General features: G+C 27.9%; 2 protein-coding genes across 2 annotated transcripts; both read left to right on the top strand.

The window, feature by feature from the left end:
* The first annotated feature begins 10,762 nt into the window (after nucleotides 1-10,762).
* Nucleotides 10,763-12,597, top strand: LOC100214198 (uncharacterized). The gene is made up of 3 exons (XM_065795578.1): nucleotides 10,763-11,082; nucleotides 11,900-12,112; nucleotides 12,238-12,597. The coding sequence occupies exons 1-3, from the start codon at nucleotides 10,821-10,823 to the stop codon at nucleotides 12,534-12,536; spliced, it is 774 nt and encodes a 257-aa protein (XP_065651650.1). The 5' UTR covers nucleotides 10,763-10,820; the 3' UTR covers nucleotides 12,537-12,597.
* A 21,208-nt stretch (nucleotides 12,598-33,805) lies between these two features.
* On the top strand, nucleotides 33,806-99,454 carry LOC100208734 (WD repeat-containing protein 35). Its single transcript, XM_065795577.1, has 34 exons — nucleotides 33,806-33,971; nucleotides 52,174-52,288; nucleotides 52,525-52,593; nucleotides 57,269-57,361; nucleotides 57,660-57,761; nucleotides 58,151-58,230; nucleotides 59,081-59,161; nucleotides 61,040-61,098; nucleotides 61,177-61,543; nucleotides 61,768-61,860; nucleotides 62,119-62,211; nucleotides 62,347-62,407; nucleotides 65,267-65,408; nucleotides 65,536-65,605; nucleotides 65,902-65,955; nucleotides 68,578-68,687; nucleotides 69,128-69,176; nucleotides 69,292-69,387; nucleotides 69,499-69,567; nucleotides 71,938-72,018; nucleotides 72,123-72,170; nucleotides 72,302-72,390; nucleotides 77,185-77,308; nucleotides 78,910-78,995; nucleotides 81,775-81,854; nucleotides 93,612-93,808; nucleotides 94,150-94,425; nucleotides 96,255-96,329; nucleotides 96,400-96,552; nucleotides 98,490-98,558; nucleotides 98,722-98,826; nucleotides 98,947-99,032; nucleotides 99,124-99,192; nucleotides 99,277-99,454. Exons 1-34 carry the CDS (start codon nucleotides 33,948-33,950, stop codon nucleotides 99,440-99,442), a joined length of 3,531 nt encoding a protein of 1,176 aa, XP_065651649.1. The 5' UTR covers nucleotides 33,806-33,947; the 3' UTR covers nucleotides 99,443-99,454.
* Nucleotides 99,455-144,179: the final 44,725 nt, after the last annotated feature.

The raw sequence follows: 144,179 nt of genomic DNA, 5'->3' as shown, positions 1-144,179 counted from the left end.
GCAAGTTTTCTGTCATCAGAAACTACTGATATTAACTTCATTGAAATAAACCTAATGCTGGTACATGCAACATGACTGTTACTAGCCACCTCTTTTGTCAGCAATCCTCTGTACCAGTGATCTAATGGTACCTACAACCCAAATATCTGCATTGAGCAGCAGTATGAATATTTCTAACGTCCATACAATTGCTTCTACAAGCCAATCATCTAATTTTACCAGCATAATGGCCACTTCTTCCAACATTTTAACCACTTCTACAAGCAATGTTAATACCACATCATTTCAATATGTATCTCCAAGGTGCATCATTCCAATACCAAAGCAGTCATTGCAAAAGAGACTATCAAGACTAGAGGCGATTTTACGGAGGATAGGGAGGAAGGTGTGTGTGCGTGTGTGTGTGTGTGTTTCACTCCCTCCTCCCTCAAAGAAGATGGTTTTCAAGTTATAGTTGGTTTTTTTTACGAATTTAGTTGGCTAGTCGGGTATTTGATACAATTCAGTCGGGTAAATTATAGTTTTGAGGACCTTTTTTTTTCGTTTATAGAAACCAGTCGGTACTTTTTAAGGATTCAAAGAGGATTCTAAAAAGAGGAAAATGGTAAAAAAGTTCGAGGAAAATACTTTTGGTTTTTTGTAGTGATTGCCACAGCTGAGTACATTACTTGTGTGCTGGTTTAGAAGTAAAAGATAAAAGGCTAAGTTTTACTTGTGAATTATGTATTGAATAAAGTCTACAACATATGTTATTGCTAGATTGTATACCTCATTTTCCCCCAAGAATAGAGCAAAATGTTTTTTTTTCAAAGATTTTCAAATGCTAAATAATTTTTTTTATTTAATGTTATTGACTTTTTATTTGTTAGATAGTTTGTGTTGTTTTCTTTCATTTAAAAAATTGTTCTGATTTTAACTATTTTTGACAGTTTTTTGATAACTTTTCCTTAAGTACCCCATTATACCCTAGTTTCCCCTATAGTTTTTTTTTTTAACTGACGTAATTGTAATTAGTATTTTGAGCTGACGTTTTATAATGTAAAAATGTTTGGAAACAGTAGTTTAAAACACAACCTTTGAATGGTATTCTTTCAACTTACCCCTGTTGCAACTTGCTTCGGTCTCTCCAATATTCTGGTCTTTTGAAAATTTAGTTAACTTGGAAAGCATAATGAGCGGATGCTTAGGCTTGCGGATGCTAGCGTATGCTTAGGCAGGCCAAAACACAAAACCATCAGTACTATACTTTTTTTTAATAAATTGAAGAAGTTTTTCATTTAGAATTTCACAATAAACGTCTTGGTTGATTGCGTTTCCAGATTTGCGAAAGAAAGGTTTTGTCTTTTTTTTTAGTGATATTTTTTCTTTGAAATAGTATTAACAATATACGATGTATTATTGAAGTCGTCGGTGTAGAAATTCGCATTGTCTGCCTAATCAGCATGGCTCATTTAAAGAACAATTCATAATCGATTAAATAATTGCAATTTTTATAACGCTTCAAAAGTCGAGATTTTTTATTTATTTTTTCTTTATTTTATATTACTACGCATTTTTAACAACTTGTTAATACAAGTTGAGTATCCAAATTTACTAGCCGCTGCTCTTTGGAATGTCCTGATTTATGATTGAATATATTTTTTAGTCTTTCGTTAATTTTTGGTGCTTTTTTTCTGTATGATTAATGGCAATTTTTCTTTTTAATGTATCAGTTTCTTTCACTTGAATGATTTAACAGTATATACTACGTTTTGAGGCTTAGGATCCAATAAAACATTTGCAACTTCATTTTTTCCATTTCAGGATTCTGAGCAATAAAGTTGTACAACTTAATTAATAGTCTAGTACTTTTTTATTTCTTGTAATTTCAGAAAAAAGAAAACTTGTAATAATATTTATTAAATTTTATAATAAAATTTCAAAACTTTATTTTGAGTAATTTACAATGTGTATAGAGTGTGTAATAATGAAATTATATCAGCTTTTGCATTTGTAACAAAACGTAGTATACCCTTTATATAATATGTACATAATCTCAAAACAAAATTATTCTGAAGTAATGTAAAATAAAGTTTATTTAAGTATCTATACTAATAAAACCTTTAATGAAACTAAAGTTTTTATTTAACTTTAATATAACCTTCATATATTTATAGAATAGTTATATAAAGTGGAATAGAACAAAAGTTAAAAAAAAATAAAATAAAATAAAAGTCAAATTTAGTATTTTTTTTGTGTGTGTGTGTTTACAATAATGTTTTTATTATTTTTGAAAAAATCCAAAACAGTTAGAGCAGAATTAACATTAGTTGTCCTAAGGTATTGTCACAGCGTTTAACAAGACTTTATCACACAACAAAAAACTAAGAACTCAAATACTAACTAAAAGTACTTACGCTCTGCAGCCTGTACTTGATGTAAACAAATTCTTCTTTAAAAAAAGGAAAAGGAAGAAAACAAGTAAATGCCATATAATAGTCAGTTGCGTAACTATTGCTTAACTATTACGTAACTATTGCGTAAACGATTGTTGCTGGTTTAATCAAAATAAAGTTTGCTTCATTTATCAATAATTGCAATTTTAGCAACAAAATAGAGGAGATTAACTATCAATATTAAAAGCAACTTTCTGGGAAGGTGCTTTAAATCTTACAAGTAAACATTTTTAAAACATAGTCCTGTTTTAACTTTGTTGAGAAAACTATTACGTTTTAATCTAATTTAGGGATTTCTTTAAAAAAAACTCAAACAGCTTTTTCTGGAACTTGAAGAGATTGCAAACACGCAAACCGTAGTTAATAGAGTTTAGTCTATTAACTATGGTTTTATTATATTTATTTTATCCTAAAAAGTCTTATCCAAGGTGGATTAAAAATCATGTCTCAGCGGATGGTTTAAAAGCAAGATAAAAAGCTGAGTGGTTTTAGCCTAAATCTGAATCAGATAAGGTGATTTGAAAGATACTTAGGTTAGATAGTTAGGTATTATACACTTGCTGTTGAAAAAACTTGCTTTTCTGCATTAATATTTTGCTATTGGGGGCTGTTCAAATAATACGGGATTTTTTTGTCGTTTTTCTATCACCCCCCTCCCATATGTGACATTTTTTGGCATTTTGAATAACCCCCCCTCCCTGTGTGACGTGACAAAAACAAAAAATTTTTATAAGTGTATATTTTAATTGTAATAAGTGCTAGTAAATTTACCGATATTTTAAAAAACCGGTAATTCGGTAAAAAAAAAATTTTCTTTGTATTTTAGCGTAAACATAAACAAACATAAACATAAAGAAAACTTCATTTTTACAATAAAAATAATTAATATAGTCAATTCTTTTCAAGGAGCATAAATTGTTTATTGAAGTAAGCTCTTAAAAAACACATTACATTTAATGTTTCGTCGTTTAAACTTGTTCTGTACCTTGTGCCAATTAAACCTGCTGCAGAAAAAGCTATTTCCGACTCTACACTGGTTGGGCGAACTGCTGAAATATACTTTTGGAGTTTGGTTAAATATTTTCCTTTAATATTTTGTTCCTTGAAATACGCCATTTCTTTCTTGACTATATTTAAAAGACCGGATGTTGTCTTCGGATCACTAATCTCTTCGTGAGCAATAGTTATCATTTTTTTTTTAATTACTAAATCAAGTTTTTCCTTCATTGACATTGCTTAACTTGATGTCGCCACTGCTGATAAAACCGTAGATTCACTAGTTGATTCAGTTTCATACACTTGCACAACTTCAGCTTCAGTAGTTTCGGAATCGTTTTTAAAAAATTGTTGAATGATTTCTACAATATTTTTTTCCATAACCTTTCCATAATTTACTTGTTGTATTAAACACGCCATAATTATTTTCATTATTTAAAGCTGTACGTGGACATGGTTCATGAAGATATGAATATATATCAGAATATACGGTTCTTCTCTCATTTATTCGAAATATTAAATCTTGTTTCAATTCATTACTTAAGAAATTATTTTGGTTACTTAGTTCATCCAACATGAACCTAATTGTCAAATCTGCAACATATAGATTCGTGTCCCTTGAAAAGAGAGCTTCCACAGCTACTTTAACAGGTTGCAAAGCCATTATTATATTTGATACAACATTGAGATCATTTTCTGATAAATCTATATCGGATTTGATATCGATTAGACTCTTACGAACACAATTTTTAATCTCATAAATTCTTTCCAACATTATCAACATACTGCTCCACCGTGTTTTTGTGTCAAGGATTAGCGTAAGTTCTTTTTTAAAGTCATCCTTAACATGTTTTTGGAGGATGTCATTTTTTGTTGGTGATCTACGGAACATTACAACAAATTTTCGAATTTTCGTTATTATTGGACCTATACTTTCATGTTGAATTGATGAATCAGTAGTTGATGTATCCTCAATAACGTCAAAAACCCCAATATCTTCCATTACATCGTCCTCTTCATCTTCACCATGTTCAAATTCAGTAATAGCCACTTCTTGATTTTCTACGGAAATATTATCCGAAACAGATCTTTTATACAGCACCTTAATTATTGATAACTGGATGCCGTGGGCTAAACAAAGTTGATGATTTACGTTCAGTAATCTGCCTACCTTTTTTATTACGGCCGCCCCATCCGTAGTAATGGAAATTATATTTTCTATTGCAATACTAAATTCTTTAAGTGTATTTTGAAGATACGTTATACATTTTTCAGCAGGCATCGATCCTTTAATCCTAACCAATCCGAGATTCCAAAATACATATTATCATACGAGTGGACATTCACATTCATAAACCTTCAATTTTTGAGAGATGTCCATTCATTGAAAGTCAAGCTGAATAATTCACCACGGGCTATTCTTTCTGATAATTCTGTAACGATTTGTTTTCGGATTTTGTCACCGTACTGCAACACCATTTTCTTAATTGTTTTTGGAGACTTTGGGCAATCATATCCTTTGGATTTAAATAATTGCTGAAGATCGTATGATGTGCAAATCTTTTTAAATGATAAACAATCTCGTGCTGTCAGTCGTGCTAAAACAGCTGGAAATGAGTCATCAATCGTTTTAATAATGTTGAAATAATCAGAAATTTTTTATTTAGAATTTGTATCATTCGTAACGGAAGTTGTGGTATTGGTATTAGAACAGCTAGCTTCTGCATCATCATGTTGAACTTTTTTTAGCAGATAATTTTATGTTTTCTGATAAGGTGATTGTGCAAACCACTTGTGCTGCCGCCAGAGCATTTTATATTTTTTTTGCATACATTGCATATAGCTGAATCGCCAGCTTTTGTACGTAGAAAATGATTCCACAATTGATTTTGTCCGGATCCAGTAGACATCATAGATAAGCCTATTTTTTTTAAAAAAATTCAATATGTAAATTTTGGAACACAATACAAATATATTTTATAATATAATTTTAAAGACTTTTTGTGAAATACTTACTCAACACAATAAAAATATAAAATATTCGCTTTATTTTCAAAGTTATGTTTTGTGTTTATTTTCAATTTTTTTTTATCATACTTAATAATTTTATCATCCAGTGCAAAAAACCAAATAATTTAAAAAAAACTCACTAACGCACTATTTAAATTAAATAAAATGTCACCTGTAACTGTAACCAGATGGGACGCGAGCACAAAATGAACTGAATGTAATTATAAATAAACTACATAAACAAATCCTAATTGTATGTAAATATTTTTCTTTCTCTATTAAAAAACGAAAATTTAAGAAAAATCAATCAAGTAGGCTGTATTTTTTTTTAAGAAACGCATATGGTAATATTGTAAGAAAACAAAATTCTTTTCCATTATAAAGTTCTTAATTTTTTGCGATTTCAACTGTTTTTTTATATGTAAAAAAGTTAGCTTTTTTTGTAGAAATTTTCTTTTTAGTTAGAAAAAATACAACTAATAATTTATTCAGAATTTCCATAAAATTTTACCGAATTACCGGTAAATTATTTGAAAATTACCGGTAAATTTAAACATAATTTTTAACCAATTTACCGGTAAACCGGTTTACCGGTTTTGCTAGCCCTAATTGTAATAGTTTATTTTTATAAAAAAATACAATTGATGTATATCTGTCTAAAAACTAAATTTGTTCCCAAATTGGACTTTGACCCTCAAATATTGGAGTTCCATGTTCTTCAATAATTTTTGAAGGCCAGTTGAGGTCACTCAATTGTTTCTTTGTCCGAATTTAAAAAGACACACATGAGTTCAGATAGACGTTGAGCAACTGGGCGCTGAGGTCTAATTTTTTGAATCTCATTCAATTATCCAATACTTGAGCAAACTGTTTTGTGTTGTTTCATTGACTTGATAGTTGCAAAATATAAACTGCAATTGGTACAAATTCTTTTTGGTAAGGATTTTTGAATGCTTGGACATCAATAGTCGTATGGCAATCCATTGGGATACTTTTTTGTTACTGTCGTGGGCAAAATTGTTTTTCAAAGTGATAAATTTAAAAAGAGAGATGCAAAGTTGTTCTTTGTATTATTGCATTCAAGAACATCTTCTCCTTGGAACAAAGAAATTGGTGGTGGAAGAAAACCAGTTAGAATAAGATGAAACAGTGAGCTGCAACGATGACCACAGCATTTTGATTATTACATTTTACAATTTAAAGGAAGTATTGATTTTCTCTGACATGTTTAGCATCCCACTCTGCTCCCAAATTTTTTAACTGTTCATATTTTTCACTGTTTGGTTTTATGTACTCGGCTTTAGTTTCAAATCCATCAATGACTGTGCTAGACCAAATTTGTGCAAGAACTTCATCTGCTTTGGCAAAGTTTAACTTCTCTATAACTCTGTCTGTTGTTTCTCCTCTTGAATTAAGATGGCTTCCAAAATGATCAAATGGAAGTATAATTCCTGCTAGGTCATGGCTAAGCGGAGCCATTCTTCTCTCTACCCTGTTAAAGGCACTTCTGCCAAGAGCATTAGAGGCCACAAACATTCCATCAAGGTCATGCTCTTTGAAATAAGTCTTGGCACAATGAATTGTTTTTTCATATCTAGGATTTTCATCTAGCCCACCATCAACAGTTATAATCATGACTGGTTTGCTAACTCCATCTTCAGTAAATAAGCTGCTTTTAAATGCAGGAAGACGGTTTATTCTGTTCATGTCTTCTAAGTGACTAAGTGCTGTTGATGAATCATGTTTTGCATTTCAGATTGCTATGTGTTAGGCCAGAGTATGTGACTGTTAGTTTTTCCATGAAATCCTTAATAATTTCTATGGCTACAATTACTGAAGTAATAAGTTTGTGTTTAGTAGCAATTACAAAATCATGATCAGCTGAAGTTACCTTGTACTCCATATGCATCATCATTGGTGCTTGTTTGCTTGCAGCTGTCAATCCAATTGGTATTCTGGCTTTATCATCCTGGGAGTAAAACGTCACTTCTTTAGGACCCAAAACTGCCGCAAGTTCTTCATGGACACTAATGGATGATTTGGCAAATTTTGTGTCTGCATGATATTTATGCTCAGAATTTTGTGCTCTTATTAACCGGACAGGTACAGTTTTAACATGTCTTTTTCCTTCTGTGCTCAATGATCTGCTTGGAAGTAATCTTAAGTAAACTCCTGACCTCGAGAGATTATAACCATGATTTTTCAATTCTTTAACCAAGTCATTTAATGTTTTTACAGTTCGAACCATTTCAGTTCTTCTCCTATCATCAGAAGCAGACCATTTCATGGCAATATCTACAATTGCTTTTATTAAACTGTCCTGATCACAGGTTAGCGGTCGACCTTTTGATACTGAATTTTTAATTCCACACAACTTTTTTCTAATATCTGGATCTAATGCTTCTATAGCTTTTTTTCTTTTTAGTCTAGTTGCTGTCTGGCGTTCAGTGGCTTTTTGACGAAGTACAAGATCTCGGTTAATTTCTACCAAAAGTTTTTGCTTTATCCCTAGTATATGGTAGTCTTCTTGTGACAGCAATTTGCAATTTCTTTTTTCAGTGAGATATGCAATATCTTTTTGTAAAATAAAAATTTCATTTTTTAACTGATCTTGTTTCGGGGTTTGTTTTGTTAAAACTTTTGAGAAATTTTCTTTTTCATACTCTTCACTTGTTGTAATTGATGGGGTCGCGTCAGTCACGCCATCAAAAGTGATTTTAGATTCAATCACACGTTTTTTTGGTGTATTCGGTACTTGGTTTGGTAATATTGTCATGTAAGATAAAATACCAACTTTATTTCGGAGTTTAATTTGTTTTAGCTCTTTTAATTTTTTTTCAACTTCTACATTTAATTCGGATAATGTTTTGCTCTTTATTTTAATCTCAGACCAGACTTTATTGTTTCTTCTTGAGACTTTTGCTTTGGTTTGTTTGCAAATGCTTTTAAATATCCTTCATAAATTGATTTGTAAAGTTTTTCTTTTTCACTAGACATTTTTAATCTATAACAACATCAACAACAAGAAATTAATTTTCCTTATAATCATTACGATAAATAAGTATATAGTAAAGATAGTTTTAATAATAGCATTAATAATTGTACTACTATTACTAAAATGTTATATCATAGTAACTAAATAACTTAATATGTAATAAAAATGATAACGTAACTAAAGTAGTTCGACAAATTTATTATAATAGAGTGACACAAAACATTAAAAGTAATAACAAAAATAACATTAAAAATTAAAGTATTGTAAAACTAAAATATTTAAAGATCAGATGACGCTCAAGAATAATATTTATGTTTAAAGATCAAATTTTAAACAACTATTAATACAAAAATTTTTAGTATATTTATACAAATATTCGTTAAAAAAGAAAATTAGATTTTTAACGTTAACATAAATTGCTTTTAAATAATCGCCCACTATCTGGTTTTTTTATGTTTGTAGAATCAAAATTTCTTTTTATGTCTGCGATTACTATAAGTAACTTAAAAAAAAGCTAATTTAAATTTTTTATTTTCATTTTTTATGACTTCGTTAAACAATAAACGCTAGCTACTTGTAAAGTCGTTGCATAACATTTTTCTTGAAAATTTTCGTATTATATATAATTATCTCGGAGTTTGCAATTTTAAAAAATTACGCAGTGATAAAAAATTTAATTTAAAAAGTTATTTAAGTTATGTGATATTTGGTGACACTTTCCAATACCCACTCCTCCCCCCCCCCCCCCCCCCCCATAAGACTGTCACGTATTATTTGAACAGCCCCTTGCCAGAATAACTGAAAACAAAAAAGTGCTATCAAATCATACTCCAATTAAATTACGGAGAATTTCTCCTAACACTAATCCTATCGTTGCCCCATCCCAACCCTCAGTCAATGTATCATCACTTCTTTGAATTTTTTCGTTAATAAAAAGATATTCGCTAATTGGGAATTGCTTTTTTAAAAAAGAGAGTGTTGTAGTAAGCCATTAACAGCTTCTGAAGTAAGCTATTTATAGCTTCATTAATACTTTAATTATCGAACTTTGCGTTAAAATGTTGCAACATTTAACGCAATTGCAATTTAATTAAATTGTAAATTATTTTATTATTTATGAATTAATTTAGTTTGTTTTAATTTATTTAGATATAAATAAATAAGAAATTGTTTATTATTTATATTATTTATATTTCTATTTTTATATTATTTGAAGTTATAGTGAAGCTTTATTATTTTTTTATTAAAGTTAAAAAAAAACCATCTGAAAATGAGTTTGCATTCCTTAGCTACATTATTAAAGTACAAATTGTTAACGTTTATATATTTATATAAATGCATACTATTTTTTACAGCAACAACTTTTTAAAATTAAAAAAAAAAAAAATTGGATTGGACCACTACTAACTCTGACCCCCCCCCCCCCCATCCTTCAAATTACACATTGATTTAGTGGCCTAACTGCGCCAATGAAATCAATATGTATCGCGCATGATTTGAGAAATTGTAGTTAATTGTTTTTTTTAATGCAAATTTCATTAATGAAACAAATGGTATATTGATACCCAAATGACGTCCATTAGCTTATGTGGACATAAAATAATGGACGCACCTAATATATCCTGGTATTTGAATAATTGAAATTAAAAATTGTTATGTTTAAAGTAAAATTGATCAAAGCTATTGATAAGTTATCAAAAAATTTGGGGTTATTTAAAAAAAATTTTAGTGTCTCCTAAAACAGAAAAAACTTGTCGTATTTAAATGTTTTTCATGAGAACTAAAAAATTCAAAATTTTTTTATTTAACTCAAAGTAATCTATATTTAAAATTCATCATTTTTAAATATAGGTTGGTTTAGGTTAACGTAGCGTTTAAAGCTAATATTGGTCTAACATAACGTTTCAAGGTAACGAGTTTACTTAAAATGAACTAAAGCATCGGAAACTATAGTAACATACTTTTATAGATTCTTACGAAATTTATAGTTTGTTAAAAAGATGTTAAATTTTTTGTTCTACTTTATTTTTTGCTAAGTAACAGCATCTATATACTGGGGGTTATATTGAAAAAAATGTTTTTAATCGCAAAACGGAATAAAAAACTAGTGCTAAATAATTTTTATATTTTCTGAATGATTTGTTTTTATTATTATAAATTATTTTTTGTTATCATAAAATTTATATACAAATGTTTCTTATTTATTTTGTTTATGAAACTTTAAACGCATTAATTTGTTAAGTTAACAGTAAAAAATAAATTTAGTAGTTACAAGTTAAACCTCCTGTTAGGAAGATTATTCAACTTTATTATTTGATAATTAATAAGTTCTATCATTTAAAATTTTACACTGATAAGAAGACTTTGCTTACAAGTCGAAGTTCATGATGTCACTTTATTTTTGCTTCATATTTGTACTGATTTTATTTATTGGTATTGTTAAAGGATTGTATTCAGGTGGTGTTCATGGGGATGTGTACCACATTAGAAAGCAAGGTTTTGATCAAGATCCACGCACTTATTCACATGAAATAGTTGCCCCATGGAAAAGACCCTTCAAACCTGGTTATTGCGAGTCATGGGAATGGCACACAGATCCAAGATATAAAGAGCAAAGATTACAAATCTGCAGAGAACTCAGTGGATGTAAATATATATCTAAACTTTGCTTTATATATATATATATATATATATATATATATATATATATATATATATATATATATCTTTAAATGTATTTATGCAAGCATTCATATATGTATGTGAGAGAGAGAGTAGGAAAAAGTGGGAACTTAAAAAATATTTCTAGAATAAAAATAATGTCTTTTTCATATAACTATGTATTACACCAAACAGGTTTTAACAAATAAAGCATCATTTTGGGCACTGGTTCCATCTCTTAAGATATACAGCAATTATAATAAAGTATATATATTTTTGTCCTATTAGTGAAACAGGTATGGGGTGAAGTGGAACAAGCGAGTAATTAACAACATATTAACAGTAATTAACTAAAAACTACTAAAATTGTGAATCAATAATCTTCGTTAAATATTTAACCGCAATATAACTACAAAAAATCAATTTAGGAAAAATGAGAGATCAGCTATGTATGTATGTATGTATGTATGTATGTATGTATGTATGTATGTATGTATGTATGTATGTATGTATGTATGTATGTATGTATGTATGTATGTATGTATGTATGTATGTATGTATGTATGTATGTATGTATGTATGTATGTATGTATGTATGTATGTATGTATGTATGTATGTATGTATGTATGTATGTATGTATGTATGTATGTATGTATGTATGTATGTATGTATGTATGTATGTGTGTATGTATGTATGTATGTATGTGTGTATGTATGTATGTATGTATGTATGTATGTATGTGTGTATGTATGTATGTATGTATATATGTATGTATGTAATTCACATTTTATTTTTTAAAGCTCGTAAACACGAATGTGATTCTGCAAATGGCTTTTGTAAAGACAAGTGTCCTTATATAAATGGTAGTTATCCTTTTTGGAGAGTAAGAAATGCTGATAACGTGCCATTTTTATGGACAGTGAAAACTATTCAAATGTTTGATTCTGTCAATGCCCGTTTCCCAATTCACGATGATCCAACAAAAGGTTATGCAAGTACATACTTTGGCCCTGGTAAGTTGATATCTCTTTATTAAGTTTTTATTGATTCAATTGCGTTTAATTTTAGCATAATTATATCTTGATTACCTTCGTTTTATTTAATAGATTTTAATAGATTTTAATAAAAACTACTTTAGGTTATTATCCTAGTAACGCATTTGATAACAATCCTGATAGTATATGGGTATCAAATGGAGTTTCTAGCCCAGGATTAAATTGGATTGCTTATGAGTTTCCAGTCCCTGTAAAAATCAACAGCATTCGCATTCAAGGCGAAGCAGATCATCCTGATCGCACTCCTTCTCAGTTTTACGTTGAAGCTTCATGCGAAAAATATTTTAAAACTTTCACAGCTCAATGGATGATAGAAAATCACGAACATGATACTGATAAACGTTTTCATCGACCAAGATCGACATCTGTGAAAGAAAAATAATTTTAGATATTTATTATAATTAATAATAACTAGCATTAGAAAAATGGTGAAACGTTTTTAAGTGTTAAGTTATTTTTAAAGCTTTGTTTTAAAAACGCTATGCAAGTGACGTATTTTTATAGCAGATAAAATTGTTTTATAGCAGTCGTCGATCTTACCCATTCTTTTATTCTGAAAAACAAGATTTAATAAAATTAAACTATTTTAATTGTCGTAATTAAAGTAAGTTAAAGTTCTTTTGTGATTGACTTCTTTTAAAGTTTTTTCACTTAATTGGCATAATTTTAAAAAAATGTAAAAATAAGACATAATAAAATAATGCATAACAAAAAAAATTAGATACTGCGTTTCTAAAATTTCAAAAAAAGTCGTTACTAGTTAAGCATATTTCCAAAGCATATTAAGAACACTTTTTCACAAAGTACTTTAAAAAGATGCGTCAAATTAGTATTATTTATTTTAGAAGGTTTTTACCGTAGTTTAAATACTAGCGTCGGTTACAGCAATTAACTTCTTGTATTGTATGTCGTAAAAAAATTGTATTGTAAGTAAAAATGTTTGTCCCAAAATTTTTTAATAAAGCTTTGTTTCCTATTCTTTTAGTTTTATCAGTCTAAAAAAAGTTTTTCCACTAAGACAGCCTACCGGATATGAGGCACCGGCGAAGTTCGCTTAAGTTCGCCTATCGAAGTGAAAACCCATCCCGGGCAGACTGGACAGTTTCAAAATTTAAATAGCGTTTGTTTGATTTTTAAATTTAGGTCGTTTGACCATTTGTATTAATTAAAACTTTATTATTTGTCTTGAAGTTTTTTAAGGCGAAAGTTTTTTTCGTTAGTTAGATATAAACTATTTATGGCATTTATTCGTAATACACGCTATATTATCAAACTTTTAATATGCATATAGTAAAAGTTATCAAATAATTTTTGTAAACCGAAATGGTTTTTATTTAAACTTTCACTATTAGTTTTTAATTTAAAAATTGAAGTATTTGTAAACAAACATTACGTGACCTTTAAACGCGAGCTGTTTTATTCTATATAAACACGAGCTGAAATTCATCCCGCTTAACTGAGGCACTCGGATAGGCGGGATGAATTTTATTATATATATATGTTTTTTCTCAATATGATCAGCCATTAAGTTTCTTTTTTTTTTTTTTTTAACAATTTCTAAACAAGCAATTCTCGTGGGACATTATCGGCGATTGGTATAATTCTTTCTAGACGTTGTTAACGTTTTAAATAGTTTATTTTAGGTATTATATCCCCATAAAGGAATTACGTGGAACGCTCGTCAAATCTTTACGTTATAAGTAAAGTTCAGAATAATGCGAAATAAAATAACAATTAAAGTTTTTTTTATTTGATAAAGTGATATTTATCAGTTTTTATTTTTGTATTATATTATTAATAATAAAAATTTGGTGTTTCTCCTTTAATAATATTTTTGCCTCATTTTGAAATTTTATTTTATGGGGTGGTACCCCATAAAAATTTTAGTTCATTTTTATAAATATTTACTACTTCATTAATGTTTAGATAAAAAAGAACATTTGAAATTCCAATAAAAAATAAAAATAAAAATTGATTTAGGATAAAAGTAAAGTCCATAACAATATTGTTCATTTATTGATAATAATTGAAATATTGCAAAAGGGGAAAAAATAAATTAAAAATATGTTATTACTGAACATTTATGCATTATATTACAGATATGTAGCAATATTTTGTGTATTAACTAAAATCTGCAGAGTTATAGAACTATTTTAAATTAAATCTCATTTTCTTATTTATTTGGTTTATGGTTTTCAAAAAATGACTTTTTGAGTACTTATTAAACAATTTACAAGAATAAATCCACTATATATTTTAAAACTGAGCAATATTATATGCTGCAAAAGCATTTTTTAATGTTTTAGAGTAATTGGAATGATACTGTCCAATTTTTCTTTGTTTCTAAAGCTTGAAATCCTGTGTACTACTTCTAAAACCTGTTCAGTCCAATACCCTAGGCCTAAATACTTTTTTATATAACATAATTTTATTTGAAATTTTGAAATTTTTAAATCTTTGTTTAAATATAAAATTAAGTTGAGAGAATATAATTATTGAAATATTTAAAATTATATAATAGATATATAGATATTTCCTTTAAAATAATACTCACCAAATAATCCTCCTTTTTGCTCAATAAACTCTGCAGCATTTTTGCTCAACAATATGAACTTTAACTGTTACACTGACTCAAGTTTCAGTAGTCATATGGTTATAATATTATCTTTGTAGGTTTTACACAAAGTTTTCCCAAAACATCCTTCTCTAACATTTTTGAAGTATATTAGGACCTTGATAAAGTTGGCACCCTAATATTAAGGCCATTTTTACAAAAAAGTCTATTTAAAATATTAACTTTAAAAAAAAAAGTTTGAAGCATTGCCTTCAAGTCTTTGTAGTTCTTGGTAAGATACTCTGCCAAGATTGATGGACTTTAAATAAGCCGAATTGAAATTAAAATCTTCTTCTTTGTTCTGAAACAGTTTTCTTTTTATTTCGGAAATAATTTTGTCAACTCTACCAAGTAGAATATGTAATCCAGGAATGTTTATAATCTCATTGATTTTTTTCTCAGGATCTTCAGTAAGAAAAGGAGGATAAATGCTATATTGAAATTTTTCATCCTTATGAAGTTTAGAACCATTTTGTAACCATTTTTGATGCCATTGATGCAAAGAATTGTGCTTGCTTTAGCTTTTGGTAATAAAAGTATCTCAGTTTCTCAGGACGGATAAGGGTGTTCAGAAGATGCAGATTGCTTTCCAAAAATTTGTAATTGAACTTTAATGTCTTCTAAAAACGAGTAGTCTAAAGATCATATATTAAGTTTTCCAATAAGCATTCTCAAGTTTACATAACTTTCATCCATGTATGATACAATTGGTAGAATAAGGGTTTTAAAAACGCTGGAACCTATAAAAACTTTTTTCTCATGGCCTTCCAAATATCTTGTTCTTTTTTGAGAGATTTCCTGATCTCTTTCCTCAGGCTTGAATGTTTTAGAGACAGTACACTTTAAAAATATCCTGTCCACCATCTATTTTCACTTTAATATCAATTTCATTTGGTAGTAGTTTCCAGTGGTTCATTACTATAGATATCAACTTCTCTACATCGTAGATGTAAGTACACACCCATTGGCAGAAGATTACTCTGACAAGCTCCAGAAATTAATCAAAAATTACTCTGACAAGCTCAAGAAAAACCCTTTGGTTGGAGCAATTTTGACACTTTCCTGATCTCAAAACTATAAAAACTGAAATCATCCATCACCGTCCGTGGAAGAAATTTCATTTTTAAATTTTTGCTTTATAAAAAACAGCATTCAAAATTTTTTGGCATTTTTACAGCAGCAGCAACCTTAAAGTTTCAAATTGTAAACAATTAAAAACATATAATCTGGTTAGAGAAACTAATTAGAATCTAAAACTGCAAATAATTATATTTTTACTAAATCTGAGAATGAGCAATTGTTAATGATTTATATTGCTCTTTTGATACGTTAACTTAAGATATTCAGTATAAAATTTTGCGATCATTATTTGAATATTGCTTTTAACTTCCATGCTGTAAGTTAACCAAGATTAAAAAATAATTTTTAATTTTGAATCTATATAATTTTTACCAAATCCAGGAAGCAGCAATTATCATTTTTAAATTTAGGCTGTTACTCAAATTTTAAACTGTGTACTTAAAAAGTCTACATTTCAGTATTGTTATTGAAAAAAAAAAAAATAGTTTCTTCAGTTTCTAAACCTAAATTGAAGCAAAAGAATGCCAAATCAAGTCAAATCACACAATGACTGCAGAAAAACCGTCTGTTTTCTCTGCATGAGAAAGAGCTCAAGGTATAGTGTTATTTTTCCTTTTTCTTTAATACTTTGATTTATTTATAAAATATTTATTTCTTCATTTGAATAATTAACATAAAGTTCTTTTGATATACATTATCTGACGAGCTTTATCTAATGTTTTGAGAGTCCTCACAAAATCTATGATGGATGATGTGTTGAGCATACTTTCATCAAGTCTTAATTTTGCTGACAACAGAGTGCCTCTTGGAATATGAGATACTTGCCAAATCACCATAGGAAAGAAGAAGAATGGAGCAGAAGTCAATTTACCACCTCTTTTTGACTTCACATCTGTCAAAGTTCGACCTTTAACAAGTGACAACAACTGTGACTGCCTAAACTGCCAGATTAATTGAATGAAAGTTTTTGAAAAGTACCCAATTAAAGATCAAGAAAAATTGAAAACAGGCCAAACTCAAAGAAGATGCTGAGACTGCCTCTCCATTCTTGGAAGTGGCATCTCACACAACTTTCACACACTTAGTAAAGTCAACTGAGTGAAACAGTTGCTTTTTGCTAGAGTTAAAAAAATTTAATGGCATTACTATGAATGCCATTAAATTTTTGAATCACATTATTGTCTTGATTGTATTAAAATAATACAATCAAGACAATAATGTGATGTAATGATAACTTTCAGGTTCATCAAGAGCAAAAAGACTCTTTGGCGATGGTGATCTTGAGCAATCAGGATCTTTTGCAAGTGCAAGTCAACACAGGCCTGTCAAACACAAACATGAAGAAGCTTGCTTCAACCATCCATCACGTGTTCAAGGGTCAGATTTTGGAGCCTAACTTCCATGAAAAATTTTGTAAAAACAACTCAAAGATCTCAAAAACTCAACTCAAAGAACTCAAAAAACTCAGAAAAACAACTCAAAAATCATTTCATCCAAATAAAAATTAAGTTCAGTAATGATAAGTTGCAGAAACGCCAACAAATTGTTGTGCATTGCAAAGATCTTGCAGATTCTCCTCATTGATAATTTGCTGAAAAGACAAATCTATTCATCACACATTGTAAAGCTTGGCCTTGATTGTGGTGGTAGTTTCTTGAAAGTTTGGGAATTCAAGAGGCAGAGCAGAGCATGGAGGCAGGGTCACCACCAAGCAAGAAAACTTTAGCTACACCAACTGCCAGGGACAGTGGAGTTTAAACCATTTTTAAAACATTCTAAGGGAGTCTTGTTAAAAGTCTTAGCTTGGCTAAATGATCTACATATCAAACCACAGCCTTTTTATGGTGGGCAGTTTGATGGCAATGAATGCAAGAAAATGCTGAAGAATGTGGATCTTCCTCAGAGAATGGCGGAACAAGATTGCGCATTTGACATCTTTGATACAGTTGACACACTGCGAAAATTTGATTCTGTGGTTTTTTGGATGCTTTGGAAACAAATTGGAACCTGACTATATAGAAAGAATTGATTTATTTCACATTGCATACTTGTCTCTGACAAGAGAAGCATCACTTTAAAGGTTCATACAATATTTTTCCACGTGAAAGAGTTAATTGAAAAACAAAGGGAACCACTTGGAAAATACAGTGAGCAGGCATTAAAGGCTTTGCACCACAACTTCAAATTACACTGGAGTAGATACAAAAGGATAATTGATCACCCTGAGTATGGAAAGTGACTGCAAACCAGTCTAGTTGAGTACAACAGCAAAAGCTTGTTAGGAAGAGAAAAGTATGAATCCTAGAAAATAAAGCACATTTTCTAATATAATACATAATAATATATAATAATACTTCAATGAGAAAAACTGCTTTTTTCACTCTTGGATAACTTGTTGAGTAAAAGCTGTTGTACTCAACCAAAGCTTAAGGATCATTGATGAAACTATCAAAGATGCAATTTATATTAAAAATATTAAATGCTGTCATTTTCAATTCTTTAAGAATAAGCAAAATTTTAAAATTTTAGATGATTTCAGTTTTTATAGTTTTGAGATCAGGAAAGTGTCAAAAGTGTCCCACCAAAGGGTTCCTCTGGAGCTTGCCAGAATAATCATTTTCTTCTGCCAACGGGTGTGATTATGTTCCAATTTTTATAACATAATTATGTTTTAAAAAAGAAGTTTTACAATAGTTCCAATAAAAAAAAATTTATGTAACTTATTTTATTATTTTTGTGATTATTTTTTATTTATTTACTTTCTTTGCCGTTTAATAAAATTTACAACTAGAAAGATTGTGCAAATATAATAAAGGGCAGGAGCTATTGATTATATTTGCACGTTAAAGACGTATATCGTCTTATCGCCGAGCCCTATATATATATATATATATATATATATATATATATATATATATATATATGTATATATATATATATATATATATATATATATATATATATATATATATATATATATATATATATATGCCAGTGACGGTTCTCTTGTAACTGAGTAAAACTACTATTGGAGTATAATCACTTGCCCAAGATGATTTTCCAATCAATTTTTAACCTCCGGTGTATAATAGATTACTATGGGCTTCATAAAAAAAAATTAAGCTGAGTGGTACTGCATCCTTTAAATCAGATAATATGCAAGCTCATAAAAAAAAAGAGTGCCATAAAATTTTCTTATGCGCTTATTCAGATTTTTACTGTAATCAACTGCCTTTGCTTAGTTGATGCAAGGCATTCAAACTGTTTCTTTCCAAGATATCACTTTTTACAGCTTTTTTGGAACAATCCTTTTTCGTCACATTATAATTTCGATTTGAAAATAGTAGTACTTTTCCTGAATTGGTTGCAATAAATAAAAAAAAATTTCAATATTAACATGATTAAAGTCTTGTGCTCTAACTGAAGAAGTTGACTTTGTCATTCTCAAGGATAAATTTGAGTGACGAACCAAAAATCCATAAAACAAATTAGCACCAGATACTTCATTTTCTGAACTAAAACTTTTATGAATACTGATGAGCAAATTGGTAAACAACTCTATGCCGAACTTTAGGTGTTAACTCAAAAACCATTTCTTCATGTCTATGAGTCTTGAGCTAACCTTTCATTTTAACAGAGTTTGCGCATTTAATTGATTTAAGTAACTTCAGCAAGATTTGAACATAATTCAAACTAAACAAAATACAACATAAAATGTACCTGGCGAATAAGAGCTTGTTGTGTTAGTACTAGTTGCTAAGGGAGAAAAAAAAAAATATATAAAAAGTCTTCCTTCCAAAGTTCAAAAAATTATCAAGTCAATTTATTTTGATTTTAGCAATGACACTTGTTAATCTTATACAATAATGCACATGTTTCTGCTTATCCATTCCTCTCAATACACGAGTAGGAGTGAACCGTAGTAGTTATTACAATATAACCAGAGTTAGTCATTAGTTTTTTTTACCTGAAAATTAAAGTTCGGTATTGCTTTAAACTAATTAAGTGAAAAATTAGTTATTAGCAACAATAATAAAGTTTATCATTATTTTAAACTTATCTAAGTATAGATCACACAAGTCGTTTACTATAACTATCAAATCATCTTCTATTATTATTAAACCTTTTTCATCTGAGATTGCTTAATGATCTAACACAGAGTTGTTTTTTTGAGAGTTTTTTAGTAACTTTTTGCAAACTTGCCAGTATTATTTTGGTAAGTTTTACTTTCTATTACAGAGCGTTTGCTAAATCCAATCTTTCTCAGAAGTGACCTTTCTTTTTCTTTTTTCCAACTTTAGTAAAATGTTTGAGTAAATCAGGCTTGATAAAAGAATCTGATGATGTAGATAAATAAAAAACAAAATTATTTCTAACTAGTTTATTTAAATCAAATAGTAGGGAAGATGGCAGTATATCTTTAATATTAAAGATAATGGGGTTTCCATTAGATAAAACCTGCGGACAAAATAAATCCTCAGAAATAGTTATACTTTTATACAAAGTGTTTTTAATAACTCCAAAAGAGATCAAGCTGAAGCCCTACTAAAACTTAAAACATTTTCTCAGACCTGTATCAAAATAAGTAAGTTACAGTCAGCATGAGGTTAATATCGTCCTAAAAAACGTTGAAATTGACTCAGTTAAAATAAATATCTTGAAACTCTTTTGCTCTAAAATGTCTCTGAGACACTTTAGAGCAAAAGAGTATCAAGGTTTCCAACAAGAAGCCAAGTAAGCCAAGGACCACAAATATTGCTGTGTGGACCAAGTTGAATAACATTATTTTATTGCACACAATTTAATAGGTTGATGCTCTTTGCTTGTATTTTCTTATGTGCAACCTGGATCTTAAAAAAAATGGAGTTGCTAACTTTTTTTTTTTTAACTATCAGTTGTTCTTTATTAAAAACTTTATACAAATATATAAAAAAAAAAAAAAGTACAAAGATATTGTTAAGAAATGAAGAATAAAGATTAAAAAATAAGGAAGATCGAAGACAATTTGTCGTTGTTACTAAAAACGCTAAAATATTTGGTTGAGTATTATAACTTATTTTAAAATATATTTCTTATTATTTGAAATCGTAAGTAAACTTTTCATTGGTTGGTGAATTCGGCGCATTGGGAAGCTTAGTAATCAAATTATTGAACTTTTCAAGATGTTGGTTCCAGCGAATGTTGACCGTATTTTTCTTAATAGATATTATCTCTTGTGTCGCCACCATTTTAACAATCATAAATAGAACTTTTTATTCAAAATTGATGGTCAGATAATCTATATTCAACGGGATGTATTTTCTTTTCAATAATGCGATTTAGTTTACATTTTTACATACATACATACATACATACTTATTAGACGTACAGTATGCTTTTGTTGATGATGAATTATATGATCTATTATACATTTATTAGAACATTAATATTATATTCATTTTTATTAACTTAGCGATATAAACATAATTGATATAACAAAAAATAATTTGACAAGAACAAAAAGGGAAAAGGAAAAATAATCACATGAGTATGCGTAGTATAAATTTTATTTTGCTTGAAGCAATACTACGCATGCTATTGTGATTTAAAGGATGAGTGGAATATTCCTTAATATTCCTAAAAGTGGTTCAAATTGGTCGCAACATTTTATAGCCAGAATGGACCCTCAGTCGTATGGTCAAGTCAGTGACAGCTTTAATAAAAAGTACAAATATTTCTAATTTTCCATATTATTAGGCATCATAACGTATTATGATTTTATATCTCCTTTGTCATAATTGTTTGGGCTTTTAATTATCATTCAAATTTTCTATTGTATTAATCTAAGTGACGAACGATAGCCAATACCTTAGTAGTTGAAAGGTGTTATTAATTCAATCATATATGTTATTTATGATTAAATCAATCATATATGTATTTCTATTCAAATTAAAAAAAAGGTTTTAGTTGAAATTATCCTTATCAAAAATATCTGCATTCCGGAAGATTTAACGCTAACTCAAAATCCTCAACGTCAAACAAAAAATGGATTTACTGGTTTAAAACTCTCGAAACTTTCTTTTTATCCTCGGAATCTACATCTGACGTATCGCCGACTGTTTATAAATGTATATCCAATTCGCTAACTTTTGAAAATGCGATTGTTGAATTTTCATATTGTCGCTTAATAAAATTTTTCATATCGATGAATTTTTCATATTATCGCTTTCGTTTTCGTTAAACCGAAAACGAAATATACACGAGATATCAGTAAAAACTGGCAAAACGCTAGACAGTTTCTTACAAGCTGTCCAAAAACTAACAAGAGTTTGTAACTTTAATGCAGTAACAGTTAATATATACTGTGATAAATCTATCAGATATGCATTTATTACTGGTTTAAAATAAAATGTGATACGCCAGAGACTACAAGAAAAAAAGTACCTCACACAAACATCAAAATTCGACCAAGCTCATTAGAATTTGTGAAATAACACTCAGAAAATATACTGATTATCAATAAGCTTCACGACCGACCACAAAACTTTGTTGCTTCGACGACAAACTAGGATTCTGTTTTGAAAACAAAAAACGTTAATGAAGCTTATGATAAATTTTATCATATATTTGAATGTCACTACAGTAAAGCATTCCCAATAGCAACTAAATTTATTAAAGCAAAGACTCTACAAAATCCCTGGATAACAACCGCAATCATAAAATATTCAAAAAAAAAGCAACGATTGTATGAAAAGTTCATTAAAAAAAGAACTTTTAAAAATGAAACAAACTATAAAAACTGTAATTGCCTTTTTGTGATGATTGTAAAGCGCTCAAAAAAGTTTTACTATAGTAGCCAATTACTTAAATACAAAAATGATATACAAAAATCTTGGAACGTAATAAAAGAGGTTATAGGTAAAAAAGATATGAATATTAGTCGTTTACCAAAAAAACTAATTGTAAATGACTGTAAAATTATTAACGACGCAATAATTGCTTATTCGTTTAATCATGCATTTGTTAGCACAGGTCCAAGTTGAACATCAAAAGTAAAAAAAAAGTAAAACCTGCTTCAAATCATACCTAAACTCTAATAATAATACAATGGACAATAATATGCTAACAGAAACTGAATTACTTAATGCTATGCACTTACTTTAACCAAATAAAGGTAATGGAGTTGGTAGTGTAAGCAGTAATGTAGTAACTAAATAAATGCTTTATTTAAAAATTCCGCTTTTGCGGAATTTTTAAATAAAGCATTTAAATTTTATTTAAGCTCTTTTATTTATTTAAGCTTTTAAATAAAGCATTTAAATTTTATTTAAGCTTTAAACCAAGGAATCTTTCCCGATAAACTTAAAGTTGCAAGGGTAATACCTATACTAAAATAAGGAGATGAGACTAGTGTCTCCAATTACAGGCCTATCACCATACTAGCATGCTTTTCAAAGTTCTTAGAACACATTATGTATAAAAGATTGTATTACTTTTTAGATGTAAACAATATTCTCTCTAGTAAGCAATTTGGGTTTAAAAAGAGCCACTCTACTGACATGACTATTATTCATCTTGTTCATGATATCTTTAAATCATTTGATGAAAGTAAATATACATTAGGTTTATTTATTGATCTCAGTAAGGTTTTTGACACTGTCGATCATTACATTTTATTAACAAAATTAGAAAACTATGGTATTAAACATATAAATATTGTGTGGTTTAAAAGCTATTTGTCAAATAGAAAACAATAATTTCTTGTAATGAAGATAAAACGACCAATATGAACATAACATGTGGGGTTCCTCAGGGATCTATATTAGGACCACTTATTTCTCATTTTTATAAATGATTTAAGCAAAGCTTGTACTGAACTAGATACAATTTTATTTGCAGATGACACAAATCTATTTTATGCACATAATGATATAAATATTCTGTTTAAGTCAGTAAACAAAGAGCTAATAAATCTGACTGAATGGTTTAATGCAAACAAATGATCTCTAAATGTAACCAAAACAAAATATACTTTATTACATCGTTTTCATGACGGAGATAAAATTTCTTTTAAAACTTCCAAAACTTTGTATTGCCAATCAGGACATAAAAAGAAAAACCTCTTTAAAATTTATCAGCGAGCTTCTTGATGAAAATGTGACGTGGAGACATCACATACAATATCTCGAAAATACAATATCTCAAGCAACATAAGCCTGATTTGTAGAGCAAGGCCTTTTTTAAATCCAACTTGCTTAAAGCTTTTATATTTCTCGTTCATTCATTATCATCTTAATTATACAAACATTGCTTGGTGCAGTACAAATAAAAATAAAATAAAAAGACTATTTTATAAACAAAAGCATGCAATCAGAATCATTTCCAATGTGGGCCGTTATAGACACTCCCAAGTATTATACTTATGTTCAAAATTAATAAAAATATATCTCCTAAAATATTTCACCCACTATTCAAAATAAATCAGAATAGATATCTATCCAGATTTTCAAATAACAGTTATATTCAACCCAAAAGTTATTTTGCGGCGACTGAATTTTCAATTTCTACTAGAGGGACAAAATTATGGAATAAAATATTAACTAATGAACTTTAAACAATTGCTACGCTTACTGAGTTTAAGAACAAATTGAAGCAAAAACTATTAATGAACGACGTAGCGCTCAGCTTTTTCTGAAGTTTTAATGATTGCTACTGTGTTAAACTTACCCAACAGTTAAAGGTTTGTCATTATCGTCGATCTTGATCGACGATCTTAGAAATTAATTGTGCTACTTGTTATTGCTTCAATTCTTTTTTTGATAAAAAAATATATATATATAAAATGATATGACTATACATGAAATATATATATATATATATATATATATATATATATATATATATATATATATATATATATATAATGATATGTATATAAAATGTAATGATATAATTTTTAAGAATTATTCATAAATTTCAAGGTATATGCTGGTGTAAATGGAAAGCTTCAGGCAGTAGCGGACTGGCAAATTTGAGCGGCCCGGGAAACCCCAAGTGGACCGGCCTCAAAGAAAAAACAACAATATAATATAAAATAACATTTTAATATAATATTACATATAAATACATACTTAATAAAAAATAAATAAACATAAATAAAGATTCTTAACCATTTAAATATTTACTAATACCAGGAGTAGTGATCGGAAAATTTCGGTTTCGGTTGCGGCCGAAATTTTGCTTTTAACCGAAACCGAAATTTCGGTTTCGGTAGTTTTTTAAGTTTCGGTTCAAACCGAAATTTCGGTTTGAAGTTGAACCGAAATTTCGGTTCAACTTCAAACCAAAAACCGTAATTCAAAAAGCATTATTAAAATAATAATTAATTTTTTTCAAATTTAACTTTGTTGACAGATTTTTAATTAATTTTTTATATATAAATATTATATATTAATATAAATATTAAATATATACCTATCTAATATATTTATTTTTTTAATTTATAAAGTTATGCATATTTTATGATTATAAACGCTTATAATCTAATTCTATAATTTATTCTATAAACGTCGTTCATATAACGTTTTTTTTTCTGTAACAAATTTTGTTGAAAACATTGTAGCGTTTTTATAAAAAATTTAATTTGTTTTAATAAAATTTTGTTGACATTTCAAAAATTATTTTTTTAATTAATTACAAGTTAACATTTTACATTATATTCTTAATTATTAATTTACATCATTTCATTTATAACAACAAATCACTCTTAATAAAACAAATATCAAAAGAGCATTGTTTAAACACGTTATTTCTTACTTTTAAAAAATTTCGGTTGTGCCCAAATTTCGGTAAAAGTTTTGCTGAAATTTTGGTTTCGGTTGAGAAATGCCGCAACCGAAATGAACCGAAATTTCGGCAAAATTCCAATTTCGGTCGATCACTAACCAGGAGCATTTTCTCTTATTTTATCTATTATTGTATAATTATTTAAATTAACCAAAATATCCTTCTCTATCGCCATAAGCATCAAAAACTGCAAATTATCTTGTGACAAGGAAGATCTGAGTCTATTTTTTATAATTTTTAATTTGAAATAACTACGTTCACAAGCTACTTGCGTCGAAGATAATATTAAAATAAGTTTATATGCAAAATAAACATTGCTGTATACTTTGCTATATAAATTATATTTAGCCAAGAAATTAAAACAGCAATAAATACAATTTTTGCAACTCTTTTTGTTTTTGAGGTATACTTCACTTATTATTTCTGAATCTGAATCAGTTAATTCATCGGTGTTATATATATATCTTGCATAGATATTTTAAAGTCGTCCCATTTTGTCATTAAATCAGTTAATTCCTCCCTTAAATTTGACGCTGTAGCTGTTTTATGATATTTTACTAGTAATTTACTGAGCTCTTCTAAACTGTTTTCTGAACATTTATTGTCGGTAAAATTTTTAGGGTCTAATATTGCCATGTCTGCATACAATTTGCCATGAATTTTAAAACGGTTTTCAATAGTATTTATTGTGGTATCCATAATTACGTTAAACGTGGTTATTTTATATTTTTCGATTGGGTTTTGAAATTCATGATCTTCAGTTATTTCATCGGGCATTCTCTTTCGTCGTCTAAATCTCTCTTCTGGTATATCGACAATTATTTCACAATTTCTTCGACAATTATTTCACAATTTTCCTCTTCAAGTAGTGTATTTGCACGTTTAGCAAATGAATTTGGCTTTTCTTTTACATTACTAAAATCACGTGAAAATTTTTTTAACTAATTTAATGTGGAAGTTACCATGTTATAAGCTGTTAAATAATTTAAATTGCTGGTTTGTAAATATTTAGATAACGGTCCAATATATTGAAAAATTTTTAAATAAATATGCGCTGTAAGTATAACTTTAAATTTCAATAAAGACTTTATTAGTGTTGATGCAGTGTGTCTAATTTGAAGAAACAGATTCAGATCGGTGAGCGCGAAAAGCTAATCCTCTTTTTCCAATTAATTTTACAACATTTATAATTCTTTCCAATACTTGCTTTCGTTCAATAATATTTTTCTGGCGTATGCTTCCTTCATTTGTGAACATTAAATTATAAATATCTTTGCCTTTAGATTTGAGCATATGACAATTTACACAACTTTTATGAGTTTTACTATTTTCATGTTCTTTAACACGTTGCAAAGTGTGCCTCCAGTCCGTCATTTCACAATTTACAAACAAACTCTCGTTTGTAATATCACTGTAAGCCAAACACATGGTACAAAACAGAGCATTTTTTTCCAAACTATATGATAGCCAACGCCTATTTACTTTATCTTTTCTATAAAATATTAAATTTGGTTTAAAAGGTAAATTAGTAATGTCATCAATGGTTGGTTGGCATGGATGTTTTTTAAAAAACTCTTCATAATTTTGATTTCCTGGCCTTATGAAATAGTTATCTGATAAGAAATTAAACATTTTGTTTGTTGGTGTTATCATTTCATTATTGGCTTTGGTGGAAGTTGAAATTGAAGTTATTTCTTCGAGAATTGATGTTTCAACTTTATCTGCGCCAATGGGACACAATAGTATCATCATTCCTCGAAACTGATGAACTTAAATCCAAATCCTTATTCAAATTTTCAATATCAAATGCATTGATCAAAGAAGTTGAAGCAAACATATCACTTAATTTAAGTGTATTTTTAGCAGCTTCTTGCATGATTTTTTGTCGCTTTTCTCTCTCTTTTTGAGCGCCTCCTTTAAATTTTCTTTTTTCCATTTTTTCAAAATAATAAACGTAAATAGTTTAACAATATAATACAATAAGTATTTATTTAACCCATTAATCGATAATTTATTCTTAAATTTTGCATTGATAGTATACGCTTTAAGAAAATAAGATTTATCAAAAATGTATGAAAAAAACAATAAATTATCTTACATACATATAGTTTATAAAATAATAATAATATTATATAATTAAAATAAAATGAGCACTTCCAGTTGGATGCAGTATAAGTTAACAATTTTGTTTAAATTGTTTCTATATATAAATTCTACGAGCCTGCGTTATTGGGTTAAATTAATTGATGGATAGTAAAACATTGGGGAAAAAAAAGTTAAATAGACAACCTGTTAGGAGTTAATTTTAAATATCACCGGACGAAAGTGCAAGGTGAAAAAATAAAATGTATAAAAACATATTTTCTCTTTATGTGATTGCAATACCAGTATTTGGTATTTTTATACTATATAAATATAACATTATAAAACAAATATATATATATATATATATATATATATATATATATATATATATATATATATATATATATATATATATATATATATATATTTATATATATAAATTTATATATGTATAAATATTTATATATTTATATATATATAATATATTATATATAGTATATATATATATATATATATATATATATATATATATATATATATATATATATATATATATAAATATATATATATATAATATAAAAAAATAACTTTATAAAATATTAGAATTAAGAAAAAAAATGAGAAGAAGATTTGCCAACAACGTTCTTAAGATTATTTATTTTTAAAATGCAATCTAAAAAATTTAAAATTTTGTAATTTTAACAATTTTAATAAAGTTATAAGATGTATTTTAAACGTTGTTCGACCGGCCCACCGGGAAATGTCCCGGTGTCCCGCCGGCCCAGTCCGCCACTGGCTTCAGGATTATGCGTATTTGCTTGCATGCTTTTTAGTAATATAGAAACATTTATTTCATCATTTATAAACATTTTACAACGATCTTGTTGTACAAATTTTATCAATAAAATTTAAATAAAAAAAAAAGTAAAAATTAATAACGACAGGAGCATGTACAAGACAGAGTGGTCAGGGCAAAAACATCCGTTTTTGCCATGTATAATAACATCCGTAAAACAACATCCGAAATTTCATCGATGTATAATAACATCCGAGAAATAACATCCCAAATTTCATTGATGTATAATAACATCCGTGCAACTACATCTGTAGATTTTTCGAATGTAACTACATCCGAATTTTTTTTTTTTTAGTAATGCATTATTTTAACCAGATGTAGTTACGCATCTGATTTTTTTCGAATGTAACTACATCCGGAAAATTATTTATTTAATAATACATTATTTTAATTGGGTGTAGTTACACATCCGGCCAGGGCTAGAATTAGGGTTAGGGTTAACCCTAACCCTAACCCTAACTCTGACGGTAAACTTACTATACCGTATACTGTAAACAGCGATCCCTAAGCTATATGTGGGAGAAAAAATAATTAAATAATACAATATTTTAAATAGATGTAATTACACATTACAGATTTTTTCGGATGTAACTACATCCGGATTTTTTTAAATAATGCATTATTTTAACCAGATGTAGTTACACATCTGATTTTTTTCGGATGTAACTATATCCGGGAAAAAAGTAATTTAAAAATGCATTATTTTAACCAGATTTAGTTACACACCTGATTTTTTTCGGATGTAACTACATCCGGAAATTTATTTCATTTTATTTTTTATTTTATTTTTAATAATGGATTATTTTAGGCGGATGTAGTTACACATCGAAAAAAAATCCCGGATGTAGTTACATCTTTCTAAAGATGTTATTATGCATCGATGAAATTTGGGATGTTATTTCTCGGATGTTAATTCAGTAAAGAAAAAAAGCGGATGTTCTTACACACAAGTGCGCGGATGTTATTTCACTAATCCGCAGATGTTGTTATTCAGATGTAGTAATCTTTTCCCGACAGAAGTCTTGTCATCAAGCCCCTATATATATATTGTTATATAAAACAAGTTAAAACATAATTACAACAAGAATACGACAAATTGCAAAAATTAAATAAATACATACAATATAAGAAATATTACAAGATTTTTTTTTTCCATTTAAAATTACAAAAATATGTTTGTGTCTGTTTATTCAAGCAAATACTGTTTAACTATATTTTTAAAACAATTTATTGAAGTTATACTTTTCATATTTTCATTAAGAACTATGTTCCACATGCGAGGCCCTCTATTTGAAATTGAGTAATCAGATATTTTAAGAGTTGACTTAAATTAAAATTGTAGATAGAGCACCTCGTTAAGTATTTATGATTAATTTTTAGAAATCGGTAATTAAAAGATTTTGGAAGCATGTCATTTTGACATTTAAACATGAATAACAAGTTTTGGAACACGTTTAACTCATAGACATTAAGAGCTTTTATTTCCCGGAGTAACGGCTTGGAGTGGGCGTATTTATGAACATTACATATATTTCTACTGGCTTGTTTTTGCCTAATATACATATTTTTAATGCTGAACGGCAAGTACTTGCCCAAGTAATACTACAATAGCTTATGTAGCTATGGATAAAAGAGTATTATAAATCTATTAAACATTTTTTACTTAGTAGGTGTTTTGTTTTATGCATAATGACTATAGTTTTAGAAATTTTGTTTTCAACTAGCATATTATGATTTTTCCAATTAAGATGCTCATCAAATATTCTTCCTAAAATTTTAAGTGATGAAACTCTGTTTACTATATTGTTATTTATTATTAGCTGAGGAAGTTGCAGAGGCAAGTCATCGGATTTAGATTGATGATGAAATAATATGTACTTAGTTTTACTGATATTCAAAGAGTGCTTGATTTAAACCAGTCATTTAGGTTTTCCAGCTCACGATTTTCTGAAAAGAAAATTGTTTTTATATTGGAATCGGTATAAAAAAGATTAGTGTCATCAACAAAAAGAACAAAATTAAGCATATTTGAAGATAGGTAAATATCATTTACGTAAACCAGAAATAGTAAGAATCTAAGAATAGAGCCTTGAGGAACTCCGCAGTTTACTGTATCTAACTTTGTACACGTTGAATCATAAGATACTCCTTGTTTTCTATTTTTAAGGTAACTTTGCAGCCATTTTAAGTTGCTATTTAATTAGTCCATATGTTTTTAGTTTGTACAAGAGAATTTTATGATCAACAGTGTCAAAGGCTTTTGACAAGCCGATGAACAAGACGAGAGTATAACTTTTTTTAGCAAACCCATCCAGAATTTGGCTGGCTAAATCAGTTACTGCATGATGTTTTGAATGCCCTTTTCGGAAATCAAACTGTTTGCTGTATAAGATTATGTTTTTCAAGATAACTATGCAATCTGTTATACAAAATACGCTCAAGCAACTTTGAAAAACAAGAAAGGATAGATATAGGTCTGTAGTTAGATGGTATGGAATCGTGGCCATTTTTGTATACAGGGACTACTCTTGCTATTTTTAATTGACAAGGAAAAACACCAGTTGTTATTGAAAGGTTGAGAATAAACAAAAGAGGTAATTTAATAACATCAAAATCTGCTTTTGGAACATTAACATTAATATCACCAAACCCGGTACTTTTATTTATTTTAGGCGCATTAAAGGATGCCTGAAGTTCATTTAGAGACAGTGCCTACTCATCCATTACATAGTATGTTTTTTTAAAACAGGATTGGAATGTTTTATTTCCAGGAGTTATATCTGCTGCTAATTTTTTTTCTATGTTTATAAAAAATTTGTTGAAGTTTTCAGCTATTTTTTTCTTATCAAATATTTGTTTGTTCAAGGTTAGCTTAAATCTATTTGGAATAGTGGTGTTTTTTTGTAATTGTTTTTTCCCTGTAACTTCTTTAATTACTTCCCACGTCTTTTTACTATTTCCAATTGAATGTTCTAAGAGGTTAGAATAATAATTTTTTTTTATTTGCTTTTTTATTCTTTCAAAACAATTTTTATACTTTTTGTATTTAATTTCATTGTTATTAATTTTTTTTTTTTAAAGTTTTCATACAACCTTTGTTTTTTTCTGGATGATTTTCTAAGACCATTTGTCATCCACGGGTTATTAAAAATTTTGGAATTAGTTGTTTTTTTAATTTTTGGAAAAGATCTTTCGTATTGTTTAGAAAACAACCGCAAAAATAAGTTGTATGCATCATTAGCATCATTACACTCAGTTAAAAGATTCCAATCAATTTCTGTTAATAATTCTCGAAATTTTATATTAGATTGGTTGTTTATTTGCGAATAAAATTTTAGATTCAGGAATTAAAGAGTAATTTATAAGAAAACTTGGAAAATGATCGCTGATATCAGTTTTTAATATTCCACTTTTGATTTGGCAAGTCATGGCAATATTAGTGATAATGTTATCAATAATTGAAGAAGTATTGCGTGTTACGCGCGTTGGTTTGTTAATTACAGGTATTAAACTGTTCTGAAGTAGAGTTTTTATAAACCGTTTAGCGTAGGAATCATTATTCATTTTTTTGAATATCTATGTTAAAATCACCAATTAAGTAAATATGTTTTTTAATCACTTTTGCCAATATATTTTTTAATTGTCTTTCAAATGCATCAAAATTACCATTAGGTGGTCTGGTCTTCAAAATTACCATTAGGTGGTCAGTAAAGAGAAGTTATAAAAATATTTTTGGTTTTCTGATTAAGAATTTCAATTCTTAACGACTCACAATTAGCGTCATTGACACTGAGGTTTAGTAATTTTCTAAAAGTAAAAGAATTAAGAATAAAAATACATACGCCCCCGCCAATGCCGTTTTTCCTGGGTTGGTGTATTGAATTATAACCTGGTAGAAAAAAATTAGAATTTAACTCCACGCCACTTTGACACCAAGTTTCTGTTAGACAAATTACACTAAAATTGTAGTTTAAGTTTTTTAAAGCTGTTTTAAGGGATTCAAAATTTTTATTCATATTCCTGATGTTCAAATTTAATAACGGAAAATTGGATAATGAAGAGCTTAAATAACTTGAGGCATCACTTTTATTAAAATAAACAGCATCTTTTGAAAAGTTATTAAAATAATTCACGTTAGGGTCAAAGTCATTTGTTAAAAGTATCGTGTTTTCTCTAGTGGATATATCAAAAACATTCAAAATATTATTTTCCGCCATTAAAAAAAAAAAGTATGTATATATGTTACCTTTAAATATTCATTTAAAATATATATAACTTTTTAATTTTGATTTGATTTATTATTACTAAATTTAAATAAAGAGTTTTTTGAAGTAATAACTTTATCAAACCTAAGATAAACATTTTCACCATTGGATCGCCTTTACTTCACTTCCGCCAATAACTTTTTTCTTATATCCACAGTTTCACGGGAAAAGTCTTCGTTCACATACACAATAGTTCCTTATATGATTCTTTCAGAATTTTTATCTTGTCTTTATACCTCAACAAATTAATAACAATTGTTCTGGAGCGTCCATTTCTTTTTAATCCTGTTCGATGAGCACGCTCTACATCTAATCCAGTTAACCCTAATATATTTGCAAAAAGCGATTGAATTTTTTCTTCTGTTTCAATCCAGCTTTCTTTTTCAGTTTTTTTGTACTAATTACTTTTTTCTTTCTTTTTTTTTAATTTTTCTTAACCAATACAAAAACAAAAAGTTAGAGTAGGACTTTAGGACCGATGATTTTTATTTTATAAAGTCTTTAGAAAAACATTTTATATTATATAGTGTTACGTTTTATAATTTTTGTTGTTTTATATTTACGGTATAGACTAAGGGGCTGGTGATAAGACCAATTATGTCTTCTTTTTGCCCCTGCTATTTGTATTTATATTTTGGTTTACGACTTTAATAAATTTAGATGGCAAAAAAACAATCAAAGAAAAAATTAAATCTTCCATCGCAACCAAATCTCGAAGAGGTTTAGTTGTAATGGAAGCTGCTAATATAATCCGATTTTAAGAAATTATCAAATAGCAAAATTATAGAACCAAGAATTAGAACTGTAAAATTTGTTTAAAAATTTTTAAATCATAAAAATAATATCAAACAAAAAATGATTAAGTGAATTTTTTTCGGGACTCCACTTCCCAAAAGTATTCGATAAAGTTTGCTAACATAAAACTTGTATAGTCGAGAGGCGTCCTTAGATGCGAGGAATGTATCGTAAAATAAACAAAAGAAATATATATTAAAATGGTATTCAAAATCTCTTTTCATTTAGCAATGCAAATGGAATGTTATTATAAATGCTTTATCTAAAGCCAAGATGTTTGTTTATCTAAGTAAAAAGGTAAAATATAAATAAAATAAATTGCCTGATTTGATTTTATAATCTTAATTTATTTTTTAAATAATATATTTTTTAAAGTTTAATTGACTCAAGTTTTTTTTAACAAAATCCATTTATCCTTACAGTATTGTGATCAAAACTAAATTTTTTTTTTATTGCCCTAACAATAGACTATAAATTATATGACTATATTTTTTTTTAATGTGTATAGCTTTAAAAGAGCATATATCCTTAGTCGAATTAATGGCAGATATCCTTATCCTTAATGTTAGAAAAAAAATTCTTTTATTTAGTAACACTAGGTATGGCAATGTACATTATTACCATAAATAGCTTAAAATCACCATAAATATGCTTAAATTATTATTGATGCTACTTTTATTTTATAGTATTATCTAGAGCAAGGACTTCATATAGTATTGATAATATAAATCCTGTTGAGAGTAAAATTTCGGGTAACAATACAAAAACATTTTATGAGAAAAATCTCTGAGTACCTCAAGAGTTTTATTGTCAATGTTTTGATGATTTTATATATTTGTAATGAATTGTTTTATTTTGCATCATAAATAACATTTTGCACCGTAAATGATTTTTAATTGATGTTTTACAATTGAATGAATAAGTGCATACATAGAACGACTTAGATAAAGAAAACATGCAAGGAGTGTACATATAATAATAATAATAATAATAATAATAATAATAATAATAATAATAATAATAATAATAATAATAATAATAATAATAATAATAATAATAATAACAATAATAACAATAACAATAATAATAATAACAATAATAGTAATAAAAATAATAATAATAATGATAATAATAATTGTAATAAAAGCAGTGGCCCTTTTTTGATCAAGACTACTTTAAATTATTTAAGATATATATTATAATAAACTCACTACGTGAGTTTATTATAATATATATCTTAAATAATTTAAAGAAAACTTTGTGGGACATCATCTTGATTTTCAACAACAGCAATAACACAATTTCCAAGTACAACAGTTTAGAATATATAGCCTTATAAATGCTATTGAATGGCACCCCTATATTTTTTGTGTGATAAAAATAGACAACTTTAAAGCCTTATAACTTTTTTCTAGCTTTCAACAAGTGTCTTATTTTTTCTAGAATTATTTTCTGGATAGATTTTTTCTGATCTGATCTTTATACTGGGAAGGAAAACAAAAAAAGGGCAATAAGTATTTTGAGCCCTGCATTATTTTTCAAGTTTGATACTTTAACATAATGAACACAACTAAAAAGTCCGAAATCTAAAAATCTTCAAAAATTCACAATATATTTATGCCTTTTAAAAGCCTTTTTATATCAGAGGCATTAAAGAATTCTATGGTGAACAATTTTTTTAATAGTTATATATAATTGTAAAATGTACAGTGCAGTGCAAATTTATAAACTCATCAAAAATTCAAGATCTCACAAATAATTAAATAATTTTTTTAAAATTATTTAATTGCCTAATATCAGGCCTTGTTAAGAAGTGTTATGCAGCTCGCATTTTGCCTACAAAAAGGTGATTTGCCTACGCGTTCAGCAGTTTTGCGCAACGCAAAAACTTATATCTTTTAGAATATTTAAATTATCTTTTGATTGTCGTTAACGTGACGTTTATTCAGAAGAAATAAAGTCGTAAGTAAAAGCATTTAACCGCAATTGTAAACTAATAGATTTTTTGTTAAAGAAACAGTTTGTTTCATAATTTTTGTTGTTGTTGTTAAAAATTAGTTTAAAAAAAATAAAGTGTTCTAAGTTTTATCTTAAGGAATTAAATATATAAATTCCTTTTAAATATAAAAATTATTTTTAGTCATAATAGTTTAAAAAATGCACGATTAATTTTGATGTAAATATTTTATTAATAAGATATTTTGTTTATTGTTAATTCAATAACGTCAAGTTTTAATGACATTCGTTTAATTTATGAAAATAAATTATGATCACGAACATGTTATCGGTAAATGATAAATAACAAAAAAAAACTCTTTATTGTTTAAAAACATTATTAAAAAGAGTTCACAAATTAAATAAGAAAAAGTTTATTAACAGTTAATAAAATAACCAAAAACCAACTGTAAAATCATAAGAAAATAAACAAACATTATATTACGTTTCATGAAAAAAATATTTTTTTCAAAATAAAATTTAGTTCATATTTAAAAAAAATAATAAAAATGATTTTTTAAATAAGAACTTAGATTTTATTTGTAACTTTTGTTATAATGAGAAAAAAACAAACTGTTTGTATGATTTTTAACGCGTTAATAAAATAACTTTAATTACAATGCGGTACTAGAAAAGACGCTAGTGATGCAATTTAACTTCTAATGATGCAAAATATATTTGCTGAGTTGAGTTACTTAAAAATGCGTTACGCGTTTTCGCTACGCAGCGAAATCTCGTAACATGGCCTGTAATATATTACTTGATTAATATTTCATTTGTAATAGAGTCTGGTTTCATTTCGTTAATTGACTTGAAAATTTTAGAAAAATGATGGTGCAAAATTAAAGCCTCATTTCAATTTTACTCTACAAAATTCCATAATGTTTTGTATTTCAATTTATTATTAATAATTTATTTTATTGCCGCCATTCTAAATAATTTCAAATATTTGATTTGGCATACTTTCTGAATGTTTTTTAAGATCTGCAAGAGATTTGTTCTTCCAAACATGTACAATTGGCTTTTTCAATTCATTGACATTCAAATATTGTTTCCCTTCTGCATAAACACGTCTTGCTAAGATGCCCCATACATTTTTGATGGGATGTAAATCAGGAGAGTGCTGGCCATTCTAATAATTTAATTTTCTTGTTGGTAAACCATGAGATATTTGAATTGGAGCATTATTGCAGGAAAATAAAATTGGTGTTACGAAATTTTTGAGAAATATAATTCAAATGACCATTCAACAAATTTCTATATCCTTCAGCATTTAATTTAGTAGTAATAAAGCCAATTGAAGTTTTTCCAAAATAACCGAACGCACCTCAAATCATTACTCCTTCACCTCCCAAAGCCCTTCTTTTTGAAAATATTTTCTCTTTTCTAATGTTATGCCAGTAGTAATTGAAGCCATCTGAACCATCAAGATTGAATTTTTTTCATCTGATCACACAATTTTTTGCCATTCTTTTTCCTAAGTCATATGACCATCCATCTTGAGCATTTCAATCCCAAATCTGTGCCTATTTGTCTCGCAGATATTGTACGGTTATTAGCAGCATGAACAATTTGTCGCTGTTGGTGAGCTGTAAGTATAGGTTTTCTATCTCTTTGATGCCTTGTGCAATAATTTGTTGAATCATTTATGAAATTATTGATCAAACTTGGTGAGCATCTCAGTTTACAAGCAATTGCCCTGTTTGATAAACACAATGACCTAAAAGCTTCAATCTTGCTTTTTTCTTCATCGGATAGTGTAATTCCTCTTGGCATTCATTAGAATGTATTTTATAATTTTAAAATGTAATGAGTTTAATTTGAAAATGGAATTTACTTTTATTTAAAAATTTTATGGCTTTTGATGTAATTTAGTTAATGAAGTTATAATTGTGCACCACGATTTTAAATGGTTTTATAATTTGAGTTAACTAAAGTATAAATAGATTAATGTAAATTATTTTGTTTATTTCAAAAAATGATTTGCAAATAGAATTTGATCAACATACTTTAAAAGATAGTTTTAAAGTTTCTATACAGGTGAGGTTATAACTCTGCACCCCACTGTATATGCTATGGTAACCAAGACTGTAAAGAAGAAAAAAAATTAATAATAAATCTTATCATACAATGATAAGATTTATTATTTCAACAATATCTATGATCTTCTATTATCATCAGAGGGTGTTTTGACAATTGGAGCCTGGAAACAGTATTGGACCTGGAATTTGGGTTCTTGTGTCCCATGAAAGGTTTAAATGAAAAAGAGAGAAATTTTCGTACTGTCTTGAATTAGGTTAAAATTTATCAACGGGTTTTATACATATGGTGTCAGGTCAGGTTATCCTGCTACTGGTAACATGTAACTCAGTATAACCTGCTTCATGTCCTGCTGCCTTGTAGGATACGCCTTTTTAGGCAAAGGCTAACAAATGCCAACTCAAACTTAAAACTCCCCCTGCCTTGGGCTCTTGGTTGAGCAAAGGCTTGAGATGATGTCTCGATAAAAATACTCATCTTGGGCAGAAGTTAAATGCATCCGGCTATTGTCTTGTAAAAAACCTCCTTGGCAAAGACTTACGTGGTAAACAGATTCTATCTGTTGACCAGCCTCTCACCCCTTCTTCATCTATTAGGCTGGCACAGATGTATTTTTAATACATTGTTTCCAATTTAGGATGTTGGATGCTGGATCTTCTTGACTCAATGCATGGGTTTTGCTTGTGTCTCTGTTTTTATGGCTCTACCTAATGAGGGTACAGCTCTATTACTAGGCAACTATTTTTTTGCTTGTGTCTCTATTTTTATGACTGTACCTAATGAGGGTACAGCTCTAAAACTCAGTTTTATGGTTTTAAGGCCAGTGCCATGTTGCGCATGGATGGTGTCCCTGTTTGTACTTTTGGTGTGCATTGTCATGGCCATATTTGAAAGGTTGCAAAGAGCCTTTCAAATGCGGTTCTTTAACAAATTTAAAAATGTACCAAAACTATAAAACACATAAAACCATTATCATCACCAAGTTCTCTAAACCTATCATTCTCTAATATTCGTGATTTTCAAAGTAACTTTTCTACTGTTGAGTCTTATCTCTTGCAAAATTCACCAGACCTACTTGCTCTTTGTGAGACTAATTTCAGTTCAGCTGTCTCATCTTGTGATCTTATTGTTAATGGTTATCTTCCTTTAATTGGTAAAGACTCCAATATTCACATACTTGGCCTGGGCATTTACATTTGTAAGAATTCACCCATTTGTCGGGAAATTAGGTTTGAATCCACAGAATATTCTTTTATGTGCTTGCGTTTAGCACCACTTCACTCTATTGCTTCTCTCTTTGTTCTATATCGCTCTCCTTCATCTCAAGACTGCACCCTTTTTGATGTTATTTCTGATCATATTGACCAAGCCCTCTCTCTTTATCCATCAGCCAATATTGTTTTTGTTGGTGACTTTAATGTTCATCGCACTGAATGGTTTGGCTCTAGTGTCAGTGACTCTGCAGGCATTAAAGCCCACAACTTTTACTTTTTTCAATCCCTAACTCAAATAGTCAACTTTCCAACTTGCTTTACAGACAACCCGAATCATTTACCTTCTCTACTTGATTTATGTCTTGTTTCTGATCCTAGTCAGTGCTCAGTTTCTCCACATTCACCATTAGGTGCTTCTAATCACAGTTCTAAAACTATTATCTCATACTTCTTCATCATCAGAATCCCCTTATCATCAAACCGCTAACAACTACCTTAAAGCTGACTAGGACTCTTTCCGTAATTTTCTTTGTGATGGCAGGAAGACAAATTTCTACCTTGGGTAGAAATTTGTCTTTCTGCTGACAAGTATGCTTCTCACATAACTTTGTGGATTCAGGCTGGCATGGAATCTTTTGTTCTCTCTCGACAATTCCAGGTCAAGCCTTACTCTTCTTCATGGTTTTCCTCACATTGTGTTGCTGCAATTGCTAATCAAAGCCACTACTTCCATATCTATCAGCAAAACATTTCTTCAGAAAGCAGACGTATGTTTATTACTGCTAGAAACCATTGTAAAAAGGCTTTGTCTAACGCCAAAGCCTGCTATTCTCAGGTCATGAAATCTCATATTTCATCACATAAATTAGGCTCTTGTGACTTCTGGAGAATCTTTAATAGTATCAATAATAAAGGCGAATCTGTTATTCCACCTCTCTTTTATGGTTCAGACTTTGCCACCTCACCTAAAGATAAAGCTGAATTGTTGGCTAAGAACTTTTCATCAATATTATCTCTTGATTCCGCAAGTTGTGTTCTACCTGACTTTTAAATTTTATTTGGAAACCGTATATCAAATCTGTTGCAAAATTAGCATCTGCTAAGGTTGCATCTCTTTATCAAGCTCAACACCTTCTTACTCCATATTTTATTCTCTATTCTCTATAAATCTCAAATCCGGCCTTGTATGGAATACTGTTGCCTTATATGGGGCAGAACTTCTAATGATGTCCTTTCTCTTTTAAACAAGGTGCAAAAATGCATTTTAAACATTGTTGGACCTGCTCTTGCAGCCAACCTCCAACCATTATCACATTGTCGTTAAGTTGCTTCTTTTTTTCTCTTCTACAAATACAATAATGGGCACTGCTATAAAGAGCTAGCATCTCTTGTGCCATCTACTAAAATTCATTCTTGTGTTACTCGTCATTCAATTAAGTCTTTTTTCTGTGACTGTTCCTAAATGCTTCGAAAACTCTTATTCCTCTAGTTTTTTTCTTCGAACATCAGTTCTTTGAAATTCGTTTTCATCTTGCTTTCCTGATTCATATTACTTGCAATCTTTTAAGTCGAATGTCAATCTTTATCTTGCTCTACAATCTTCATCTTTTCTCTGTCTGTAACTTCCAACCCTAATTAGTGGTTGCTTGCAGCCTTGTTGGCTGAAGATGTTAAAAAAAGAAAAAAGAAATTTAACTATATCTTTGACATAAAAATCTATGATAACCATTTAAAAATATTTTTCTTTCACAAAACAATATTGTTTGAAATGCTTTCCTCAAATCAATCAATACAAATCTAAAAATTTCCTATTAAAATATTAGGGGAGAGGGACAGTTTTGGTACTAGAAATTAGGTAATTGATATCATGTAAGTCGGAAGTCGAAGGATGATTGATACCATTAGTGTCAGTTTAATGCCACACGATACCCAGAGCCAGATTTACACCCTTGAGGCCATAAGCTGAATAAAAATCATGGCCCTCAAAAATATTTTGAATGAAAAATAATTATGTAATGTAAATAACATTAAACTGTTTGTTATTTGCTTTTGTATCTTCAATTCATTAGTTTACAGGTTTTATACAGATTTGTTATCAAAGAGTAAACTAAGTTTGAAGCAGAATTAGGCTTGGAACAGAAAAATGCAAATTTTCATTTTTAGATAAATAAACTTTAATTCCTCAGAAAATATAAATTTTAGAAGTATACTTTTTTTTTTAAATAATATTTTAAACACCAGTAAAGATTTCCAAAAAGTTACAGGATTACGCTATGTATCATAGAGTCACTGCAATTGTTTAAATGCAGTTCATGTATGATCATGCTTGGAAGTCATGCATGGAAGTTGGCTATTTGTTTATTTCATGTAGTTATTTTTATTTTATAAAAATAACTTGCTTGTGAGAATTTCAAGTGAAATATTATATATCTACAACTCATTTTAATAACTCAATTTTCTATGAGAAATGGCAGTCGTTAAATATTTCAAGCTCGAGTAGAGTATTTAAAAATTGTTGTATATTTTTCAAACTATTGCAACATAAACTCACAAAAAAAAAAAAAATTTGATTAAAATATAAATATATATTATATTTAATTCATTCAGGCAGCTTAAAATATGATAAAAATATTTTTGTTATCATTGTTCTTTAAAGAAATCAGTATGCATATTGCAGGCCTTGTTACGAGATTTCGCTGCGTAGCGAAAACGCGTAACGCATTTTTAAGTAACTCAACTCCGCAAATATATTTTGCATCGTTAGAAGTTATATTGCGTCACTAGCGTCTTTTGAAGTACCGCATTGTAATTAAAGTTATTTTATTAACGCGTTAAAAATCATACAGTTTGTTTTTTTCTCATTATAACAAAAGTTACAAATAAAATCTAAGTTCTTATTTAAAAAATCATTTTTATTATGTTTTTCAAATATGAACAAAATTTTATTTTGAAAAAAAAAATTTTTTTTCATGAAATGTAATATAATGTTTGTTTATTTTCTTATGATTTTTACAGTTGGTTTTTGGTATTTTATTAACTGTTAATAAATTTTTTCTTATTTAATTTGTGAACTCTTTTTAATAATGTTTTTAAACGATAAAGATAACATATTCGTGATCACAATTTATTTTCATAAGTTAAACGAACGTCTTTAAAACTTTATGTTATTGAATTAACAATAAACAAAATATCTTATTAATAAAATATTTACATCAAAATAAATACATTTTTTAAACTACTATGACTAAAAATAATTTTTATATTTAAAAGGAATTTATATATTTAATTCCTTAAGATAAAACTTAAAACACTTAATTTTTTTTAACTAATTTTTAACAACAACAAAAAAAATTATGAAACAATTTGTTTCTTTAACAAAAAATCTATTAATTTACAATTGCGGTTAAATGCTTCTACTTACGACTTTATTTCTTCTGAATAAACGTTACTTTACGTCACGTTAACGACAATCAAAAGATAATTTAAATAATTTAAAAGATATAAGTTTTTGCGTTGCGCAAAACTGCTGAACGCGTAGGCAAATCGCCTTTTCGCAAGCAAAATGCGAGCTGCGTAACGCTTTTTAACAAGGCCTGATATTGCTTTAAAGGGATCTTCAAGTGCCGAGACAAGTTGCTTTCACATTAAAGGGATCCCAAAATGCCGAGACAAGTTGTGTTTATTTTAAAGAGAATGATAAATGTTTGGGCAGAATATTTTTAAGTAAAACAAAATAATAAATGTATACCAGTAACAATGGTATGCGGTAGTGGTGTAGTGGTAAAGCGCTCGCTTCATAGGCGAGAGGTTCTGAGTTCGATCCCCACCACGCCCCTGGTAGTACCACGCTCAACTTGTTTCTCCGCGCAGCGACCTTGTTCATCAAGGTTCGTGTTTTGGAATTATAGAGTTGAGAGAGGGTTATAACCACTATTAAGTAGCCTCCTTATCTGTGGCCTTCTCAGCCTTGAAGAGGTAAATAACAAAAAAAACAACAACAAACTTTGATGTTTTACTCGAAGCTTGCCGTCTCCACAGTAGCAATTCTCTCGGACTCTTTAAAATATATGCCACAATCTACAGACTTTATAATTTATTCAAGCGCATTTAATTACAAAGAGTTTTAGTAAATGGCGTCATTGTAGAATTTTTTTTCTGAATCAATGTTATTTGTTATTGTTTTATTTATTTTTTAAAATAACGTTTATTATTAATCGTATGACTTCCCTATAAATTTTATTGGAAGCTAAACACAAGAATATTTTTTTATAGAGAACAAGAACCAAATAAAATTAAGATTTTTATATTGCACTCTTAAATAAAATAAATATATAAAAAAAGTCGTTGATCACCTTATTATATATTCTGAACCTTTATTTCTTTTTATTTAAATAATGGGAACTTTTTTTTAGTTTATCTAAGCGGTTTATTGCAATGATGTTTTTGTTCTTCTATCGAAATGACATTTTAAATGACAAATTATTTATTAACTAAAAAATGATTTTTTAAAATTTTAATTAATAAATAATTTTGGTAAACAGCATCATTTATTGGAGATAATAGCCAAATTCTTTGATTTATAGTTAGAAAATATTATTAAGTATGTCAATTCAGTGGAAATTGATAAATTTTGATGAATTTGAATAAGAATATTAAGGTAATTTTGTATTTTGCATTTGGATTTTGATAACTAAACAATAAAAATGTTGGCAACTCCATACCGGTTCGAACCTCTTTAAAAAAAGACAAAAGAAACCTGTATGGATAAAAGAAATGAAATAGTTGAAAATTGTATCAGCTATGAAAATTTGAATTTTGATATTGCTAAAACATCAAAGCTAAGCCGTTTAAGTGTTGGCGCTGAACAATTGTGTAGTTATGGATATTGTAAAACTATGCCACTTGAAAAAGAATGTCTTTGTTAAGTTGAAATAAAGGAAATAAATATCGCCTCAGGTATTACAAATTAATTAACATTCTTTAAAATATAAACTTATGTGCACAGTATTAATAATAGTAATAATAACAAACATTACCTTTTTTGTAGATAATTGCTATGTAAAGTAAAGAAAGTTTTTTTTTTTAATGATCATCATTGCATAACAGAGCATAAAACAGACAGCTTTTTATTAATTAAAGCAATAAATAATGTTTTATGGCAACAATTGAAGACAGATGGCGATTAAAATTGTTATTGTGTTGAAGCACGCCTTAAAAAATATTATATTTAATATTTCCTAATTTAAATGTTGTATTTGGCAAGTATTTTACATTTCTCTTATCAAAAAACTAGCAAAATTGACAATAAAAAGTTTTTTGTTAAACGATTTCGATTTCAAAATTGACTCGTTAATACTACACTTTTTTTGCAATCTTTGACAGTAATTATTTAACTTTAAAAATAAAATAAAATGAGCAATACATGCTTTATAGAATAAATTTTATTAAATATATCTCGCTTGATTAAATAAGTATTTTGAGAATATATATAACCTGATGAAAAGTTTAGCAAATAAGGGGACTTCCATAATGTACATACGCCTGAATTTCGAACTTTCTCTCCCCCCCCCCCCCATTCCACATTTTGCTATAATTTTTTTTAGTACCCTCCATCTCCCTAAAAGTATCTACGCTCTTAACCTACCTACCCAACATTTTATGATATTTTTTCTACATTAGTGTTCCTGTACTTTTATAATTGACCCCCTGCCCTCTATCTCATATATGCTCTTTGCAGATCCCCTCTCTCCCACCCAAGCATACGTACTTTATAAACAATCCCTAAATGCTGTTAACTAAACTTTTATAAGGTTAAAATATAAACTTAACTTAATTAATTAACTTAAAATAAAATTTAACAGAACCTTTATACGGATAATAATAATTTAATAACAATAAATATAGCACAAAACTAATTTACAGCAATAAACAAGCTTAAAATGTCTGAAATATTTTATTACTAATTTTAATGCAAACTTCGTAAAAATAAAAAAAAAATAATAATTTGAAATAACTAAAAAAGTTCTGTAGTAATTTATGATTAAAAAAAAAAACTTTTATATGATGATAAGTAACTAAACAAATTCTTTAATAATCTATATGAAAAAAAAAAATCTATAATTTGCTAACAAAAAATTTTTTAAAGATTTTTTATCAAAATTCTACAATGACGTCAGTTACTAAAACTCTTTGGAATTAAACACGTTTGAATAAATTATAAAGTCTGTAGATTGCGGCATATATTTTAAAGACTCCGAGAGAATTGCTACTGTGGAAATGGCAAGCTTCGAGTAAAACAACTAAGTTTGTTTTTGTTGGTCTACATTTATTATTTAAAAATATTATACTTAAAAAAATTCTGCCCAAACATTTTTTTTTTAATCATTCTCTTTAAAATAAACACAACTTGTCTCAGCACTTTGGGATCCCTTTAAAGAAAATATTTAAATGTTTATTTTTTTGAGTCCTTCCCCTACCTTTTTTTTTCTCAACTTTGAAGCCGTTGTTGCAACGATTATTTTTAGTCATCATTTTTTCAATCATCATTTTAATCAATTGTGTTTATCTTGTTTAGTTTTATCATAAGATAAGGAGTTGATTTAAAGGCATTTTTTTGAATGTATGAATTTACCGATGTTACTTTAGTTACGATAAGAAAACTATTACACTAAAGACTTTAATAAATGCTTTTGTTGCAAATACCACACTATTAGTAAATAATTATTGAAAATTGTTCAAAGTATTTTAAACATTTATTAACTATATTGTAGTAAATTCAATTTTAGTAGTTATTAATGTTTTAAATAATTAGTAATTAAATGTTTAAATAGTTTAAACAATTTTTAATCAATATTTACATTACATAATATATTTACATATATTAAATCGCGCTATATTTGTAAAATTAACAAAATAGTTTTATGTCTTGCATTCGAATAACTATTCGAAAATTTTGATTTAAATATTAGCAAATCTGTTCATTTAAAATTTACTAAAGGTTAATAATTTTTAAAGTGATTTCAAGGCGCATTTTAAATTAAAGATATTTAAAGAAGAGATAATTACAGTAAACATAATTTGAAAAATGTTATATTTTTTTTATTAAAAAGCATATTATATTTTAAAAAATATATAATATTTTTTTTTTAACCTTAAGAATAATTTACTATGAGTTATGGTTTTAAACAGATTTTAATAAAACTTAGTTAAGTTATTTTAATCGATATTTGTATTATTTTCAAAGTCTAAAAGAATATGGAAAAAAAACAAAACTTTCTGAAAAAGTTTACATTTCGTTTTTTTGTTTTCATCGCATAAACTAAAATAGCAAGCTAAAGATCAAAAGTTTATTTATTCAAAAATTAAATTTGCATGATAGTTATTAAGACTGAAATTTTTTACTTTTTGTTCATTTATTATCAAAAGCAGTTTACTCTTAATTGCAAAAAACTAAAGTTAACTTTACTCTGAATGGATATTTTAAAATCATACTATCTTTCGAAAAAGCAAATTTTTTATACATTCCATTGTTATAAAATTTTGCAACAAGTTATTAACAACATTCATTTTTTTAAAACTAACGTTCAGTTAGTAACCGAAGGACAGTTACGTCATTACATAAAAAAAAAAAGTAATTTCTTTTTAATTCATTTTATTGACCTGAAGAATAAATGAGATAGCTAAAATAAACTGAAATTTGTTTATATACTAATGCATTTAAAAACTGCATTTTTAATAAAAAATAAAAATAAAAATTAAAAATAATTTATGGGCGCCTATTTTTTGGGCGCCCATAATGCTCCAGGGGTACTAAAACGGGTCTGGGTTCGTCCGTGTATATTTTTATAAAATTGTTTTCTTTATCTTTTATAAAATATCTTTTATAAAAGATATATTAATTTAAAAATATTCCAGATGATTGATGAACCAAATATATTGTTTTATTTTTAATTGTATTACAACATCTTTTAGACTTTAGTAAAAAATTATACAAATAAGTTTCTGATTGTCAGACAAAAATTACTTCGATATCTTTAAAAAAAGCCAAAATGGCATCATATACTGAAACTGTTATGAATTAAACATGTATAAAACAAATTATGCATTCTGCATTGTTTTATTGATATGCATTTATTTTTATTATTATTATTTTTTTAATTCTGATTCACTCGCAGCAAGGCTGCAAGCAACTACTATTAAGTTGGGAGTTACTACAAAAAAAGAAAAAAAGAACAGAGTTATAAAGCAAGGAAAAAGTTGATAGAAGACTTAAAAATGTGAAGGTTGTATGAGTCACGAAAACATGAAGATGGGAGAGAGTTTCAAAGGGTTGAGGTGCGGTGAAAAAAACTAGTCAAAAAAAAGTTTTTAGAGCATGCAAGGACAGATATAGTAAAAGAATGAGACTTTGCTGAATGACGAGTCAATCGAGATATGATAATGATAGCCCTTTGAGCAGCGATCATGATAATATTTGTAGAAAAGAGAGAGACTCAAATTTAGCAGATAGAGCGAGTCCAACTACGATTACAATGCATTTTTGGACCTTGTCAAGAAGAGAAAGAGCATCATTAGAAGAACCAGCCCAAATATGACAACAGTATTCCATACAGGGGCAAATACGAGATTTTTAGAGGTAGCGATGGAATCAGGAGTAAGAAAATGGCGAGCACAATAAAGAGAAGCAACCTTGGCGGATGCTAATTTAGCAATTAATTGTATATATGGTTTCTATGATAGTTCAGTAGTAAACGATAATTCATGAAGGCATAGCAGAGGACTCAGTGAGATGGTAGCCATCCATTAATATTTGAATGTTGACAGTATTGCGATAGTTGTTTGCAGTAAATAACTGATTTTTGTTGGAGTTTACAAGTCACTGCAAGCCACAAACTGTTACAGATGTGAGATCAGATTCAAGATCGACAGCCTATTCTAAGAAATTGAAAAGAGAAGACTTTTTGTCAAGACAGGAGTATAAAATTCAGTCATCAGCAAAAAGATCTACTTTACATGTAAGGTTGTCCAGATGATCATTAATTTAAATAAAAAACAAAAACAAGACTAAGGGTAGAACCTTAAGGTACCCCAGAAGTTAGAGGAAATGAAGAACAGTGTTAACCTTCGAGGATGACTTTAGCAAATGGTTAGAAAGAAACAATTTGATAATCTCAAAAACTTTCCCAGATACACAATATGAAGCAAGCTTGTGGAGAAGACCATCTTGGCAAACTTTGTCCAAATCTTTATATACGTCAAGAGCAATAGCCCTAGACTCTCCGCCTCCAACTAATGCACAATAAAATCTTTCAGTCACAGCAGTTAGTAAGTCAGCTGTAGAGGAAGAGGATCAAAAACCGTATTGGTTGTCTGACAGTAAGTTATTTGACTCGAGATGAGATGTCAATTTTATTGATCAAAGACTCAAAGCCCTTGCTAATAACAGAAAGAAGACAATAATTGAAGTGGTCAGAATGTTCTTGGGAGTTAAAAATTGGAACAACAGAAGTCATGTTCCGGCAGGCACAAAAACAAGAAGAGAGTAAAGAGAGTTCTGCAGAACAATTTTGTAAGGCTTTGATAGGAATGTTGTCTGGACTACAAGCGGTAGAAGAGTTTAATTGAGATACAGCTTTAGCAACGAAAGCTTGAGCGATTTGAATGTCTTACAATGGGTTAAGTTGTTTAATTGGAATGGAAGAAAGAGAATGGTCATAAGATTCAAGAGTTGAATTAGAAGAAAAAATCTTTGCAAGTAGTTCTGTCTTATCCTTGGGAGAGCTAATAAGGTCATGAATGGGGATGGAATACTAGACCTACTCTTGTTAATGGTGCTGTTGAAGATTTTCCAAAAGTCCCTAGAGCCTAACCTGAGATAAGATTTAGTGAGCTTAGAATAATGGAGCTTAGCATCAGACAACACTTTTTTACATCCATTTCTTGCAATAAAAAATAGCCGTTTGTTCTCAAGAGAGTTGTTCTTTTGAAAAAGATGAAAAAAATGATTATGATTATATATAGCAGCTGCATAAGAAGGTGGAAACCATGGAGTAAAATGAGAAAGGTGAAAATAAAAAAAAACTAAAAATAATTTAGAAATATATTCTATTGTTCCACTTTTCCCACTCTCCCCAACATTTCAGTGATTATATAAATTTACTTTTTTAAATTACTAATCATTTATAAAAATAAAGTTTCATGAAGACCCAAGCTGCAATACCAAATGATACTATTGATACCAACATAATCAATACTTTTGATACTATTATTGCGTGACTTAATAAACTGAGACTTGATACCAATTATCTAGTGTCTAATTGGTACACAGGCAAATATTTAACTGTTTTAGATCAATTTTAACTTGCAGTTATTAATTGTTTTTATAATTACTTTTACCACAGAAAATATGGTTTTAAGCAGTTGTTATCTTTATTCATTTTTTGTTATTCATTTTTCACTTGTTGTTGTTTTTGATTGTTTTCACATTTTGCTGCATATGGCAAGTTCGATACTTTTTTAAAAATATGCTCAATATCAAAAGAAGAACTCCTAGTTTAATATTTTATTAAAAGTAGTAAGATCCAGTATGGTCTTACTTATAAATAAGTGCGAAAGTTGTCCTACAACTATAGTTTAACTATTAGTATTGAAATTGACAAATCTTGATCAAATAATCATCTTGCAGGAGTAGACTGGATGAATAAGTGAATAGATGAATGGGTTCATGAGAAATCAGCATCCATCAAATTAGTTTACACAAATCTAAAGATACAAGTATTTCACTTGCAACAAGCTTCAATCAGGTCAATGTATCAAAATTTTTTGTTACTTATGATTATATATGTATATATATATACCCTGTAGTACCAGTTGAAGTGCGAAGTTTGTTTAAACTTGTCATGTTAACAGGCATGTGCTTTTTATATAGTTCCCGCATTTATTTGTATTGTTTGAATAGATTCTAGATGACTCGTTGTTCAATGGGGAACAATGGTCATTCCAACAAGACAGTGCCCCTTCGCACAAAGCGAAGACAACACAGAGGTGGTTGACAGCCAATGTGCCCGATTTTATCTCTACGGATGCCTGGCCGTCAGCATCACCAGATCTTAATCCATTGGATTATGCAATCTGGTCTAAACTGGAGGCGAAGGTGTGCTGCAAACCTCACACTTCCGTTGATGCCCTCAAGCGATCACTTCTCAGAGAATGGGATGCTTTATTCACGGATATCGTGCGTAAATCAATCGAGGAATGGCGTCCAAGACTGGAGGCGTGCATACGGGCAAAAGGGGGTTATTTCGAGGACTCTCTTTATTAATGTGTACTTAAGCATTTTAACTAAAACATAACATGCATATAATATGTATATATTACATTTGTTCTTGCATTAAAAACATGTTCTCTTAAATTTTTTTACTGAATTAAAATTTCGCACTTCAATTGGTACTACTTAGGTATTTATATATATATATATATATATATATATATATATATATATATATATATATATATATATATATATATATATATATATAAATATATATATATATATATATATATACATATATATATATATATATATATATATATATATATATATATATATATATATATATATATATATATATATATATATATATATATATATATGTATATATATATATATACAGGCCTTTTTACGAGATTTTGCTGCGTAACAAAAACGCATAAGGCATTTCAAAGTAACTCAACTCAGCAAATATATTTTGTATTGTTAAAATTTCATTTGTGTCACTAGCATCTTTTCAAGTACCGCATTGTAATTAAAGTTATTTTATTAACGCGTTAAAAATCATACAAACAGTTTTCTTTTCCTCACTATAACAAAAGTTACAAATAAAATCTAATTTCCTATTTGAAAAATCATTTTTATTATTTTTTTCAAATATGAACTAAATTTTATTATGAAAAAAATATTTTTTTCATAAAACGTAACATATTATTTGTTTATTTTCTTATAATTTTACAGTTGGTTTTTGGATATTTTATTAACTGTTAATAAATATTTTCTTATTTATTTTGTGAACTCTTTTTAATAATGTTTTTAAACAATAAAGAGTTTTTTTAATTATTTATCAGTTACCGATAACATATTCGTGATCATAGTTTATTTTCATAAATTAAACAAACGTCATTAAAACTTTACGTTATTGAATTAACAATAAACAAAATTTCTTATTAATAAAATATTTACATCAAAATAAATCGTGAATTTTTTAAACTATTATGACAAAAAATAATTTTTATATTTATATAACAAAATATATTAATATGACAAAAAATAATTTTTATATTTATATATATTTAATTCCTTAAGATAAAACTTAAAGCACTTTATTTTTTTAAACTAATCTTTAACAGCATCAAAAAAATTATTAAACGAACTGTTTCTTTAACAAAAAATCTATTAGTTTACAATTGCGGTTAAATGCTTTTACTTACGACTTTATTTCTTTTGCATAAACGTCACGTAAATAATATCAAAAGATAATTTAAGTATTCTAAAAGATAAAAGTTTTTGCGTAACGCAAAACTGCTGAACGCGTAGGCAAATCACCTTTTCGCAGGCAAAATGCGAGCTGCGTAATGCTTCTTAATAAAGCCTGATATATATATATATATATTTTTTTTGTTATTCACTTCCTCTAGGCCAAGATGGCCACTACAGATGAGGAGGCTACTTAATAGTGGTCATAACCCTCTCTCAACTCTATAACTCCGAAACACAAACCTTGAAGAACAAGGCCGCTGCGCGGAGAAACAAGTTGAGCGCAGTACTACCAGGGGCGTGGTGGGGATCGAACTTGGAACCTCTCGCTTATAAAGTGAGCGCTTTACCAATACACTACTACTGCATATATATATATATATATATATATATATATATTTTTTTTTTTAATTATGCACTTCCATATATAATATATAACTGCATACAAAAGTATTGAAAAAACATTTGTATAAAAAATATCTTTAACTCTGAAACATCTCTCTAATTTCACTGAAGTTTTTATCTTCTTGGTCTTATAATATCCCTCACCACTCATATTGATTTTACATCATTCTTTGTCTCCCTGATTTTGGTTTATAAATCTCCACTGACGTTGTTTTATAGATTAAATAAAGGTAAATAGTTTGAATTTAAAACTAGTGAAAGATTAATTAGGTCTTAAAAATCTAGCATGTTAATAATACTAATATTTTTTCTTTAGATTGCCATTCCTAACAATACCAAACTATGTAGTATTGGGTGGAGTCGTGACCAAGGTTATATTGCATGCGGTGGAAATGATGGCATGCTTAAAGTTTTGTGTTTAGAATCACAAGGTCAGATTTATTAAAATGAAGTTAATGTTGTCATGCAAGTTTTTAATTAACAGTTATTGAAAACTTATTAATCAAAGTTTATTATCAACAAAATAAAAATATATTGACTAAAGTCTATATCTTATTAGTAGTATATTGCACAAACAGTTTATATCTGTTTATGTATTTTTAAAATATATTTTGCAGAAGTCCTAAAATTTTTGCAAACTTCTATTTAATGTTTAGCTTTTTTTTAGATCAAAAGATCAAGGGCACAGCTGCCCAAAGTAATTTGTCTATGAATCAAACTCTCGAAGGACATTCAGGTAGGTTTAAAGTTTGCTTTGTAGAATAAAACAACAACAACAAAAAATTTTTTATTTTTGAAGTTAAGTTATATTTATTTTTGCATTTAGTATTTTTTATTATTTTCTAAAAAATAATACACAGCCCAAGGAATTAGGAAAAATGAGGTAGGCAATAAATTTATACACGAAGGTCTTACTATAAAACATAGAAGCAAGGACGGTGATTTTTTGCTGACCTCAAACAGTTTTAGCTTGGCTGTTAGATAGCATTGCTGAATGCTGACCCTTATTCAGAGGGTTGATATATATATATATATATATATATATATATATATATATATATACACACACAGTATTGGACAAAACATTTGCAACCAACATCGAACAATGCTAAAAAGTGTTCCTAATTTTACATGTCTTAAAAACGAAACGAACTATACTATCACAGCAAACAGTTCAGGAGTCTGGAATCATAGCATGCCATGACATGAGCAATCAGCTCACAGGTGACAGCACACAGGCAGAATTTCAATGACAAGTGCCATTTTGCAGCGGACAAAACAAGTGCAACTTTTTTGGTTTGTTTCATTTTCTTAAGTCTGGTTCGTGTCAACGTCACGGAAGTTTTTTAATAATTAAAGGAAGTATCCCGAAGTTTCCAGAAGCATGCAGAAGCTTCCAGAAGAAGCATCTGGAAGCATCCAGTAGCATCCAGAAGTATCCAGAAACATTAAGAAGCATCCAGACGCATCCAGAAGCTTCTAGAAGCATCAAAAAGAAGCATCTAGAATCTTCCAGAACAGGTTCACACCGGTTCATTTTATTATACAAGAGACATGTAAAGCGACATGTAATTCAGTCAGTATATGGAAGTCAATCAGTCAGTCAGTGAGCGATGGCATTTGCCGTTTACGTCGACTGGCCAGAAAACGCCTCGATTTACGTTACTGCCATAAGACCGTGAAGCATGATGGAGGCAATGTAATGGTCTGGGGGTGTTTTTCTGCTAACGGTCTAGGTCCAATACATCGAAACGATGGAATAATGGACCATTTCATGAATAAAAATATCCTGAAAGATGTTATGTCACCTCATGCTGAATGGAATATGCCAATAAAATGGGTTTTTCAGCAAGACAACAATCCGAAACACACTGCAAAAGTAGTCAAGCAGTGGTTTCAAGACAACCACTTATCGGTGATGGATTGGCTGCCTCAATCTCCGGATCTCAACCCTATTGAGAACCTGTGGGAGATCGTCAACCACAGAATTAATCATGAAGGTGTTCGTAATAAGAATTAACTGTTTGAACAAATCCAAAAGGCCTGGGCAGCGATTTCACAAAGTCTCATTGATCACCTGATCGAATCTATGCCTTGAAGATGCAAGGCTGTGATCGACAACAAAGGATTCGCCACAAAATATTGATAGTGAAATACAGCTTGGTCAAAATTTTGTCAAGTTGCACTTGTTTTGTCCAATAGGAAATCAACTTTTTTTAATACTTTTGATTAATTTATTAATTTTCGTGTACAAATAATGAACTTTGTGATGAATAAAACTTGACGAACTTTGTCTCTAAACAGTTACATAGTTATTTCTCTAAATTGAAAAATGCAGCACTTTTATATATATATATATATATATATATATATATATATATATATATATATATATATATATATATATATATCAGGGCTTGTTACAAGATTTCGCTGCGTAGCGAAAACGCGTAACGCATTTTTAAGTAACTCAACTCAGCAAATATATTTTGCATCGTTAGAAGTTATATTGCGTCACTAGCGTCTTTACAAGTACTGCATTGTAATTAAAGTTATTTTATTATCGCGTTAAAAATCATACAAACAGTTTTTTTTTTCTCACTATAACAAAAGTTACAAATAAAATTAAAGTTCTTATTAAAAAAATCATTTTTATTATTTTTTTCAAATATAAACTAAATTTTATTTTGAAAAAAATATTTTTTTCATGAAACATAAAATATTTGTTTATTTTCTTATGATTTTACATTTGGTTTTTGGTTATTTTATTAACTGTTAATAAATTTTTTCTTATTTAATTTGTGAACTCTTTTTAATAATGTTTTTAAACAATAGAGTTTTTTTTTTGTTATTTATCAGTTACCGATAACATATTCGTGATCATAATTTATTTTCATAAATTAAATGAACGTCATTAAAACTTTACGTTATTGAATTAACAATAAACAAAATATCTTATTTATAAAATATTTACATCAAAATAAATCGTGCATTTTTTAAACTATTATGACTAAAAATAATTTTTATATTTAAAAGGAGTTTATATATTTAATTCCTTAAGATAAAACTTAAAACACTTTATTTTTTTTAACAAATTTTTAATAACAAAACAAAAATTATGAAACAAACTGTTTCATAATTTTTTTTTAACAAAAAAGTCTATTAGTTTACAATTGCGGTTAAACTTACGACTTTATTTCTTCTGAATAAACGTCACGTTAACGATAATCAAAAGATAATTTAAATATTCTAGAAGATATAAGTTTTTGCGTAGCGCAAAACTGCTGAACGCATAGGCAAATCGCTTTTTCGCAAGCAAAATGCGAGCTGCGTAACGCTTCTTAACAAGGCCTGATATATATATATGTATATATATATATATATATATATATATATATATATATATATATATATATATATATATATATATATATATATATATATATATATAAACCCTAATTTGATAACCCTAAATCCAAGGGCTGAATACATGTAGTAGAAGTTAAGAAAAAAGTTAAAGAACTTATGAAAAAAACTACACTAAAGTTAATATATATATAACAATATGTCTTTATACTTTGTTTATTTTTTTAATTAAATAAAAATATATGTAAGTATTATTAATTTTTTATATTATAACTGTATTTTATGTATTTTTTATATATTTTTACATATTTTATATGTATTTTTACATATCGAAACCTATAACATAAAAGTTGAAAGTGACAGTTTAAAATAAAGCAGCTAAAAACCTTGTGTTGCTATTTATTGTATGCAATATAAATTACACAATTTTTAAAATAGTGTTTTTATTCTGTAGTTGTCTTTTAGAAATAATCTTTTTTTAACTAAAAGAGATGTGTCAGATATCCAGCTCTGTCCCGGTTTTCTGGCAGTTTTTCTAGATCTAAGCTGGCCACCTGGTACATCTATATAATATAAGTAGCTGGTAAAGTTGATGGAATAATCCAATTGAGATACCCAGCACTTTTATATTCTGGAAGTCTGAAAAAAAATTGCTGGGTACCTGCCAAATACCTGGTTAGAGCTGGGTACTCATCATCTATCTGTTCCGGCAGTTTTCCTAGGTATTTAGAATATTTGATTTGATTTAAATTTATTAGAACAGTAACACATGTTCTTAAGGACATGCAAGTCCAAAAAATAAATAGGACTTTGACAGCGTACCCCACAACAATAAAATGAATATACTAAAAAGGTTACAAAATTAAAAAATACAACTATGACAAAAAAGCATATTTGATTTGGAACTACTCAAAAAATTTTGAGTAGTTCCAAATCAAATATTGAAAGTCTGTTGAAATATGAAAATTTACTTAAGTTGGCTAGTTTCCTAGTAAAACTTCTTAGTACTTTTTTGACTGCTTTTATTAATTCAGTGCACTGTGGTGACCAGACTGGAGAGCAATATTCTAAAATATGTTTTATATAAAGAATAAAGGTTTTTACGTGATCACGTGGATCACGACTTTTAAAAAACTTAAGTATTAAATATATGCTTGAAAGTTTGCAGCACAGACAACATTTGAAACATGATTTTTGTAATTTAGAAAAGATTCCATAGTCACACCAAGGTTTTTTGAGTTTTTAGACCAAGGTTTGACCAAGACCATAGTCATACCAAGGTTTTTTGAGTTTTTAGTTAAATTATGAACTCCTAATTTATGATTGAAATTAATATTTTTACAAGATGAAGCAGGTGCTATTCTAGTGCTACGCTAAGTGTAAAATTCTTACTACTCACAATTTTTAACTGCCAATTTATAACTGACCAGAGAAAAAATTTGTTGATGGCAACAGCTAGGTCATGGCTATGATCCATATCCCTAAATGAGCTACATAGTTTGATATTGTCAGCATATAGCATAAGAGAACAATTAGGATTTTTGATTATAATGGATAAATGGTTAACACATAATAAGAATATCCTTATGCCCAAAATGCTACCCTGAGGGACTCTACTAATAATGCTAGATGGTTTTGACAGAGAATTTCCCACCAAAACTTGTTCGTATCTGCTGTGTGAAGACCGCTGTATAAACACTGCTGTGTGCCAATGAAGGCATATCAATAGAGTAATAATAGTTAGCTAGTGATTTTAAAAACAAGTTATAAAGGTGCTTATAATTTACCATTTACCAAACATTTAGTTTAACAATTATTGGTCAAGTACAATCAGCTTAAGAATCAACATTTTTTCTTATTATATCATAAAGGCAGAATTTCTTGAAACATCATTTAGTACATTACTATTTATTTACAAATGTTGCCGTGGACATTTTTTGCATTCGATAAAATTTCATTAAATCCTTTTAAATTTGCTTTTTATTTTATGCAAGAGTTGTATTATATCTATAATTTAAACTAATTAAAGTCTCAAAAATATATAGGTACTGTCCAGATAATTACTTGGAATGAGCAGTTTCAAAAACTTACTACAAGTGACCAAGCAGGACTTATTATTGTGTGGATTCTTTATAAAGGTTAGCATTTTTTTTTTAAATTTTACATGATTGCATCTCTTGCAGAATTTATTTTCGTAATAAATTTACAGTAAAAAAAAGACATAACATAACCCATATAAAAACACATAATGCGTAGTTATCAATATCATTAAAAATAAATTTAACAGAAATGCAGTTATTTTACATGGCATAATTATGGCTATATAATTATTTTTTATAGTATTTTACATGGGTACATAATTATGGTTAAATGCATAATCTTGATTGAGTATGAAAGCATAAATATTTATGTTTTTTTTTTTTTTTTGAATCACAGGAGCTTGGTATGAAGAGATGATAAACAATCGCAACAAAAGTGTTGTATGTGACATGAAATGGAATGCAGATGGTCAAAAGATATGCATAACTTATGAAGATGGTAATATTTTTTAAAAAATATTTATTTACCTCTCCAAGGTCAAGAAAGAATTGAAATTGAAAATAATTTATTACTTTTTTTAGGCTATTTCTTCTTTTTTTTTATTAAATTAAATTTATATTACTTTTAATTGAATTTATGTTTTGTTTAAATATGTTTTAATTTTTTATTTTATTTTATTACAATAGGTCTTCTTTAAGAATATATTTTTTATTTAAAAAAACTAAATATTAATGTAACATTTAGTTTTACATTAAATAAGTTTTACTAAATATATATAATAAAATTCACTTCAAGTTTAAATTTAATATGTAAATTAATTGTGTTTTTTAATTGTCTAACTGTACCTGGTTTAAAAGAAAATATGTTGACTTTTTTTATAAATATAGGTGCTGTTATAATGGGATCAGTTGATGGAAATAGAGTTTGGGGGAAAGACTTTAAAAACATGAGTCTAAGCAAAGTAGAGGTAATTTTTGTTTTTGTTTTAGCATTTTAGATTATACTTTTAAGTTTGTACAAAATATAAATAAGTCAAATTGTTAAATAAAATTATTTGTATTTAATAAGAAAATATTTTTTCTTTAAAAAAAAATAAATAAATAAAATATATAAGTCCTTAAATAATTTTTTTTTTTTTTCTTAGATTTCATATTGTTAATTTTATTCATAATTATCATTTACATAGGCTTTGTAGCCTATACACATTTGTTTGTTCAAAATATATTTTTTTTATCAGAAAACAAAAAATCTAAAAATAAAATAAATTATTTGAATGACTGTATTATTTTTTTTTGGTGCTAAAACTAATAAACTAAAACTACGTTCTAAAATAAAATCTCAAATTTCATTTGAGAATTTGAAGAACAGCAACAACAACAAAATTTTTTTTTTTTAGTTTATGTTAAAAGGTCAGTTAAGCAATTATGTCATTTAGTTTTTACATAGAATATAACATAAAAAATCCTAAAATAAAAAAAAATCCTAGCTTTTGTTTTAAATACTTTTTAATTGTTAATTGAGTTTATGGTATTACAACTTAATAAAATATGAAGTGATGTTATTTTTTCTAACAACTAAGTGACACTTGGTGGTAATCTATCTTGAAATTATAAAAAGTATTATTGGTAGTACTTGCAGCTATTTGGCAAGTTCCACGACATAATTGATGTAAATCCTCAATTAAAAATGTTTTGGTTTTATTTACAACTTCGTAATACTAGAAAAATTTTTATTTTCTACTTTAAAATTAACTGTTGAAAAGAAAACTTTACAACACAATTTATAATTTTATCAATGTTTTTTTTTTTTTTTTACAGTGGTCACCTGATGGAAAGATCATACTTTTTGGACTTAAAAGTGGCGAAGTCCATGTTTATGATAATTTAGGAAATCAATTTGTAAGCAATTTTCTATGTTTATTTCTTATGCCTAGTTAATAATTTTTATTTCAATAATATTAATTACATATTTTACATTTTAACTTAAAAGATAAATTTTCACAAAAAATATTTATTATTTCAAATTATATTTCATTTTAATAGAGTAAATTTGTGTCATAGCACAAACCGAACGTCTCGATATATATATCTCAGCAGGTTCACTCTTCTGAAGTATAAATTAACAATTAAACCAAAACATAATTAAAGTTTTTTTTTAATCAAATTATGCAAAAGCAAAGCTTCCTTTTAGAACAATAAATTGTTTTATACTTGTTACAAGCATATGTTTGCAGCGTTAATGCTACAATAATATACACATAACAAGCGTCATTTATTGAGACTTGAAAAATTCTTTAAATGTATAAATTTTTTTTTGCAAAAACCGTGCCTGTTTATTATCTGCTTAATTAAATTTTTTTGACTTGCATTTTTCATTTTAGTTACAATGATAATTATACTTTTGAGAGAAAAAAAACAACACTTTTGCGACAGCAGTAAATTGCTCCCCTAAAACGTTTGAATACTCTGTATTTTTCTTTTAATTATATATAAAAAAAAAAGATGGCGTACAGAATAACGTATTTTTTATGACTCTTATTTTGCTTTTGATTATACAAGAAAAAGTTGTAAGATCTTATTTTATTAACCTAACGATAGTAACGAAAAGTGCTGAAATGAATGGTGAATATTCTATATATGTACAATTGCTTAAAATAAAATGATATTCGATTTTTGTTTGTAAATTGTCTCACAACTATTTTTATTTATTACTTCTTGTATGTGGAGATATTGAGACTTTTCCTGACCTAACCCATGACTATTTTGGATAGTTTTAAGGATAGTTATAGAAAAGCGTGTGGTCATTTAAAATTGCTGAGTAAATTAAAGATCTTCCTTCCTGCAAAGGAAGCTCTCTAGTTTTATCTACAAATGATTATTCCAATATTAGCATACAATTCTAACATCAATCTTAATTTTATAGCAACACACAAAGCCAAACTAAGTTCATTTGACAGAAGAGCAAAAGATATAGTTGGTAGCTATCAAGATCTTAAGGATATTGAAAAATACTTATTTGTAAAAAAAGTGTTTAAATACTTAATGACGATTTTACTAATCACTTCGAAACCATTAAATATAAGAAATGTACCAGATAAGAAATATTGTTGAGACTTCCGAAAATAAAACTCGAAATAAACACTCTTATTACTTTGCAGGAGCAAAACTTTTTAACGAGTTACCTTCAGACATTTGAAAATATGGCAGAACTAACATTATTTAAAAAAAAAACTAAACAACCACTTTTTTTTTAAAGCAGCAGTGATGTACACTTTACTAATTTTAATACTTTTTATAGTATTTGTTATTTTCGGATAAATATAATTTCTGTTTTAAGTTTTCGTTTTTAAACAGGACACATGTTGATAACAGTTTTTATAACTGAAAGTGTATATCCTGTATAAATATCATTTTAATAAATAAATAAATAAAAAAAGAATATGACATTAAAAAAAAACGTTTTTGTATTTATTCTGACACGTGACTTGTTTAGAATAGATTTGCTTTCATTGTTTGCTTTTTAAAAACAAATAACATCAAATCAAATAATTATTCAACTAAAGACTGATGTTCAATGAGATTTTTTATGAGCAAATATTTTTTTTATTGGTCATTAACATTATTGGTTTTTAATGGCTAATTGAAGCTGACTACAGAAAAATTTAACACAATAGAAATGCGAAGTAACTAACATGATTTAGGCAATAAAATCTTTAAAAAGCAAAGCTTTGTTAAAGAATAATTTATTACTTGATTAAATTATATGTTTATTTTTAGAGTACTATTGAGTTGTTTTGTCTAGATGGAGGCACTTCCAATCTAGTTGCTATAGAATGGTAAGTTCTGGTGAATAAGTTGTTAATCTATTTTTTACTAATGCAATTGATAGATATATTGAAGTTAAATTCTGTTAGGTACAATGGCAATGCTGGTTATTTAGAAGAAAGTTGTCCTTGTCTAGCTATTTCCTATGAAAATGGAAAGTGTCAAATAATGAGAGATGAGCTTGATGAGCAACCTGTATTAATCAACACAAACATGAGAGTCGTAGCTTTTAAGTGGTGCCATAATGGATCTATGTTTGCTGTGGCTGGCTCTGTTGCTAATCAAGACAAAGATGTCAATTGTGTTCAATTTTATACTCCATTTGGTGAGCATCTGCGTACTTTAAAGGTTCCTGGTAAAGATTTGACATCTTTAACATGGGAAGGTGGAAGTCTGAGAATTGCTTTGACTGTTGATACATTTATTTATTTCGCAAACATCAGACCAAACTACAAGGTAATTTTATTTTGTATATGCTTTTTGTTTATTAAATAGTTTCCATTTATTAAATGAATTTCAAATTAAACAGTAAATTTAATTTAAAAGGTCTTGTCTTAGATAGTTACTTAATTTCATATCAAAAATTTTTTTTAAAAAACTAAAGTTAAATTTTTTTTTGTAACTTTAAAGTGGGTTATTTATATTATACAATTTATTTTTTTTACTTGTACTTTTTATAGTGGGGTTATTTTGCTGACACCTTAGTTTATGCTTTTACAAGACCGAATAGGCGAGAATGGTGTGTAATATTTTGGGATACTAAAGGAAGTGAGGTAAATACACATTTTTTTATTTTTATTTAGGTTGAATTAACTATAGTTTAATTAATTGATTGGTTGAATTAGCTATAGTTTAGTTGATTGGTTGGTTGAGTTAATTATACTTTGATTGGTTGGTTGAGTTGGCTATAGTTTGATTAATTGGTCATAAAATTTTAGTTGAATTAGCTATAATTTATAAAGTAATTTATGTAATAAAATTAATAAATGCAAATTGTAAACATTTTTATACGTTTTATAATTTTAAAATAGAGATACATAAAATATGTTCGAAATCTAGTCAATATTGTGACTGCTGCAGATCATTGTGTGTTAATGACAAAAGCTGAGGACTCTAGTCATCAGGTATTATTGACAATGGCTTTTTCACATACATTTATTTGACTTTCTTATTGTTGTTTGTTGAGAAATTTTTTAAATTTATTTTTAATAATTAATGTTAAATTAAAATTAATTATAAATTAAAATTTATTTTTTAAGTTTATTTTGGTGTTGTGCAATGCTATTGGAACACCACTTGATTCAAGGTATATTGATATAGGTAACAACTTTGCTAATGTTACTTTTTTTTTTAACTAATTCACAACTAAATCTCCACCACGTCCCTGGTAGTATCACACTCAACTTGTTTCTCTGCGTGGCGGCCTTGTTTGTTGAGGTTTGTGTTTCGGAGTTATATAGTTGAGAGAGGGTTGTAACCACATAAGTAGCCTACTCGACTTTAGTGGCCTTCTTGGCCTTGGGACAATGAATAATTAAAAAAAAAAAAAGGGCTCCAACAAGGCTGAAAGCAATCATTATATAAGTTGTGAACTGTAAGAAATCAAAAGAGTAAAGTTCTTGAAAAAGAGTTAAGTTTTTTTCTTGATATAGTATACTTAAAAATCAATAGTTAAACAGTTCTGAAAAATATAAAGGCAGTTGAGGTTTCCAAATCAAAGTATTTGTTTGAGCAGTAACCATGGTAGTATTTGTTGAAAAAAGAAATGCATGATGGGACAGAGACTCAAGCTTGGCAGTTAAAGCAGATCTAACTACATTTACAATCTTTTCCTTGTCTAGAAGAGAAAAGAGCATAATTAGAAAAATTGATCCAAATATGACAATAGTATTTTGTACAATCAGAGTTTGTAGAGGCGACCTTAGCAGATGCTCAAATTGTAATGGACTGTATATAAGATTTTCATGAGAGGTTAGTAGCTTGTGTGATTGTTTTTATCAAAACTGTGTCATTTTTGTATTTGTGTATTACTGTATTTGTGTCATCAGCAAAAAGAGCCACTTTAGATGTAAGATTGTCAGGAAGACTGTTAATAATGATAAGAAATAATACAGGACCAAGGATTGAACTTTACGTGGTACCCCAGAAGTTACTTAAAATAAAGAAGAGTTTCGGTCTTGAGGGGCAACTAATATTGCAGTTAAAAAGAAATGATTTTAAAAACTCTCTATATACACCATATAAAGAAATCTTAACAAGAAATTCAACCTGCCAGACTTAATTGAAAGCTAATGGGGGCAGAACCTTTCTGTTGTGACAGTTAAAAAGTCAGTTGTAGAATGAGATGATCAAAAGATGATCAAGTTGATTGTCTGGGAGTAAGTTATTAGGCTCAAGGTGAGATATTAGAAGTTTGTAGATTAAAGAAGAAAAGACCTTCCTAATAAAAGAGGGAAAACTGATTGAACAATAGTTTCTTAAGAGTTTTTAAAGATTGGAACCACAAATACCATTTTTCAACTGGCAGAAAAACTTCAGCTAAGCACTTACTAAGTAGTTTACAGAGTATTGAGAATTCTGTTTGTAAGTTTCTAAGGGTATGACTAGAATGTTGTCTGGACCATAAGGGAACACGTCTGTAAGGCTAGAATGTTGTCTGGACCACAAGCAGTAGAAGAGTTTAAGAGAGAAATAACTGTAGCAACAGTAGCAGGATTAGTTAAGATGTCTAACCATGGTTTAACTTGTTACTCTAAGCTGAAAGGAAGAGCATGATTAGATAAGATTCATTAGATATGAGTTCTGCTGTTACCTTGGAGGAGGTAATAAAATCAGACTTATGAATCTGAGATGGAATTTTAGATTTGCCTTGGTTGATGATATGTTTTATGATACTTGGTTGATGATACAAGATTTAATAATCTGAAAATAATGGAGTTTAGCGTCAGAAGAGGAAGTCCAGTTTTAAGGTAGTAGTAAGTGCGATGATAGAGTGAGTCTGAAAAGAGGTAAAGCTTTTAGCAAAATTATGGCTTGGTTATGCAAAAACTAAACAAAATTATGGCTTAAACTACATAAAGAAGAACAAGGAAAAACATAAACTAAGGTAGTAAGTGAATAGGATTGTCTGGAAAATGAGTTACAAAGTTATCTGAGTAAGATATTAAGAAATTCAAAAGTTTTAGCTTTAATGCCAGTGGTATTAGAGCCAAGCTGTTCAGTATGATAAGCATTAAATTCACCAAGAGCAGCAATATTGGCTGATAGATGAAGAGAAAAGGTTTGATAGATTTGATCAGAAATTTTACATCAAATAAAATTTGAATATCAAGTAGAGTTTAGTCTTGGGAAGAAAAACCAACAAAAAGTAAGTTAACTGAATGAAGAGATGCTGAACGGAAGCAGGTGAATTGATGTGTATGTAAGTCAAGCATGCGAATATTGGAATCTTTGTGAATCAAAGGGTAATATCCATCAAAGCTGAAATCCGAAGATAAAACAACGAAATTCAAATTAGTCTCAAAAAGAGCATAGAAGATAAATTTTGCAATATGAAGATAAAGTTAAATCAAAGTTAAATCAAAGAAAAGTTACTTCAAAGACCACAAATTTTGTAAAAGATGGACTAAAACAATTAGGTGGTGATGATGTAAAAGATAGATTATAACAATTAGGTGATGATGATGTAAAAGATAGATTGAAACCTTTAGGTGGTGATGATTTTTTATGTTTATTATTTTTAGGTACTTTAGTCATTTATTAAGTTTATTAAAAAAATTGACTCAATCAGAGACAGTTATTACTAATTGACCTCACAACCATTAAGCTGAATATTAGAGCTGTTCCCTTGTAGGAGTGAAAAAAGTTGTATAGCTATTTTTCTTTTTATTTCAGTATATTTCCCCAAGACCATGAAGGCCACTACAGTTGAGGAGACTACTTTAGTTGTGATTAAAAACCCTCTCTCAACCCTATAACTCCAAAACACGAACCTTGATGAACAAAGTTGCTGTGCGGAAGAAACAAGTTGAGCGCGGTACTACCAGGTGCATCGTGGGGATCAAACTTTTTATTAAAAGGAATCAAAATAATTTAATCCTAATTTTATTTTATTATTTGTTTTTATTCATTTTTTATTTTATTTTTTTAGTTTACATTATTTCTAATATTTTTCTCTAGAACCACGTTTTATTTGTATCACATCAACTCATGTTGTTGCTGCATCAAAAGAAGCATTTTATACATGGAACTATAAAGCAGTTAAAAAATTTAACACTGACATAGCTCAAAATGTAAATCGAAAAAAAGATGGTAGTGAGAAGTAGGTGTTTTGTCTCGTTTTAACTATTTTTTGGAAGAATGGGTGTGTACAGGAGGAAGGGGGGGGGATTTTATAATGCCTATAAATTTTTTTCTTCTATTATTTAACTTGATGTTTTTGTTTGAAGATATTTTCACATTGATGATGTACCATCTGGTGCAGGTGATGGAATTACAGACTTGAAAAAAGCCAAAGCTGTGAGTAAAGATTGTTTTATATATTTTAAAAAGATCCTTTTATATAATTAAATGTGCACAACGTTTTACAAATATTTTTAAAATTTTTATTTCAATCTACTTTTATAGTGATTGTAATGAGTTATATATTTTATGAGTTATTTTTATTTGTTTTGCTATGTAAAATATTTTTATTATTTGATGTTAAATGTTATTTGTTATACAAATTTGTTAATTTTACTGTTATATATTATTTATAATTTAATTATTATATTTATTATGTACTATGTAAGAATTTAATCATCTTTATATGCAAGGCAACATCTGATCCTGTTTGCAGCATTTGTGCTTCTGACAAGTTACTGGTTATTGTAAGTTAGTTTTCTTCAATATTTCTCTTTACACTCACACAAAAAAACACATCTGACCATGTTTGCACTGCTTTAAAAAATTTATTAAAACTCTCAGATAAAATGTTATACTATTGCTAATTTTTGTAAGGTATTTGGAAAATTTTAACTTTATAGGTTTAATGATGAAAATTTAAATAAAAAATAATAACAAAAGACAAGAAAACAAAAAAGGGGATAAGAACTAATGAAAGGCTTATAAATTAATGCTAGTTTTAAATTTTTTAATTTCTTGTATTACAATTGTATTATTCAAACATTTTTTGAAAATAGTTGTTTTAATTGTCACTGATATAAAAAATTTGTAACGCTGTCACAAATTTTTTGTTACAGTGTCAAATAAATTTTGGTTTAATAAAATGTTTTCAAACAAATAAAAAAATATAATTTTTTATAAAGAATTATTAATCTAAAAATCTCTGTTCTTCTTAAATGATTGTAGTCTTAATTTTAAATTGAATTAGTGTAAACATTACCAGGGATGTCAGGAGTGTTTAGAAATAAACAATTTCTTTCTTAACACATAAAATTTTTAATTTATTAAAAATGACAATTTTTTCACTTTTATGATATGTGCGTAAATTTCAATTTTCAAAGCAAATTTCTGAATTTTTAAGAAAATTTTAGTAAGTATTTAATAAAAATATATACATCACCATACTCACGCTAAATGTGTTTAATATTTAACATAATATCACAAATTGATTTTATTTAAAATTTAATTACTACACTTTATGGTTTACATCAAAATCAAAAATTATAACACTTGGCTTGTAAATTATTATAGTGGGGAGTTGCTAAAGTTGAAACACCTAAAGAATAAATCTTTCTTTACCAATAGCTTAAGTATGAAAACATTTATGAATTGGTTGTAGAGATGTACAGCCCTATTATACTTTTAACCATTAGATTTAATTGATTGGATTTTTATTGTAAATAAACTTGGTTTTTTCGAGGTATCATTTTGTTCCATCAAGACAACCTGTTTACTTAATTGAAACACATTAATACCTTAATTGAAGCATATCCTTTTTTTTCTTTAAATACATTAACATTAACAAAAAATGATTAAAAATCATTTTTTATTTTTATTATGACTTATTTAAATAAAAAATAACAACTTAAAATTAACTTTACATAGACTGAATTAAAAAATCCACTTTTCAAAAAATATTTATTTATACTTTCACAGCAGTTTAGGGTCAAAGAGAATGAAAATAATGTTGTTTTATTTTACACTTAAATCATCATAAAATAAAATAAGGTTTTGAAATTAAACAAATTAAAGCCCAGAGTTTAAGATTTAGAGAAATAATTTCTCTAAATCTAAAAATTATCATAACAAAATGAAAACCTTCAATTGTACATGTCTTTGCAAATCTCTAACTATTGTATTTTTTTTTTTTTTACTAAATAAAAGTTTGCTACATAAATTGTTATTTTTAAGGTTTATAATTTTTAAATTGTACCTGAACTATTTTTTAAACAATTGATCGATTTTATTACTAATTTAGTTAGAAAAACTTTATAGGTCTAATCAAAAAAACTTTGGAATATTTACTGTTATATCAACCTTGTTATATCAACCTTGTTATATCAACCTTGTTATATCAACCTTGTTATATCAACCTTGTTATATCAACCTTGTTATATCAACCTTTCAACCTTACAGCAACTAATAAGATAAGTTTGCATTACGGCTTGCATTTTTAATTTTATTGCATTAAACAAAACAAGTCATATAATCTAGGGCTTTTACCATATGCATTTGATAGAATATAAACAATTTTGAAAATGTGCCAAAAAACTTTAAATTGATGGTTCTCTTCCTTTCTTTTGGAATAACTCTCTGAACATAGAAAATAAATATTTAATATTTAAATTATAAATATTAAATATTTAAATGGATATTTAACTAGAAAAATGCTAAATATAGTGATTATTTTATTTCCAAAATAAATGCAGTATTTCAATCAAGCGAGCTGTTTCAATTAAGTCAATTCTTCCCTATAAGGTAAGTTGCATTATACATATGCACACTCATACACGCACTCATACACACATCAGTCTTTGCAATTTTAGAAAAGCGCTTGGCAAAATTATACAATTTTTTTTTTAAATAGCAACAAATCTTTGTTGTTAATCAAATATTGTGATAAATAATCTGACAAATTTTGATAAATGATACTTTCATGTACAAGGTATTTTATTTAGAGTTTAAATAAAACATTTCTTATGTTATTTTTATTATTTTATTTGAAATTTAAATAAAACCTTTTTTTTTTGTTTTTATTTTTAATTTTTTTGGTGAGAATTTAAATAAAATGTTTTTGTTTTAATTGTTTTATTTAAAATTTATCTAAAGCATTTTTTTGCCATTTATTAAAATTCAAATAGGAAATAAAAATGAATTTGCACACTCCAGTCAAATAATGACCTTTCGATCAGTGCTTTGGTATATATATATGTACATATATATATATATATATATATATATATATATATATATATATATATATATTTATTAATTTATTTATTTATGTATGCTTATAATAAGCATACATGCATATATAATTTTTTTAGGGTAGAATATCAGGTACAATTCATAAGTATTCTCTTCCAAGAGTGAGTTTAGAGAATAAACATCTAATAAATTGTCGACCTTTTCAAATGTCACTCAACTCTAATTCTATGTAAGTAAAATTAGGAATATATCTTATGCTAATTTATGCGTAAGTAAAATTAGTAATATATCTTATGCTGATTTATACGTAACTTAAAATAGGAATATATCTTATGCGGATTTATATGTAAGTAAAATTAGTAAAATATCTTGTGTGATTTGTGAAATTTTATTGTGTTTATTCTGATTACAAGTTGTATCTGTTTTTATTTATTTTACTTGTATTTTATGAAATTTAGACTAGAACAATAATAGGCAATTTTATAATAACAATTAAAAAATTGCAAAATTCAATTTTTTAAAATATACTTAATTGTTAGTTATACTTATACTTCTTACAAATCTTTTTAATAATTTTATTTTTATTAAAACTATAATGATGATAAAAATAATAATGATACTAATCATAGTAATAATAAATAATAATAGTAATGCTGATACTATTATTAGGCGAATGGCAATTATTGATATTTTAGGAGTTCTTACGTTTTTTGATTTTGTAAGTTTGAGTATTTTGTTCTAATTTTTATTTCTTTGAAATGAATTTTTTATTACTAAAGTTTGCTATTTTGTAATTATTGTTTAAAATTTACATTAAATGGAATTTGTTTTAGGAAACAAAACGTACAGATATAGAAACAGGTCATGATGAAGTTGGAGAACAGTTAAAGCTTGAAAGAAAAGATGTGTGGGATATGAAATGGGCTGATGTATGCTATTTTTGTTTTTTTATATTTGCTATCTTTAATGTTGATACTTTTTTAGTCCTTAAAAAATCTTTATTTAATAAAAAAAATTTTAAATTATAACTTTTTGTTTAGGATAATCCAGAATTGTTTGCTATGATGGAAAAAAATAGAATGTACATATTTAGAAATCTTGAACCTGAGGTATTTTTTAAATATAGAATTTTTTACATATATATATATATATATATATATATATATATATATATATATAATAACTTTTTTGAATTTTTTACATATATATATTTATATATATATATATATAACTTTTATATGTATATATATGTCATATTTTTATATATATATATATATATATATATATATATATATATATATATATATATATATATATATATATATATATATATATATATAAACAGCCCTCAGAATTACAATCAGCATTTGGCAATGCTGAACTAACTGCTGACCTAATAGTATTTGAAGTAGAAAAAAAATCGCTAACTACTTTTCTATGTTTTATAAACCTTAGTGTCAAAATTTTCTTAGCCTACCTGATGCTGATCTCTAACATTTTAATATAACAAGTTGCATAAGTTATATAGTTATATATAAGTTTATTTGACCATTTATTTTGTTAAAATAAAAGTCTACAGCTCTTCAAAAAATTAACATGTTAAATTATTTTACAAGTGGTTGCTTAGCTATAAGTAATGCTTTACTTCGAATCGCATAGTTGATTGTTATCTTCGTGTAGAAAGTATATTGCGTCTTTCAGTTTATAGAGTACTTTTAGTATGTGGAAGTTTTTATCTTTATTTTTTAATTACTTTTGGAGATGCCATTATAACATGTTAATGCCTTATATATGGAATAGATGCTAAATGATCTTGGTTGCAAAGCTTGCACAATCCTTTACCTCAACTAACTTGTCGAATCTTTGAAAAATCAAATAGCTTAAGTTTAACTACAAACTTTTTGGAGCCCATTGGAGTCAATATCATCTATATCTCTATAGTGATGGGTATACAGATCAATTGACAATCGTCTCTCTGATTTTTCTTTTAGTTTTGTTTGCAGAGACAGCTTTAATATTATTTTCAGTGTGATTTTGGTTTTTATAATTTTTATATAATAAGTGAAGCCATATCTTAAAATAAAGTAAATTAGATTGATCAGAGTGTTTGCAGGATTAAATTTTCAGAGAATTAACAAAAGTGTTTTCCATAATAAATATGATCATTCTAATGTTCTAGTAATTGTTGTTTTAAAGATTTAGTGACATGTATAACTATTATTTTGCTTTATCATTCATTGCGTACTTGTATATATAGTGCACTTACTCTGCAATATATAATAATATTTTAGACACTTTTTTAAAATACTTCAGTCTAAAAATAAAATTTTAATGTAATATATAAATATATATAAATATATATATATATATATATATATATATATATATATATATATATATATATATATATATATATATATATATATATATATATATATATATATATATTAAATAAAAATATTTACAATAAATATATATATATATATATATATATATTATATATACACATATTACATATTTTAAATTATAAATGTACTTATAAATTTAAAACAAAGTTGTAGAGTTAACAAAAATTCTAAATTTCAAATTTACTGTGATTTATAAATGTAAGTTGCAACACTTGCAAACTCAAGTTTTAAATTTTATAAATTGCTTAAACAAATTAATACCTGCCAAGTTCATTCATAGTTTTTACTTTGTTGAAGCAAGTTTTCAGATCTATTTCAAATACTTTTACATGAGTTTCTCTGTTAAAGCCAAGCTCTCACATTACATAATAGGTATTGCTTTTACATGAGTTTCTCTGTCAAAACCAAGCTCTCATTACATAACAGATAGTACTTTTACATGAGTTTCTCTGTCAAAGCCAAGCTCTCATTACATAACAGATAGTACTTTTACATGAGTTTCTCTGTCAAAGCCAAGCTCTCATTACATAACAGATAGTACTTTTACATGAGTTTCTCTGTCAAAGCCAAGCCCTCATTACATAACAGATAGTACTTTTACATGAGTTTCTCTGTCAAAGCCAAGCCCTCATTACATAACAGATAGTACTTTTACACGAGTTTCTTTGTCAAAGCCAAGCCCTCATTACATAACAGATAGTACTTTTACATGAGTTTCTTTGTCAAAGCTCTCACATTGCATAAACATCTTTCTTTTTTTTCTTTTAAAAATTTAAAACTTTTTCTATATATGTGTATTGTTAAAAACTTAGATTTTACTCAAATTATTAAATTAAAATATTTCATTCATTAAAGGCTATTATTTTGGCACAATTAAATGGGCCTTTTTATGTTCATCTAAACTCTGTTTCCTTCTTATGTGCCATCTTTATACTTTTTTTTTATTTGTAGAACCTGGATAAAGGTTGTATAAAGCTACTTCTTGAAATAAAAGATAATTTAATAAATGTGCAATAATTTTGTTTTGGAATTTTTGGCTTTATCTCTTTTAAAGATTAATATGTGTTTTAGGAACCTGTTACATCTTCTGGATACATATGTAAGTTCAGTGATTTGCAAATAAAAGCTGTTTTATTGGATGAGTTAATGAAGGTACACATAATAAAACAAATACTTAATTTACTTAAATTTATTGTACCAATTTAATCATATAATATAATGCAGAATATAATAAATATATTGTTTTATGTCTTAAGAACCCAGATAATCCATCCAAAGATCATATTGTAGAAATGGAGACAAAGGTTTGTTCATGATATTGTTTGAATATTTCAGTTTGAAATTTTGTTTTGAAAACTAATTTTCAAGCTGGTTTACAATACTGTTAGGTATGTTTTCAATAATTAGCATTAATGTTTCACAATTTTTTCCCAAGTCTCTACGCGATAGTCGGGATTTACTCGAAAAAGTTGGAATCGATGATGCTTATCAATTTATTGTTGACAATCCTCATCCAAGATTATGGTATGAGAATTAATTTTAAAGTTGGAAGATATAGGAGTTATTTAATTGCAATAATTCTACATTTAATATTAAACCATATTTTTAGAATAAAGTTCTTATGTAGTTTTAGATATAAACACAAAAAGATCTATTTTTAGGAAGCTACTGTTGTGTTCACATTAGCTTACATGAACAGCAATAGATTGAGGTTATCATTAATTAAGAATGTCATTTAATCTGAAAAGATATTATTTTATCTGGAATCAGGTTATGTAATCTAAAATGACCTGCTGCATTTTCTTTGTTGCATCTAAAAATAAAGGAAAAGTTAACTTTAAAACTTTTTTTGTCTTCAGGTTTTTAGTTAAGGGAATGCTAGAAAGTGGGTAATTTAATTGGCTGTTTAAGTTTTTTTTTTATATTGCAGTGTTAATAGATATTACATTTTTTACAAAGTCTTTAATAGTTACATACTTGGCTCACCTAAGTAGTGTTAACTCCATCACCTAAGTAGTGTTAACTCCATCACCTAAGTAGTGTTAACTTCATCACCTAAGTAGTGTTAACTTCATCACCTAAGTAGTGTTAACTCCATCACCTAAGTAGTGTTAACTCCATCACCTAAGTAGTGTTAACTTCATCACCTAAGTAGTGTTAACTCCATCACCTAAGTAGTGTTAACTCCATCACCTAAGTAGTGTTAACTCTCCTAATGCAGTATATAAGGAAAAGTTTTCTAAATTATTTACAAGTTATAATATTTTTTTCCATTTATTTGTCATTATATGTATTAACAATCATATTGCTGATTAGTGAAAAATAGTTTTTTCATTTCAAGTAACCTTTAGGGCACTTTAAGTTATCATTCAGGTAGCATATTACACAGTGAGAACTTTAAATGAAATATGATCAATGTATGCATTTTTAGAAATGTTATCAAATAGCCTGATAAAAAGAAAAAAAAATCCAGTAAATTTACTACTTCAATTTGTCAATTGAAAATAAAAAGTTTTTAACTTCGACGAAAACATTTTTGAAAAGTTTGTGATTTTTTAAACAAAATTTTTTGGATTTTTTATTACAAAAATCCAAAAAATATTTTTATTTATTACCATAACAAAAAAAATTTTCTTTGCGACGTAACTAGAGAAAATGTTTTTGTGTTTTTTTTTTTATAGAATTTTTTTTTATATTTTACATTAAAGTTTTTATAGTTTTAAATTTAATTTTAAATGAAAATTATAATAGGTTGTAAGTATTTTTACAGAGTGAAATTTGTACATAGAATTTACAAAATTGATTCTGAATACTGTTTTTTTAAAATCTTTTACTACTGATATTTCCTAAATCCCCAAATATCCCCAAATCTGTAGCCTAATTATCAGTTGGTAAGATTGACTTCTTTTAATGTATTTGTCATGCACTTCTGATTACTTTCTTTACTTTTATAAATTTGTTATTTTTCCATGAATGACCCTTTTAAATTTCTTGTAAGACATTAAATAGGTAATAGAAAGTGATTGAACCAAAGTTTGTGTTATGTTCATGTCATGAAGAAAATAATAAAATAAAACAAGAAATAGGGTGGATCTATGTTTATGGTGGGGGAAGAGTCGAAACAAAAAAAGAGATATGGATTGTCAAAGTATAATAAAATGTGTTTGTAAATTTGTTATTTAACAAATATGATTTGAACTAGGAGGTTGAGCTGTGAATCAAACATTTAGTTGAGTGTGAAACAAGTTCAGAGTATTTTTTAAACATTTAGTTGAGTGTGAAACAAGTTCAGAGTATTTTTTAAACATTTAGTTGAGTGTGAAACAAGTTCAGAGTATTTTTTAAACATTTAGTTGAGTCTGAAGTTCAGAGTGTTTTTTTCGACTTTAATTTTTATTTTTATTTTAATACATATTCAGCTCTTGCTAACAGCAAGAGCTGCATAGGTGTTGGAACATGGTGTATGAAAGTGAAGGAGGGGGGGGGGTATGCATTCTGAAGTGGATAGAGAAAAAAAAGTGTTTTAAAGCAGGGTAAGGTGGGGAAATATGGATAGAGATTAAACATAATTTTTTATTTAATAGCCACAATAAAAAAAATTCTTATTTTTCTTTTCATTTTGAGTTAATACAATAACTTCACACTGAAGATAAAAAAAGATATTTTTGGTAACTAACTTAATACTCCTTTTAAAACAACACTTTTTTTCTCATCTTCTTTTGACGTGGCTTCAACATCATTTGCTGTTAAAATTTCCCCTTTTTTTGCCTAGACATGTGCTTTACCTATTTTTACATTTGTAAGTGCTGCCAATATAGGTTCACTTGGAGTAGGTGTAAGTACAGACTCAATTGCTCTCTGTAGGTTTTTTACAACATGATTTTCTTTTTTGTTAAACTTATCTAGTTTATGGTGGTTTGGTTGGGTGTTCATTATTTTCACCATAGGTTTTGATTTATCAACAGGGTAAAGACCACTACTATTAAAACCACTTTTCAGAAGTTAGCTATCTATCTTACTTACAAGAGAGTATAGCAAAGTTGGAAATAAAGACTTATCAACATTTTTATGACTGCTTTCTCTTAACCAATTTTTAAGGATCTTTTTCAAATGACATTTCAATGGAGCAAAAAAACCAACTTCAAAAGGTTATAATGTGTGTGGAGGTAAACAAAGTAAAATTATATGGTTATCCTTAGCTTTTGTAACATTAGAATATGTTAAATGGCTATTACGTTCTTCAAACAGCAGTAAAACAGGCTTTTTTAAATCCTTTACATATATAATAAGTCTGTCAATCCAAGTTTCATCAACTGTCATCCAAAAAGATAGTCCTCCATCAAACCTGATTTGTTACACCATACATAGCATTTTCTGGTCCATTTTTACACCATGAATCATAAAGGTGGAGGGCTTTGTAGGCTACAAAAGAAGGTAGAAACTGGCCATTTGCTGATCCACAAAACAAGACAGTATACATTGATTTACAGCATGATGGTTGTTTTTGATGTTTTCTGAACAAAGTTTTTTCCAGCAATGGGATCTGTCCGCAAATTTGTTTCATCTAAATTAAAGATTTTTTACCAGTTAATGTTACATAGGATTTTACCATCGGTTTAATATCTTCTCTATCTTGTAGAAAACACTTATCAGCTAAGTACAGGGCTTCTATTAAACTTTTGATTAAACAGGGCTTCTATTAAACCCTGAATGCCTCTGTATTACTTGAAACAAACCCACAACCACTTCCTATTCTTTTGTCAATTCTTTAAATTTGATTGTGAGTTCTTCTGTTTAACGTTCCTTATAGAATTCCAGAAAACATTGATACATTGTATACTGAGCTTTAACAAGTTGTATTACGGTCATTAATTTACTGTGATTGTATTTATTAATTGTGCTGCATTAATAATCTAGAACAATTTTAATGATTTTTCAACAATATATATTTTATCTAAAATATTATAGAATAAATTAATTAAAGTGGGATAGAAAAATCAGAAATATCAGAAAATTCAAAAAAATCAGATATATAATAGTTATGATGGGGGTTACAGTTTTGTCATTTAGGTAAAAAATTGTACTATGATTCTAATTGTAAATCAATCAATAGCATTTTATACAACTGTTATAAAATGTACCTGTTAAATATATACTTTTAAATAAAAAGCATAAGTGAGCATAAATATATAAATACTTGTTATGCGATCTATGATTTTTCAAAATAGTTTTATTTGTATTTTAAAAATAATATACCTTTCCATTTTACCCCATAATCATTTGACCTATATATCCATTTTACCCCGTTTTACCCCAAAATCATTTGACCTATGTATTCATTTTACCTCATTTAAGATTTTTGCTATTTTTTTCAATATGGGTGGGAGAAATTATAAATTAAATTACACATGTTGTTACATCTTTTTACATCATCATACTTTCTTAAGTAATATGACTGGAGTCTGCAGGCAAAAGTTGTAAAACCCAAAAAAATTTATGTTTTTCAATAAATTACATATTTTATTGATTAAATATTCATTTAAAACAAATAGATACATTGTTAATGCAAAAAAAATAAGCTAATTATGTAAGTAAACTGTTGGTATATTTGAGCATCGTGAAAAGATAACTTGTTCCATGCATACTAATTCAATATATCTATATTATCCCACCTGTCCATATTACCCGCCCTACCCTGTGTGCAATGTTACTGTAAAAGACAAGAAAACAAGTGAAAAGCTTTGGCAAATATTGTTTTTAATGTTTGTTTTTGATTGAAATGAATAATATATATATATATATATATATATATATATATATATATATATATATATATATATATACATATATATATATATATATATATATATATATATATATATATATATATATATATATACATATATATATATATATATATATATATATATATATATATACATATATATATATATATATATATATATATATATATATATATATATATATATATATACATATATATATATATATATATATATATATATATATATATATATATATATATATATATAATATAATAGCTTTATTATATGTATTAAAACTGATCTTTATTATGTGTATTAAAGTCATTTCTATAAAGTTAATAGATTAATTTAGCGAAACTTGTTAAGTAAAACCATAACTTTTTTAATAAAACTATTTTGGCATAAGGTGTTTTGTAAAAAATTATAAAGTCATTGTTACTCTGTTTGTTTTCTACTATTAATTTTTTAAAGCTTTTTAAAAGCTGATAAAGTTAATCTTTATAGGAGACTTTTAAAATCTTTATCTTTATAGGAGACTTTTAGCAGAATCAGCACTTGAAAAGCTGGATTTAGAAGTTGCAGAGAAGGCTTTTGTTCGTTGTCAGGATTATTATGGTATCAAGTTTGTAAAACAGCTTACAAAGCATCACAAGGATGTAAGATTTTTTCATCATTATTGAAGTATGCCTTGTCTTAAAGCAATCCAGTATATGCATTTTATATATGAATAAAAAAACCTATTTTATTATAAACATAATAAACAACAAATAGAAAAATTTAAGTTTTGAATTTAAGTTCCTTTTGTTTAGTTTAGCCTTTCACTGCTTAATGTTTAATTTAACCTTTTTACCGCTTAATGGGAGCCTTAGGCATTGTAAATAATATTTAAATTAACTTATATTTCATATTTTCATAATTGTATATTTTCATTTTTAATTTGAATATTAATAGCTTATTTTATTAAGTTTGGAAAAAAAAGGACCATGTTAAATAGTTAATTTGCAAAAAACTGTGGGTTTCTTGAAAACATAAAATAAGGCAGCAACAGTTTCATTTTTCCTCCTGTTATTTAGGATTAAGATGCGACAAAAGGTTAGGGTTTGAACAAGAATTTGAACATGAGAATAATGTTCTTCAGTTGATAAAGATTATTCTCAGGGTTTTAATGGTTTACCTGATTCAAGATGGAGAAAAAGAATTAACTTTACAAGACCTACTTTGTTAGAAAAGCTATCAAGTAATGTGAATGAAAGGTATTCTTAACTGACCACAAATTAAATTTGGAAACTATTTTTTACTAATGATATATGTAAGTATATATTAGAACAGACAAAATTATATCCTAGAAGAGATAAGAATGCCTTTTTTGATGTCTCTGTAACTGACATCAAAAGCTTTCTGGGAATCCTAATTTTTTCTAGATACTATTTTGTGATACTGGAAGGGGACTATTGGAGCAATCAAACAAACCTAAATATTCCATTTGTTTCAGATACTATGAGCAGAGATAAATATTTGTAAAGTAAAAAAATACTTGGTAGCCTGGTTTTTGATTATTGTTTTTATGATATAAAAAAGCCAGGGTATAAAGTTGCTAAAGTGTCATTTTTATATAAAACCTTAAACAGTAACTTGACAATATTTATGTGGAAATAATTGATATCATACAAATTTATAAAATGCTATAAATACATACTGGAAAGTTTGTATTTATAGCTTCAAGATAGAAATAGTGAAGCATCTAATAATAACTAAAAAAATCTAGTCTAAAGTTTCACAAATTTTTTTTCATATTTTGGTAAAAATTGGTGAAGTTACTTTCATCGGAGATTTTATTGCAGCAGGAAAAAATAGATAGTGTATCAAAAGTAAAGATATCCAAAACAAAACTGAAAATAAAAAAACAGAGTTCATTATGACTATTGTTGCAATGGTCTTTATCTTATACGTATATCAGTGCAAAATGGGTAAAGGAACATTAGAACTGAATATAATGCTGAAGTAAATCAGCCCTAATTATTAAATTTTAACAACAAAGTATTGTCGTTTGATACCCTTTAGGTTTATGATACAAGCCTAAAAATTTTGAACGCCAGAAATTAGAAATTCATATCATAAATATTCAGTGTTTTAAGTATCTTTTGAAAATATTAAATATTAGTTCAAACAGTGTAAGGTTAAAGTTATTTTTTTGTTTAATTGAAAATTTTTCAAGTTTTTAATCAATGAAGACTTTACTTATCATTTTTATTTTAAGAATGAAAATATTAAACATGCTGAACTTGCTGTCTACTTCCAACGGTATGACGAAGCAGAAAAAATGTATCTGGATATGGATCGTTGGTGATTAACTTTTTTTTAGTTTTAAATCTCTTTTTTTTTTCTAAATATTTGAAATATTTGTGATGGTTATAAAGTACTTTTTTTATTTTTGGAATTTTTGGAGCACTTAGGAACAGTTACAGTAAAAGGATGAGATTTAATTGAATGATTAGTTACACAAGAATGAATTTTAGTGGATGGCACAAGAAACACTAGCTCTTTAGAGCAACACCCATTATAGTATTTATAGAAAAGAAGAAAAAGGGGAGCAACGATGTGATAATGGTTGAAGGTTGGCTGCAAGAGCAAGTCCAACAATGTTTACAATACATTTTTGCACCTTGTCTAAAAGAGAAAGGACATCATTCAAAGATTTGCTCCAGATATGACAACAGCATTCCATACAAGGGCGGATTTGAGGTTTATAGAGGTAAAGAATCAAATCTGGAGTAAGAAAGTGGCAAGCACGATAAAGACATGTAATCTTAACAGATGCTAGTTTTGAAATGGATTTGATATATGGTTTCCAAAAAAGGTCAAAAAATAAGAGGTAATCCTAGGCAACTAAGGGTAGATTCATTAAGTACATTGAGTACAAATATAGCAAGATCAAGATTGTTGTTATAACGATTAGCTGAAAAAAAAAAGTTTTATCTGAGTTAAAGTTCATCAACCACTGAGAGCCTCATGCTGTAGCAGAAATGAGATCCTTTTCAAGCTTAAATACCCCCTCCAAGCAATCAGAGAGTGTTGGCTTCTTATCAAGATAAGAATAAATAGTAGTATCACTTCAAGAATAAATAGTAGGTATTATAAAACACAAATTTGAGTTGCATCTTTGTAAAAATAGCTTCAGAGTTAATTAATTGCATAGATTTGTTAAAAATTGGTATGCTAAATTTAAATAAATAAAAATAGGAATGGTAAATTTGCTAAAAACTAAGTTAAAAAAAACTTTAGAGATAGTTACTTACTAAAATGAGTTGGAAATTATTGTTTCCTAAGAGTAAAAATGTGTTTCCAGAAAGTGTAATTAATACTTATTCACTAAATTCTTATTAAGCAAAATTAGATCAATGGCTGAGTTATCTAAAGACTTAGGTACCATTTACAGCAAAAATAATTGCTTATACTTATTATAAAGCTATTTTTTTCAGATGAAATCAATATAAGTAGCAAAAGTTATTAAATACTTAGGTTGTTAGGAAAGTTCGTAGAACTTCATCTGTAAAGATACAATGAGACAGGAAATAATTAAATATTTATATATCATTTTAAACTGTGTTTAATTATGAACATTTTAAGTACTTGTTGAAATATTTTGAATGTTTATTAAAAATTTTATTTAAATTTTATTATATACATTAAAAAAATATATTTTAAAATGGAAAAATTTGAATATCGAGCATATATTAAAACCTGTGCTCTACTTGGAGTTTTAGCACAAGCCATATCCGATGAGTTGGTTTTAGTTCATGGTAACCAAGCTCCAAAATATAGTACAGTTGCCAAGTGGGCTACTTTATTTAAAGATGGTAGAGAGAGTCTCGAAGATGATCCTCGCTCAGGGCACCCTCGAACCACATATACAGCTGAGAATATTGAACGTGTGCGAGCCATTATTGAAGAAAATCTGCATGCAACACATAATATAATTGAAGCCCTGACATCGATTAATCGTTTTATAATCAACGAAATCATTCACAATGCACTTAAAAAAAGAAAACTAACATCACGTTGGATAACCCATGAGTTAACCAATTAAAATCGCAAGAATAGAGTTGAGGCATGTAAGGAAAATTTAGCCCTTTTCAGAAACGGTCCATGGAGACTATATGATATTATTACAGGGAATAAGCTGTGGTTTTATTTGAGACAAGTTTATTTAAGACAAGAAACCGTCACAAATTGTCTAAACCAAGCTGGAATTACAATAATTCGCCACCCACCATACTCACCAGACTTAGCTCCATCCGATTATTGGCTATTGAACTTGATAAAAAAAAATCTTGATGACGATACTGACGTCAAAAGTCAAAAAACTCGCATAACGAAGCTACTTTAAAGTATACCCAAAGAAGAGTATAAAAAGACATTTGACAAATGGCTTGAAAGGATGCAACTTTGTATAGATAATGATGGACATTATTTTGAACATTTGATAAAATAAAATTTAAAAAACCTCTTCTTCTTTTTTTTTAATAGGGGAGTTCTACGAACTTTCCTAACGACCTAAGTATATAAATTAAATATCATTAAATAGATATAATAAATATAATTAAATATAGTTTAAAAAAAAACATTTATTTTTTATAGTTTTGTTTTAAAAAAAGTGGCGTTTGATGAATAACAACTTCTACAACTTTTTTTACACAATTTTCGATCATTTCATGCTTGTCTATATTGTTTTTTTTTTCAATTTAAAAATTAATGCATTATTAACTTTTTGTCCTCAGAAAGTCTTTACAGTATTATATTAATGCAATAATTCTTGCACTAATGCAATAAATAATGCATGCAATCTGCAACTTATTGCATTAATGCAATTGATAAAAAAACATTGTTGTAAGTTAGTACAAGTTAGTAGTTGTATAATTGTTTTTGTGAAAATCTTTTACACAATTATTTTATTTATTTCAATTTTTTTTGTTTGTTTTGTTTTTATTAATTTTTTGAATTATAGAAAGTATTCAAAAAAGAGTAAAATCTTTAAAAACACTTTTTAAAATAAAAAGTAACATTTTATTTATTATACTCATTTATTATGTTATTTGTATATTAAATATTTATTATTTTTTAGGGATTTAGCTGTTGAGTTACGTTCTAAACTTGGTGATTGGTTCAGAGTTGTTCAGTTACTGAAATGGGGTGGAGGAGGAGGTTAAAAATTTTTTACATTGTTTACAATTTTTAAAGTATTTTCAGTTAGTTTATGGAATGATGTGTAAACACACACACACATATGTAAATATATATAGTATGTATATGTATATATAATACATATATAATAATATATATATGTATATATATATATGTATATATATATATATATATATATATATATATATATATATATATGCACGCACACACTTAGGTGGATATAGTTTGGTACTGTCCTAATATATTTTGCGCACTTTAAATTTTAAAATGTGGATTTAATTCAAGACGTTTTTCAAAAAAAAACAAAAACTTTTGGATGTAGTAATAGTACTTAGTACTATTACTAATAGTAATAGTAATAGTACTATCTATTTGATTTACTGAAGCCCCCACAGATAGCTGATTCAGTGTGACATTAATAATGATATTTCATTTAAGACTAAGTACACAAAAGATATTTGTATAAACAGCACTGTAAAAGTAAATAGCAAATTTGCTTAATAATTCATAAAGTCATATTAAACAGTACACAAACAGTTTTTTCACAACTATTTAAAGATAATACAGTAGTTTATATCCTTAGTAATTTGTATAATGTTTGGCATCAATCAGAGCTTATACTCTTCTTGGCATATCCCTAATTAAAGATTTACAAAGTTATTGTATTTTCTCTTAATGGAACCACACATGGATGAGTCTTTCTGTCAGTTGAGTTTTTGTTGTACCTGGTTCCTTGCAAATCTCATCCCTCATTTCATCCAAGAGCAATTTAATAGGGCTCATATCAGGGCTATTTCCAGGCCTTAAGAACACCTATATCATTTTCTGTGTGAGTCTTGGTTTCTTTAAGACTTCTTTCAACCAAAATTGTTTGCAGTCCTTCTACTTTAAAACCTTCTCTTGCTTATAATGAAGAAATTTTTACACATAAAGCCCTATGGTTACCAACATCAGTGTTAATAATGGTGTTGGTGTTTGCTTAAAGGTGTTGTTGTTTGCTTACGATCACATTTTCCAATATGACTTGAAACTAGTAGAATAATATTTTCAACTTTTTTTTTTTACTTTGGCGACAAAACTTTGGTGGACTTTTAGCTTATTCTTTCTAGTTTAGATTATAGTTTTTTTTTTTTTAATCAAAACTGTTTTGTTTAACTTTTTGAGGGCTCAGATAACTTTTCCATCTCTTGCTTCTATATTCAGCAAAATTTCAGAAAGTTGTGTAAAAATTGAGATGAAAAAAGAAACATAAATAAAAAAAATACAATGAAAAAATTTCATAATATGGACAGCCATGATAAGTGAAGACACCCTGAAAACCTGTAAATTTTTAAATTTCACTAGGATTACTAATTTTTCTAATACTATATATATATACATATACACATATATACACATATATAGCATATAACATATAACCAGGCCTTGTTAAGAAGCGCTACGCAGCTCGCATTTTGCTTGCGAAAAGGCGATTTGCCTACGCGTTCAGCAGTTTTGCGCTACGCAAAAACTTATATCTTTTAGAATATTTAAATTATCTTTTGATTACCGTTAACGTGACGTTTATTCAGAAGAAATAAAGTCGTAAGTAAAAGCATTTAACCGCAATTGTAAAATAATAGATTTTTTTGTTAAAGAAACAGTTTGTTTCATTTTTTTTTTTTGTTATTAAAAATTAGTTAAAAAAAAAAAGTGTTTTAAGTTTTATCTTAAGGAATTAAATATATAAATTCCTTTTAAATATAAAAATTATTTTTAGTCATAATAAGTTTAAAAAATGCACGATTTATTTTGATGTAAATATTTTATTAATAAGATATTTTGTTTATTGTTAATTCAATAACGTAAAGTTTTAATGACGTTCATTTAATTTATGAAAATAAATTATGATCACGAATATGTTATCGGTAACTGATAAATAACAAAAAAAAACTTTATTGTTTAAAAACATTATTAAAAAGAGTTCACAAATTAAATAAGAAAAAATGTATTAACAGTTAATAAAATAACCAAAAACCAAATATAAAATCATAAGAAAATAAACAAACATTTTACGTTTCATGAAAAAAATATTTTTTTCAAAATAAAATTTAGTTCATATTTGAAAAAAATAATAAAAATGATTTTTTTAATAAGAACTTAGATTTTATTTGTAACTTTTGTTATAGTGAGAAAAAAACAAACTGTTTGTATGATTTTTAACGCGTTAATAAAATAACTTTAATTACAATGCGGTACTTGAAAAGACGCTAGTGACGCAATATAACTTCTAACGATGCAAAATATATTTGCTGAGTTGAGTTACTTAGAAATGCGCTACGCGTTTTCGCTACGCAGCGAAATCTCGTAACAAGGCCTGTATAACATATATATATATATATATATATATATATATATATATATATATATATATATATATATATATATATATATATATATATATATATATATATATATATATATATATATATATATATATATACAGTGCCGGCTTGTGGAATAAAAAAATAAGGCATTAATGCCCAAAATAAAGTGCATCTGAGAACCCTAGTATTAACTGAACTACAAAAATAAAACAAGTCCAAATCAAAAATATATTGTCAAGAACAAAAATACAAATTTGAATAACTAAGAAATTCTGAAATAGTCTGAATAAAAACACAAGTTTGAATAATTAAGAAATTTTTTCTTTCTTTCTTATTTTTGAATGTGCAAATTTATCGATGATGCTTGCTGTATCCAACCCATCAAATACGTCATTTTCAATAGCAAGAATCGATAAATTTTTCAGTCTCTCTTGCTCTGTTGAACTTCTTAGATAACTTTTTACTGTTTAGTAAATTTACATGACTTTCTAAAAACTCTTTTCAGTACAGAAAAGCTTCTTTCACCTGAACAATTTGAAACCATCATCGATCAATATATTTGAAGGGCTGTTTCCAAATTGGGAAAAACTGATTGTAAATTTAACTTTTCAATGAACTCAAACATCTGTAATTCAATTGATACATTTTTCACTAAGTCTGACACATCAAAAAAAAATATCCTGTCAAATCATTCAATTTATTTAAAAAGCGAAGGTAATTTCAACTAATTTCATCTTTTTGCACTTGCCAAAAAGAATGAATAAAGTTTTTGAATTAACATAAAAAAATTTGTTACTGAGAAGCAGGATTCAACAGCAGAGTGTCCATCTAAATTCAAAGAATGCCCATGACATCATTAGCACCAATAGGGCTAATAGATTCTTCTCTAAAATGAAGGTTTTCAGACCTTTATACTTTCCTGTCTTATCAGAGCAATTATCATATGACTGTCCAATGCAATTCATGTCTAAATCATGACTTTTTAAAAACTCAAAGAGTATATTGGCTAGGTATATGCCATGATGTTGCTGGATAGGAATGAATGTCAACAAATCTCACAGTAATAGTTAGTTGATCAATGTGATCAATATCAGGGGTTAAATCTGATGATATAGAGAAATGCTTTGCTTTCTTTAAATTGGAAATAATTATGTTCTATATTATATCTTTGTACACGTTTAATATTATATATCTTATTTACACGTTTAATATTATATATCTTTGTACACGTCAGGCAGTAACAAAAATAATAAGAAATTATAGTAATGATTAAAAATTTAAGAATAAGTAACAGAAATGTAATAGATGTAATATATTATTAATATTATTATAGCTATGTTTTTCAGATCTTGGGCTTTTAGACATGCAATTAAAATTAAGGTGATGCTCATTCAGCTTATAAGAACATGCAAAATCTGTCACAAAATCCTGGCTTTTTAGCCCAAATGTAATGTCAAAATTCAATTTACTCTAAGTAAAATTTGCTCAAAGTAAAAGTTTTGTTCTATTAGTTACATGTAGCAAAAAATAACAACATTTCCACTTTGTTTTCTGTGCCATTGTCAATTATATATCTTTGTACACGTTTCATGAAAAAATGTAACTAATAGAAACTAAGAAATTGTTACTACTTATGAAAAACTCTTCACCTTTTACTTATTTTTGAAAACAGAGCAATAGAAACAACTATTAATGATTTAATAAAACAAAATAAATGTAGTATTATAAAAATTTAAAAAGTAACACTTTCACTCTCTAAATTAAACGAAAATAGTTGTTTTAAAATTTTACTGCTTTTTTTCTTTTTGTCTTTTTTTCTCTTTTTTTTAAAAGGCCCTGAGGGCCCTACAAAAGCTCAGGACCCTGGGACTATATTCCCTTAAGTCCCTTCATGGAGCCAGCATTGTATATATATATTTATATATAAATATATAAATATGTTATAGTAGGTATATATATATACCTATAGTAAAGGCGTTAAATATACAGTTTGTGGTAAAAAAAAAGCTGTTAGCTTTTCTATGGTATTTAAACTGACGTAATTAAGGTTAGAATATAACAAAATGCATTAATTTAATTGAGGACACTAATTAAATTTAATGTTTTTTTAAAAAACAACAAAAACGCAAATTTAATAACTAGAATGCTTTTAAAAACTGAATGTTTTTAAACATTTAGAATGTTATTAACTTGACTCCCTTGTAGCATTGACTATCTTCATACTACAAGAGAGTGTTGCTACATCAACTATCGTATAGTCTGCTGCTACAAGGGAGTGCTGTTACATCAACTATCTTTTATTCACCAATATAAAAATAATTTTAAAATCTTGATGTCAGATGATTTTAGAGGTCCCTGACAGTCCAATTTGTGTATAAAAACATATCAAATTTAAGAGGTCTGGCAGGGACATTTAAAATCAATTCACAAAGCTAATTTTTCTTTTATATGGTATAATTTAAACAATTTATTAATAGTAGGGTAGGACCAAAAAGAAATATGGTGGTTTTTATTCCACATGATCTGGAAAAACTTTAGGTAAAAATATGAATCACCCTGCCTGCTCCAACTAAATCTTCAGTCGATGTAGCGGCACTTCTTTGTAGTAGCAGGCTATAAGGTAGTTGATGTAGCAGCACTCCCTTGTAGCAGCAGGCTATCTTATAGCCTACTGCTATAAGGGGGAGGGGAGGAGAGGAGGTAGAACCACCGTAGGGGGGGAGTTAAAAATCACTATGCATACATACGGATGAGGGGGGGGGGGTATAAAAATTTATGAGGTGCAACAGGGGAGAGGGAAGGGTTTTTAAGTAAAATGACGCATTACTATATACAACTGACACTGGTTTATTCTTCATATTTAGGCCAAATTCTGAAAATTGATATTAGAGCGAAGCATTATTAACCATTATATAGAAGGGGGCACGTTGCTCCCCTCCCCCTCACCTGGTTCTCAGGGATTTACCCCCCTCCTCCTTCTTTATTGAAAGGTGACGCCCCCCCCCCCATCCCTCCCTTTCAAATTATTTAAATTGCATTATAAATTATATTATTTAAAAGTGCTTTATTTTCTTTAGAAAAAACAAACAAAATAAATATTCAAATCATGACATTTTGATTTCTGAATATTTTGGAATATTCATTTGTTTTTGTGCTAATTTTATGGACAGACATATTGCCATATTTGCCTTTTAATTTCATTCTAGATTTGGTGTTTTGGGGTATATGTATTTGTTGTTTCCATAACAATTTTTAACAGGTATACGGTCTGTGGTTATATACAAAATTATTAATGTAAAATACATGTGATTTAAACAAAGAATGAATATCTCTTGTTTTTTTTATTTTTAATCAAAATACTGCTTAGACTAAAATTTTCAGAAATCAAGGTGCCGAGATTGACAAGACTTAAAACAAGAGGATATATTTTTGAAAAAGAGGATCTTAAAGAAAACCTACCAGAAATGTTTTCAACAAATACAGACATATTCTCCTCTTTGAATTTAGAAGATCTGGCGACAAAATGACTTTTTTTTATTGATTGTTTGTTTTATAGACATCAGACAGCTAAGTGTTCTGGTCTTAATAGTTGTCCTGAAAACTGTATTCTATTTGCAGTTAAGAAACCTTGGTTAGACGGAGGATACAAGGATGCTATACTCACTGACCCATTTATAAGGTAGGCTAACCAAAATTTAATTCATATTAAAGGAATAAGTTGTTATAAAATACACTACAAAAATTTAGTATAATATATAATTTTATAAACCTTTTACATTTATTATTAGAAAGCATATAACTGATCTGATCAACAGTTTGGAGAATTTAAAGAAAAGTGTAAGCACTCAAAAGAAACAGTAAAAGCTAGACAAAACTTCAAAAAGAAAAGAAAGTTTTCTGGATTGCTAAACCAAATATCCAAGATATTCTAAAGAAGATCAGCCTTAATAAGGACTTGTATAATACAGTTATGAAATTTTTGAGAGATCAAAAGGCCAGTTGTATAATGACCCTGGGTAAAAAAGACAAACTATATAATTAGAGAATTGAGAAGAGAGAGCAGAGAAGATTGAAACATGTACAGTTAGTGCTGAACAGTTTGCTCAGAGACATGATTTGACCACAGAGCTTCAGTTTTCCTCAGAAACCAGTGATATGAACACCATCATAGACTCAGATTGTTCTTTTGATTTCGTCCAACCATGTCCAAGTAATGACACACCACAGTTAGTCAAGGATTTTGTGTAAGATATTGCCATGTTTCAGCTTTCAAAAATATTTTCTCCAGAGATTTGCTGCATGTGTGTACAGATTTGGTTGTTAGTTCAAGTGGAAATGTGGTTGACTTTTCACTGTCTTAATCAACTGTTTGGCACAAAAGAAAACCATCCAGCAAAATGCTGCACAGCACGAATGGGGGTTAAAAAAGCTGCTGAGAAAGCACTTTTCCCCATAATAGCTCACTTTGATGGAAAAATTATGGAAGATATCACTGATGGGAAGAAAGAAAAAAGAGACAGGTTTGCTGTTTAAGCTAATATTGATGGAGAAATTGAGCTTCTTGGAATTCCAGCTATGGAACATGGAACTGGAGCTGCTCAGTATGAAGTTTCAGATAATGTACTGAAAGACTATGGAATAAGTGATAATGTGATGGGATTATGTTTTGACACAATGCCCCAAATACTGGAAGGCATTCAGGAACCAATATTAGATTCAGTCAAAGACAGGAATCAATTTTATTAGAGCTTGCCTGCAGGTGGTATATATATGAGCTACATCTCAAACATTTCTGGGAGCAAATTAACTTAGGCTAAACAGCAGCTCCAGAAAGTTTAATGTTTAAACGGTTTCAGATAAACTGGAATGGCATAAAGGAAACTGTTGATCTTTCCAATTTGATAAGGTTTGGTACCAATTCCATCAGCAATACTTTCTTGACGACCCAGATTGAGGAAATCATCCAGATTTGCAAGTATACACTGAACACTGACATTTCCCAGAAGGGATTATAGGGAATTATTGGAACTTACCCTAATGTATCTGTGTCCTGAAATTGTATTCAAAATTCAAGCTCCAGGCTGTGTTTCTCATGCTAGGTTTATGTCAAAAGCCATTTACTATTTAAAGATTCAGGTACTGATACAGCTGCCCTATAATTTGACAGCTGCCAAAAAAAAAAGAAAAAAAGTCAATGGCAGAATTTATCTCAATTTTCTACTCTGTCTGGTTTCTGAGAACCCCATTGCCCTCAGCTGCACCATTCCAGGATGTAAAAGCCTATTTACAAATGGTGCAATACAAAAAAAGTGTGGAGAAACACCACTCTGGTTCCAAGAGAGTTCTACATGGAGTTGAAAGAACAATGATGTCAATGCAGAGACACACCTGGTAGATGAAACCTTGGTTCCACTTACTCTCCCAGTCCCTGACCTTCCTGATGTGGAGAGAAAAAACATTGCAAAAACATTACTCTCCAAATCAGTTTCTCATCAGTTTCAGCATTCAGAGAATTCAGCTCTTTTATAAAGTCAAACTTTATAAAATAGCTGAACTTTAAACAAGAAGAGCCACCGGGACTTGCTCCATTAATTGGAGACAACTTTTGGTTCATCTTAAGTTTACTTAACCTGATTAGAATGTAGGACAACTTTGGTTAAACTGTCCTGCTCCTATGTGGTGCTATGTTGACCAGTTCAAAAATTTTTCCAATTTTGTAAGTAAACTTGAAGTAGTGAGCGATAGTTCTGAAAGGGCTGTAAAACTTGTATCAGAGTTTGTGAACAATGTTCTTAGTAAGGATGATCATCAAAAACTTCTACTAGGTGTGCAGCAAAGAAGGATCAGCTATGTGGGTCAGAATCCAAGGAACAGTTGCAGCTAGCCTATAAAGCAATAGGCAAGCAGATAAATAAATAACATGATTTATATATTATGATTATGCATGGCATTACATTATATTATATTTACACATCTTGATTTCAATGTTTATATTGCCAGGTGATGTTTTTTTTATATACAAAATAAAGTGATTCCAAATAATTTGAAATTATTTTTATATTGGTGGTCAACCATTACAGGTAGGACCGACTTGATTTTCAAAAATGGGTAAAATTGAATCACCCTAATATATATATATATATGTGTATATATATATATATATATATATATATATATATATATATATATATATATATATATATATATATATAATATATATATATATATATATATATATATATATATATATATATATATATATATATATATATATATATATATATATATATATATATATATATATATATATATATATATATATAGATAGATAGATAGATAGATAGATAGATAGATAGATATAGATATGTATATGAATAAAATAAGTTTTTGGTTACCAATTTTGACATTGTATAAAGGTATTGTTTCAAAGTAATGTGTCATATGCAGCAATGGTCACATCACAGCATGGTGCATCACATGACTTAATTATTGGATAAAATAACTTTATAAAGATATTGTAATGTTATTTTTTTGATAGTAAAAAAAGCATTTTTATAAAATAAACTCAAATCAACATGCTCTTGACATATCTAAAGCTTTTGATATAGTTTGGCATGCTGATCGTCTCCATAAGCTTGCTTCATCTGGTGACCTTGTAAAATTTTAGAGATTATCAAATCATTTCATTCTAACTGCTTTATTAAAGTCATCCTTGAAGACCAACAATTTTCTTCATTTCTAGTAACTTCTGGGGTATCTTCAGGTTCTGCCCTTGGTCTTGTATTGTTTCTTATATATATTAATGATCTTCCGGAAAATCTTGCATCTAAAGTAGCTCTATTTGCTGACGACTCAAATTTATGCTCCTGTTATGACAAAATGTCTTCTCCTTTTGATCACTTGGAACATACAGATTTGTTGAGAGTAAATTAGATTAAAAATATATATTTTTTCAATCTAAATAAAAAATATATTCAGATATTTTAAAAAATAATTGAGTAGCCCAAACGAGCAGCTCAATTATTTTTCTTTATTTTTTATCTTTTTATTAATTCAATAACTCTTTAAGAAGAAAAATTTTTATTTTTATAGTTTTTCCTATTATAAATGATATAAATAAAATTTAAAATATTTTCTGTATTTAATATTTACAAAGACTTTAGTAATTAACATTTAAAAATGAAAGTAAATGATTTAAGTGGTTAGTTAGAATTTACTTATAAAGAACAAAATAAAGAACAAATGAATTCAAATCGTATTGTTTTGTTGCTCTTTCACTTTGAACTATTTAGTTTAAAGTTTTTATGTAAGCTTTTTCAGCTAAAGTTTACATAAAAAGAACAAATGAATTCGATATTTGTAAACTTGTTGCTCTCTCTGACTTTGAGTTTTCAGGATTCAGGATTATTGTTTTACAGTCATACTTCAATATGCGGTAAACAATAAGTTTAATCATTCATTAAAATTTACTTAAAAAAACAAATTATATTTAATTTAAAATTTAATTTAGATCTAAATTAAATTTTGTGCACAATTTAGCATTAAAAAACCGAAATGAATTAAACTTTTTTTGAAGAGCAATGATAGCAAATATGATTATGATAGAACTATAATAATAATGATAAAATCCATTTTTGAATTTTATTTTTTGTTTTTTTTTTGCCTTAAAATCTATTTTAAACCTTAAAAGTATTTTTGTAAACTTCATTTTTATAAAGGCTTGTTTTACTTGTTTATTGTGTTTTAAAAAAATTTGTTAAAGCGCTCAAAGCAAGTAAGAAAACTAAAGTCATTCACGCCGAAGTGTGATTTTTTTAGATTTAGAATAGTGAATATTATCAATAGTTTTTAATAAATATTCAAAATTGACTTTATTGTACATGAAATACACTGAATGCGAAATAAAAAAAAAAGGTGACAAGCAACACAAAAAATTGACGTCGCCCGTTTTTTGAGAGTTTTGAGCGTCAATGTTTTGAGTGATCAAAATTCAAGTGTACACCACTGGTATATATGAAAATACATATATATATATATATATATATATATATATATATATATATATATATATATATATATATATATATATATATATATATATATATATATATATATATATTAGGGTGTCCCAAAAAACAACATTTTTGAAAATAATCTGCTCTCACCCCCTAAATGTGTTCTATCTCATACAAAAACACTAGGTTTAAAATTTTTTTGAATAAAAAATATTTTAAGACCCTCGAATATTTAATGGGTCACTAATATTTTCAAAAAAAAAAGTTTTTCAAAAATATGTCAACCTGGTACTCATATAAAGCGAAATTATATAAAAATTTCAAAAATAATATTTACTTTGAAAAAAAATTGTTATTTATGGTTTTATTACATTAAACATTACGTTTTTTAACAAAAAATGAAAAAAATGTATTTTTTATGATAATTTTGTTTAAAGTTTTCAAAATGAATATTATTTTTGAAATTTTTATATAATTTCGCTTCATTTGAGTACCAGGTTGACATATTTTTGAAAAACTTTTTTTATGAAAATGTTAGGGACCCATTAAATATTAGAGGCTCTTGAGGGACCCCTTAAAATATTTTTTATTCAAAAAAATTTTCAACCTAGTGTTTTTGTAGGAGATAGAACACATTTAGGGGGTGAGAGCAGATTATTTTCAAAAATGTTGTTTTTTGGGACACCCTAATATATATATATATATATATATATATATATATATATATATATATATATATATATATATATATATATATATATATATATATATATATATATATATATATATATAGTTTTGAAAGTATAAATATCTTTTGCACTTTAAATCTCATGAAGGAAATTCTTATTTCAGAAGTTATACATAAAATATAATATTTATTCACATATAATACCTAATCAAAATATGATTTAAAAAATATATTAATATTTTAATATAAAATTAGAAAATCTGCATTTTTCAACCATCAAAAGAAAGCTTAGTTTTTGAATACAAAATTGATAGTATGTTCATATTTATTGCTTTTTGGTTAGAATAATATGCATTAAAATTATGTTTCTGAAGATATTATGTTTCAGGTTAGAATAATATATATCAAAATTATTTAAAAAGTTATCTACTTGAAATAAAAGCATTTTTATGATAAACATTAAAAAAAAAAGTGGACAACTTAAAATTTTAGCAGGCAACCAATATTAGCTAAATCATTATTTTCAGTCTCCCTTTTTAGGGACTAATTAAAAATAGGTCTATTCATCACTGCATGTGTGTGTGTGTATATTTATATATATATATATTATTTTTATATATATATATTATTTATATATATATATATTATTTATATATATATATATATATTATTTTTTATATAAATAAAGATGATACTTTGCTGGAGAAAGCTTGGAATGCCATTGGAGACTACTATTGTGATAGACAAAAATGGGCAAATGCCATCCAGTATTATACAGAAGGAAGAAATGAAGACAGGATTATTGAATGTTATTATATGCTAGAAGATTATAACGGCATGTCTAATTTTGCAAAGCAGCTGCCAGATAATCATAAACTACTAAAGGTATAAATAAGTTTTTTTTATTTTTTTCTAAGATATAATTTACAATAAAATAATGGTCTTTTAAAATTATTTAATGAATGCTATTTTTAAAAATAAAAAATTACAATTAAAATCAGATATTTTGAATTTTTTAATGATACTTAACAAACAAGTCTGTAGTACAAAGAAAAAATATCCCTGATTGAACTTGCTTCTATTAGGGATGTGTTAGGGTTAGAACTCATACTACTTATGAAGCAAGTGTTTTTTACTACTGCACCATTAATTCATCAATTACCTATTACTCGAGTGTTTAAAATCTCATTTTAAAAAACTTAGGTAATTGATTATAACTTTTTCAGCCGATTGGGGATAAGCTTGGTGCTGTTGGCTTATGTGAAGATGCTGTGATGGCATATATGAAATGCAACCAAATTAATCTGGCAATAGAGACATGTGTCATTCTAAATCAATGGGATCTTGCAGTAAAACTAGCCAAAGAACACAAACACAATGAAATTAGTGGTCTTCTTTCAAAGTATGCTACTCACTTATTAGAAAAAAACAGAATATTAGATGCAATCGAACTATACAGAAAAGCAAATCATTTTGTGGATGCTGCCAAGCTTCTTTTTCAGGTTTTTTTATTTTATTATCTTTTGTTTTGTTTTTCACATTCTTCATATCAGATTGTTCCACTATAACAGTATTCAACTGTAAACTGTAAAATTGTAGAAATACTGGCATTTAATTTCTTTGTCATGACAATGAACAAAGAAATTAAATTAATTCTATATAATAAAAAAATTCTACAATTTTACATAATTTTTTAATTAATTTCACTAATTTATTTGTCACAGCACAATGGATTTAATGTGGAAGTTTTCATTTCTTCCTAACCAGTGTTGATTTTAATGCTAGAGTTAGCATGAAATCTTAGTCCTCTTGATTGCAATGCCACTACTCTAACAATAGCTGCTGAGGTAGGCAAATTGGAACTGAACAATTCTATAAAATTATTTATCAAGTGAAGTATTATTTTATTAAAAGTAATCAATATGAGTATTTAGAAAAATAAATAATACTCTGTACAGATTTTCTAATTACTGGTATTTTTGTATTAATTTTGTTTTATTTTTTGAAATCAAGTTTAGAGTAAACACCAACAACAATAATACTAAAATGACACTATTATTTAATAAAGTGATAATAATTTTATTTATTATCAAAATTTATTTATAGTAACAAGTTTCTATAAAAAAGTAATGTCTAAACATTTAAAAAATTTTCAAAAGTCAATCAATAGTTTATGTATACTATGTAACATTTCAGAGCATGTATTATAAATGGCAATGGATAGGTAAAAAAATAATTTATGTTTTAGAAACTAGACTCCAAACATTACAAGTGTAAAGTAGATATCGTGGAGAGAGCTTCTCTTCTTGAGTTCAACACTTTTCTTGATTGTTTAAAACCAACCAATTGATTGATTGTGGCTCAAGCTTTTATTAATTTTTCTGCTTACTCGTCGTCATTAATGATCTACTGAAACAGAAAAAAAGCCGAAACTGAAATAAACCGAAATTTTGGGTACTTGAATTTGGTGCCAAAAACAAAATTTCGGCAAATATTTTACCGAAACCGATACCAAAATTTCGGCTATTCAAAATTTATTTTATTAAAAAAATTTATTTAAAAATGCAATTTTACATTTGTTGTTTTTTTATACTTATATTATGTTAAAATTAATTACGCATGTATCCCAAATTAAGATTTAATACATAAGTCGGCAATATAAGTTAATAGCAAAATTTAACAATGGGCAGATTTTCTCTGCAAAACAAGATTTTTTTGAGGTATTTTGTGAAAGTTCTCAAAATATTTTGTGAAAATTCTTAAAAATAACTGTTTTTCTAAATAAGATAAATATTGGTTTTCAGTATGTTTTTCAACCAAAATTTCGGTTTTTACCAAATTTATAAAAAGTACCGTAACTGAAATTTTGGTATTGGTTTAAATTGGAATTTTGACCAAAACCGAAACAGAATTTCGGTTGATCACTCATTGTCATGATTATCAATAAAACCAATACATCATTGTCAATAAGTTTATAACACTAACATCAATATTGTATATATTTAATAATCAAATTATAATTTACTTGCAATATATTTGTATATTGTAATGGATATATTATATAATATATTGATTATAAGTTTGGTAAAATGGTCAAAAATAAATAAGAGTAAGGTTTTGACCATTAAATAAAAGACCAAAAATTAGACCATTTTAATTAAATTACTGACCATTTAATTAAGATACTGACCATTTAAATACAAGCCTAACTTTTATCAAAACAATTAATTTAACAATTCCCATAAAGTTTGTTTTTGAATTACAGTGCTTTAATAAGAATAATAGAGAAATTTTTATTTAAAATAATACAGAGATTGTTTTTTATATATAGCTAGCTGATGGTGTGGCAAAATCACGCACTCATCCTATGAGAGCAAAAAAGCTGTATGTACTGGGAGGATTACTTGTGAGTATTTTACACTAATTTTTTTTTATGATTTTTAGTTTTTTGTTAAAATATTTTGGCATATATTTAGGTAGAGTCTTACCATAATCTAATGAAGGAAAATGCGTCCAAAGATGCATTGGAAAAAGGGAAATCATATTCAGCTCTAGCTGGTCTCTTAGAAGAAGATTTTATGTCAAAAGGAGATTCTTTATTAGTTGATAATGCTTGGAGAGGAGCTGAGGTTTGTGATTATTTTTTTAAATAAAACTAGCTTTTTCAACAAAAAAAATCTTTTTAGTTTTTTAATATCTAAATAAATTTGGTATCAAGTTCAAGAAGTATTTGTATGCTAAATTTGATTTCAATAAACAGATAAATTGCTCTACAAGGAGTTATCAAAAATTCAAAAGTATAAAATTATTGTGTTGAAGCACCTGAAATTGACTTTTGCTTTGCAGCAAAAAATTTCAATATTAGTATGCTATGAGTTTTATACTCCAAAACTTATAAACTTATAAACTAAAACTTCAAAATAGTAGTTTAATATTTTTACTATCAGTGATATTAATATTTCAAATATTTTAAATTCATTTAAAAAAATTTGAAATACCACACTGACACTTCTTTTTTTTACTTATTTTTACTTATTTTTTATCTTTTGATTTTACCTCTAAATAATGAAAATCACCTGTTTCTTATTACCACAATCTTTTTTTTAACCTCATTTCATTCATTTTACATTTGCTGCCTTATTTTTCATGTTAATACAATTTTTTGCTCTGAAATGCAGGAAATAAAGTATGTTATTGATGAATAAATTACTTATTATTTTATTGAAAATAAAATAAGAAATAATTTATTTATTAACCCTTTTTAAAATCTTTCTTCACAATTAAGTATTATATTCTCTGATATAATAGATATGATTACAACGGGTGCATTCCATAATATGATTTACGTTGTTGTTCTGTGGTTATGCATTATGCATTTTTCTCATAGGATGAGTGAGTGATCTCGCCACACCATCAGCTAGCTGTATTTAAAAAACAATTTCTGTATTATTCTTATTCTGTCTGAAAATAATAGTTCTTTTTGTGACGGATCAAGTTAAGTTGTGAGGAATAGTTCAGCAGTAAGTTATTCAAAAGATTTTGTAACAAATCACTTTTTAAAATGTTTTGTTGCAAAAAATTGATTATGTAATAACCAATTTTTTACATATTAGGTTATGTATTAACCTAATATGTAAAAACAAGTTTTTACATATTAGAAATCCAGACAGATAAAGAATCAGCTGAAATCTACTAGCAAACATTTTTTTATAACAAAAGCTAGAAATACGCAGCGCAGTAGATCATGAAATAAATCTCACTGGTTCAGTGAGAACATTGTAATATTGCATACCATGCTATACCATACTGTGCAATTCCACCTGATCTCAATCCCATCAAAACTATTTGATTCTGGATGGGAGAAAAACTACAGCTACAGTTTTAGTTTTTAGCATATAACATAAATTAATGGCCTTGGTTATGTAATTAACTTGTTGGATATACACATATACATGATTTAAAAGCATATACGCATGTATATGCTTTTAACTCATGTATGTGTACACAGTGAGTAAATGTAAAAAAGTTGGTTATCAAATGCAAGTTGTGCATGAAATTGGTTGAGGTTAAATGCTTTGGCTAAACACACCCAAAAATGTTGTACAGCTAACAGAAACCATTTTAAATATTATACAGCTAACAGATACCACTTTAAATATTGATATTTGTACACGTGTTTTTAAATCTACTTCTGAACAATCTGTAATTAACTTTTTAATTTTTGGTCGATTAAATTAATATCTATTAGTATTTCATTTGCAAATATTTATATAATCTAAAAAATATATAATAAATTAAAATAAGAATTAATTTGATAACCATTTAAATTCTTGTCAATAAAAACTGAAAAAAGTTTTATAAAATTATGTGTACTTCTAAATATAATGGGGTAACTGTCGAGTGTTTTAAAAACATGAAAAAACTTTGAAGTTTTTTCATGTTTTTAAAACTTAGCAGTGCGTTGTTTTTTAAATACATTACCACAATTTCCCCCCGCTGTTGTCTCTACCTGTAGGTGTATCTCCCCATTATTTTTCTAGAAAAAGTATTTTTTAACTATTTTCAGGCTTTCCATTTTTACTTACTTGCACAACGACAACTTTATGAAGGTTATCCATCAAGTGCACTTAAAACGGTATATTATACTTTTTAAAAAGGGATCGTAAATGTATACGATTTATTTACGATTTCTTCTTTTTTATTTGATATATCTAAGAAACAATGTATTTATGATTGTAGTTTCGTTCGGGTAGGTTTTCAACGAATTTAGTTACGTCTAAAAATGTTTAAAATTCTAGGTGATGCATTTGCGTGATTATGACGACATTATTGACCCGGTGGATGCTCATTCATTAATAGCGTTAATCGCTTGTGCCAATGAAGCTTTTGATGTATGCTCCAAGGTAATTTTATAAATAAGCTTTTTGACCGTATAGGTGAATTTATACACTTTGTAAATTTTGTATAGGTGAATTTTATTACTAGGTCTGTAAATTTAGAATTATTTTTTATTTAATTTTTAGTCATTTATCAAGCTAGAATTGCTAGAAAGCCTCACTGAAGAACAAAGGAATCAATATGAAGAGCTTGCTTTAAAGATTTTTACGAGGCACTTTTTACTAAAAATAGTTTTAAAGAAGCTAAAAAAATAAAGAATTGTTTAAATCTGTATGTAAATGTTTTTTTCAACTTTTTTTTAGGCACAATCCCAAAGACGGACGATCAAATCAAATGGAGTGCACAAGTTGCAGTACTCGAATACCTGATTGGTCAGAAAGTTTTTTAATTTACTTATGTTAAGTAGAGCACTTTACACTTTTTAATTTTGTAATTTCTTTTTTTCTATACTAAAGGTGTTCTACATGTCCCGCTTGCGATGTGAAATTTAGTGTATGTATAGCTAGTGGTCGTCCGTTATTAGAGTATCAGTTCTGGATGTGTAGAGTATGCAAGCACAGAGCTTTTGAGGGAGAGATAATCAACCTAGTCGCGTGCCCTCTATGTCACACGGTTTTATAATTTTTATTTAGACACTTTATTTTTTTCTGGCTAGCTTGCTAAAATACTAGAAGAAATTTTGATTTTAATACCTTTTTTAAAAATCGCTGTTTAAAAAATTTTCAGAAATCGTTGTCATGATATTTTCAGAAATTTTGTAGAAATTTAAATTTCGTGACGTTTCCAAGAATTGATCTTTCAAATTTTTTTTTTTTCTGAATTTTTTTATAACTCTACAAAGGAAAAGCGAACTTTTATTTATTGAGAAAAAAATATTAAAGAATTTGATGTTATGTGGTTAAAATATTCTTGCAATAATATTGTATGTAAATAGTATTGATTTACTAAAATGATAGTAAAAAGCGAAATTTGCAAATCATTGAGCTAAAATTTTCAGAATAATTTTGTATCTATGACCAGGTATTGAAAAATTTAGAAAAATTATATATATATATATTATATATATATATATATTATATATATATATATATTATATATATATATATATATATATATATATATATATATATATATATATATATATATATATATATATATATATATATTTAATATTAACTATAAGTTTAACAAACTATAACATCTGTGGGTGCACGCAGGTTAGAAATAACACATAATCTATATCAACTGATTATCATATTTGAGTCCAGTTTAAAATAAAATAAAAAGTTTTTTTTTTTTACAAACAAAAAAAGAAAAAGATAAAAATCTTTAAAAAATTCCTCAGAGTTTATGAGAGTCAGTATAAACAATTGTTTTCATGCTCAAAACCTGATAAAATCTATTGGCATAACATGGAGTCAAGATATTAAGAAAAAAAGCAGCGAGTTAATAATTAATTTTATTTTCAATTATTTATGAGATTCTGATCACGATAAGATAATCACAATAAAAATTAAAAGTGATCTGCTCTGAGAAATCTTACAAATTTCGTTGATTATGTAACAAATAAATGTAAAATTCAAAAAGTAGCACGTAAAATTTACACAATCTTTGAAATAAATTTTGGCACAAATTATTGTGTAAATTTTAACAAACTCCAGATTACATTGATCATAATCTCTAGTATATTAAATTAGATAATTGATGATCATACTAATACTTGATAACGACTTGTTAAAAATAAAATTGTTACCAAAATGATTACATACAACAGTACGTTTTGCCGTTATAAGTATTCACTATCCGCGAAAGGAGTAGCCAGCACAACTCTTGCTATAGGGCTTGTGATTAGTGCGGTGATTGGATTTTTTTTTAATTTCATACTTGTAATAGGCCTATATAGAGCTAGGTCTATAAAGAAGTACACAACGTACGAAAAATTGGTAATATCTTTATCTCTTGTTGATTTATTAGTAGCTTTTGTACAATTTCTTACTCCTGTATTGATAATAAACATTTTCGAGCAAGTAGTTTGCTTCCATTTGTCTATAATTTGGTTTTGGAACATATTTCTAAATGGTATTTCAAGTTCTTTTATCTTACTGATATCAATCAACCGTTTTATTATTGTGTTTAACAAAAAAATATCGTGGCATGGTCGTCGTGGTTACTTATTACCTTGCTTAGTTGGTTGTGCTTTTACAAGCCTTGCATTTGGTTTGTGGTATAGTTTTATAGAAACTTCAATAGACACGTTTCAACAATCTGTTCTCTTCTTTACTATAGGAGGCCATAGAACTCTAGTTTTATCAATCGTCACTGGAATCAATATTTCACTATTATACAGATCCAAAAAGTTACTGAAAAGCAACAACGTTCAAATTCAGAGAAACGTTTTACTAGAAAAAGAGGTTTCTAGAACTATTTTACTGATTTCTATGTCGTTAGTAATTCTTCATCTTCCATTAGTTATAACCGAGTATGCTTTTGGAATAGTTATGAAAGAAAAAAAATATTTCATGACTAATACAATGTTATTGTTGCTAAACTGGGCGATGGCGTTGTGCCATCTTAATTCAACAATATTTGCATTAGTTTTTATTTGTAAAAACAGAAAAGTCTACAACTTTTACCTTATATGTTTCAGATTTTTCATCGAGCAATGCAGAAATAAGTAATTATTTAATGTAATACATATAAATTTTGTTCAAAATTTAAAAATTGTAGTGCTTTATAACGAATTTGTTCAAGGAGTTCTGATAAACTTTTATCAAGTGGGTTAAATTGCTAAACTATATTTGAATAATTAAAAACAATGTAATGTAAATAAAATTTATTAGACATAAATAGTTGCATTTTTTTCCCCCAATGCTTTTTCTTTTCACATCATCACTAATTTCTTCTCAACAACTATGATACAATATGTATAAATTTCATATACAGCGTTTTATATATATATATATATATATATATATATATATATATATATATATATATATATATATATATATATATATATATATATATATATATATATATATATATATATATATATGAGCAACGAAGACCATGAAGAACATGAATTTCACTTCACACAAAACAAAGTTATTAAAGCCAATATACCAAATTGCCAGTAATTATGCATTTCTTATCGTTAAACACATCTCTAGAGACTAAAGATGTGTTTTAGTATAGAAAAAAATTTTCTGTTTTGAGTTCTTTGTTTTCTTTTGAATATTAGCACAATAGATAGAAAAAAGTCGTGTAGCCCCGAACGCTTTAATAAAAAATAAATTGTACACATGTACTAACAGAAAACAAAGTGTCAAAAGACTTTTTTTAAAGTATAAACATTTATCAATTGAATTAGAAACAAAAAAATAATTATTGTGTACCTTAATAATATACAAACATAATAGACAAAATTTTGGAAAAAAAGGCATGTTTCAAAATTGGAGGGGAGCCCTGACACATAGTTTAACCTCTTTTTTATTTTACCTCTTTTTTGACCAGTGTGACACAAATATCAAGGGTTTACTGCCAGAATGCACTAAGTCATTTTTTAATTTTACCTCTTTTTTGACCAGTGTGACACTAATTTTACCTCTTTTTTGACCAGTGTGACACAAATATCGAGGGTTTACTGCCAGAATGCACAAAGTCATTTTTTGTTGGTTTTGAGTTAAGTCAACAATATTGTTATATGCTTTGTCAACATCATTATTATATGCATTATAATATGTTAACACTCATTATTATATGCTTTGTCACATCCAAAACGCACCAAACCTTATATTCTATATCATACCAAGTTATTGATCATCCTCAAATATACAATGGGAAATATACACCATTGCATGAAAAAATATTTTTTCATTAAATTGCCATTATCTCAAAACAATGAAAAACGACTTAGTCCGTTCTGGCAGTATACCCTCGATTTAATGTATAACTATTTAGCAATGGAATGTCTCAACACATTTAAAAAAAAACATTGTAAATAAAAATGTCTCTTTAATCAATAAAAAGTTACTAGTTTACATTAAAATCTTTCTTCTGGTATCGGGACACAATACCTTGCACTCCCAGACAACCGCTACGACATATAATGATAGATATTTTGCATATGCCATATTTTCACTCAAATAATGTTTTTATAGTACTTAAAGCCATATAGCTTCTTAAGTTTTAACTGTACAACAAGTGTCCGGAGTTACCCACCGTTCGGGGCTACCCGACTTTCCCTATTTAAATTTAATCTAACTCTACTGGATGAAACAACTGAGGAGAAAATTAATAATTTATGTACATTCATATGAAAAATCAACATTTCATAAAGTGAATTATGTTGCATGTAAATTTAAAAATAAGGCGAAACTTCAGTAGGTAACACACGTATAGCTAAACTCAAGATCGAAACTAAATACTGAAAAAAAACTTCTTAAGCTCATTCTTTTTTTCTAATATATTTATTTTTGTTTTACATTTGTTAGTCGTTCAACAGCTTTATATAACCAATAATAAAGATAATAATATAAACTTATAATGATAGAAAATAAAACAAATATAAACAAGGTATCTGAAAGAAGATTGCAAGGATTTTGTCGTCAGAACCTTAAATAAGTATTTAACAAATATAAAGCTAAAAAAAAGAAAAAAAGTATTAAACTTTTACAAAATTGCAAGATAAATAATCTGTCTGAAGAAAGCTCAAGAGAATCTTCTCATCAGAGTTTTATACAAGAGTAAACCAACATAAATTAAAATGTAAAAAGTATGAGACAATAAATAAAATAAGTAGGAACAAGCTTCTATAAACGTAAACATGTATATAAAAAATAACAAAAAATAAAAAATATAATTTTAACTTTTACTACTCGTAATAACTCAATATAGTATCTAATGAAAGAATGAGGTTTTTCAATTTTTTTTTTTAAAAAGGCAAAAAGTAATAGATACTTCAAAATTAAAATTCGGCAAAACAATTTTATTCCAAAGGTGTGGCGCTCGATAGGTAATACATAATTGATTAATGTAGCTGGAGTAAATATAGAAAGAGCCCATCGGACAGGTAAACCTGATTTAAATAAGCCAAGAACAATTGTGATAAAATTACTTGACTATAAAGATAAGATAAAAATACTAAAAAATGCGAACAAACTTAAAGGCTCCGGAATATTTATTAACGAAGATTATTCAATTAAAACAGCGTTGATACGGAAAAAGCTTTTTGAAGAGAGAAAGTTGCACAGGACAAACGATAAATGTTGTATTGTTGTATATGATAAATTAATTATAAAGGAATTTAGGAAAACGAGTGCCATCAATTAAATTCTTTAAATTTTTATATTTTTTGTTCTTAAAATTACTCTTATTTAAAATGGCTGAGGAAAGTGATTCGTCAAACTTTGAATTTAAAACATTTAAAATTAAAAATTCAATCCTTTTAAATCGCAATTCTGATCCTGATATTAATTTTTATAATGATGATGAACTAATTAAAAATATTAGCCCATTATATTATAACCCATACTCAAAAGACATTACCAAAGGAATGGATGATAACTCATTTTCAATTCTTCATATTAATATTAGGAAATTAAAAAAAAATTTTGAATCATTAAAACAGTTTCTATATAAAATTAAAATTAATTTTCAAATTATTTGTCTTAGTGAAACATGATGTCAAGACAAAAATGTTGAGAACGATTCATATTTCCAAATACCCAATTACAATATAGTCCACCAAATTAGAGACCTGGGCAAGGAAGGCGGGGGTTTATGTATGTTTATTAAGAATTCATTATTATTAAAATTTAATTCAAATTTAAGTTCAATCACAAATGATTATGAGTCATTATGTGTGGAAATCATTAATAAAGCCTCTCGTGCATGCGTTTTACAGACCACCATCAGGAAATATTAATGCGTTTAAAGATCACATTAAAAATTTAATTGAAAATAAATTGAACTTGAATAAAAGTGTTTATTTCGTGGGTGACATTAACCTTAATATTTTGGATTATGACGTAAATAAACAAACGAATAAATTCTTTAATGTCAGTTTTCAAAGTGGATACATTCCAATAATAAATAAACCTACGCGTGTGACTAGCGGTAGTGCAACGTCAATAGACCAAATTATAACTAATGAATTTATCAATACAAAAATTAAAACTGGAATATTTAAAACGGACATTTCGGATCACTTTCCGATTTTTATAATATCAAATAAATGCATTCAGCTTGATGCTTATAAAAAAAAAGTTACAACACGAATTATAAATGATACATCCATAAAATATTTTCATTATCTTATATCGTGTGTAAATTGGAACGAGACGCTAAAAAATCAAAATGCCAATGAAGCCTACGATATCTTCTTAACTGAATTTCTTACTCATTATAATGAAGCATTCCCTAAAATTACTAAATTAGTCAAATCGAAAACGCTTTTAAACCCATGGATAACGAAGGGAATCCTTAAATCTTCCAAAATTAAACAACAATTATATTGTAAGTTTCTTAAAAAAAGAACTTTGGTAAATGAAACTACTTATAAAATTTATAAACGTTTATTTGAATTTGTTCTAAAACGCTCAAAAAAAAACTATTATTCTGAAAAATTAAAGAAAAACAACAGTACACAAAAAACATGGAACATTATTAAAGAGATAATTGGCAAGAAAAATCTGGACCGAAATGCACTTCCAACTAATCTTAAAATTAATAATAACTTAATTGTAAATAAATCATTAGTTGCAGAAACACTTAATAACTTTTTTGTCAATGTAGGTTCGAATTTAGCCTCTAAAATAGGACCACCTCAGACAAACTTTCGTTCATACCTAACACCAAATAAATCTGTCATGTCTAATCATGAACTTACAGAAGATGAATTATTAAACTCAGTTTCTTTACTAAAACCTAATAAAAGTTCGGGTGCTGATGATGTCAGAAGTATTGTCATTATTAAATCAATAAGTTTTATAAAAATACCACTTTTACATATTTTTAATTCATCTTTAAAACACGGAGTTTTTCCTGAAAACTTAAAATGTGCAAAGGTTACACCAATCTATAAAACAGGTGATCCTTCTGATGTCTCAAACTACAGACCAATCTCAATTCTTACCTGCTTTTCCAAGATTTTAGAACGTGTTATGTACAACAGACTGTTTTCTTTTTTAACTAATAATAAAATTTTTTACGATAAACAATTTGAGTTTAAATCTGGCCATTCAACCGATCATGCAATCATTCATCTAGTTCACGAAATATTTAAAGCTTTTGATGAAAACAAATTTACTTTAGGCGTCTTTATTGATCTAAGTAAGGCTTTTGATACGGTGGATCATAATATTCTCGTGCACAAACTTAAAAATTATGGTATCATAAGTTATAACTTAGCATGGTTTAAAAGTTATCTAGCAAACAGGAAACAGTACATCTCGTTTAATGATAGTAAAACGGATTTAGCGACAATTTCCTGCGGCGTCCCACAAGGATCAATTTTAGGGCCCCTTTTATTCCTCATTTATAAAAATGACTTAAATAAATTTTCAAGTATCTTAAATTCAATCCTATTTGCAGACGACACCAACTTATTTTATTCTGATAAGGATATTAATTCTTTATTTGAAACAGTAAACAAAGAGCTTGCAAAACTAAGTGAATGGTTTATAGCAAATAAATTATCCATAAACATAAAAAAAACAAAATATACTTTCTTCCATCGTCTTCATGAAAAGAGACTCATCCCATTAAATCTTCCAATTTTAGTTGTAAATAACTCTTGTATAATAAGAGAGCGTTCATTGTTATTTCTTGGTGTTGTTATTGATGAAAATGTGAGTTGGAAGGAGCACATAAATATAATTCAAAATAAAATTTCGAAAAATATTGGTCTACTTTACAAAGCTAAGCAGTTATTAAATCAAACCTGTTTAAAATACATTTATTTTTCATATATTCATAGCTACCTAAGTTATGCAAACGTTGCCTGGTGTAGCACTAACGTAACTAAAATAAATAAACTATTAATTAAACAAAAGCATGCTTTAAGAATTATTGGAAATGTAGATCGTTTCTCACACACTAAACCTCTATTCATTAAATTTAATATTCTCAACGTATTTCAACTAAATCTTTATCAAATTCTTATTTTTATGTTTAATGTTAATAAAAAAATAGCACCTATTTTATTTAACTCTTTTTTGGAAAAAATATATCATCTATACCCAACACGATTTTCAGAAAACAATTATGTTCAACCTAAAACCTATTACTCTGTTACTAAGTTCTCAATTGCTAACAGAGGTCCTAACCTTTGGAACACGCTATTAAATAATGAGTTAAAAACTATTTCTTCTATTAAACAATTTAAAAACAAACTTAAGCAAAATCTTTTAATAAATGACAACGAATTAAAGTTTTTCTGAAGCCTTTGATTAGGAGTAATCACGTTTGTCTATTTCTTTATAAATATGGTTTAAATATATATTCTATATACATTTCAATTTGCACATTATGACATTGTTTTTTATCTGATATAATAAACTTTACATATATATAAGACACATTAAGATACTAAAAATGTTTTTAAAAATGTTTTTTGTTTGTTTGTTTGTTTGTTGTTCGTGTATTATCTGTTATTTTATGATTTAAATTCAAAAGGTTTATAAATCTATAACCAGTTAGGAAAAAAATAATTTAATTAAAATAATTAATTAAAAAATCTTCGTATACTTTTGGATATATTACACTGTAATATAGCGTAAAATGTTTTTTAGTTTTTACTTATCGTTATTTTATTTTAACGCAACGTTTTGTTTAACGTTTATTTAACTAGTTACTTTGTTATGTATTTTTATTATGGACATTTTTATTTAAAGGGGCTTGGTGATAAGACAGAACTTGTCTTCTTCTTGCCCCAGCCATGTATTTATATATTTGTATTGCATAAACTTGTAAACTTTTCTTATCGGCGAAATACATAATAATAATAATAATTAAAGTTTGTTTGACAAAATGATTCATTTAAAAAGTTATTATTTCTCAAAATACATTTACTGATTGGTTTAAAAGAGAAATGATCTTTGAAGACGGCTAGGAATAAGTTATTTATCCACATATATACAAAACATAAAATATTAAATACATTTAACTCTTATATATTCAAAATTCTCATTTCATTGAAATAATGCTTCGAATAAGAGAAGCGGTGTGCAAAATTGATTTTACGGATTGCGCGTTTCTGACGGAGATAAAGACGTTGCAACTTACTTTTTTCTGTACTTCCCCAAGCAATATTGACATAATTTAAATAACTATGTATAAATGAGTAATAAAGTTAGATTAAGACTTTCTTATTGAGATAGATTCGTAATTTATATAGGATCCCCATGTTTTTAGAAACTTTTGTGCTTTTATAATCAATTTAGTGATTCCAAGTAATGTTTTCATCAAGATAAACACCTAAAAATTTTGTAACAAAATCTCTTTTTAATTTCTTTTGATCGATAAAGATTTGAGGTAATTTTAATGGGAGAAATTGTTTTTTATAAAAATTAAAAAAAGGAGAGGTCCAAGAATTGAACTTTGTGGGACTCCACAGGTTATATTAAGAAAAGTGGGTTGATAATCATTGTTAAATGGTACAAATTATTTTTGGTTAGGTAGATAACTTTTAAACCATTTAAATTTTTTTTTTATTCCGTTATATTTGAGTTTATAAATTAAAATATGGCGATCGACCGTATCAAAACATTTGATAGGTCAATAAAAATTCCAAGCGTATATTGTGATTTTTTGAATGATTTTGATATTTCACGTACAAATTGGATAATTGCATGTTCAGTTGAGTTATCTTTCTTGAATCCAAATTTATTGTTGTAAAGAAGATCATTATCATGAAAATATTTGTATATTCTGTTGAACATAATTTTATCTAGAATTTTCGAAATATGGAGGGAACAGAGATGGGAAATTACTGATTTCAAATTTGTCCCTTTCTTCAAAAATAGGAATAATTTTTGCAACTTTTAGTTGTTCTGGGAATACTCCTTATGGATAGAAGCATTAAAGATTTTAAGAAGAACAACTTTAAGTTGTTCAAAGCAATCTACAACGTTTCCATTAATTTGATCTGCTCCAATTGCTTAATTTTTTTTTTTAACAGATTTGAAGGCTCTTTCAAACTCATCCACCATTAGTTTGGAAGGTAACTCATCTGAACAAATGCAATTATCCAAGGGTTCTAGATAATCAGTAAACAAAGATTTGGTCTTAGGGATTTTTTCAGACAGTGTTGGTCCTATATGAGTGAAATATTTGTTTAACTCTCGAGCTATAGTTTTTGGTTCATTTAAACTTTTGTTATCAACTCTAAGCATTTGTGGCAGGAAACCGGGGCATGATTTTTTTTTGCCAATAATTTCATTTATTATTTGTCACGTGCGCTTTGCGTCGTTTTTAAATGTATTGAATAATTGGGAATAATAATTTTTCTTCAGGTTTTTGCGAATTTTTTCAAATAGTTTTTTGTAGTTCTTATAAATATTTTTGCTTGAAGCTGTTTTTGTTTTTAAAAATTTGTATAGAACTTTTGTTTTATTGTGGATGATTTTTTAAAACCTTTAGTAATCCTGGGTGTATTGATATTCTTAGTTGTTATTGTTTTTTCTATTATTGGGAAATTAACTTCATAAACAGAAAAAAATGTTTTGAAAAAAGTTTCATAAGTATTATTTGCGTTATCATCAAAGTTTATGTTTTTTCGATCCAATAATGAAAGTTGGTCTTAAATAATTTAATATTAGTATCATTATAAATGCGTTTTCTTATTACTTTTTTGGTATTTATATTTCTTTCTGGGTTTGTTTTATTAAGTTTCAGGAATAGAGAAAAATGATCTGATATATCAGTTTTTATGATACCTATTTATATATTATTATTGAAAATATTAGTAGTTATAATATTATCTATAAGAGTTGGTGTGTTTGTTACTCTTGTGGGTTGCAGGGGCTAGTTACTCTAGTGGGTTGCGGATCTAGAATTTATTTCTTATTAAGCAAAATTTTTGTGTAAATTTCTGCCTCCCCCCAATCCTATCCCTTTGACGCACAACTACTGTCAGGTGCCAAAGAAACTCCCCCCCCCCCCCCCGTTAAATTTATCAATTGTGAATTTTTCCCCATATACTCGAATTCATATTTTCAAAAAATTCTCATTTCGGCTAATTTACTATGACCTCCCTCCCTGTTTACTTTGCACATTTATGACTGAGTCAAATTTGTATAAACTATGTATGTTAAAAATCTTTACTAAATTTGGGTAATTATTTTATCCATAAAAAATATCCCTAAATTTAAATTAAATCAAAATTATACCTATATCTTATTTTTGAAATCTGAACACAAATAGTAGTCAAACTCCTATTTATTGAGTATAAACTAAATTCAGAATATATGCTGATACTCCACCTCCACGGTATAAAAGTTGAAAGAGTATCTGTCTGGAAAGTATTTGTTTAAAGAACATGAACCACGTCAAGATTCCGTCCTATTCATGTGTACAATTTTTTATGCAAGATATAATATGAACGATTGAAGGCATATGACAGGAAAATACACCATCAATTAGCAAACTGATTTTCCCTGCACATTTTTATTCCTGGATTACATATAAATTATGATATATATCAACTGCACATTATGGCAATGTGCAGTTGTGAATTAAGACTTTTTGGAGCCCAGGGCTAATTCAAAGCAGGAAGCCTCTTTCCTTGATTAATCAAAAAATTTATTTTCAGAGTTTTTTTTTTTAAGTTTTTTTTATGAACCAAAGCCTGCAAAATTGTGGGCTATAGCTGGCAATGTAACTCCATAAGGATATATGCAAATGTTTTTAAAACTTTAAAAATTAAAAAATATATACTTACTGAAAAATTTTTAAAAATATATACCTACATTTTTAGATAGATAGCAGATTTAGATAATGCGATTTTCAAAATGTTATTAAAAGAAAATTTTTACTTACCACTGCTAATTATACCATTAAATTTTGGATGTTGGAATAAAACGTCGCATTAACATACAATTCTATTGTGGTAAGAACCCGTAAACTTTTAGCAAATTCATAAAATTGCAGATAAAGCAACAAATTATCTTCACTGAAGATAATTTGTTGTTTTATTGCATAATAGTATAAAGTAAATAAAGCATTATAAACGATTGATAGCTTTGTGAATGAGTACAAGTTTATCCAATTTCAAGCTTTTGATGTTTGTTTCTGAACAGAAATTTTGCTTAAGATGAATGCAGGTTTTCTTTATACAGAAAACATAAAGAATTTACTTCATAAGACAACTTCTTGCAAATTTCATTTAATAAAACTACATCGTTTTGCTATAAAGCCATTCGTATAACAAATGTCAGACATCATTAATAAGGCACTTAAAGTACTTTACATATGCTAACTGTAAAGTCCTTATGCAATATATCGGCTTGTTAATCTAATTTTTTAAAGTTGCACAAATAATTTCCAGACTTTTTATCTAGATCCAAATCAGAATAGGCGGATTGACCACTTAGTTCCATACTACTTTAGGCATAATTTAATTTCCATTAGTTAAAGTGATTAAAAATACGCACCTCGTACCGAGATTAGGTTATGCAAAACTTATTTCGTCTAATGCATAAAAAAGCCATCATGCTTAATCATAGTTTGTAACAAGCTTATATCGTAGTTAACTTACTCCTCAGCAAGGCCGAAACCGTGTATGATAAAAAATGCCAGATGGAATTTTAAAATGTTAAGTAAATTACGTCTTTATAGTAATATAATGTTTCTCTTTAGGCGGCCGCCTAATGCGCCGAACCCTAGATCCGCCCCCTGGTCGATTTATTTAAGTAACTGACCCTGTTTCAAAAATTGCATCATAAAAGTTCTTAATTTTATGGTCGTCATTATAGAGAAAACAGTTCATATTTAAGTCTCCGACTATACAGTTTTCTTTTTTATTATTGGTTCCTTTTTTAATGTTTTGTTATAAGAACGTGCTCAGGTTTTCGCTCACACCGACAGGCGGCCGATACCAACAGCTTAGTTAAATGTTTTTAGTTTGATTTTTTGTAATTTTCTTGTTTTTTGTTTTTTCTTTTATTATTAATTTATTTCGCCGTGTTTTAAAAATTACAAAAAAAGACACTACTTAAATAGAAAATCCTAGCCGGAGCAAGAAGAAGACAAGTTGTCTTATCACTGAGCCCCATTACATTAGTGCTCTAAAACGTGTTTAAAATTTACATACGTAATAAATGATAAATAAAACAGTATAAATACATACAATTTCAGCAATAAAATAATTTTTTGCTAACAATGTTGTGCGAAATAATTTAAAAAATAAAAAAGTGCAAACAAGAGAAAATCATGAAAGTTATCAATCCACAAAAAATTATTTTGTATAAAAGTGCATAACATATAAACAAGAGTCATGTTTTATTAAAAATAATGCAATAAAAATAAGAATTTGGGCTGATTGATAAATATCATCAAAAATATAAAAGTAAAAGCAGATTTGCTTTTATGTATATCGTTTGTTACTAATGGTTTGTTACCATTAGTTACTAATGGTATGTTACTAATGGTTTGTTACCATTAGTTACTAATGGTATGTTACTAATGGTTTGTAAACCATTAGTTACTAATGGTATGTTACTGATGGTTTGTAAACCATTAGTAACATAAGCTAAAGAAAATGCAAAAGTTTAACTGATTATTTTAAGTGATTTAATTCAAACCTTTTTAAATTGTCAAAAAAGATATTAAAAAAGATATTTGAAATCTAATATATCAAAGTCCATGTTTAGCAAATGCCGTTTTAAATTCGCCTTAAACTTTTCCAAAGTGCAATTTAAAACGAAGTTTTGTTTTTCATTAAAAATTGGATAAAAATTTTTCCAAACGAAAGGTCCCTGATATTGAATTTGGTACGAACTTAATTTAAGGTGTATTATTGGAACGACAAAGTTAATCTCTGAAAATTTGGTAGGATATTTATGAGAGATTTCAATTAAATTTCAATAGTTACAATTTTTTGGGTGGGAGACATGTGCTCTTCCCCCCCCCCCCCTCTTGTTGTCGTCGGCTCTGGCATCTCCTTGGCGAAGTAGAGAGACCTACAAATATTTAAAAATTTCACATCCAATATTGAGTTTAATGATACTTTTCCTTACAATCGAGAGCTTGTCGACACATTTCATTGAATTATTGATTCTGAAAATGAAGATGAACAGACGTCGTATCTTAATTTAAAGTTTATCTTTCTTGTTTTTTATTTCTTAATATCTCTTGAAAGATTTTTTAAAGTTAACTTGTTTCGTTATTCTCTGCATTTAACCTAAAACAATTTATATAATTAATAGCCGCAAGATATTGAAATATAAATATTAAATTAAAAATTTAGATTAAGCATAAATATTAATTTTTTAATGTTAAATTTTATTTACCAATTTAAATTTAAAGCCTCTTAATCATCAGAAAAGTAAATGTAGTAAAGTTAATGTTACAGAGAATTATTAAAGAAATTTTCCGAAGAAAAGAGTTTCAAAAATTAAACTTTTCCCCAGGCCCCAGCCAGCTTTGGAGCGGCTCTGCTTCTTGCAATAAATACCTGTTTGAACATGAGTAAACAAACTTTTACTCGTAACTATCGCTTGATTTGCAATAAATACCTATTGTACACGCAGTTTTGTGACCTTTGTATCGACAAAGTTTGCAAAAATTGCACTTTGTCATCAACATCAAAAAAGTATTTTTAATTTATAGTTCTAAGGCTCTTGCAAGGTTGATATTGTATTAAAAGGGAAAAGTTATTCAATAAAATAAGGTCGTGCCTAATTTTATTTATAACCTAATATAAAAAATTATTAATTTAGCTTTTTCTTCATATAAAAACACATAAAGTCGTTATTCCGGAAAAGAATGTCCGAAAAATACTTAACTTGAAAAAGAAAGCTTAAAATGAAAATTAATGCAAATAAATTATAAAGATAATTTTAATTGTAAACAGAAATGGCTATTTTCGCAAAATAACTTAAAAGTTTACACTTTTTTCTCAAAAGTTATATAGATTTAAAAGTTTATCTTAAAATGAAAAAACGTGACACTGCCGTTTCTTCTCGTGGAGTCTTCAAATGTATACATATATCACTAAAGCCAATAAATTAAATTCCAATAAAAAGGTTATTAAGTTTACTATTATTGTTAAACAAGTATTGATTATTTAATTTAGGTTTAATTGATTTACAAAATAAGAAGTTTTGATGCATTCAAAAATTTGCTGGCAAACTAAATCTGTTTACAAATCTTTTATTTATAAGTGGTTCAAAATGGAAATTTGTTTCGTAAGACAGCACAGCTTTATCGGTAAGTCTGCTATTGTACAAACTATGAAGAGATATAAACTTACTAAATCTACAAAGAATCAAAAGCAACAACGAAGACCACGCAAAACAACGCATCGTCAGGATAAAAAGCTCGCAAAACTAAGAAAATTCTCATTCAACTACTCTTATATCAGATCGAGTTTGTTTATGTTGCCGCAAAAAAATAAACCGAGATTTTTTTTTTTTCTCAAAAAGTTTTTGTCGCAAACGCACTTGTTTTTGACTGCTCTTCAAGAATATTAATTAAAAAATGAAAATAACGATCAAAAATATCGAAAAAGTTATAACCCAGTGGGCACGGTACGTTTTTAAAACGTTTTTAAATCGTTTTTTAGACGTTTTTATAAGGTTTAAACCTAATAAAAACATCCAAAGAACGTTTTAAAAACGTACTGTGCCCACTGGGAACAAACAAGTTTGAAGAACAAAAAAGAACTTTGCTTAAACAAACAGAATGGCTATTAAAAGACCAAGAAAAGATCTTTACACAAATAGTGAGCGGAAATATAAAAATAATTACTGATAGACTCGACAAAATAGAAAATGAATTAAATATTAACTAAGTAAATATGCGAAATATTGAAAAAGACTTGAACGAGGTGAAAGAAAGTCTCAACTTTTAAGAAGAAAAAATAAAGGAAGAAGTCACACAAATAAGGAAGAAATATGATCTTGAAATTAAAATATAAATAAAAATAATAATGACTTAAAAAACCGCTCTCGTCGTAACAAAATTTGAGTCGATAGTCTGAAAGATTTACCAGGAGAAAGTTGGAGTGATCGTGAGAAATCTGAACAAAAAATGTTTACAAACAACCTTAAAATTTTAACTGAAATTATTGTGGAACGAGCTCATGGAATTGGGTTGCATAAAGAAGACAAAACACCAAGAACTATCGTAGTGAAACTATTAAACTACCAAGATAAAATTAAAATTTTAAGTTCACTTAAAAAACCTAAATAGAAGTGGAATATAAATGAAGTGGAATATAAATGAAGTGGAATATAAATGAAGTGGAATATAAATGAAGTGGAATGATAAATGAAGACATTGCTAAAGAGACTAAGAAAGAAAATTTGGGAAGAAATTAAAAATCTTCGCAACCAAGGTAAATAGGGTCGTGGTACCCCCTACTGTGAAGAATCACATACCGGGGTTTTCGAAAAAATCAATAAATTTTTTATGTTCTTTTCTATTTATTTTTTTAGCATTGTTTTATAGAAAACTAACTTATTTCAGTAATAATATATTTTTAAAAAGATATATTTTTTAAGATTTGAGATATTTTTTTATCCGCAAATAATTTTTTATTGCTTTCTTAAAAAAATCTTTCACAGTAAAAAAAGTTTGCCTAGTTTTTTTTATGGCTTAAAATTTTTATATTTTTTTTTCGATAAAAGTTAAAAAATAACTGAAAAACATTGAATATTTTAAATTTTATCAAAAAATATTTTTGTATAACATTGTTTAATCCTTTACACGGTAGATAATTACAAAAATTATACTAATTAGCACTTACCGTTTATGGAAATATTTTTTCGGAAGTGTTTTATTTTGTGAAGTTTTCTCTCTAAAAAACCATCTAAGTTAAACTAAATTACCAATTAAAGGTAATTTAACCCTAGGAAGTATTTATTTGATGTGTTTTTTATACTTTATTTATTATGTGAAATGAATTTGATTGAGAAGGATGAATTTGATTGAGAAGGATGCAAGATTCAAAAAAGAAAAAAAATATTCGAAAAAAGCTATTGTTTTCCGGTGCTTTTGTTGCTTACTCAAAACTGGTTTTGAGTAAGCACCAAAAGCCGGAAAAGTAATTGGCATTAGAGGATGAAATTTTTATGAAGAATGCAACAACAGCGATAAGAAAAACCTTAAAACTCTATTTATATATATTTCGTCAATAAATAATCATTTTACAATGTTTTTTGTAAAAATTAAAAATTAAATCTTTATATTCTGACAGGAGCAAGTAGAAGACAATGCGTTTTATCACCCTGCTTCTATGTTCGTGAAAATTTCAATAAAGTTTTACGTATTAAGTTCATAAAATATACGTTATAGAAATTTTACACATAATACAAATTTTGTACGTATTACATGTTTTTTACATATTATAGCATATTACAGTTCATAAAATATACATAAGTTATAAGATGCATATGTTAACAAATCAATAAATAAGTGTTTTAAAAATACAAAAGAATGTTTTTATTATTTAAATTTAATAAATATCGTTTAACTGCTCTTTTAAATAGTTCAATTGAAGTTATGCTTTTCATGTCTTTATTTAGGATATAGTTCCAAAAACATGGTCCTCGACATGTAATTGAGAAGTCTGATTTTTTAAGGGATGTTGTAGGGATAAGAAAATTGCCAATGGAATTTCTTGTAGAGTATTTGTGATTAATTAAAGTGAAATGAGGCTGAAAATATGTTGGAAGCATGTTGTTATGAATTTTAAACATAAATATCAGACTTGATTGATGTTTAGCTCATAAGTATTTAAAACATTAACTTTTTTAAGTAAAGGCTCAGCGCTTGCATATCTACCTGCATTCAAAATTAACCGGCTTGCTTGCTTTTGTTTGCTATGAATATTTTTTAAAGAAGATGAATAATTACTTGCCCACGCTATACTGCAATAACTAATGTGGCTATGAATAAATGAAAATACAAGCTTTTTAAACACATTATATTCAAAGGTGCTTTTTTATGAAAAGGATCCGAAGAGCTTTTGAAATGTTGTTTTCCACTAATTGGATATGACTTTTCCAATTTAAATGATCGTTAAACATTATACCTAAAATTTTCATTGAATGAACTCTTTTTACTTTAATGTTGTTTATAAATAAATCAAGAAGTTTAAGGGGTATGTTATCAGTTTTTGAAGGTTTTTTGAACAGAATGTATTTAGTTTTATCAATGTTTACGAACAGTTTATTGACTTTAAACCAGTCAACGAGATTTATTAGCTCTGTGTTTACAGTAGAAAAAACAAATTTTAAATTAGACCCCGAAAAAAAAAAAGTATCATCAGCAAAAAGAACAAAGTTAAGGAACTTAGAAGGTAAGTGGATGTCATTAATATATAAGAGAAACGGCAGAGGACCAAGTATTGAGCCCTGAGGGACACCACAACTAATAACTTCTAACTGCGTACAAGTTAAATCATACGTCACACATTGTTTACGATTTTGTAGATAAGACTGTAGCCATTTTATATTAAAATTTTGAATTCCATAATTTATAGAAGGAGGATTTCGTGAACGACAGCGTCAAATGCCTTCGAGAAATCAACAACTCCAAATGTATAATTATTGTCATCAAATCCTTTCAAAATATTGATAGCCAAATCCATCACTGCATGCTCAGTGCAATGATTTCTCCGAAACCCAAACTGTTTAGCATTTAAAATATTGTTTTTATCAATGAAGTTATATATTCTATTATACATAATACGTTCTAGAACCTTTAAAAAACAGGAAAGAATTGAGATGGGTCAGTAGTTTGATTCTAAAGAATCGTCGCTGTTTTTATAAGTTGGAATTATTTTAGCAAGTTTTAATTGATCAAGAAAGTCCCCGTTTTTAATGAAAGTTTAAAATTTCTAAAGAAAGTTTAAAAATAATGAAAAGACTCAATTTAATAATATCAAAGACAATTTTCAAAACATTTGCATTAATTTTATCAAGACCTGAACTTTTATTTGTCTGGAGCATGTCAAAAGCTGAACGAAGTTCTTCAATGGAAAGTTCCGAAGTTCTTCAATGGAAAGTTCCGAAAAAATCAGATTTTATTATGGAATTGTCCATAATAAAATCTGATTTTTTCAAAAAAGACTTGAATGATTGCTAATTGGAGAGATTTCTTTGGGTAAATTTTCCCCAACATTTATAAAAAAATGATCTCAGCAGTTTTTTTTAATTAAAAATTTCACTTTTATCAGTTTTCAATCGTTAGGGCTAATGCTAGATATAATTTTTGTTTTCCCTGTTATTTCTTTGATTATAGTCCAAGTTTTTTTAACGTTTCCAAATGATTTCTGGAGAAGACCAGAATAGAAGTTTTTTTTAGATTGCTTTTTTATTTTTTCGAAATAATTTTTGTATTTTTTAGTTTCGTTTTTATAGTTTTTGTTTTTTAAAAATTTTTTGTAAAACTTTTTTTTTGATGATTTTATTATTTATTATTATTATTCAGTGATCAAATACAAATACAATAATCTATTTATAATTTGATGAAGAGGTGCTACACCAGGCCCCCCTATGCTGACGAACATGGAGATACAGAAGCTACAGACAAAGCAGCAATTGTATCTATAAAGTTACTTTCTTATGTTGTTTTTGAAAGCGTTGATGGATTGAGCGTTCACTGCTTCTCGCGAAAGCGCATTCCATGGGGCGACAATTCTATTTGAAAAAAAGTTATACCGCTCCTCGCAGTTTTTTACCATCTGACGTTCTAGTTTATGGTTATGGCCTCTTAGAATATACTTATCTTTACTTTTTGAAATTTTTTGCGGGACAACAAAACTAACAAGCTCGAGTTTACGAGTGATTTTGAATTGCTCGATAAGATCTGCTCTTTTGCGGCGTTCTTCAAGAGTTGTTAAACCGAGCCGTTGGAGTCGATCTTCATAGGTCATGTGTTTAATAATCGATATTGTTTTTGTTGCTCGATGTTGGACTTGCTCGAGAATGGCAATGTCTGATTTTAAATGCGGTGACCAGGCTTGTACAGCAAACTCAAGATGGGGGCGAATGTAAGTGAGATACAGAGTGTGCCATAAATAAAAACTGCGACTGCGAAATGTTTTTTTGAATCGCCCTAGCACTCTATTCGCTACTGATGCGGCTGACTCTATTTGCGGTCTAACGTTAAGGTCATTCGAGACCATCACACCAAGGTCTCTTTCGACTTCGGTTTCTTCGAGAGGACGACGGGTGCCGTCGACGTTTGACATTGAGTATTTGTACGTTGACTTGTTATATCCGCGCCCAACATGCATTACTTTGCATTTCTCAACGTTGAAATGCAAGAGCCAAATATGTGACCATTTCACTGCTCTGTCAACGTCATCTTGGCGATTGATGTTGTCCGACTCCTTTTTAATTATCCCTATTATTTTGCTGTCGTCGGCAAACAGTTTCATTTGATGAGTAATACTGTCCGGAAGGTCGTTTACAAAGATTACGAATAGCAATGGGCCCAAGACCGAGCCTTGAGGCACTCCACTAGTGACTGCTTTCCATTCAGAAGTAATGCTGTTTATAACCACTCGTTGACATCGATTGCTTAGCCAAGCTGCGATCCAGTCAAGAAGAGCGCCTTGAATACCGTACGCTCTCAGCTTATGAAGAAGGCGTTTATGTGGTACTTTGTCAAACGCCTTTGCAAAGTCTGCGTAAATGACGTCTACTGCATGTCTGCAGTGAGTTGCTTCCGTCATGATATCCCGAGATTCTAAAAGGTTAGATACACATCCCTTACGATGAACAAAGCCATGCTGATTTGGAGAAATTAGACCATTAGCAACGCAGTGTTCCATTACTTTCTTATGTTGTTATTTTAATGTTATGTTTGTTATGTTTTAATGTTATGTTTGTTATGTTCTTATGTTGTTATTTGTTATGTTGTTATTTTAAAAGACCTTAAGTCATCCACGGGCTATGCACTCTTTTTGATTTTATAATTTTCTGAATTTTAGGAAAAGCTTTATCGTATTGCCTTGCAAAGACGCAAATAAAGAAATTGCATGCGCTACGTGTGTCATTGCAATTATTCAATGATTCCCAATTGATTTCATGCAAAAGCTGTCTAAAAATCCTAATCGAGTCTTTGTTTACATGCCTAATGTATACATGTTATGGGTTTTTTATTTATACAGCATTTAGTATTTGTTGTTAAACAAACAGGAAAATGGCCACTGGTATCCGTTTTTATTATACCACTGTTGATTGTTGAGTTATTATAATTATTAGTGATAATATTATCTATGATAGATGATGTTTTTCGAGTTACCGAGCCGGCTTGTTAATCATGGCGTAAGCACTAAATCGAGAAAGAGTATTTCTAAAATTTTTGACGTGATTATCAGTGTTTAAATTTATCAAGTTTAAATTAAAGTCTCCGAGTAAGTAGGGGAGACCGGGGCTAATTGGCCGCAGGGGTAAGTTGACGAACTGCGTTTATCTTCAGAGCCTTTCATAAGAAAGTGACAAAAATTACACAGAAACTTCCTTATTGACCATTTCATCATTCACTGTAGTATTGTCAGAATTTGCGCATGCACATGGGAGATAATGAGATTTATGCGTTTTTTGGAAAAAAACGTAACTTTCAGAACATCGCTTCCTTTTTACTTTACAAAGAAAATCGTTAGTCGTATGAAAAATTGTAAAAGTTCCAGTCACAATTGGTTTACTATATCCAGTCAGTTTTCTTTCAAAGCAGCCTTTTTTCAGGATCAATAGACTGTTTATTAAAAAAAAAGCTTTTTCACGGGGTAAGTTGGCTTAAAGCATTTACTATGGAAAAAAAAAAATATTTTTATAAATTTTTTTTTTCCTTTTTTAATTTTTAACAATATTGAAAAAATTTATTCTTACAAAAAAATTAAAAAAAATTTTTTTTTTTTTTTTTTCACGGATAAAAAGTGGGGTACTGTTTGGCTTTTATACGGACTAATATTTGGTACCAGCTAAAAGTAATATTAAATTTTGGGATAAAATTGTTGCAAAAATTAATAGTAAAAAAGTTTCTATTAATTTTGCACTTAATAGTACATTAATAATCATTTTTAAAGTTAGCGCCAACTTACCCCGTGGTGGGGTAAGTTAGTGCAAATTTTTTTTTTTTTTTGAGGGCCCGGAAAGGCCCTAAGAATTTATTTTTGTAAATGAATGCAAATTTTATTAGTTACTCTAATCCATAATCTTTAAGACTACACTTGAATATTTTTAAAAAAATGTACCGTTAGGGCTGCGGAGCTCATAGAGTAAAAACCGAGCCAACTAGCCCCGGTCTCCCGTATAGATATTTTTTTGAGGTTTTAATTAATATTCGCCTTAAGTCGTTTTCAAATTGATTGTAATTGCCATTAGGTGGTCGATATAAAGCTGTTATAAACGAATTTTTTCCTTTTTTGTTTACTATCTCTATAGTTAATGACTCACAATTCGAGTTATTCACATTTAGGCTATCTATTTTTTTATACGTCAACGAGTTGTGAATAAATATGCATACGTCTCCGCCAATAACGTTTTTTCTTGGTTGGTGAACAGACTTATAATCTGTTAAATGCAAATTAGAGTTACTCTTATCTTCACTCTGACACCAGGTTTCTGTAAGAAAGATTATACTGAATTTAAAATTTATATTATTTAGCATTAATTATAGATTTTCAAAGTTTTTGCTCATGCTTCTAATATTTATTTTTAGTATTGACATATAATGTAGTGATTTATTTAGAATACTTGTAACCTTAAAATAGTTAGTTTCTAAGGAAAAATTGTCAAGAATGTTATGTCAGGATCAGTGTTCTTTAAAAAAGTGACGTACGTTTTCACCAGAAAATGTATTAAATAAATTAAAATTGTTTCCACCATTTATAAAGACAAGAACATAAAAAAAAAAGAAAGTTAAATAAATAAAAATGCATTGCTTTTACTTTGGAACATTGATTGAATATTTTACAGCATTTTTTAAATGAATAACTTTGTCATACCTCACTGTAAGGTTTTCTCCTTTTAGACGCCGTTCTTTAACTTCTGCAAACAATTTTTTTCTAATATCAACTGTCATTTTGAAAAAATTTGAAATCTATTGATACACAATTACCAATATATATGTTCATGGATGGACATCGCTCGCATCTGTCTAAAGAGCTCAGCATGTACTGCTCTTCGGAAAGAATTTATTTGATTTCGTTGTTTTCTAATGCTGCACACATCTCACAACCATTAGATGTGTCAGTCTTTGGACTAATGAAAAAAAAAAAGGCAGAACATTTGTCGGTAATTTTAATTGAATAACGATTTTAATGAAATTCGCAGAAAAAATGTACCAATATTGTTGAATAATTTTGTTATGGACACATATTTGAAAAAAAATATTATTAACGGATTTAGGTCGACAAGCATATTCCCAAATTATGCAAACAATGTTGATTATAAAAAAGTAATTCAACGTATTAAATTGAATTCAACAATTGATAATAATGAAACAAATCTTTCAAGCCATAATAATGCGGGAAAAATATTGCACAACATTAAAACAACATTGCACCTGAAGTTTTGCTCCAGTTGGAAAAAACTAGAAATAGAGAATGGGGAGGAAAAACAGACTTCAGAGAATTATTTAATTTTTGGAGAAAACTGAAACTTAACGATAGCTCCAAACAAACCAGTAATATAATAGAAGCCAACAATAATGTATCGAACAATGAAATCGATAAAGAATCGTATTTAGATATTAGCAGTACGCAAAATGAAAATGTATCTAGTAATGTTAGCGAATTCGGCAAAATCATAATAATTGATAAATCCGGTAAAAGTCAGCAACAGATCCACCACATTCAAATAAACAATAAAAGATGTAAATCCATTACACGGCTTTATTTTATGGCCAAAACAACCATTTACGAAAAAAAAGTCTGAAACAAGTTGAACGGTTACCGAGCGTGGTAACTTTGCCCAAATGGAGATTCGAGTAACTAAAGAAAATGCAAAGGAAGAAGAAGACATTAAAAAAAATTGAACGTAAAAATAAAGCTGCTGAAAAAAAAAAGAATTGAAAGAAAAAGAAAAACAAGAAAAATCTAAAAGAAAACAAGCTCTTACAAAGGAAAATAAGAATAAAAGACAAAAAAAAAAAAAAACATTTAAAAAAAGAACTTAAAAAGAAAAAAAGTTTAAATTCAGAAAAAAGCTTTTGTGGATAATTTTAGAACCTTTGTTTTATAATCATATTAAATTAATGTATTTGTTTGTTGATTTAAATAAATAAAATTAAAATTAAAATATACGATTTTTTTCATACACTGTAGGTGCAGAATCGATTAAGGTTGGTGCTTTATCACGCTAGGTAAAGAAACTTACTAGATCTTACAAAAAATTAAAAATAACATTAAAAAGATAATTTTACTCAAATTTGAATAATATAAATTAGTTAATAATTGAGTATAAAATATTAATTCGAAAACCCTAAATAAAAATCTATTACGGTTTTGGAGTTTAGAAGTTTTGAAGTTAAAATTTTCTTAAAGTCGCGGTAGGGGAAGCCATGATCCTACGCAACGATTAAATTTAAGTTTTTTGTCGCGAATTTAGAAAATAAGAAAATTTTTGCGTATAATCATGGAAGTATAAACGGATGGAAGTTCATCATATTGAAAGTTAGCGAAACTATGCTTGTAACCTTTTGTTCATTTAACAAAAAAAAAATACATCAAGACTGTAATTTAACGTACGTCAATTGTCTATTGACCCAATGGAACATGTAAAAGACCATACTTGTTTAATTTGACTCACGGCTATTTATCTTTGCATTGCGATCGATTTCAAATCAAAGATAGTTGCCATTTCAAATAATATAAATATTATTCGAAATGGCAACTGAAGATGTTCTATCTATTATTGATATTGAGGATTTTGAAGAAAAAGATTTTTTATTTTTGCTTGAAGGAATAGAAGATGAAATTGAAGTTATAATAGATGATGAAGAAATCGATTTCAGTATAAATGAAGGTGTTTATAAATTATGGGTTTAATTAGTATATAATTATAGTTATAATATAATTATAGTTTTTTAAAAATTTCAAACATTTATATTTTATTTTACTTACATTACAGTTTAGCTTTTATTTTTTATTTAATTTGAACATTTTGATTATCTTTCTAAGAAACTTTCGAAAATATAAAGCTTTTAAAGTTACATTGCATTATATTTAGAGGACATCTGTTTACCATCTATTGTTTAGTTAAGCAGTGAAGATGATGAACTTCTAAATTCCTCCAATATTATTCAAACAGCAAGAACTGTTGCAACTACATTATATATATGTCCTAATTGCACAAAACCTTACAAGAAAATTTCATATAATGAAAAACATGTGGAAACGTGCAAAGGAGCATGCTTGTATGCTGAAAAAGGTTTCTATTTAATGTTATCTTTTAAAATTTTATTTTATTTTTTCAAAAAAAAATCTGCATTTAATTATGAAAGCTATATACAAAAAACATTTACAACTGATACAAATCTTTCAAACATTCACTTTTATTCATTTAAATAAGTATACTTGTATATAATAATTTAAAAAAATGCTTGTAAGAATTTTTAAATTTATTATGCAATAATAAACAATTTTATTAGAAGATAAAAATTAATATTAAAAAATTTTTTTTTAGAAATTTTCTTTTGCTTTTACAATTTAGGTCCTGCTTTAAGTGGATAGTTCACAAGAAAGATTGAAGAATATTTTTAGTGATTTGTTTTGGATAGTAATTGATTTAACATCCAAGGACTTAATTTTAAATTTGAGTTTTGGTCTGCTAAAGTCGCCTGGAAATATTACTGCATTACTTGCATCCAAAATCAGTACAGAAAGAGAACTGTATGGAAATTGTTTTAATGATTTTATTGGCTATCTTTTGTTGAAAATGCTACCGATCTTGAATTTATATAGCTCTACAGCTGTATCTCGAGAGAAAATTTGCAAACTTCTTCATAGTTTATGTATATGTGAAGAACTAAACAAAAAATTTTATAGTGCTCTAAAATTTTTTAACATTGATACAAATGATCAGTTAAATTTGCAACCTGCTTATATGCTTAAAAAAGTTGTTATTACAAAAATGTATGAAAAATCTTTAATTTGGCGAAATACTGATTTATTTCCATGCCAAAAGGAACAACCCCTTCAACTAGAACTAACATTGAATGAACAGAAAGTATTACATTATGTTGGGGGATTCATTCTTTTCTCTTTAATAAAACATTATAGATTTAAAGAAAATTCTGTTGCAAAAATTGTTTGTCGCTGCCTTCATGAATGGCAAATTGGTTCTGGTGAAGAATTTTATTTAGAAAATGTAACTTCATGGACAAATAGAGTTAATCGAGGAGGGCTTGTTTGTATCAACAATGATTTTTATATATTCATTTTACACATAGAAAATGTTGCTAGGAAAGTTCTTAATAAGTATATTTTTGTGAAATATAACGGGAAAGGTAGGGGTTTTTGTAATAAACAATGCATACGTGCCCAATTGGAAAGCTGCGCACATTGAGGAGGGTTCCAAATCTGTGGTTTTACTGTGTACATACTTTATGGATGCCCCCCATCAATATTTTCTGTATGCTCTTTTAGTTTTTTGTTTTGGAAGACATGAATTATCATTTATATCAATTTGCATATCTTCATGGTCTCTTCCACGATAATTGCCATTTAATGCTTTTATCAAACAGTCACCCGTAATAATCAATCCCAAAAAATTTCGATTAAACTCATTCAAGCTTGAGTTGTCATTACTTCCTCCGCGTCTACGTTGTTTTGAAAAATACTCTTCTAAAGGGTCTTGTGTAAACTTCTCAGATAACAAATAACAAACTCCGTTTTCTTGAAGAAGACATTTGTCAAGTTCAGTGAAAGAATGCACTAAGTAAATATAATAAGTAAAGAGAAATGCTCTAATTAACTATTTTACTCAATGTTATGTAAAAACTCATACGTTATATACTAATGATAATAAATGTAATGCAACAAAGATATATGAAGAGCTTATTTTCAAAACTTGGCCAATTCAAACGTAAATGTTTGGAATTCAATTTTTAGCACTATGTTGCAGTACATATATATATATATATATATATATATATATATATATATATATATATATATATATATATATATATATATATATATATATATATATATATATATATATATATATATATATATATATATATAAATTTAAAGACTCATATCAGGTGGTTGTTTGCCATAGTAATAACAATAATATGTCAGCATTTATGTTTGCTGATATGCTGAAGTATTTCATTTAACTAATATATAACTGAGCATTATGTACAATACGCTGTAATTACATACTTTGTCTCTTTTGCTTATGTGCAAAACAGTATAATTTGTATTTTATTATTAATTATAATTACAATTTGTTCTGCCTGAACTGGAAACAGTGTAATCTATTACAAAACTGATTGCGTATCCTACACACTGCAAATGTATAAAACATAACAACTTAATAACTTCTAGATAATTTAAAATATACTCAAACCTGTTATTCTGAATCCATCTAAAGTTTGTTTACTCAAACAAAGACGTTTTTTATCATCATCTTGGAATAGTTGCAGAAGCGAATTGCCAATCATTAAAATATTTAAGGAAAACATCATTCAGCCACTAAAAAAGAAAATAAAGATTTTCCTTTACATAGGTTATAATTTGTATGCATATCAATAAAACAAGGGTACGGTTATAAATTAAAAAAAAAAATTGTATAATTATATTTTTATAAGACAAGGTTTTAAATGTTGTTTCAGCTAAACATAAAGAGAAAGTAATGAAAAAAATCATTATGTTTGGATTAAATAAATCAAATTATGTTTGGATTAAATAAATCAAATTATGTTTGGATTAAATAAATCAAATTATGTTTGGATTAAATAAATCAAATTATGTTTGGATTAAATAAATCAAATTATGCTTGGATTAAATAAATCAAATTATGTTTGGATTAAATAAATCAAATTATGTTTGGATTAAATAAATCAAATTATGTTTGGATTAAATAAATCAAATTATGTTTGGATTAAATAAATCAAATTATGTTTGGATTAAATAAATCAAATTATGTTTGGATTAAATAAATCAAATTATGTTTGGATTGAATAAATCAAATTATGTTTGGATTAAATAAATCAAATTATGTTTGGATTAAATAAATCAAATTATGTTTGGATTAAATAAATCAAATTATGCTTGGATTAAATAAATCAAATTATGTTTGGATTAAATAAATCAAATTATGTTTGGATTAAATAAATCAAATTATGTTTGGATTAAATAAATCAAATTATGTTTGGATTAAATAAATCTGTGTGCAATGAAAAAAAGAAAAAAGAACTAAAATTTGAAAGCAGTTTTGGTTAAAAAATAAAGTTTGTAGTAAACTAGGTGGAATTATTACTCTTCTTATTTAAAAGAAAAGGGCACAGACTACAGGCAATACTTTTTTTAAAAAAGATATATATTTTTTATTTTTGCAGTTACCCCCAGCTAAAAAAGCCCTTTAATCCACTTCATTGAACAAGCAAACAAATTAATCATTAGTAAAACTTGGTGGAAAAATGATAAACATTAATGTATATATCTTATTTAGAAGAATTTACGTATTGAAAATTTAAAAGAATAAGTGTATAGACAGTCTTCTCTATTTGACGAGGGCTCTCAATCTAGGGCAGTTTTGCGCTTGGCCACATGCCCATAAATAATTTGGTTAGCTCTTTTTTAAACACTTGCCAAAAAATCAAGTTTCTGAAAATTTAAAAATTTTTAAAATTTAAAAAAATCATTTTTGTTCATGAAATACTTTGATGATAAAGTGTAATAACACTTTTATTTATTAATAAAACTCTTAAAAAATATTTAATAATAAAAAAAACAATAATTTCCAAAATTGCGCATGCCAGCCTAATAATGACTGTCTGGCCATCGCTTTTGGGTACGCTTGCATAAAATTTTAAACAGAGTAGACTGTATAAGCATATCTATTCTAATCTTATTGAAAAGACTTATTAAATACAATTTTTTTACCGCAAATCTCTCATCTAGATGTGAAGTATACGGATTTAACATAGGTTTTCTTGTTTTATTTGCTTCCTACTGAAATTGAAGCAATCAAAAAAATTATCCATTAAAGAAATAAATCGCCGCAATTCTATAGTACCATTATCCCCTTGTTCCTCAAGCATATGCATTACAGTTGTACTGAGAACCTAAACATAAAATGTTTATAAAATATTTATTTTACAGTGGCCATGAAGATTACATGTATTAGGTCAATTACAACTGTACCTGTGCAGCAAGATTTACACGCATTCGAGATTGTGGTGTTAACTGAATGTGTTCTTCTCGCAATTTATGGCCCATTCGTAATCCGATTGCATCACGTGACATACCTAAGTCCCATTCATACACACTGACAATTTGTGGCCAACATAGACGTTTTCCATTAACCTAAATAATTTGTCTCATACTATTTTTTAAACAAATTAATAATTAATAATAAAACATAACTAAAATCAATGTCACCAGTAAAATATTTTAAGACATTAACACTTGATTGCATATATTACCATCAGATTCCTAGTTTTGTGATTCCAATGAGAATTTTCTAAATTGTTTCTGGTTGTTTAGATAAGGTGTGGTACATCAGATATAAAGTATAATTTACGATCTAAACAAATATTATAACTGTTACAACCTTTTCATTGTCATTTTTATAAAAAAAATCAAGAAAATCTGTGGAAAAGATTCACTAAAACAAAAAAAAAATACAAACCTGGATGCCATTTATGTTTTGTCCAATAAACACAATCATCTTTAAAGTTATTGACACCATTAAATGAAATTGAAAAACTTTCTATTTTGCGAAAAACCTTCAGCCACAATGCAACGAACTTTAAGCCCAATACTCTCCAAAACAAATACAGCTTCCCAAGCACATGAAAAAAGCATTCACATCACTTCTAAGTCCCTCAGACGCACAATGACCAAAAGAACAACATAGAGAAGTAACTAAACCTCGAACCATAAAAACAATAACATATTTTGGTAAAGTAAGTTCTGATTCAGAAAGACCTTCACATTTGCTCTTAAATGACTCTAATGCATCATTAATTTCTCCCATTTCGCTTATTCCTACTATTTTTCCACTGGTACTACTGAACACTAAGCCACCTTTAATTTTAATTTTATCAAAAACTAAAGATACATTTTTTCCAAAATCTTGAAGTTTACAGATATTAGCTTGTATAATTAGGCGTTCTATAACATTATGATTAAAACCACATCCAAGCTGGGTGAAATTAACATATTGCATCAGAGTGTTCTTGCAGGGTAGGTTTAAAAACTGTGTTTTGCAGATGTGCTTGTACGTAGAAGGACTTTTGAGGTAAATACTTAAACACCATCGGATCATTATAGGATGCCACTTCATAGCTTTGCTATTTTTTAAACCAGCTTGTAGTTTTTGTTGTTCCCACAATAAAAATTGTAAAGATTCACTGTTAAAGGGATTTTTATTCAATTCTGAGAGCAGAGATTCTTTTACAATTTTATGCGTATCATTATCTATATACAACAGTTTTTATTAACTTTTTAACTCTGGCTTGCAATTTAATTATTCTTTGAGTACTTTTTTGTTGTTGTAGAAATTTTACTTTGTTTATTAGTTCTTGATGAGATAAATATTTCAAGTTAGTTGTCTTAGAACTCCCGGTATCGCTTTCTTTATTTTTTATTCTGAAGATAGAAACTTTAAGAAAATTTCTACAGCTGTCACACTTTTCGCATCTTTGTGTTTTTTCATCACTAAGTATTTCACAAGACTCGTGACATAAAATTGTCATCTACAGATTCTAAAAACTTAGTCTCTAATTTTATTTCACTTTTAATATTAGGATTAGTAAATTGTGAGCGTTGTTTGATTATAATTTCTGGATAATCCTGGTTTTCAATACATATATGTGACTGCACAATAAGTTTTAATATGTTATCAGCATTTTTTATTTTATTTTAGGTGATAAATTTTTTATAAAATAAGAACTTTTATTTATAATTCAAAAACTTTTAGTTCCCATGTTTCATCATGGAAAATAACAACTTTTTGTGACAAGAAAACTCCATCAGTATCCATAGATACTAGAATACATATCATTATATCATTATGAAATGTTGTCACAAACCCGTTATTGGAAGCAATTTCGCACAGAGACTGTACCACAGTGACTGGTAGGTTCTCTGTTCGTTTTCTTTTCCTTCCTCTTTTCTCTAAACATATAGAACACTTTTTATTGTGTGGCTCAAAAGTAATGAGGGACAAATTTGTATCTTCTTTAATTGTTGTTCTTCCACTATGAAATAACTTCATATGACATGGATGACAGATATGACGTGGGTGAACATCAAAGCGATCATTATCCAAGTCAATGCTAAATAATTCTTTCAGTTTTTCTTTATACAAACTAACCAATTCAGGTTTTTGATAAACAGTTGTAATTTTTATCTTTGAACTACAAATCCGACACAACTTTATCAACTTTTCACAATGAATATTCAATTTTCCAATAATACAATATTCCTAAAAAAAGAACATTATTAAAATCATATATATAAATATATATATATATATATATATATATATATATATATATATATATATATATATATATATATATATATATATATATATATATTTATATATACAGTATCGGACAAAACGATACTGTATATATATATATATATATATATATATATATATATATATATATATATATATATATATATATATATATATATATATATATATATATATATAATGTAACTGTTTAGAGACAAAGTTCTTCAAGTTTTATTCATCACAAAGTTCATTATTTGTACACGAAAATTAATAAATTAATCAAAAGTATTAAAAAAAGTTGATTTCCTTCTGGACAAAACAAGTGCAAATCGACAAAATGTTGACCAAGCTGTATTTCGCTATCGATATTTCGTGGCGAATCCTTTGTTGTCGATCACACCCTTGCATCTTCGAGGCATAGATTCGATCAGGTGATCAATGAAATTTTGTGGAATCGCTGCCCAGGCCTTTTGGATTTGTTCAAACAGTTGATCCTTATTACGAACACCTTCACGATTAATTCTGCGGTTGACGATCTCCAACAGGTTCTCGTTAGGGTTAAGATCCGGAGATTGAGGCGGCCAATCAATCACCGATAGGAGGTTGTCTTGAAACCACTGCTTGACTACTTTTGCAGTGTGTTTCAGATCGTTGTCTTGCTGAAATATTCCATATTCCATTCAGCATGAGGTAGCATAACATCATTCAGGATATTTTTATACATAAAAAGGTCCATTATTTCATCTTTTCGATGTATTGGACCTAGACAGTTAGCAGAAAAACACCCCCAGACCATTACATTGCCTCCACCATGTTTCACGGTCTTATGGCAGTAACGTAAATCGAGGCGTTTTCCAGCCGGTCGACGTACACGGCAAATGCCATCGCTCCCAATGATGTTGAACTTCAATTCATCACTGAACAGGACAGTTCGCCATTTCTGCACATTCCAGTCAATATGAGATGTAGCAAACAGGAGTCTTTTCTTCTGGTTTTTTAGTGAAATCAGCGGTTTCTTTGCAGGGCGTCAAGAAAACAATCCGGCTTCAACAGCACGTCGTCTGATTGTTCAGGTCCGATACGGACAGCTCTAATTGCTTTTGTATCTCGCCTGATGATATCCAGGGCTCCTTCTTGACGGATCTGATGATCATAGAATCCTCTCTAGAAGTGGTGGAACGCGGTCTTCCATCTTTGTTATCTCCTGCCAACTTCCCCGTAGAACGATATTTGGAACATAGTCTTGATACGGTCCATTTTTTCACGCGATATTTATCACAAATACTTTTTTGTGACATTCCACATACGTAATCGTCAATAATTTTCTTTCTTAGTTCCAATCCTAGATTGTCGGGAGCCATTTTTGCACTTGAAGTCATAAAAATAATTTAAAAAATCACGCTTCTCAAGGCTTACCGTATTACATTTACCTTGTGATGATACAATAATACTCTGTGGAACACAACGTCTTGGTTGGATGTGGACTGTATTGATGTAATGAAACAATTGTTGTATTTCACTTCTTGTATTGATGTTCTTCGATAAAACACTTTGATAAAACTCACTTCAATAAACTGTCTTGATAATACTGACTGATTGACTTCCATATACTGATTGAATCACATGTCTCTTATATAGTAAAATGAACCTGTGTGAACCTGTTCTGGAAGATTCTAGATGCTTCTTTTCGATGCTTCTGGAAGCTTTTGGATGAGTCTGGATGCTTCTGAATGTTTCTGGATACTTCTGGATGCTACTGGATGCTTCCAGATGCTTCTTCTGGAAACTTCTGGAAGCTTCTGCATGCTTCTGGAAACTTCTGGATACTTCCTTTAATTATTAACAAAACTTCCGTGACGTTGACACGGATCAGACTTAAGAAAATGAAACAAACCAAAAAAGTTGCACTTATTTTGTCCACTGCAAAATGGCACTTGTTAACGAAATTCTGCCTGTGTGTGTCACCTGTAAGCTGATTGCTCATGTCATGGCATGCTATGACTCCAGACTCCTGAACTGTTTGCTGTGGTAGTATAGTTCGTTTCGTTTTTAAGACATGTAAACTTAGGAACACTTTATAGCATTGTTCGATCTTGGTTGCAAATGTTTTGTCCAATACTGTATATATATATATATATATATATATATATATATATATATATATATATATATATATATATATATATATATATATATATATATATATATATATATATATATATATATATATATATATATATATATATATATATATATATATATAACTGTTATTGTTATTAAAACTTTAATAACTATATGTGAGAATAACTATATTGTTATTATTTGTGACACATTGATATTACAGCTTTATAGATTTAACGGAAAATTCAAATGTAAGTAAAATATGCGGATTGCCATAAAATCTTTAAAATATAAGTACCAAAATGGCGATAAAATGCAAACTTTTATGCAACTTTAGATAAAATGAATGGAGTATTACCAAAATGAATGGAGTAATGAGGCATAAAAAATTAAACCTCATGCTTTACTCATAACGAAAACATTTTTTTGTACATTTAGTAAATTGTTTCAATTATGTTTTAAACAATATGTCGTGTCACATAACATAACCAGAAATAAAGCTTTATTATCTAATTATATTATATAAATTTTACAAATATTACTTTTCTTGTTGTAATAGCTATATTTCTAACTGTATACATTTTTATAGTCTAAAATTATGTTATATATCTAAGGATAATATAAAGTTGTGTAAAATTAACAACTTCACGAAATATCATTTTAGTGAATTTTTCATCCAGTGAAACTCGTTTGCCGTGTTTTTTTCTTACTTGTCGGTTACAAGCATGCTATCACGACGACCTGAAATTTCTTTTATGTTTACCGCTCGATGAACTTCCATCCGTTTATACTTCCATGGTATAATTAAGAAAAAGTTTTACGTAAGTTTAAGCGATCGAAGATTAAAGTTAATTCTCTTAACTAATGGATTACAAAACGCGACACTTTAATGCTTTCAAATTGGCTAATAACTTTTTACTTTATGACTCTTTCGATCCAGATTTGCTTTTTTTAATGAAAATAATTATAACTTGCGGTTTTTTGAATTAGGAACTTTCAAAAATAAATTAAAATCATTAAATAATAACTTTACGGTGATACACATAAATATAAGAATTATAATTAACAATATTGACTAACTAAAACATTTTCTTATAGAATGTAATATATGTTCAGTATGATTTGCTTAACTTGGTGTTCTGACGAATCATCCAGAATAAATTCAAACCTATTAATTCCGAACTACAAACTAATATCTTATGAGCGAAAAGTTCCAAATCGAGGTGGTGGAATTAAGACATATATTCATAATGATCCGACAACTAAAATCAGAGACGATCTTTCGGTTTCTGATGCCGATGGTTAGGTCTTTACAATTGAAATAATAAACAAAAAATTAAAAAATGTACTGGTGCCCACCTGAAGGTGTTATAAAAAACTTTTCAGATCACCTAAAACAAATATTTCAAAAAAAAATACAAAGAGCACAAAATAATATTCTGTATTGGAGACAAATATAAACTGTCTACAGTACAATGAAGATGCTGTTACCAAAATTTTTTTTGACCATATGCTTTAACACTACATCTTTCCTATAATCAACAAATCAACCCGGGTAACATTAAATTCAATCACTGCAATAGACAACATATCGACTAATTCATTTTATGATTCTTCATTAAAAGCAGGTGTAATCAAAACGGATATATCCGATCATTTTTTAATATACTTTACTTTTTTTAAGATACAAAAAATAAAGTCTATTAACGGAAAATTGATAATTTTATTATTAAACAGTTCAAAGACTCCAGTTTATAGGATAGGATTTACCAAGAATGCAACCTTGGGCATACCAACTCCACTTATAATGAACTTATAGAAATATTCTTAAAGCACTATGTTAATCATTTCCCAATTATAGAACAAGAATTAAAAGTAAAATACTTACAATGTCTATGGATTACTAGTAGACACTAGATAATCGGTCTCGAGTCTCGATTTATCGTCTGGTATCGGTCCGATACCATACCGTACCGGTATCGAAATTACGCGATACTGGTGTCGAAAGTATCGTTAATGTTGGTACCGTTTGGTATCGTTTGGTCTCGATGCGATACTTTACAGTATCGACTTCGAGATCACGCGATACAGGTATCGAAAGTATCGGTTATGTTGGTATCGTTTGGTATCGCTGCGATACCATACAGTATCGATATCGAGATCACGCGATACTGGTATCGAAAGTATCGTTCATGTTGGTATCGTTTGGTCTCGGTGCGATACCTTACGGTTCGATATCGATACTAGTAACATACATGTCGTTATTTCAACTCTATCAAATTTTTATTCCATTCAAGCGAAAATTTTCTGTGCGGATATAATCTCCAAGGGAATAGTTTTGCAATCATTAAAGAGTGTTTTTCATATAATTCTCCAAAGAAAATTGCTTGTGATGCAATGGTAATGATTATTCTACACGAGTATTAGAAATAGTTGTTCAAAGGGAATTAGTTTTGTAACTATCATTAATTATAGTTTTTCATATAATTCTCCAAAGGGAATTGCTTGTGATGCAATCGTTAATGATTATTCTAAACGCTTATTAGAAATGATTGTTCAAATGGAATTGATTTCGTAACAGTCACTACAGTTATTTTAATTTAATTAATTGTGTGATATCGCTACTTACTAAGTATTTTTTATACTTTATCTCAAAAGGTAATTGCTGGCAATGTCGGGAAATAATTCTAAAATTAATTACCGGCAGAATTATTGTTACATATAATAACTTAACTTGAAAACTCGTTAGTTTGCGTGGCCAAGCGGAATGAGTTAAGGTTTATAAACACGGAGTTCTAGGTTCAAGTCTTTCATGGGAATTTAATTTTTTCTAACTTTTTTTTTAACTAAAAGTGCAGGTTTTTTTTTTACATTTTTACGCTATAACTATTATTGTTTATTAACTATTAAGACTTAAAAAAAAAAAAATTTAATTGGTGAAGCAATAATTCATAAATCGCAAAGCACAGTGTGCAAAATTGATGGCCAGGTTTTATACCAGCCCACTCTGAATTTGTTTTTGTTTCATATAAAGATACCTAATACCTAATTGTAAAAAAAAAAAATTAAATTCCTATTAAAAGGTCTTTTTTTGGTAATAATATTTCTGAAATTATTTAACGCTTTTGACATTTTTTAGAGGTAAAATTTACAGTAAATGCCCCCAAAACATAATTTTGCCTCAGGCCCCAAGTGTGTTCTAAGCGTCCCGGCTCTGTTGTTTTTAATAAAAATAAAATAAAATGATAATAAAAAGTAAAACCATTTTATTTGTTATTAAACTGTATTTTACATTTTCAGGAGAATCTGCTCTGTGTAAAATTTGTGGAAATAAGCTTGCAACAAAGCAAGCAAATACTACTGGCTTGCGAAAGCATATTCAAACACATCATAGGAAGTTATTCATCGAACTTCAAAAAAAAGAAGACAAGCGGAGATTACAAGTAGATGAAGAACTAAACGTAATCAAGACAGGTGCTTCTGGATTCGCAAAAGATGTAGCCTTCAAAGCTCTCACTCTCCCGAAGAAGGCAGTTACAAAAAAGTGGCCACTTCAAGATCAACGTCAGTTAGTAGTTGATCATGATATCATTACTTTGATTGCTACTGAGTGCTTGCCGTTCAGTTTTGCTGATTCTGAAAATTTTAAGAGGTTTATGAACAAAATATTACCAAATGTCACAATAAAAAAATCAACAACTTTTCCAAAAAATAAACTCCCTCAGCTTTACCATACACTGAAGGTAGGAACGCATAAAGTTATGGAAAATGAGCTCATAGATCTTAATCATGTTGCCATAACCACCAACCACTGGACATCAAGGGCAAATGATTCATACATGTTTGTGACATTACATTATATCTCGCTAGACTTTGCCCTAAAGAAATTTACATTAGAAGTGTGCCTATTCAAAGAGCGACACACTGGTATCAACATTGCAAAAGCACTTGATAATACACTCTCGTACCCTGAATCATTAAAAAAATACCCAACAAACTGTGTGTTATTGATCAGACATCAAATATGGCATGTGCTCTAAACAACAGTGTGTCTTTAATAACTAAAGAAGAAGGTTCTGTTACATGCAGTGATCACAAACTCAACACTGCACTTCAAAGAACAGTTTATGGTACTCCGGAATTGAAAAATGCTTTTCTTAAAGCCAGCTCACTTACTACTAGGCTTCATAAATCGACAGCCTTCAGCCATTACGATATGCTGCACGTCTTGCTTCGATTGAAGGTTCCACTCATATACTTACCCGATACAGAAGGTGATGATTGGAAGAAAACCGTACCTACAGATGAACAGTTTCTACTCTTTGAAGCTATTGTTCCAGTGCTTAAATCTGTTAAAGAATTATCAGTTTTTTTATCTTCTGACAAAAAGAATCGGAATTGACATGTCACTGTGGAAAGTAACAGCACTCATCAATTTCATCGAGAAAGAAAAAAATAATTATGTTACTCATGGAAACAACAAATTAGTAGAAAAATTCTTGGATGACTTATTATCAGAACTAAATAAGAGATTCCCAGACAAAGGCAGTAAATTACCCGCATTTGCACTAAGACATTGACGATGAAAATATTCAAAAACTGGTTGAAAACCATCCCACAACCAAAGAATACTTTGAGAATTCTTCATTGTCTGTCTCAAGCTCCAGTAAAAACAACGGTAGTAACGATTCCGTTGCTGATAATGCACAAGGCTGGAAGGAAAATGAGTACAGTACTATTTTAGCAAAGTATAAAGAAGATACTAATTCACATCATATACACGAAAACCCTCCTATTAAACTTGAAATGGAAAAATACTAAGAAACAATAAGATCCAAAAATGCAGAAAAAACTGACACCTTAGCATGGTGGAAGCAGCATGCAGCGGAACTTCCTATCCTTTCGGGTGTTGCAAGATCTTGGTTGGCAACTTCACCGACCTCTGCATCATCTGAAAGAGCATTTTCTGCTTCTGGCCTTGTCATCACTGATCGTAGATACAATCTCGAGAGTGACAAGGCAGATAAGCTTGTATTTATAATGCAGAACTATTCCGCTCTTGAAAATTACGTTAAAAAAATGCCCCATCGAACAAGAAAATGAAAGTGATATAGGACATGAATCAGACTTATCTTTGCCAATATTAATAGAAGAAAATCCTAAAATACCAACAAAAGTACGGCAAATGAAAAAACAACGAATGGACGATAGCCAAAGTATTGTAGATTATTAAAAAACACTAAATCTTTATTAAACAACTAAATCTCTTAAAAGCAATTGTAATTGTATTTTGTTAATAAAAAGTTTAATAAGTCACATTTTAATTTTTTGTTTTTTGTTTTATTGAGAGTCTTAATTCGAGACCATGCGATACTATACGATTCTTTTTATTATCGGTATCGTTTGGTATCGAAGCGATACTGATAGTATCGACATTGGAACATAAGCGATACCACAAGGTACGAGACCTTCCTTCTCGATATCGAGTGGTATCGAACCGATACTGATAGTATCGAAATTAGTATATAAGCGATTCCACGCGATACGAGACCATTCTTCTCAGTACCGATTATCTAGTGTCTAATTACTAGAGGTATAAAAACATCTTCAAAAAAAAACTTACATCAAGTATTTAAAAAATGGAAATGAAAAAATCTAAATACTTACAGACAATACAAAAATTTAATTGAAAAAATAAAAATTTACTCGAACCAAATAAAAAATGCAACTGATGACATTAAAAAAACATGGAATACTATAAAAGAAATAATTGGAAATAAAAAAGTAAAATGAAATAGTTTACCTGCTCAAATCGTCATAGACAATATAGAGTACAGTGACAAAAACACGATTGTTGAAAAATTCAACAAATTTTTTGTTAACATTGACCCTAATATTGCCTCAAAAATTAAGTCTCCTAATAACTCATTTAAATCATACATAAGTGATACCCAGAACGAACTAAAATACAAAGAACTAAACTACCAAGAGCTTAATGTTGCCCTAAATTCCTTAAAATTAAATAAAACTCCAGGTATTGATGATATCTGTAGTAGAGTAGTGGCAAATGTCTTTACAACGATAAATAAACCTATATTTGAAATTTTTAAGTCTTCGATTAAAACAGGAGTTGTACCGGACAAGTTAAAAGTAGCTAAAGTAGTACCAATATTTAAAATAGATGAATCATACTTAATTAATAACTGAATCGGTGAATATTAAAGGGCGGAAGTCACATATTTTACGAAATTGACTTTTTTGCAAATTTGTATATTTAAAGAATAGTTCCATCATTTTAAATTAAAAAGGTGTCTGTCAAAAGTTTTCTCTAGCCTGTACAGTGTGTTAAAGTTTCGGTTTTTTGTTTAAAGAGCTGAAGTCCCGACTTCAGTCCTTTTAACAAAAAACGAGAAACTTTGCGCTGAAGACAGCGGACCAAACGGAACTTCACTTTCTTGTTTTGATTGTACAGCGTCGTGAATAAAGTTAATTTATTACGTGTGATCATTTTAATAGAGATTTAAGATGATTAACTGCTTTTTTAAATGGGTGATGGTGGTAGTGAGTCTGATCATACAAGTTATAAAAAAATATAAGAAACCCATATGGTTATAAAAGAAACAAGATTAAGAAATCTTGGCTTACTGGTGTGACATATGAAAACCACAGTGGACAAAAAGTTGATGCAAAATCTATCGGAGATCCATGCAGGTTAGAGATAATACACAATAATTCTTAATTTAATAATAGGCTTATGCCAAATTGCAATAATTTGTCTAAAATTTGGTCAGATTTAGACTCTGTAGTTTATAGTCGGCCTATAGACCAAGGTTGTTGATTGCTTGTTTAGGTTGTAAATATCTATAGGCCTAAGACAATAGAATGACAATTTTATGGTAGTCTACAATCACTTTTCATATATTAACTTAAACTCTATTTTGTTTCCTAGACTAGGCTAACTATAATTTTTTTTATAAAGTAAAATTACAACATAGTGTTTTTTTCAGTTGTTCAAGAAAGTGTTTTGAATCTATTGGAAAAGACAACCTTGATGATGTATTTATGAACTTCTACAACCAGTTCAATAAAAAAGATGAGCAGGATTTATTTTTGCACGGCTTGATTGATGTTACGGACATTGAGAGGAAGAGGCCTGGTTCAAAAGATAGCAAAGGAAGAAGTTGTGATGCCATTGAAGATAATGTACGAAAAAGAAAAAGTAACGGCGGAAATAAAAAGTAATTTAAGTATTATGTTTTAATCGGAGATGAACAAGTACAGGTATGTGTTGTGGCATTTTTACCAATATTTTCCGTGTCAGAAAAGAAAGAGTAAGGGGTTTAAAAATGGATGGAAAAGCAGTTAAAGATTTGAAAGGAGTTCACACGAGTTACATTACCAGTCATGATAAACTAGCTAAGGTATACGCTCACATATACTCCTTTCCATAAAAACTGTTCCACTATAGCGGAAAGGAAAGACATTTTTTGAGTGAAATTAGTGTATGTACTATATAAATGGTGTTTAAACGTTAAAACAATGTATGAACTATTCATGAAAAAAATGAAGGGCTAAAATTCAGTAAAAATTCCTATTATAACTACTCCAATGAGCATTTTCATTTATGTTTTGGGCATTATCAAGTAGACACCTGTTGCATATGCAAAGAGTTATAGCTAAAGATAAAATCACCTCACCTTAATGAAGTTGCTAAGCAAACAGCAGTAACTGAGTTGGCAGTACATAACAGACGCGCAAAAAAATTTTACCAAGCCATAAAACAAATTGTACAGGACGCTGGGGGAAAAAAAATGTAAATATTTTATCCCTAGCAGTAGATTATATGCAAAACATTTCACTGCCCAAAATACCTGTGCAAGAGCTATTTTACCAAAGGCAGTTAATGGTTAGTATATTTTCTATTCATAATATGAAGAGAAATGTTGCAACAATCTACCTTTATCATGAGGGGCAGTCTAGAAAGTCTCCAATTAAAACTTGCTCCTTTCTTTTGGACTACCTGTCTACCTGTCCTCAAGAGTATGATGAACTCAACTTTTGTGCCGACAATTGTGGGGGGCAAAATAAAAACCATTGCTTTTCAAAACTTTTTATGGCGCTTACTGACAATAAGTGGATTGACCGTGACTTTTTGATTATAAAAAGAGAGTTAAAAAGGCATGGCAGAGTGTAAAGAAATAAAATCAAGAAATTTCAAAGAAAAGTTCAGAAATAAAAAAAATTATATTAAAAAGTTGTAATCAAAGAAGTTGGTTTTAGTAATAGATGTAGAAAGTTAATCTCTAATTTACTTTCTGCTGTAGGCCATTGCAGTAGTTCATTATAAAAGTCAATATGATCATGAGAGATATATTTAATACACTTTCTTAAGTCATTCAATTTAGCAGATTTTAATTGGAACTTTTCCGTTTGGGCTGTTCAGGCAGGTTCACTTTTTTTTGAGTATTTTTTCTCATCATGAAAGTATGTTTGACAATACCATTGATAATTTCACTGGCTTTACATTGACCTATGTTGTCACAATCGTATTGAAAATGGTGAAATTTGCATATTGCCAACTAAGTTTGTTGGTTTCTGGGTTTACCAATTGTTTCGATTGAGGTAATGTGTCTTTTATAGTGGACTGGCCACCAACTTTTAAACGATGGAGAAGCAGAAGGTGTTGGAGAAAATGATTAAGCATAGCTGATAAAATTTCTGTAATAGACCTTTTTTTCCTTGTATTTTTTGTTAAAATGTATAAACAATTCATAAATACACACTTTGTGAAGATTTATTGCATTTTATGACATTATTTTTTATATCCCAAAATTAAAATCATTATAAAATAAACAATAATTATTTGTTAGATGTTAAAAGGGCTGAAGTCCACAGTGCTAATTGGTTTATAGGTTCTTTAAAAAAAATTATTTTTAAATATTAATAAACCATTAATAAAAAATTACTGAGGAAGTAGTGCTGTTTTTTTTAGTTTCCCGAAAGTTTACATTGTTGGACTTCCGCCTTTTTAACATTCACCGATTCAACTATAGACTTGTCTCGATACTCCCTACCTTTTCTAAGCTTCTCGAAAGAGTTATCTTTAACAGGTTGTATGAGTATTTAATCCAAAATAAAATCCTAAATAAAAAGCAATTCGGTTTCCAAAAACAATATTCAATTGAACACGCAATCCTAGATCTAGTTAACAACATAAGTAATTCTTTTGATAAAAAACTGTATGTTCTAGGCATTTTTATAGACCTGTCAAAAGCGTTTGATACTGTAAATCATATCTTACTTAATAAAATGGAATGCTATGGGATAAAAAACATAACCCTTGATTAGTTCAAAAACTATGTAAGCAACGGACAACAACGTGATTTTTCAGATAATTACAAACACTCAAAACTACTAAGAGTTGAGTGCGGCGTCCCGCAAGGTTCCATACTTGGACCTCTTCTGTTTCTTCTTTATTTTAACAACCTTTCAAAAGCCTCGGAAAAACTTGATGTAAGTATGTTTGCCGATGACACAAACTTATTTTATTTCTTGAACTCAATCAAAGACTTTTATAAATGTATGAACAAAGAGCTTAAAAGATTAAATATATGGTTGAAATTAAATAAGTTATCACTAAATACGAAAAAAAACATAAATGTTGTTTCATTCCAAAAAATAAAAAAATAATTTACCGACTATCCTTCCTCACTGAAAATAAATTAGGTAAACATTGAAAGAACAGAAACAACTAAATTTCTTGGGATACTTATTGACGAAAATATATCTTGGAAAGCTCATATAAGTACAATAAATACCAAAACTTCAAAAAATATTGGGATATTCTACAAAGTTAAACCTATGTTGTCCCAAGATAATCTTAAATCGCTTTATTTTTCTTACATCCAACGTTATCTTACGTACGCTAATATTACATGGGCAAGTACACACAAATCCAAATTTAGTACTATTTATATAAGTCAAAAACATGCATCAAGATTAGTTTATAATAAAGAAAAATTCACCCATGCCGAACCTATACTAAAAACCTTGAATGCACTAAATATTTACCAAATCAACATCTACCAAAATGTCCTATTCATGCTTAAATACAAACTTAGACTAGTCCATCGCATTTTTTAGATAACTTCTTACAAGTTAACTCCAATAGATATATAACAAGAGCAACAGGCAACTTTACACTGCCTAAAACAACAACAAAGTTCTCACGGTTTTCTATTTCCTACCGAGGTCCGTTACCTATATATCAAAATAAAATCCAAAAACATATATTAAATCCAAAAATATAACTTAAAGTATTAAATAATCCTGCCACCTTGAAAAATAAATTTAAACACCTCATACTTGATATCAACAATTATATCGATATGTATTAAATTTAAAAACAAAATTTATACTAAAATATTTGTGTATCCCTGACTGTATATTGTTTAACCACTTTTGACTATATATAAATATGAAATAGACTTTATTTAACCATTTAGAGAGGTACTCGATGATAAGTCTTCATAGACTTCTATGAGTTTTCCTTTACAACAACATGTATATATCTGAAGTAACAAAAAATACTGGTAGTTTTTATGATAATAACTATAAACTTACGTTATACTTAGTTATACTTGTTAAACCACTTTTTATTATGCTGTTATACGTGGTATAATTATGTTATATTTTTTACGTTGCATTATATTATGTCATGTAGTTGTAACGTAACGAGGTGTAAATTTATTAAAGTTGTAAAAAAACAAAAAAAAACCTAAGAAACACCGATCAAGTTTGAAATGTAAACTTGAGACAATGAAGGATTTCGATGAAAAGTTACAATTTTTTTTCGATTTAATACTTGTTTCCTCTTTTTACCAGATAACAATCGTAACCGATTCTTATTACATTTACTTCCGCATGCACAAGAAAAAAAAAATTGTTGAACTTTAACATATTCAATCAAAAAAAAATTGCTGAACTTTAACACATGCAATCGATATCTTTCTTGATCAATAATTACCAGCTTATCTAAGAACACTTGATCCGGGTTATTTCAAAAACACCATGATTTTTAGACAAAAATGAGTCAAGCACGATATCGTGTTATCTGAAGGTAGATACATGTTTCTTTTAGAAAATACATTAGTAACACCTTTCAGTCAACGCCTTATAAAAAGTTGACTGAAAGGTCTGACATGTGTCTTATAATTACTAACTTAGAACACTTTTATTTTGACGTATGAGATTTTGGTGCAATCTTCATAGGGTATAAGCGAATCAAAACGAATGTGATATAAATTTGTATTGTATACGATGGCTAATTGAATATGGCTTATACACAACTTTATATGATT

Source organism: Hydra vulgaris, chromosome 04 (genome assembly GCF_038396675.1).
Source record: "Hydra vulgaris chromosome 04, alternate assembly HydraT2T_AEP".
NCBI classification, from domain to species: domain Eukaryota; kingdom Metazoa; phylum Cnidaria; class Hydrozoa; order Anthoathecata; family Hydridae; genus Hydra; species Hydra vulgaris.
Note: the sequence above shows the minus strand (reverse complement) of the source record. Positions and strands in the feature narration are given on the sequence as shown.

Coding starts and splice junctions, on each gene's coding strand:
- LOC100214198 (XM_065795578.1), top strand. CDS start 10,821: ATGATGTCACTTTATTTTTGCTTCATATTTGTACTGATTTTATTTATT. Junction 11,083..11,899: donor CTGCAGAGAACTCAGTGGAT/GTAAATATATAT, acceptor TATTTTTTAAAG/CTCGTAAACACGAATGTGAT. Junction 12,113..12,237: donor AAGTACATACTTTGGCCCTG/GTAAGTTGATAT, acceptor AAACTACTTTAG/GTTATTATCCTAGTAACGCA.
- LOC100208734 (XM_065795577.1), top strand. CDS start 33,948: ATGTTTGTTTATCTAAGTAAAAAG. Junction 61,099..61,176: donor AATCTAGTTGCTATAGAATG/GTAAGTTCTGGT, acceptor AAATTCTGTTAG/GTACAATGGCAATGCTGGTT. Junction 72,171..72,301: donor TTGTAGAAATGGAGACAAAG/GTTTGTTCATGA, acceptor TTTTTTCCCAAG/TCTCTACGCGATAGTCGGGA.